General features: G+C 33.6%; 2 protein-coding genes and 2 pseudogenes across 2 annotated transcripts; 2 read left to right on the top strand and 2 right to left on the bottom strand.

Moving 5' to 3' along the window:
• Positions 1–5,705: 5,705 nt before the first annotated feature.
• On the top strand, positions 5,706–7,184 carry LOC107610727 (putative 2' cyclic ADP-D-ribose synthase BdTIR). The gene is made up of 3 exons (XM_016312732.3): positions 5,706–6,143; positions 6,622–6,823; positions 7,064–7,184. The coding sequence occupies exons 1-3, from the start codon at positions 5,819–5,821 to the stop codon at positions 7,182–7,184; spliced, it is 648 nt and encodes a 215-aa protein (XP_016168218.2). The 5' UTR covers positions 5,706–5,818.
• Positions 7,185–36,676: 29,492 nt separating this feature from the next.
• On the bottom strand, positions 36,677–55,596 carry LOC107610726 (putative Ufm1-specific protease; annotated as a pseudogene).
• A 10,088-nt stretch (positions 55,597–65,684) lies between these two features.
• On the bottom strand, positions 65,685–67,403 carry LOC148547465 (uncharacterized; annotated as a pseudogene).
• A 7,493-nt stretch (positions 67,404–74,896) lies between these two features.
• ABCG9 (ABC-2 type transporter family protein) lies at positions 74,897–79,534 on the top strand. The gene is made up of 4 exons (XM_016314043.3): positions 74,897–75,166; positions 76,204–76,996; positions 77,295–77,620; positions 78,617–79,534. Exons 1-4 carry the CDS (start codon positions 75,071–75,073, stop codon positions 79,292–79,294), a joined length of 1,893 nt encoding a protein of 630 aa, XP_016169529.1. The 5' UTR covers positions 74,897–75,070; the 3' UTR covers positions 79,295–79,534.
• The last annotated feature ends 38,233 nt before the right edge of the window (positions 79,535–117,767 follow it).

The following is a 117,767-nucleotide window of genomic DNA, read 5'->3' as shown; positions in this document are numbered from 1 at the left end:
CCCAAGTAGTAATTAATGCTTTAATTGTTTATTAATAGTCTATTCACGCAGTCAAAGTATATTTCAAAGGAATCATACTAATAGTACAGTATCCAAGTAAAAAGATGCTCCGTGTGACATGCATTATTAACCCACATATAAAGTTGAAACACCTTAATAAAAGAAAGCACATGCTTAAATATTTGGTTAACTCCAATAACAATAATACTATTATTGGTTTGTCTCATACATAGAATATTTTGATGTAGAATACTAGAATTATTCTTCAATCAACTAAATTGAAAGGAAAATTGTGGATTTATGACTTGAAAACTTTTCTATTATTCAAACAGTCAAACGGAAGAAGCCATGGAGTAATTTGCCAAAATCTGTGTGTGGAAGCAAACCCATTAACAATTATTTAAGGTTGATCTTGAATCTTGATGAGTTAATTGTTCATTAATCAACTTTTTATGATAGCTCGCCCATTCTTATAACAACAATGTTATTTATAGACCAAAACCGTTAGTGTCTATATATTTATATCTAATTTATACATTAATTTTATTACAGTAATTAAATTAAAATTTTAAACTTCACTCATTTTTTCCATTAAATTTGAAAGATGTTTAAATGGGCAGCTAGGAACTTCGGAATAAAAAAAAATAAACTTTATTTTGTCATAAATTAATTTTATTATCATAAAAAAATGCTGATAAAAAATGTTTATATATTCGAGAAAGAATGTATATTTTAGAAAAGAAGTTAGAAATTGTATGTGAATATATAAACATTCTTTTCTAAAATATACATTCTTTTATAAACATTCTTTTCTAAAATATACATTCTTTCTAAAAAATTTATAACATACAATTTAGAATTCTTTTACGGATTGACGAATCTGTAAGTTAGTCAATTCTTTTAATTAATAAAGTTAATTAAAATTAATCTAAAAATTTGATATTTAAAAATTAAATAAAAATAAAAAAATAGTTAAACTATAACATAATTTTTTCATTTTTTTAGATTTTTAACTTTAATAGAATAATTCACAACGATATCCGTCAATAGAATCATTTTTATTTTAAGAAATAAGTCATATAATTTGAGCACATATACAAAAAAGTAAAACAAATTAAAATAACTCAAGTTAATAACAAAAATAAAAATAAAAAAGTGAAAGAAGTGTGTTTGAAAATTATATAATTATCAATTTTTGTATATATTTTTGTTACTAATCACTCTTTTATATAAAAAAAAGAAGAAAATATATTTTAGCCTGGCAAACCGGTCTGCATATCTTGTTTCGTCAAAATCTATGAATTTGATGGTACCGATTTGATGAGTTTTTTTTTTAATTGACGAGTTTCAAATTTTAGTCCAACTCATTTTTTTTATTGATAAACACAGAAAATTCGATCCATTTTGTCACCCCTAACAAAAAAACTCACCCTCTTATTTGTAATTATTAATTTTTTATTTTTTAAAATAAAAAATCTCACCTTTTTATTTGTGACTATTAATTTTTTTATTTTTTTAAAATAAGAAATTTTACCTTTTGATTTTTGTTTTTATTTTTTATTTTTGTTCTTCTTGTTTAGATTAAGAATTTTGCTAACTAAGAGCATGCCAATTTGATTTTATGAGGGTTTAACTTAGAGGAGAGGAAAACTAAAAGACATAGGATTTGACTTTGTTTATGAATTTTGTTACTATTTGAAAAATGAATAATTTTGGACGATACTAAAGATAAATATTATTGTATTTTAAAAAAAAAAGTATTAACACAAAAAATATAAACCTTCTTATTTAGTATGGAATATTTAAGAATGAGATTAATTTTTGTTTAGGCAAGAACATGTCGTTCATGCGAAAATCTTGCTTAAGCGAAAAAATTTTGTTTAAGTGAGTTGTTAGATAACTTTTTTTCTAAATTATTTTTTGAATTCACTTATTTGTTATGTTCTTTTTTATTTTTTGAGGCCGTTGATACACCTGCACTTAAAATTTTTCATCATAGTTAAATGACATAAAAAGAGATTAAAAAATTAATAATTAGAAGCACGAAAAATATGTTTTTACTTGCGACTTTATCGAAAGCAAGCAGACGATAAACTCAATTAATTAAATAAAAATGATATAAATTAGTTAATAAATTTCATATTTTTAACACAATTTAAAATAATAAAATGGAGTTTATCCATTGAAACTCTTAAATTTTTTTTGAGTAAAGTATCGTTTTTGTCCTTAACGTTTGGGGTAAGTCCTATTTTTGTCCCTAACATTTAAATCGTTCTATTTGTATCCCGGCCCTAACGTTTATAAAAGTGATTCAATGTTATCCTACTATCAATTATATTAACAAATCAAATTATATTTTTCAATTATTCTCACTTAGATGTATTCATTCTCAATTAGGTCTCATTTGGATGTGTTTGATTTTAATATTATAGCCACTATTTGTGTTTAGATTCAATTATGTCCCTAGAAAAGTGAATTATATAAATGTTGTAGGAATTAGTTTCAACTTTTGATGAGTTATTTTTTGGAGTGGATCATCGATTCTATCTCAGACATTTGTATTCTAACTTAAAGAAGAGATTTTTAAAACTCAAACTAAAGTGCTCATGATGTGTAATTGACAGCAGGATAACTATAAATCACTTTTACAAACATTATGGATACAAATAGGACGATTTAAACGTTAGGGACACAAATAAGATTTACCCCAAATATTGGTGACAAAAACGATACTTTACTCAATTTTTTCTCTTTACTTTCCCTTTATTTAAGAAGCAAACCCATAACATTGACTTTAATATCGTGAGTTGTATTGAGTGCTTATCATTAGATTAAAAATTATGGATATAAATTAAGTGGAATGAAACCCTTTATTTAAACTTAATTACTTGATTGTTACCAAGCAACGTAGTTTAATTTAACTCGAATGCCATCCGAAATTGCCAATACAAAATAGTGATTCATGTAAATTCTAATTCAACACATCATAAAGCATATTCCGATCATAATTGTGCATAGATTGTTCTTCTCGATTTTAACCAAAAAAAAAGTAGTAGTAGCTTGTTGGCGCAGACAAAACGAAATTGCTTTGAAGATGAGAAGAAAAAGAAGGGGACATAGCACAGTAGATGGTGTCTCTTTGTCTCTTATAATATTAATGGAAGTCCAACCCATAATACGGACAAGGTACCTTTTTCTATGTTGTTCAAAAATCAAAGCAATCAACTTCGTGCTTCATATTTCATCATCGTCTATGTTCCCACATCAAAGCATTTGAAAACTTTTAATTAATTGTGTATTCTTACTTTTTTTACTTTTTATAAAGGGAGAAATGACTATTATTTACTTAATAGTTTTTTTTAGGGTTAACACATAAAATTAAAGGATTTAATTTTTATATATTTTATTAAGTCGAGTCCCGGCCCGTTAAATCAAACTTAATTTTAGTTCACAACTTAACTCAAAACAATTGCATTAAGTTCAATTCACCTAAATTCATGAACTTACATAAATAGTAGATACATTATTTATATAAATTATAACTTTTATATAATAAACAACATTATATATAAAAGACAATTATAAATTTTATATGAAAAGATAAATACAAGCATGTTACATTCTTCTACCATAAACAATCAAAATATATATATATATATATATATATATATATATATATATATATATATATATGAGTCTATTCTTTCTAAAATAAGAAGTAAATTATTCCTTATGATATATACAGTGATTATTGATAAATTATTTTTCTACCAAATCTCTAAGATTAACGTTATCTTCTCTTTTTTTTTTTTTTCAATTGACGCTATATTTCTCTTGAAACTTGATAACAGTATCATTTTCATCATCCCCACCAAATACATCTCTTCTTCTCCAATTTTAAAACCATAATTCCTTTCAAATTCAATCACCATTTCCAATCAATTAGGTTAGGATTTTGAACTTGTTCGTACGCTTTCAATCTCCAATTTCAATGAGTACATCTATTAATTTTCCAGCTCTCTCATTTCTAAGATTTTCTTTCTAGTATTTTTCTTAAAATTCAGCCGGATCAACAATGATACTCCTTTTCAGATAACCAATCCCATAGCCTTGTATAACTATATAACAAAAACAAACCAAAATATTAGTTAGTCATAAAAACAATGAGTTAATAATTACCATCTTAGAATTTTTATTATCTGAATAATAATTGAAAGATAATTTAAGAATAATTAAAGATAAAAATAAAATAAAATACCTTAGTGTCCTTTTTCACGCACCAATTACCATCATTTTTAACTAATATATCACAAATTTCTATCAGTTTTCCAGCTCTCCCCTTTTTAGAATTTTCTAGTGATCATATTAGAGATAACGATCAAATTTGCTCATTCGAAACTTGGAACTTTGGTTAAAAGATAATTTATCAATAATCACTGTATATGTTACAAGAAGTAATTTAACTTTTATTTCAGAGAGGGCATGGTAAAATTCACTTATATATATATATATATACAAAAATAATATTCGTATATCAAAATCTGCTATTAAAATCAGTTATTAATGTATTTATGTATAAATATATGTGTAGTTTAATTTATTTTCAATATATATTTATATTCTAACATATATTTTAGGAAGAGTTTTAAGTGTACTGGGAACACCGGTATTCCAGTTATTTTAACCGTTGATTTGAATTATAAAAAATATAATAATATATATTACTTAAAATCAACGGTTAAAACAACTGAAACACTAGTGTTCTCCATACATTTGAAATATATTTTATAGTGATAACCAATTTTGGTGTATATATATATGTATTCTCATTTATCAATCATTTAAACTACAATAAATAGATAAAAGCATTATGATTTAGATATGACATAAATAAAAGACATTTTATCTTTATATATTTAATAAACATGCATGTCATATAAATTAAAAGTATAAAATAAGTAAGTATATTAATATTTAATAAATAACATATATAATTATAATTGAATCAGTCTATATGTAAAACCAATAATTAAGCTTACTTAAATTAAATTTGACTCATTAAATACAATAACTCATTAAATTTAACTTATGAAACTACTATTAATAATAAGTTGAGTTGATCTAATTCTCTAACAAGTTTGCCTCACTTCTAATCCTAGATGAAAAGAAGAAAGCTAAGGAAGTAAGATTAACCTTTTACCCTAGTGTTTTTGAATTGTTTATATATTATGTGACCCTAACAATTCTAGATTGTTTCCATTTCATTCTTACATTTTTGTATATATATAGAAACATTAACTACTAATAATAAAAAAAGTTAACTATTAATAAAATTTGAATAAAAGAATAAAATTGAAATATGTAATACGTATATATATCACACATGCAGAAAGAGAAGTCCACGACGTGTTTGAAGGGGTATACTCCTTAATTAGTATAGAGCCTAGAGTGAGTCAAAATTACTGATTAGCCCCACTTCCACAGTCTAACAAAAGATCCTTTACAAGTGTTTGAATTTCAATGCTTTATTTTCCATTTATACTCGCTTTCAAAATCAATCCAACATTGAACAACGCACCAAGCTAAGAGACAAGTTTAAATAAATAAATAAATAAAGGAAATACACACAACAAATTCATCTACCGCAACTATAAAAAGGCATCAGAACCATTGTTACAACTCCATTTCACAATCATCACATTCATAGCATATATACAAAAATTCCAAAAAAAAAATACCTAGCTATCTTCACATCCATTTTTTATTTTCTTTCTTCTTTAATTATCAAGAAATTAGTTAAGCATTATTATTAAGCAGCATGCAACGTGTTATGGCAGCGAACTTGTTGCAACGCAGATTCTTTACCCGACAAAGGCAAATATATGAAATGACAAACATGGCGGCAGCAACAATAACAACAACAAGAAAGCGAGTAACGGAGCCATGTGACGTGTTCCTGAACCATAGGTGCAGGGACACGAAGAAAACAGTGGCTTCGTTACTCTACGATCACCTAAGGAGGAACGGCTTCAACCCTTTCTTGGACAACAAAAACATGAAGCCAGGGGACAAACTCTTTGATAAGATAAATAGAGGAGTTCTCGAATGCAAGATCGGTGTTGCCGTCTTCTCCCCTCGTTATTGTGAGTCCTTATTTATTTTCATAATAACTCATCTAAAATATTCCACACAAAATTAATTAAATATTTAAAATATATATTCAAATTAATTTTTTAAAAATTATAAATTAGACTTGCTTCTTAACAAATTTTTATTATCTAAAAGTCTTTAAAAATTATTTGCGTCGAATAAATTAGTTTCTGTCTTATTTTGAAGGAGATTAATTTATTTCATAATGTTTTTTTTTAAACTTAATTGTCTTGTAATAAAATTTGTTAGAAACTTATATATATAACACGCATATTAATTTGATTGAAAGAAATAAAAGAATCAATTTATACAACGAGAATAATTCTTAAAGATTTCTAGAAAATATAAATTTATCAATGACTAAAATATCGGATATAAAATTGTTTGAAAACTAATTTGGGTGTTGGCTCAATTATCTAATATATATTTATTGAAAATTATTTGAGTGGTATTGGTGTTTGTGCAACATAGGTGAATCATACTTTTGCCTACACGAGCTAGCGCTTCTAATGGAGTGTAGGAAGAAGGTGATACCCATCTTCTGCGATGTGAAACCTTCTCAGCTTCGTGTTCTTAACAATGGCAAATGGTCCCATGAAGATTTTCGCAGGTTTCGTTGGGCTCTTGACGAGGCCAAACATATTGTTGGACTCACCTACAATTCCTCAAAAGGGTATCATTATTTTAATATTAATATTCTTAATAAAAATGTATACGTGTTTTTTTCTTAATTACATATCTCAAGATTCGAGTGTTTGGTGTACGAAATATTAAAAAAAAAAAAAAAGCAATATATCTGTGGTCAAGATTAATCATCAAATACAACATTATATTGTGCTATGTGTTAATAATATTATATTATTATTTTCTTAAATTAATTAATTGAAACAAGTTTTGTCCTTGTGGAATGCAGGAACTTATCAGAAATCGTGAATAGTGCGACTGAAATCATTATTGGAAGCATGATAGAGCTTGAAAATGAAGAGCATGTGCAGATGCACCATCATCAGAACATGCCCATTATTGCTCTTTAGTCATAATATAATATAATTACCTAATAATAATTTAATGTCATTTGTTTATAGCTTCATTTAATTAATTTGATTCTTGTTATTTTCAATAAAGTCTCTAAAGACTGTATAAATTAAATAACATTAATTAGATTCTTTTATTTATACAGTGCAAGATATATATAACAAACTTTAGTGGCACATATTCATCAGAATTTCAGGTGCTTTTAGTTGTTTTTCTGTAAATTGTTGGCATTATATGTTGTTACTAATGTGTCTAATGTTGTATGTTGATGTACTCCTATCAATTAGTTGAATGTAAATAAAAGGGTCTATCTTCTAATAGTCCTTCTCATTATTAGTTCCTTCGTTAATATATTTTTTCTTTTTTTTTTTGGAAGAATATTTTGTTGTTGTTGTTGTTTTCAATTTGGGAATTAAATTTAGAAATGAGGTTTATTTGCATAATATTTTTTTCAATTTCAATTTTTAAAATTTTTCACAGTTAAATAGTTTATAATAAATTATAAAAAAATAATATATAAAAAATTTATTTCTCAGTATTATAATTTTTATTATAATAATAAATCTTCAAATTTAATTAAAGATTTATAGTGTTAATTCTTTAATTGAATAATACATATAATAATTGTGAGGGATAAAACATAAAAGCTATGAAGCATGGACACTTCACTGAGTTGCCGTGTCTACGTGTCAGACACATTTTGGACACGACACTCACCGACATTCGTTCGACACACGTGTTACCGTGTTTTAATAAAAAATAAAAAAAATTTTTCCAGACATGCTTGGACACACCTAAATACCATCAGGTGTCGGTGTGTCCAATCTTATTCTTAATATATATTCTTGAAATAAATTTAGATATAGTATATATTATTATTTATTAAAATAAAAAAATATTTTAAATATTTGATATAATTAAAATAAGATATTAAAAATAATTAAAAAATTAATTTATATTTTAATATCAATAAAATATCAAAATATCTTTACGATTTATCTAACAAATATTTTATATTATATATATATACGTGTTCCTATATATTATAAACATTTTAAAATTCGCGTGTCGGCATGTCTGATGTCCGTGCATCATAGCATAAAAGTGTGATTAAAGAAAAAGTTTGTTATAGTTAGTTAGTTATAGGGAAGTTAGATCAGTTATAGATATTTTCTATAATTAGCATAGCAGCTCGCTACTTGCAGTATATATATATATAGTATGCTTTGTAAGCTGGCTATTCATTACACACTTAATTTGCTTCATTCTCATTATTGTTAATAAGATTCATCAACCCTTCTTCTCTTCTCTGTTCGTACGACTTTCCATCATCAACTTAATCATTTCTTGCTTGACAAGCTTGGTTAAACAACCTCTTAAAAAATAACTAGCAAATTATTTGCCACGTAATAAAGTATTTTCAACATCAATTTTATCAGAATTAAATTTTTATAATAAGTCACATAATATTACCATTTTTCTATTAATCGCATTCTTATCAATATATATCCTCACATTTTAGTTCACTCCATTTTACCACGTGTGTCCAACTAGGAAACTAATCTTTTTTATCAACCAATAAAAAATTTCAAAGACAATTTCCTTTAAGCCAACAATTAAGAGATGAGAAAGAGAGAGGAAAACAGAAAGTTCAAAGTTGGTTAAGAAAATGTTGTTTTTCAAATATTTTACTTCTTCTTCGAATTTTTATTGGATGTGAAAATATTTGGGGGAAAAAGCATAAAATTACCAGAAATGCGAGAGAATTTCTTCTAAATTTAAAAACTACGCATATAGATTAGGTTTTCAATTACTTAAGTTTTAGTTTAATTTATACTTGTCAACAGAGTTAAGATATAGACTGAAAAAGGAAGGATTGAATTTATTATTAGCTTGATTTTCCGTTAACATCATGTAACCCATTAAACTTGATCTAGTTCGCTAATAGTATTGTTCTGAAAACTGGACCGGACCGGCTAGTTCAACTGGATTAACTGAAAATCGGTCACCTAGTCGGTCCGGTCCACCAACAAAACCGTTTTGTAAAATATCGATTGAAAAATTGGCAAACCGGGCGAATCGGGTCGGTTTCTGCAGGTACCGGTTTTCTCTCCTGATAATGAAACGGCGTCGTTTTGCTTTTAAAAAAAAAAAAGTTAAGAACGCGTGATGAATTGATGAGCCATCCACTTTAGCATACCCTAATCCCTAATCTGCTAATCCAGGAAGCCTGCCCCCAAGCCTAGCCTCCACCACTGCCTTGTGCCTCTATTGCCGCCGCGCCGTCCGTCGCACCGACCCCTGTTCGCTTTCAGACTCATCAGTCGCTGGCACGCTGTTTCTTTCTCGAGCGTCCGTCGTCTTCCTCTTCCCCTGTCATTGCCGTTGCTCACCTTCCTCCTCGCCGCCGGTGAGTACTAACTAGTGACTACTGAGTTCTTCTGTTCTTCAATCTTTTTGAGTTTTTGTTTTTGTTCTTCTGTTCTTCTGTGCTCTGGCCTTTTGTTTCTGTTCTTTTGTTTGTCTGTTCTTCAATTATTAATTTTTTATTCATTGAAGAATTTAGGACAGATTTGAAGTAGGTTGATGTTCTTCAGATGCAGAGTTCTTCTCTTGACATCTTGTTCTGTTTTTTAGTTGTTTTTATGTTGTTAATTATATGATTAATCATTCTGTTATTTTAAAAGCATTTGATGTAGGTTCAATTTCAGAATTCTGCTCTGTTGATGTAGGTTCAATTTTCTCAATCTGCGACTTTCTATCTCTGAGTCGAAGCTGAGCCTCTGTTCCATCCTCTTTTCGTAGAGTTTCTTGGTGTGCGGCGACCTCTCATTGCCGTCTCTGGTCGTGGCAGCATCATAGTACGACAGCAACTCTTTCCTCCCTTCTTCATTTCCATCTTTGACTAGTACTTCAAGTTTTTGCTCTGTTTTCTCTTGCTGTTTTGTTTAGCTTTAATTCTATAGTTTGTTCTACATTAGTTTAGTTGGATTTTTTCATTTCCGTTAGTGGATTCTAGGTTGTTGGAATAAGGTAGTTCAGTTTGTAGATTCTAGGTTTGTTGCAAGTTTTGAGAATTGGAAATTTCTCGGTTAGCTGATGCTTTGCTTGCTTATATAAGCTTGGTTACTTCTATTTATTATTGTGTTTGGCTGTATTAAGTGTGGAAGTTGTTGAATGGGTAAGCATTGCAGCTGAAGTTTGTTTGTTTATGCTGAATTTGTACATTGCATGCTAGGTGTTCGATTAAATGCCTCTGTGATGCTTTGAGTTTGAATTATATGTTGTAGTTACCATATAGTTTGAACCACTCTTTGTTTAGGCAAATTGTTCAAGAATAATGCACTTTGGGTTGTCTCTTGATGCTTGTTTAATTTATGAAACTCATGTTTATCATTGCTCATGGTAGCTCTTCATGCTTATGCTTGATGTTATTTTTGTCATGAAAACACCTAAATGAGTGGAATTTTCAAATTTCTTGCAATTTAGGTGATTTCATAAACAGAATGCTTTAATTTTGTGAACTGGTGGTGACTTTTAATGATAAATTATGAATAATTTATTTTGTGAAATTATTAAATTTTAAATTTTATTAGTTTAGAAATGATTGAATTTAAATTTTTAAAATTACGTATTGAATTTTTTATAATTTTACTCTTTATTTAATTAAACCGGTTCAACCACGGTTCAATCCCAGTTGAACCCTTGGCTAATAGTGAGAACTAGGAGTAGTGTTAAAATATATATATATATATATATATATAAACCAAACTGAACTGAACCAAATCATCTAGTTCGCTAATAATAAGAACTAGGAGTAGTGTTAATATATATATATATTATAACCAAACTGAACTGAACCAAATCATTTTAAATAAACAAGCTTATGTGATTTCGCTTGGTTTAAATCTAAATAAAACTGGTTTTATTAAAAAAAAAATCTTTTTTTTTCACAAGAAGCTCATACAACTGTAGCAAGAAGTTCATGCAGCTGTAGCAAATTTGAACCACAGATAAAGCAGATTTAGCTGAAGAGAAGAAGCAGGGGAGCACCATTTTGGAGTCAGGGCCAGCAGAAGTAGCGCCAATCGAAGCTCATGGAGTAAGGTTAGGGTTAATAAGATTTGGAGGGCTCATGGAGCACTTTTATGTTTGTAATCTTGAAAATTCTCTGTTTAGTAAACAATTCTAAAACCCAATCAAGAAAATAAAAAAGAAAATAAAACAAAATTGAAAGACGAATTTTTTGGATACCAATAATCTGAACCAAGAAGCTGAGCAGACCTAAGAACGGGACCAGAAGAAGTAGGGGGCAGATTGGCGATGGACCCACCAGCAAAGGGAAACGCGATGCAACTGGTACTGACGAGCGGAGGTACACAGCGGCAAGGATTCGTGCGCGAAAGTGTGCTTCATACCTCTGCTCCCATTTGTATTTGCCCGAGGAACAAAAGAAGGAAATCTACTGATTCTTCACTATATATACCCAAAACGATTGAATTGCAGCAATTTTTACTGAATAGCTGCTATCCAACACAGTACCGCAGCTAAAGCCAAATTGCAGCTCAAAACCGATGCGACTCTACCAATTTGCGGCGAGTTCAAACACGGACGCTAATTTTTGGCCGCTATCCTCCACTTCTCTTGTAGTGTCTTGTTGGTCGCCCTTGTTGGCCGCCCTAGCTGACCTCGCCAGCCGCCCTTGCCATGACGAATGGTTGCACCACCCGCCCATGAAGGAGTTGTTAGAGACTAGAGATTAAAGTTATTAAGTGAATCAAATCGGTTAGAATTTCTGTGATGATGCCATATTTGATTTATTGGGATTTGAATTTAATCATATTCCTTTATCTATAAATTTATTCTTTTAAAGTTATGATGACTAAAACATCTTACTTGATGAACTCAATATAAATATTGAGGTTGCAAAATATATAAATTCTATGCAAATCTCTGAGTATTGTAGAAATAAAATTTTCATAATCCTAACCTTCATAGTTAGCATAGTTCAAAGAGGATACATTCTCAAATAATATATGAATGGAATTTGTAAATATTTTGGCAAAAGATTTAGAATGAAAGTAAGTGAAGAAAGATAAGAGGCTTTTTGTAATGAAGTGGAGAAAGTATATGAATAACAATATGTAGAGATAATAGAAGATAGAAAAAAGGGATAAGTATGATTTTGGTCCCCAACGTAGGGGATGAAAATTTATTTCGTCCCTCGCCTTTTTTTCGCTCTAAAATGATCCCAAAGTTTTAGTTTGTTTTAAAATCGTCCTTTTTACCAATTATAATTTTTTTATTACCAAATTACCCTTTATTAAAAAAATTATAAAATAAAATAAATATAAAATAAATAAATAAAAAAAGAAAAAAAGAAGAAAGGGGGGGGGATACAGAAGCGGGGTGGGTGGGGAGAAAGGGGGGGGAGGGGGAGGGTGGAGGGGGGAGAGAAAGGGGACCCATGCCGCCGCACCGCCGCACCGCCGCCCCCGCCCGCCACTTCTTCTTCTTCTTCCCGTCGCCGCACCGCCGCCCGACACCCACCGCCGTCCGCCACTTCTTCTTCTTCTTCTTCTTCCCGCCGCCGCACCCACCGCCGCACCGCACCGCGCCGCCACCACCACCTCCTTCTTCTTCTTCTTCTTCTTCTTCTTCTTCTTCTTCTTCTTCTTCTTCTTCTTCTTCTTCTTCTTCCACCGCACCATCGCCCCTGCCGCACCCCCACCATCTTCTTCTTCTTCTTCTTCTTCCGCCTCACCACCGCACCACCAATTCTTCTTCTTCTTCTTTCTTCTTCTTCTGTGAACTTGATTTGTTTGTGAAATTTTTGGATTTTTTTTTAAATTTGTTGTGGAATATTGTTGTTGTTGAAATTTGTTATGGAATATTGTTGTTGTTGTTGTTGTTGTGGATTTCTGATGATGATGATGATGATGATAACCATGATGATAATGTGGTGGTGGTGGGTTCTGGTGGTAGTGGTGGTTTTGTTCTGGTGGTTTAGGTGCTGTTCTTCTTCTGATGATGATGATGATGATGACCATGATGATAATGTGGTGGTGGTGGTGGGTTCTGGTGGTGGTGGTGGGAGAAAACACAGCGCTGCCGAGACGGGGGGAGGGGGGAGAAAGAGAAGCGGGAGGGGGGTGTTGTTTCGGGAAGAGGGGAAAGGGGGAAGGGGGAAGGTCGCCGTCGCAGCAGCTCCACGCCGCCGCCGCTCCACGCCGCTGCTCCTCCTCTGCCTGCATTTGCGATTCTGCTTCTGTTTCTGGTTGAGGAAGAAGAGGGGAGGTAGGGAGGGAGGGGTATTTTTGTCCGAAGGACCATTTTACAATAAACTGGAATATTGGGGACCATTTTGGAGCGAAAAAAAGGTGAGGGACGAAATAAATTTTCAGCCCCTACGTTGGGGACCAAAATCATACTTATCCCTAGAAAAAATAAGTCATCTAGCAAAAAAGAGAAATAGAATGAGAAAGGAAGGACTCAAATAGCTCTTAGGCATGTGCAGATTGTGTTAGAAAAATCTAACTCGTGTTTAGATGAAATCTTTAATATGAATTGGCACTTTGCAATTCCTATAATATTTTCTACGTTTGAAATTTGAAAATAGCTATTAAAGACAAATTTATACAGAATTGAGTTATCTTCCAAACTATCTTTGAGTAAAGTCAATTAAATATCTATAGCTTGAGATATTTAGGAAATACTGTTTGTATATCAGATTGGTTGTAGGTAGGGGTGGCAAACGGGGCTAAATCTGCTAGGCCGGCCTGCGTAACCCGCCAAAAAAGGCGGGCTGAGCTGGAAAATTAGGACCGCCAAATAGCAAAAGCCCGCCTAACCCACACCGCTTAAACCACGGGCTTTGGCGGGGCGGGGCAGGCTTTCCCGCCGGGCTTAATATTTTTTGGCAAGGGTATTTTTACAATTTTTTTTTGTCAAAATCCAACTTTTTCCAACCCAACATACAAGAGAATGAAGATGAAAATTGAGTGTTTTAGATTATGTTTATTTTATTTTAGAGACAATATTTATAATTATGTTTTGGATTATGTTTATTTTGCTTTGGGAACAATATTTATAATTATGTTTTTGATGAAAACTTGGTTTATAATTATGTTTATTAGATATTTATAATTACAAAGACTTTAATGTTTGTGAATATAAAAATTATAATTTGTTTATACTTTTAGAAATTATAATAGTTAAAAGTAAAAAATAGAAGAGATTTTTTTATGCCTTTATATATATTATTTCATAGTTAAAAAGTTAAAAAAAAAAAGAGGATATTTGGCGGGCTTAGCCCGCCGTTAGGCGGGGTGGGTGGGATTCTGGGACTGCCTCACTAGGCGGGGCGGAGCGGGTAGGCAGGCTTCTGGCGGGACAGGGCGGGGCGGGGCGAGCTCCCCCGCTTGCCACCCCTAGTTGTAGGGCTAGAAGTGAGTCAAGTCAGTTCATGAGCTAGCTCGAGCTCGACTTGTTAATAACTCAATAAGCTGAACTCGTGAATCGGTGATGAGTCGAGCTTGAGCTTAAAATTGAGCACATAAATTAAACGAGACGAGCTTCAACTTGGATATATATATATATATATATATATATATATATATATATATATATATATATATATATATATATATATATATATATATATAGCAAAGCGAGGGGATAGGGAAAAAGGACGGAAATCGATGAAATGAGCAAGTTGCTCCATCGAGAACGCGTTTTCGACTTAACTCAATCTGGCCTGAGAGTGAAATAGAGAAGTGAGATAGAGTTATCGCCCGATAATGTTAAATTGATTCAAAATAAGTTTGGGGATCTATCCTAAGGGGTTCCTAAACAAGCCCTTACTCCTCCAACACCTAAATCGCTGGCAATTTGGATCTATCCTAAAAGAAAGAATTGACTTACAGGTCGACCCCATGGCAGCAAGAAAAAAAGGTGATCTTGTGCTATATTCCGGTGATCTCTTTCCTACTTATATATATATGATCTTAATTATTTAAAATTTTATATTTATTTTTTATATATAATTTTAATATAAGATATAAATAAAAAATTTATAATTTATTGATAGATAGACAATATATAAAATTGATCTTTTTAAATATTTTTTTAAAATATATAAATTATAATTTATTGATATAGAATTATAGATTATGTTTCTATTATTTGAGCCAACTCCTGAGCTCGGCTAACTCATGAGCTTTCGGTGACTCGAGCTTGAACTTAAGAAATAGGCTTGATTGTTAATTAGTCAAGCCGTGAGCTGCCAAACTCAATTTTCATGGGCCGAACTTGAGTTTGGTCTAGTTCGGCTCAACTCAGCTCACTTCTAACCTTAGCTAATTGGTTACAGTGCGATTTTCTACTATGAACTTATAACAAATTGATCTACCTAATTGAATTTGAATTTAATTTTATACTGAATTCCAAGAATAAGGATAATTTTCTTATCTTTTCATGTAGTCAAAGATGATTCAAATCCAATAAATATGAAATTATTTATGAATATATCTTTAAAAGGTTATTTATTGTCGATTAAAAATTCATTATAATTAGTATTTTCATATTTTCAAATTTTGAATTAGATATATATGTTATTTTTTAAGTGTATTATCTTTTAATTTTTTATAAAGTTAAATTTAAATTATTATAAATTTAATTAATTAATTAATTATTAAATAATAAACATGATTCAAAAAAATTGAGATATTTTTTTTTCAAAGATAAATGTTATTTTATTAATATAAAATAAAAGTGTTTCCATAAGGAAGTAAAAAAGAATTGGGTATTTCCATTTATCACAAACTGTGACTGAAAGACTAAGAGTTTAGAAAAGAGTAAAGTAAAGTAAGAGTAAAGAAAATTAGCAGCATCTATCAGGTATGGCTCACGAGTTCACGCACTAAATTGCTGGCTTCTTTCATTATCTATGGTGCCGGGCTTATTACCTTCTCAAAAACACACCGATTCCTCGCTTTCCAAGTGCTCCAACACAGCGCCGCTATGAGGAGGGTCTTTTATCTACCGTCAAATTGAGTCGCTGCCCAGGATAAGACTCGTTGCCACCAATTGAAAAAGGTCTCTTCTTTTCTCATCCATAGGTCAGGGGTTATTAAGCTTAGACTCTATATTATTGAAGACAGGGGGCATTGGAACAAAGCATGAGAAATTAATTCAACCTTCAACATACATCTTGGACAAGTGGCAGGAGTGGATGCGAACCGGCTGTGAACTTGTTGCAACACCGGAAGCTTTTCATGAAGACTTTTCCATAGAAAACCTTAATTTTATGAGGTAATTTCAATTCTCAAATGCTATTCCAGACTCTATTGTTCTGTATGTTCTGGGTCCTCAATGAAGTAGAAAAATGAAAGAATCCATAAGCAATTTTGTATCCTGACCCAACTTCATATATACCAGATTTTGTCCAGCACCAATTAACTTCATCCTCCTCCTCTGTTGGTTTGATTGAAAAAATTTTATTGCATATATCAACTGAAAAAATTGACTCAATCAGATTTCTATTCCAGCTTCTATCAGGATTTAGTAACGCACTAACGTAATACACTTGCAGATTTGGCGGGATTGTGATTGCATTTTGAAGGACATTAAGGGGCACTGATGGTGGGAGCCAGTGGTCATGGAAGATGCGAACATTAGTAACAGAGCATATTTTCCATAACAAGCCTTTCTCGATCACCTTGCGCCCTTCAAGAATACTTCTCCAGCCCATGACAGTACGCTTCCTATCTCTGCATGTAGGAATATGTATATCTGAAATATTTAGCTTTGAGCATTCTTGATAGAGTAGAATTAGGGTATTTCATTAGACGCCAACATTGCTTGCCCAATAAAGCCAAATTTTGCGCCCTTAGGTCCTTGATCCCCAGCCCTCCATCTTTCTTCGGTCTCGTCATTGTGCCCCATTTAATCCAAACCATTCTTCGTTCTACGCCTTTTTGACTCCACCAAAATTGAGAGAGCATGCTATGAATCTCAGTCAACAGCGTGTCCGGGAGCTTGAAACAAGAGAGTGTATAAATAGGAATCGCGTCCCCCACCGTTCTCAATAGTATGTGCCTGCCACCTGATGACAATAGACTTCTTTTCCAACTCATAATTCCCTTCTGAACTTTATCCTTGATAGCTCCAAAGGTTGCTTTCTTTGATTTTTGAACTATAGAGGGCAGTCCCAGGTATTTGTCTTGTGCTCCGATATGTTCAATATTTAGTGTCTGAGCAACTGCTAGTCTTGTGTTCTGAGGTGTGTTGTGACTGAAAAAGATAGCCGACTTATTCAAATTGACTTTTTGTCCACTGAAACTCTCCTAGATCTCTAGCAATTCTAGAATACTTTGGCTTGTATTAGGTGCGCTCTTGCAAAAAAGGATTGAATCATCAGCAAACAAAAGGTGATTAACTATTTGGCATCTCCGATTAACTTGAACTCCTTGAATTAATCTGTTTTGCTCTGCCTTGTGTAGCAAGAAGGAAAGCCCTTCTGCACAAAAAAAGAAAGAGATATAGAGATAGGGGGTCACCCTGTCGGATGTCCCTATTGGGCCTAAAATAGTCAAAAGGTTGACCTTTCACAACGACAGAGTAAGAAACATTCGTTACCAATTCCTTAGTCCAGTTAATCCATTTAGCATCAAAGCCCACCTTATCCATAATATACCATAAGAAATGCTATTCAACCCTATCATAAGCCTTACTCATGTCTAGTTTAATAGTCATTTCATGCTCTACTCCACTTCTTTTATTTTTCAAATAGTGCATACATTCGTGGGCAATTAGAATATTATCTGAAATGAGTCTACCTTTGAGAAACACACTCTGATTTGGGCTTATAATTTTATTCATAATACTTTGTAATCGGTGCACCATAACTTTAGAAATAATTTTATATATAACTGAAGACAAACTGATCGGTCGTACCTGAGTCATGTCACTGGCATCTGGCACCTTTGGAATCAAACAAATTTGAGTATGATTGAAGCTTTTTAGAATTCTGCTATTATAAAAAAAACTTCTCACTGCCTTAAAAATATCACCTCTAACTATATCCCAGAAAAAATGAAAAAACTTAACTATAAATCTGTCATCATCAGAAACACTCTGAGTATGAACACTAAATGTAGCTCTTTTGATTTCGTTCATAGTTACTGGCCTTTGAAACCTACGATTCATGAAAACTATAACCTTAGACTCTAAATCCTCTAAGTATGGATTCGGATCGTAAAAATTGAGATATTACAAATGACTTGGTCATCATGTGAAATGATCTTATCAAATCATGGTGATGAGTTGTTATTTTTCATTTTCTGAAAGTTATCCTAAAATGGACGGTTATTTCATTCTAGTCTATGTAATTGAAGTAGTGAGAATAGAATTCTTGCTTACTCTCCAAGTTGGATCAGAGTCGGTTATGAATCCCAAACTCCCAATTGATCGGATTGGACGACTCGCACATCACTGAGGTAGTGAGGTGCTCAATGTCAGTTTTTGGGTTGACTTCTTGGGTGCATAACCTATTTGATGTAATGGATTTGTTTTTGGTTTAGGCTTTAATGATTTGGATGATAGTATGAACATCTTTTATATTGGTTTGTTATTTAATTAAAATAATTTATTACATATAATAAATTTAGAGTAATTATTTAAATTATTTTTTTAAATTTTTAATATTAGACACTTTAATCTTTTAAGTTCTAAAATATATAAAAAAATATTAATATTTATCTCTGTTTAATAATATAATCTCACTCCAATTTAATCTGTTTAATCGAAATAACTGTTTTAAAATTTTTAAATTTTTTTTTTAAAATTCTTTTAAACACTTCGAAAATTATTTATATACTCATTAAATTAAATTAGAAGAAATTATATTGTCTAATAAAAATAAATATTAAAAAAATATTTTTTATATTTTAAAATCTAAAAAATTAAAATATTTGATTTTAAAAACATGAAGAACTAATTTGAATAATCATTCGTAAATTTAATAGTATAACATTTAAATTCATCCAGTCTTCGATTCAAAACTTCTCCCGAAATACCATGTTGGGAACTAAGTTTTAGAAACAAAAGCAATGTCATCCATATGATACACAACAAAGACTTGTTAAAGCAACTCAATAATGGAATAAAAAAAGGGTTTCTTAACAAACATAGTTACTGTTTGAAAAAAATATTCAAAAGAAAATACTGGCTGGTCCTACTATATGGGACTACTTTTTAACTAACATTAGTAAAATAAATATTTAATTTTTCAGTTAGTCGGTCATGGCGGGTTTTAATAATCTCCTTAAAGTTAATTACATAATTAAAGTCAAGTGGCATTCAAGTTTAGGTCAAGTATGTTTTGGTCCATTTGGACTTGATTATGATTATAAAGCACCCATTCATTATACCGACCACATTAATCAAAAGTTAAAAATTCATATTCATATATTTTTATGTGAAATTAATATTTAAAAATTATTCAGGGGTGGATCTCCAGTACTTCAGGATGACAACGATACAATGCATCGTCTGCTTATCCCAATCACTCTTTCCAACCATTATAACGAGTGAGATCAAAGGGTCCGAGCAAAACTTAGCATTATAACATTGAGTCCCTTTTTCACTATGAGAAATTCCCGTGGATCTGATACATGCCATGTTCTGATGAGCAGGATCCTCTTAAAGAGGCAAGCTCAGAGCATACTTTTATGGCACTGGACTGAGGAAGAAGGAAATAGCACTAGCTAAGCTTTCAGAGAGAGAAAGAGAATTCAGAACATTTTGAGAGATAGAAAAAGTGGATATATTACAATGTTTCTTGAGATCTGATTACAACTGGGGTGAGCACCTCCTTATATAGAGGCCTCTACATAGAAGCGAAATCTAAACAAGCCTATCATACAATGCCACCTGGAGGATAAGGATAAGCCTTATCTTTTTTGGCATTTTCTAAGCATGTGACTGAGGTCACTTTATTCTAGCACACTCATAATTATACATAGTGGGAACAACAGTGTTCTAATAAAGAGACGGTTTGAAATAGTCTTCTGGTAGGGTCCCATCACCGTTTGAGAAGGATGAATCAGAAGCTAGATTGACAGCTCTGAAATCCGTATCTGGGTCTTGGAGGTAGAGAAACGGGTCTTCAGTGTTTTCTTCATTTGGATCTTGGGCATCTTGCAGATATGGGTCATATGGGTCTGATTTTGGGCCTTCAGCATCATCGGGTATTCCTACATCAATTCTAGTTGGGCTTGGTGGTAAAGCATACACTCTTCCACCTGGATCTTCAGAATTCAGATCTTCTCCAGAATATCTGCTTGGAGCTTGTGTGGACGTACTGGGCTGGTCTATTGGAGCATAAAAGGAGTATTGTCCAAACTGGTTGATTATCCCTAAAGTTATGAATCTGGACTGAAACTCTTGGAGAGTTATTGGTGGTACATCTGATTGAAATGGGAGTCCTTCAACTACATCTTTTTCTCCATATAGTCCAGGTTGCCAAAGTTGACAAAGGTATTTGGCCAAGGCATTTAGGACTGTTTTTTCATCTGTGGGCCATATGGTAGAATATCCAACAATATCGACCTTGTTCTTGGTATGTGTCTTCTCATTATGGGCTTTACATCCAGCAAAGTAATCTCTCTGTAGGGTGACAAAACAACAGAATTTCCGTTTTGTCCTGGAGGGTTTATCCCATAATTGGTGCTGCTCGATCATGTTATATAACATTCCTCTCCATGTCCCAAGTGGTGCATACATAGCAAATAACCTGACTAGATGAGACTGGGCTTGAGTACTGTTACACAGAATGTGATATACTGGGAAGAGTGGTATTATGATAGCACATGGATATAGGGAAGACAGAGCCCAGATATACCACATCATTTCCTCTGGTATAGGTCCTTGGATTATTGGTATAGTGCAAAAAGGGGTATCCACATCAAAGTACTTCGGATTTGGATGTATTTGGGTTATGGTAAGGAGCTGGTGTAACCAGTAGAACAAAGTTTGCCTGGCTAGACAGACTATTTGAAACACTGTCTGGGGTCTTGCTTTGAAAGGAAAAGGGCCAATTTTTCTTCTGTATGGGTTATTGTGGGGTGGACAATCAGGAAATGGAATGGTGTATGAAGGGTTGTAGGTGCTCATGGTGTAAATGTAATGGATTGGTTTAGGAAGTGATTCTACTGGTTTGGGGGGTGGTTCTTTGGTTGGCCTAGATAGGAAATCTGCAAGTATGTTTTGATGTCCTTTGATGTGTCTTACCTCGAATTTATAGCGAGAGAACCAGTCCTTCCATCTTAGCAATTGAGAGTCTGGCAGGATTTTTTTCTTGATTTCTAGCATTGATGGGAAAGAGGTGTTATCCATTTCCACAGTGAAATGATAAGAACTGAGGTGGAAATTGAATTTTTCTATCCCTCTTTTGACAGCAAGAATCTCTTTGTAAGTGGCATGGTAATGTTTTTCAGATTCTTTGAACTGTCCACTAGCATGCGCGCAATAGTGTCTTGTCCCATCAATCTCTTCAAGTAGCACAGCTCCCCAGAATTCATCACTAGCATCTGTCTGCAATATTCTTTTTTCTGTGCTGGGAAACTTTAAAGGTGGGGGGTCTTGTGCTATCTTCTTCAGAGTTTTGACAGCTGTGGTTTGCTCAGGTCCCCATGGTGGGGGCTTCTTTTTTAGGAGTTTTGACAGCTGGCTGGTGTGTCTGGTCACATCTGGGATAAAGTCTCTGATGTAGTTGACGATTCCCAAGAATTGTTGGACTTGTTTGACTGTCAAGTTTTCATCAGGAAAATGGATTAATTCTTTGGCAAGGTGGTCCCCTGGTTGGAAATATCCATTCTCGAAAATCATCCCAAGGAATTCAATTTTTGTCTTAGCAATAGAGCTCTTTTTGCTGATAGCATGATTCCCTGGTCTTTGATGATCTGAGTAAATTGGGCCAGGAGTGCCTTGTGGGCTTCACTGTCTTTTGAGAACAGTAAGATGTCATCAATGTAGATGAGTGTGGAGTGTAGTATGGGCTCAAAAATTTTGGTCATTGCTTTTTGGAAGAGAGAGGGGGCTACTTTGAGTCCAAATGGCATTACTGTCCATTGGTATTGGGCTTCAGGTATACAGAACGCTGTTTTATACCTATCTTCAGGATGGAGCCCAATTTGCCAAAATCCAGCTTTCAAGTCAAACTTGCTGAATATTTTTGCTCCACTTAATCTTTGTGTAATAACTGAGATTCTTGGTAGAGGAAACTTGTCGTCTTGTAAGAAGACATTAAGTGGCTTATAATCAATGACAAGTCTCTTTTTCCCTCTATTTTGCTCAGCTCTTTTTTCAACATAGAATGCTTGACATGCCCAGTTGGAGTTGGTTGGTTCAATGAGTCCTTGAACAAGAAGGGCTGCACATTCAGCTCTTGCCAACTTAAGATCTTCGGGGTTCATTCCTGAATGCGTGGCCTTTGTAGGGTTGATGTCTTCATTCTTTTTGAAGGGGAGTCGGACATAAAATTCTGGATTTTTCCATAAAGGAGCAGGGTGGTTGAATTGATCATGACTATCACAGCAAGCACTGAGGAGTAGCTGTTGAATCTCCTTATATTCTTCTGGAGCTTCTTGGATTTCGAGGATACTTTGTATCCCTGTAAAAGGCAAAAACTGCCCTTTGTAACTTAGACCAGTGGGTTTGATATGTAGCCCATGAGTTCGGAAGAAGGCATCGAATCCGAACAAAACATCTTTGTCAGGGAGGTAGCTTCCCAGCACTCTAAGCCAAGTGGTCTGGCCTGCAAATATCTCCAGTCCAACTGGTTTTTTGGAGATAAGATTGATGGTGAAGACTTCACTGTTAGCTGCTGCGAATTTCTTGGAAAAAGGTGCCCACATTTCTTTTGGTAAGACATGTGGTTTTACGACAGTAGCACAAGATCCAGTGTCCATTAATGCAACGGCCTTTATTGGTTTATCATAGACAGATGTCTTGACTTTTAGATCAAAATGAGGTCTAGGAGTACCATCAATCTGTTTTACTCCTAAAGATCCGAGATACCCAAGTTCTTCTTCTGGCATACTCGTTAGTTTAGGAATTCTTGTGGTGATGGAAGCAATAGATGATATGGTAAAGATAGACCTTTTTGGTGGGAGGTCTTCTTCTGAACTATTCTCTTCTGAGTCAGAGTCCTGGAAAACGTATTCAGTTTCATCATCTTTGCTTCTCTGTTCCTCAAGTACTGACTCTAGATCTTCCTCATCACCAATGGAGGCAGCATCCATTAAAGACTGGAGCATTTTTATTTCCTTCTTTGTCTTGTGAGGACATGACTTAGCAAAGTGTCATTGTTTTCCACAAATGAAGCATTTGTTTGACTTGGTATGGGGTTTCCTCCTTTTGAAGTAACGATATTTTTGCTTGCTTCTTCTCCTTCTGAATGCTTTCTGATGAAATGTATTGGTTGATGATCGCCAATGCGTCTTTTTCTTTGGCTTGCATTCACACATACTTGACTCTTTGCACTTAATTTTCAGATGGGATTTGCTGCATGCTCCTTTGAGTTTGCCTGAGTTTTTGTTAAGCTGTTTGAACATTTGTTGTTGTTCACACAACTTGTCCAAGGCAGCTAGGGCTAACTGGTATATTTCTCCAATGGTTGTGGTAGCCACTTCTTTGCGAAGAGTCATCATCATTCGCTGTATTTCAGGCTGAAGCTCATCTGGCAAGGATGCTATAAAGACTTGCTTAAGTGGCGGATTATTATTTCCTCCAAGAGGATAATATTTAGCAGCCATCTTTTTGTAGTGTTTTTCCAAGTCTTTTCTGTTGAGGGAACAGCACTTCATCTCAAAGTATTCTTGAGAATTTCTTTTTTGGATAATTGCAATGTCTCCTAGAAATTCTTGATGTATTATCCCCAGAAATTGTGAAGAGGTCTCCAGTACTTCAGGATGACAACGATACAATGCATCGTCTGCTTATCCCAATCACTCTTTCCAACCATTATAACGAGTGAGATCAAAGGGTCCGAGCAAAAGTTAGCATTATAACATTGAGTCCCTTTTCCACTATGAGAAATTCCCGTGGATCTGATCCATGCCATGTTCTGATGAGCAGGATCCTCTTAAAGAGGCAAGCTCAGAGCATACTTTTATGGCACTGGACTGAGGAAGAAGGAAATAGCACTAGCTAAGCTTTCAGAGAGAGAAAGAGAATTCAGAACATTTTGAGAGATAGGAAAAGTGGATATATTACAATGTTTCTTGAGATCTGATTACAACTGGGGTGAGCACCTCCTTATATAGAGGCCTCTAGATAGAAGCGAAATCTAAACAAGCCTATCATACAATGCCACCTGGAGGATAAGGATAAGCCTTATCTTTTTTGGCATTTTCTAAGCATGTGACTGAGGTCACTTTATTCTAGCACACTCATAATTATACATAGTGGAAACAACAGTGTTCTAATAAAGAGACGGTTTGAAATAGTCTTCTGGTAGGGTCCCATCACCGTCTGAGAAGGATGAATCAGAAGCTAGATTGACAGCTCTGAAATCCGTATCTGGGTCTTGGAGGTAGAGAAACGGGTCTTCAGTGTTTTCTTCATTTGGATCTTGGGCATCTTGCAGATATGGGTCATATGGGTCTGATTTTGGGCCTTCAGCATCATCGGGTATTCCTGCATCAATTCTAGTTGGGCTTGGTGGTAAAGCATACACTCTTCCACCTGGATCTTCAGAATTCAGATCTTCTCCAGAATATCTGCTTGGAGCTTGTGTGGACGTACTGGGCTGGTCTGTTGGAGCATAAAAGGAGTATTGTCCTAACTGGTTGATTATCCCTGAAGTTATGAATCTGGACTGAAACTCTTGGAGAGTTATTGGTGGTACATCTGATTGAAATGGGAGTCCTTCAACAACATCTTTTTCTCCATATAGTCCAGGTTGCCAAAGTTGACAAAGGTATTTGGCCAAGGCATTTAGGACTGTTTTTTCATCTGTGGGCCATATGGTAGAATATCCAATAATATCGACCTTGTTCTTGGTATGTGTCTTCTCATTATGGGCTTTACATCCAGTAAAGTAATCTCTCTGTAGGGTGACAAAACAACAGAATTTCCGTTTTGTCCTGGAGGGTTTATCCCATAATTGGTGTTGCTCGATCATGTTATATAACATTCCTCTCCATGCCCCAAGTGGTGCATACATAGCAAATAACCTGACTAGATGAGACTGGGCTTGAGTACTGTTACACAGAATGTGATATACTGGGAAGAGTGGTATTATGATAGCACATGGATATAGGGAAGACAGAGCCCAGATATACCACATCATTTCCTCTGGTATAGGTCCTTGGATTATTGGTATAGTGCAAAAAGGGGTATCCACATCAAAGTACTTCGGATTTGGATGTATTTGGGTTATGGTAAGGAGCTGGTGTAACCAGTAGAACAAAGTTTGCCTGGCTAGACAGACTATTTGAAACACTGTCTGGGGTCTTGCTTTGAAAGGAAAAGGGCCAATTTTTCTTCTGTATGGGTTATTGTAGGGTGGACAATCAGGAAATGGAATGGTGTATGAAGGGTTGTAGGTGCTCATGGTGTAAATGTAATGGATTGGTTTAGGAAGTGATTCTACTGGTTTGGGGGGTGGCTCTTTGGTTGGCCTAGATAGGAAATCTGCAAGTATGTTTTGATGTTCTTTGATGTGTCTTACCTCGAATTTATAGCGAGAGAACCAGTCCTTCCATCTTAGCAATTGAGAGTCTGGCAGGAGTTTTTTCTTGATTTCTAGCATTGATGGGAAAGAGGTGTTATCCATTTCCACAGTGAAATGATAAGAACTGAGGTGGAAATTGAATTTTTCTATCCCTCTTTTGACAGCAAGAATCTCTTTGTAAGTGGCATGGTAATGTTTTTCAGATTCTTTGAACTGTCCACTAGCATGCGCGCAATAGTGTCTTGTCCCATCAATCTCTTCAAGTAGCACAGCTCCCCAGAATTCATCACTAGCATCTGTCTGCAATATTCTTTTTCCTGTGCTGGGAATCTTTAAAGGTGGGGGGTCTTGTGCTATCTTCTTCAGAGTTTTGACAGCTGTGGTTTGCTCAGGTCCCCATGGTGGGGGCTTCTTTTTTAGGAGTTTTGACAGCTGGCTGGTGTGTCTGGTCACATCTGGGATAAAGTCTCTGATGTAGTTGACGATTCCCAAGAATTGTTGGACTTGTTTGACTGTCAAGTTTTCATCAGGAAAATGGATTAATTCTTTGGCAAGGTGGTCCCCTGGTTGGAAATATCCATTCTCGAAAATCATCCCAAGGAATTCAATTTTTGTCTTAGCAATAGAGCTCTTTTTGCTGATAGCATGATTCCCTGGTCTTTGATGATCTGAGTAAATTGGGCCAGGAGTGCCTTGTGGGCTTCACTGTCTTTTGAGAACAGTAAGATGTCATCAATGTAGATGAGTGTGGAGTGTAGTATGGGCTCAAAAATTTTGGTCATTGCTTTTTGGAAGAGAGAGGGGGCTACTTTGAGTCCAAATGGCATTACTGTCCATTGGTATTGGGCTTCAGGTATACAGAACGCTGTTTTATACCTATCTTCAGGATGGAGCCCAATTTGCCAAAATCCAGCTTTCAAGTCAAACTTGCTGAATATTTTTGCTCCACTTAATCTTTGTGTAATAACTGAGATTCTTGGTAGAGGAAACTTGTCGTCTTGTAAGAAGACATTAAGTGGCTTATAATCAATGACAAGTCTCTTTTTCCCTCTATTTTGCTCAGCTCTTTTTTCAACATAGAATGCTTGACATGCCCAGTTGGAGTTGGTTGGTTCAATGAGTCCTTGAACAAGAAGGGCTGCACATTCAGCTCTTGCCAACTTAAGATCTTCGGGGTTCATTCCTGAATGCGTGGCCTTTGTAGGGTTGATGTCTTCATTCTTTTTGAAGGGGAGTCGGACATAAAATTCTGGATTTTTCCATAAAGGAGCAGGGTGGTTGAATTGATCATGACTATCACAGCAAGCACTGAGGAGTAGCTGTTGAATCTCCTTATATTCTTCTGGAGCTTCTTGGATTTCGAGGATACTTTGTATCCCTGTAAAAGGCAAAAACTGCCCTTTGTAACTTAGACCAGTGGGTTTGATATGTAGCCCATGAGTTCGGAAGAAGGCATCGAATCCGAACAAAACATCTTTGTCAGGGAGGTAGCTTCCCAGCACTCTAAGCCAAGTGGTCTGGCCTGCAAATATCTCCAGTCCAACTGGTTTTTTGGAGATAAGATTGATGGTGAAGACTTCACTGTTAGCTGCTGCGAATTTCTTGGAAAAAGGTGCCCACATTTCTTTTGGTAAGACATGTGGTTTTACGACAGTAGCACAAGATCCAGTGTCCATTAATGCAACGGCCTTTATTGGTTTATCATAGACAGATGTCTTGACTTTTAGATCAAAATGAGGTCTAGGAGTACCATCAATCTGTTTTACTCCTAAAGATCCGAGATACCCAAGTTCTTCTTCTGGCATACTCGTTAGTTTAGGAATTCTTGTGGTGATGGAAGCAATAGATGATATGGTAAAGATAGACCTTTTTGGTGGGAGGTCTTCTTCTGAACTATTCTCTTCTGAGTCAGAGTCCTGGAAAACGTATTCAGTTTCATCATCTTTGCTTCTCTGTTCCTCAAGTACTGACTCTAGATCTTCCTCATCACCAATGGAGGCAGCATCCATTAAAGACTGGAGCATTTTTATTTCCTTCTTTGTCTTGTGAGGACATGACTTAGCAAAGTGTCATTGTTTTCCACAAATGAAGCATTTGTTTGACTTGGTATGGGGTTTCCTCCTTTTGAAGTAACGATATTTTTGCTTGCTTCTTCTCCTTCTGAATGCTTTCTGATGAAATGTATTGGTTGATGATCGCCAATGCGTCTTTTTCTTTGGCTTGCATTCACACATACTTGACTCTTTGCACTTAATTTTCAGATGGGATTTGCTGCATGCTCCTTTGAGTTTGCCTGAGTTTTTGTTAAGCTGTTTGAACATTTGTTGTTGTTCACACAACTTGTCCAAGGCAGCTAGGGCTAACTGGTATATTTCTCCAATGGTTGTGGTAGCCACTTCTTTGCGAAGAGTCATCATCATTCGCTGTATTTCAGGCTGAAGCTCATCTGGCAAGGATGCTATAAAGACTTGCTTAAGTGGCGGATTATTATTTCCTCCAAGAGGATAATATTTAGCAGCCATCTTTTTGTAGTGTTTTTCCAAGTCTTTTCTGTTGAGGGAACAGCACTTCATCTCAAAGTATTCTTGAGAATTTCTTTTTTGGATAATTGCAATGTCTCCTAGAAATTCTTGATGTATTATCCCCAGAAATTGTGAAGAGGTCTCCAGTACTTCAGGATGACAACGATACAATGCATCGTCTGCTTATCCCAATCACTCTTTCCAACCATTATAACGAGTGAGATCAAAGGGTCCGAGCAAAAGTTAGCATTATAACATTGAGTCCCTTTTCCACTATGAGAAATTCCCATGGATCTGATCCATGCCATGTTCTGATGAGCAGGATCCTCTTAAAGAGGCAAGCTCAGAGCATACTTTTATGGCACTGGACTGAGGAAGAAGGAAATAGCACTAGCTAAGCTTTCAGAGAGAGAAAGAGAATTCAGAACATTTTGAGAGATAGGAAAAGTGGATATATTACAATGTTTCTTGAGATCTGATTACAACTGGGGTGAGCACCTCCTTATATAGAGGCCTCTAGATAGAAGCGAAATCTAAACAAGCCTATCATACAATGCCACCTGGAGGATAAGGATAAGCCTTATCTTTTTTGGCATTTTCTAAGCATGTGACTGAGGTCACTTTATTCTAGCACACTCATAATTATACATAGTGGAAACAACAGTGTTCTAATAAAGAGACGGTTTGAAATAGTCTTCTGGTAGGGTCCCATCACCGTCTGAGAAGGATGAATCAGAAGCTAGATTGACAGCTCTGAAATCCGTATCTGGGTCTTGGAGGTAGAGAAACGGGTCTTCAGTGTTTTCTTCATTTGGATCTTGGGCATCTTGCAGATATGGGTCATATGGGTCTGATTTTGGGCCTTCAGCATCATCGGGTATTCCTGCATCAATTCTAGTTGGGCTTGGTGGTAAAGCATACACTCTTCCACCTGGATCTTCAGAATTCAGATCTTCTCCAGAATATCTGCTTGGAGCTTGTGTGGACGTACTGGGCTGGTCTGTTGGAGCATAAAAGGAGTATTGTCCTAACTGGTTGATTATCCCTGAAGTTATGAATCTGGACTGAAACTCTTGGAGAGTTATTGGTGGTACATCTGATTGAAATGGGAGTCCTTCAACAACATCTTTTTCTCCATATAGTCCAGGTTGCCAAAGTTGACAAAGGTATTTGGCCAAGGCATTTAGGACTGTTTTTTCATCTGTGGGCCATATGGTAGAATATCCAATAATATCGACCTTGTTCTTGGTATGTGTCTTCTCATTATGGGCTTTACATCCAGTAAAGTAATCTCTCTGTAGGGTGACAAAACAACAGAATTTCCGTTTTGTCCTGGAGGGTTTATCCCATAATTGGTGTTGCTCGATCATGTTATATAACATTCCTCTCCATGCCCCAAGTGGTGCATACATAGCAAATAACCTGACTAGATGAGACTGGGCTTGAGTACTGTTACACAGAATGTGATATACTGGGAAGAGTGGTATTATGATAGCACATGGATATAGGGAAGACAGAGCCCAGATATACCACATCATTTCCTCTGGTATAGGTCCTTGGATTATTGGTATAGTGCAAAAAGGGGTATCCACATCAAAGTACTTCGGATTTGGATGTATTTGGGTTATGGTAAGGAGCTGGTGTAACCAGTAGAACAAAGTTTGCCTGGCTAGACAGACTATTTGAAACACTGTCTGGGGTCTTGCTTTGAAAGGAAAAGGGCCAATTTTTCTTCTGTATGGGTTATTGTGGGGTGGACAATCAGGAAATGGAATGGTGTATGAAGGGTTGTAGGTGCTCATGGTGTAAATGTAATGGATTGGTTTAGGAAGTGATTCTACTGGTTTGGGGGGTGGCTCTTTGGTTGGCCTAGATAGGAAATCTGCAAGTATGTTTTGATGTTCTTTGATGTGTCTTACCTCGAATTTATAGCGAGAGAACCAGTCCTTCCATCTTAGCAATTGAGAGTCTGGCAGGAGTTTTTTCTTGATTTCTAGCATTGATGGGAAAGAGGTGTTATCCATTTCCACAGTGAAATGATAAGAACTGAGGTGGAAATTGAATTTTTCTATCCCTCTTTTGACAGCAAGAATCTCTTTGTAAGTGGCATGGTAATGTTTTTCAGATTCTTTGAACTGTCCACTAGCATGCGCGCAATAGTGTCTTGTCCCATCAATCTCTTCAAGTAGCACAGCTCCCCAGAATTCATCACTAGCATCTGTCTGCAATATTCTTTTTCCTGTGCTGGGAATCTTTAAAGGTGGGGGGTCTTGTGCTATCTTCTTCAGAGTTTTGACAGCTGTGGTTTGCTCAGGTCCCCATGGTGGGGGCTTCTTTTTTAGGAGTTTTGACAGCTGGCTGGTGTGTCTGGTCACATCTGGGATAAAGTCTCTGATGTAGTTGACGATTCCCAATAATTGTTGGACTTGTTTGACTGTCAAGTTTTCATCAGGAAAATGGATTAATTCTTTGGCAAGGTGGTCCCCTGGTTGGAAAAATCCATTCTTGAAAATCATCCCAAGGAATTCAATTTTTGTCTTAGCAATAGAGCTCTTTTTTGCTGATAGCATGATTCCCTGGTCTTTGATGATCTGAGTAAATTGGGCCAGGAGTGCCTTGTGGGCTTCACTGTCTTTTGAGAACAGTAAGATGTCATCAATGTAGATGAGTGTGGAGTGTAGTATGGGCTCAAAGATTTTGGTCATTGCTTTTTGGAAGAGAGAGGGGGCTACTTTGAGTCCAAATGGCATTACTGTCCATTGGTATTGGGCTTCAGGTATACAGAACGCTGTTTTATACCTATCTTCAGGATGGAGCCCAATTTGCCAAAATCCAGCTTTCAAGTCAAACTTGCTGAATATTTTTGCTCCACTTAATCTTTGTGTAATAACTGAGATTCTTGGTAGAGGAAACTTGTCGTCTTGTAAGAAGACATTAAGTGGCTTATAATCAATGACAAGTCTCTTTTTTCCTCTATTTTGCTCAGCTCTTTTTTCAACATAGAATGCTTGACATGCCCAGTTGGAGTTGGTTGGTTCAATGAGTCCTTGAACAAGAAGGGCTGCACATTCAGCTCTTGCCAACTTAAGATCTTCGGGGTTCATTCCTGAATGCGTGGCCTTTGTAGGGTTGATGTCTTCATTCTTTTTGAAGGGGAGTCGGACATAAAATTCTGGATTTTTCCATAAAGGAGCAGGGTGGTTGAATTGATCATGACTATCACAGCAAGCACTGAGGAGTAGCTGTTGAATCTCCTTATATTCTTCTGGAGCTTCTTGGATTTCGAGGATACTTTGTATCCCTGTAAAAGGCAAAAACTGCCCTTTGTAACTTAGACCAGTGGGTTTGATATGTAGCCCATGAGTTCGGAAGAAGGCATCGAATCCGAACAAAACATCTTTGTCAGGGAGGTAGCTTCCCAGCACTCTAAGCCAAGTGGTCTGGCCTGCAAATATCTCCAGTCCAACTGGTTTTTTGGAGATAAGATTGATGGTGAAGACTTCACTGTTAGCTGCTGCGAATTTCTTGGAAAAAGGTGCCCACATTTCTTTTGGTAAGACATGTGGTTTTACGACAGTAGCACAAGATCCAGTGTCCATTAATGCAACGGCCTTTATTGGTTTATCATAGACAGATGTCTTGACTTTTAGATCAAAATGAGGTCTAGGAGTACCATCAATCTGTTTTACTCCTAAAGATCCGAGATACCCAAGTTCTTCTTCTGGCATACTCGTTAGTTTAGGAATTCTTGTGGTGATGGAAGCAATAGATGATATGGTAAAGATAGACCTTTTTGGTGGGAGGTCTTCTTCTGAACTATTCTCTTCTGAGTCAGAGTCCTGGAAAACGTATTCAGTTTCATCATCTTTGCTTCTCTGTTCCTCAAGTACTGACTCTAGATCTTCCTCATCACCAATGGAGGCAGCATCCATTAAAGACTGGAGCATTTTTATTTCCTTCTTTGTCTTGTGAGGACATGACTTAGCAAAGTGTCATTGTTTTCCACAAATGAAGCATTTGTTTGACTTGGTATGGGGTTTCCTCCTTTTGAAGTAACGATATTTTTGCTTGCTTCTTCTCCTTCTGAATGCTTTCTGATGAAATGTATTGGTTGATGATCGCCAATGCGTCTTTTTCTTTGGCTTGCATTCACACATACTTGACTCTTTGCACTTAATTTTCAGATGGGATTTGCTGCATGCTCCTTTGAGTTTGCCTGAGTTTTTGTTAAGCTGTTTGAACATTTGTTGTTGTTCACACAACTTGTCCAAGGCAGCTAGGGCTAACTGGTATATTTCTCCAATGGTTGTGGTAGCCACTTCTTTGCGAAGAGTCATCATCATTCGCTGTATTTCAGGCTGAAGCTCATCTGGCAAGGATGCTATAAAGACTTGCTTAAGTGGCGGATTATTATTTCCTCCAAGAGGATAATATTTAGCAGCCATCTTTTTGTAGTGTTTTTCCAAGTCTTTTCTGTTGAGGGAACAGCACTTCATCTCAAAGTATTCTTGAGAATTTCTTTTTTGGATAATTGCAATGTCTCCTAGAAATTCTTGATGTATTATCCCCAGAAATTGTGAAGAGGTCTCCAGTACTTCAGGATGACAACGATACAATGCATCGTCTGCTTATCCCAATCACTCTTTCCAACCATTATAACGAGTGAGATCAAAGGGTCCGAGCAAAAGTTAGCATTATAACATTGAGTCCCTTTTCCACTATGAGAAATTCCCGTGGATCTGATCCATGCCATGTTCTGATGAGCAGGATCCTCTTAAAGAGGCAAGCTCAGAGCATACTTTTATGGCACTGGACTGAGGAAGAAGGAAATAGCACTAGCTAAGCTTTCAGAGAGAGAAAGAGAATTCAGAACATTTTGAGAGATAGGAAAAGTGGATATATTACAATGTTTCTTGAGATCTGATTACAACTGGGGTGAGCACCTCCTTATATAGAGGCCTCTAGATAGAAGCGAAATCTAAATAAGCCTATCATACAATGCCACCTGGAGGATAAGGATAAGCCTTATCTTTTTTGGCATTTTCTAAGCATGTGACTGAGGTCACTTTATTCTAGCACACTCATAATTATACATAGTGGGAACAATAGTGTTCTAATAAAGAGACGGTTTGAAATAGTCTTCTGGTAGGGTCCCATCACCGTCTGAGAAGGATGAATCAGAAGCTAGATTGACAGCTCTGAAATCCGTATCTGGGTCTTGGAGGTAGAGAAACGGGTCTTCAGTGTTTTCTTCATTTGGATCTTGGGCATCTTGCAGATATGGGTCATATGGGTCTGATTTTGGGCCTTGCAGATATGGTATCACATAAGGTCTCCTTGTGATTTTCTTTTCATCAGTTTGGGTCACTAAAGGTGGGAATTCTTCCTCATAAGATCTGAGGGTGGCGATACATGGGATTGTATTGACTGGCTGAAAAGGATAATCTGCGAAGCTTTTCCTAGACAGTTTCGTCCTCTTGATCATTGGTTTCTTTCTGAGCATTGGAGCTGATTCAGCATCATCAGGAGGCTCAGGTCTTTTATAGGAGCATGGGGCTTGTAACGACTTCTTCTTCTTTTTCTTGTTCCTCCGTCTTCTAGCATAATCTTCATCATCAGTGTCACTCCATTGATTAGCACAGTCACAGTCAGAATCACACATAGAGGGATCAACATCCCAAATGAAGTGGCCATTTACGTGAGAGACGTAAACAGATTTTCCATTCTCATAGAAATGCACTGGTGGATCATTTTGATCATGAGTTGTTTGCACCTGAACAGGAGAGATCATATTGATCCTTCTGAAAGATGATCTTCGCAGTGAAATTTGTTTGGTCATTCCAGGTTTCTGAAAGACAGTCGTCACCGTACGATCACTATTATGAGTAATAGTTGGAGGTGCTGTAGTATGAACATCAACCTGTTCTTTTGGGAAAGCTTTCTCATAATCAGTAATCCATTCCAATGGAATGATAGAAGAAAGTTCTTCAGTAGTGATCATCCTTGGAATATTTACTATTGCAGGTCCTCCAGCACTGTCTGTGAACATGAATAGGGCTTCTCCAGTAGTGTTTGGGAGATTAAGATCAAGAGCATGATCTTGGACTCTGTAGAGGACTTGGTGATGTAAGGTGGCCTGTTCAACATTAGAGTCTTGAATTACTCCTACCAATTGTATTTGGATTTTCAGCCTTTGACTTATCGTAGGATCTGATAATCTCATGGTGAAATTAGGAGCTATAGTAAGAATGACACTTCCATTTGAGAGTGTTGTTACTAATGCTCCGATCAAGGCATGTTGGTATTCTTTGAAAGTAGTATCTAAAAGAGCAACTTTGGCTGTTACCGGAAGAGATCTCCTTCCATGAAGGGTAAGAATGAGCCTGACTGCCCCTAGATGCATATGAGTGTAGCCTTGGTTTTGGTAGTTTTGGATGAGTTCTTGTGGGATTTCTAAGGTTATGTATTGTTCAGCAGTAGTGGCTTTTAAACCACACTGTTGGAGATTAGAGGACTGGATGACTTCTTTGGGAGGAGGAGAAGGGTTTCTATGGATGAGATGGCGAATAGAAGTGAGGGTTGATTTCTTTTGTCTGTGGTATCAGAGCCTCAGGTTGATAAGAGGAAGAAGAAGGTACTACTAGTAAAAGCAAGTAAGAGAGAATCACTAAATATAATCATGAATATCACAGACTCATCAAGCTCTTCTCAGCCTATACATCACTCTACCCCTCTGAGCATAGACCGATTACCCTCCAGTTTAAAGAAAACTCTTGGAAATAAAATTGATCAGTTGGTAGAATTCACTCATGTTCCAGAAGACTCTCGTACCCCGGCCACTGAATACCCTCTCATAAGTAATAATTTTTAATTATTAATTTTATATTAAGATAATTGTATATAAATCTTTGACATTAATAAAAATGCATATAATAACAAGAAAAATCACAGCTCGAATATGAAAAGGTGGCCGCCGGAAAGGAAGCTTTGCAAAAACCCTTTGACCAAAACAATATTCATCAATATTTATGATGAAAATATTTATGATGAAAATAAGACTATAAGAGTATACTTTGAATGACGATATATATGAAGGGAAAAAAAGTAAAATACACACAATCAATTCTCATGAAGTTGAGTTTCATAAGGGAATTGAATGATAACAATATAAAGAGGAAATCACCAAAATAATATCCGAAAAATGTTGACATCACTACAAGAAACATGGTTAAAATTGACGGCAAAATCGACGGTTAAGTTGTCGATAATATTAAAAATTGACGGCAAAATGGACGATAGAGGTGGTCGCTATTAAACATGTCGATTTTTCAAAATTCGAATAAAATCGACGGCTTGTCTAGTCGTCGATAATAATTTAATAAAATCGACATCATTTCTGTCTATAATATGAGTTTGAAAATTTTACCTTCTTACTAAAATTGACAACGTTGCCATCGATGTTATTATATAAAATTGACGCCTTTTTTGTCGATATTTGATTCAATAAAATCGACAATATTGTCGTCAATATTTGATTAAATAAAATCGACATAACTACCGTCGATTTAATTATTTAGATACCGATTAATTCTTTGTCTATATTTTATTTTTTTGTCAATTTTAAATTTAAAAAGCGACAACGCTACCGTCGAGTTTAATAGCTATATTTTTTAATTATTTTTTCTATTTGAAAATTAGTAAACAATTAATGCAAATAAATTTTTAAATATAAAAATAAAATTTATACTAAATATTAGATAATGAATTTACAAACTTATTAAAATAATAAATAATCCTCTAACATAAAGACTTAAGACAAGATAAATTTTCACAGTAGCTCTTTTTTATTAGTCAACTTAATTCTTAACAAAAGCACTAATATATTAAACTACAAAACTTTAAAAGAATCATTATTACAAAAATTAACTATTATAGTTGAAGGATCAAATTCCTCTAAAATAAAAAGGTTAATAAGATGATGAAATAATACTCTAATTATCTTGGAATACCCTTTGCTCGCATCATTTACTTGTCCAAGTAACTCAAATAGATAACAGAGGTAAATCCTATATAATAGACTACAGTCACAGAATGCCAGTTACAAACACCAACCCAAAAGTGAGTCAACTAATTAACTGAACTATCAAATTCCAACCATGAAAAACTACCATTCCATTGCAAGAAAATTGGTACAAACTAGGAACTGTTACCTTCTATAAAAATGATCCTATCAAACCATGTTGGGCCTCTGTGGTAGAAGGAGATTATAAAACTTATCATGCAAGAAGATATTCTTTTCCTTGCTATCAACAGCTTTCTTCTACCCACACCAGCCACCATTAACGATCTTTTTCAGATCATCTGTGCCTGTATAGTATGGATCGAGTATTAAAAACGCGCAATCTCCACTTGCTTCATTGTAATCCACTCCCAAGAGTGTAGATGCAAGTACACCACTACCTGTATTTAGATGCTAGAGGATTAAGAGTAACTCATTCTGAAAATATCAGAGAGCAAAAGACAAATCATTGAAGCAAATATACAACTGAAAAAATATATACTTTGGAATTTAAGCCAATCATTTTGAGAAATATTGTAGATGAATGACAGATGGAAAGTATAAAAGTATATTATTGATTAACCAACCATAATAGGTGTTCCTTGGGTCTCAAAATGCAATGCTAGCTCTCGACATTTTTCTGGAAGCTCAACTCCGGATCTAACGTTGATCACTTTGCATGTGACCTGTTTCAGAAAGAAAACAACCTAGTCAAGTCAAATAATTTATCTAGAACCCAAATAAGTGATTTAGAAAGAGGAAACAAAAAAAAGGTTTGCACTCTGTTCAGATCAAATCAAGTATCTAGATAGCCTTCTTTGCCTAGGGCTCAGCATATGTTGTCCAGTTGGAATAGAAAAATCAAAGGTTAACGTTTAATCAATTAGCGTTTAATTAACCTAAAGGTTAATGTTACCAAATACTGTAATAAGGAGAATACTTGCGCCAAGAAGTTTGTCCAAAACAAAGGTCAACTCCATGGCACCAATCCAATCCCGTGTCCCAACAAAAGAAGAATCTTTATCACCAATCACCACAAGTGACTGCTGTATTTCTCTGAGAAAGGTTGCATCTTTGTCAGTCTGAATCATTCGCACAAGTATGACATGCCAAAATTTTTATGTGATATGAATGAATTTTGGCTGGAATAGTGGATTTATAAAATCTCTTCAATGATATATATTTACTACTACATCAAACCGAAAAAAATAAAGTGCAGTATAATTTTAAACCTGAAGAGAAAATACGGAAATAAGCTAAGATTAAATTACTTCTAAGAAATATTAAAATGAAATGACATATCCCCTAGTAACAAAATCCATCCTTAAGATGAGGCAAACTGAAAATACCTATGAGAAGGAACCTCTATAGATGAGTAGTTTTGGAGTCTGAACCATGAAATGATAGTTTGGAGAGAGCGATAAGCACAACCCCATCCCTATAAAATCAAAGTAAGTGATTTAATTTGTGATACTACAAAGAAATAGAGTTAAGAGCCATTTTGCTTTAATTATATTCATTTTCAAGTAGTGATTTACAACTGCATAAAACCAGATTATCTTTGTCTGATAATTTAAAACCAGTTACTCAGTAATTACAAATGGAGTGTATTTGGTTATGTCATTGCAATAAAGGTCAACATGAAAAAGAAGACATGTAATTTCAAAACTATTGGGAAGCAGAAAGATGGAAATTACCGAATCATTAAAACCATCCTGAAGATAATGAAAGTATTCATAGGAACCTTGAACAAGAGAAACACTTCCCCCAAAAACTGCAAAAACCATAACATTTTTAGATGAGTCAGAGAAAAATTACACTGAGATACAGAGCAAAACAACACTTAACCCCACTGTTTGAAATCCCAACTGTACATCCCTGAGTAAAGTTAAACCTAATATTACGAAAAGAATATTAAGTAAATGACGGCATAAAACAGAGGAAAGTATAGGAGTTATTACTAAAAAATAAACAATGAAAATGCAGATGAAATCATAATTCTCAGTACTTATAAAGAATTACAAAATAAATAAATAAATTAGATCTACTTATTACCCTTTTGTTGAGAGCCAAGACCACCAATTTTCAATTTTGAAAAATCCAAGGCGTTAGCGATTTTCAGAAGGGGTCGATCAAAAGGTAATCCAACCCTTGTGTGTAAGGATCTCCTAATTTCAACTGCAGAGAGCAAAATATTTCATATAACAGAGATGCATGATAAGATCATAATGATAAACAGAAAAAGTCTGGAGATAGAATACATAAATTCTTCTATGAAACTTAACAATAGCAGACAAAATAGCCTTGTGATAGTATTTTCTAAAAGAGACAGGTAAATGTTAAAAGAATTATCCTATCCATGTCAGATTACAGAAGCATACCTTGCTTCATTTCTGTCTCCCCGAAACTCAGTTCATAGAAAACAGTAATTGGATGCAGAACATGAGGAAGAGTGAAGTGATAAGGTTTTATCTGACAATTCAAAAAACTTGTTAGTCAATAAAAAAGAAAAGTATGTATTAAATACACGTGAAAATAAAATTTTGAAGTATAAAAATTAGCAAAATAGATAACTATAAAAAGAAAACCAGAAATTATGTTGACGTATTATCCACAAAAGTAAAATCAATATCAATATTCTTTCATAAATTGCATCTGATATATCCCAGTAGCACAGACAAGCATTTGCAGAAGAAAGATCTGTTTTTTTAATCATATCTTGATCTACTATAACATAATATCTGTTGGAAAATTTTAGACACATTGGTATCTGTTAGCACTTATACATATATATCCAAATATGCAATTACTAATGCTGTCATCACTCATACAAACAACAACAATAACAAAACCTTATCCCACTGGGTAGAAAATCATCACTCATAAATAAATGAGAATCCAGTAACCCATTAATCATTGTCATGACCTTATTTAGAGATCATAAACCATTTCAAAACAATAAAACCAATTTCTAATGAAATCTTATGAAAAGTCAGACAAGCACAATTACACATAATCCTGGTGCAACATATAGGACAAAAAAATGAATATGTACCTCTACATCCATTAACCATAGGAATATGTTCTTGCGAAATGTTTAGACTCAAGGTGGAATGAAAAATCAAGCTGCCTATATGAATGCATTGCCTTACCTGAGGGTGTTGTCCTAAAAGGTTAGGCAACATTGAATTCTGCAATGCATTTAACTGATCAGCTAAACGAGGGATGATTAATCTTGAAACTGCATGCCTCAAGGGGAGCTTCTTAGAAGCATAGCAGAGTACATCTAGTTTAATATCCATAACAAGGAGCCTGGCTTCATCCTGGGCTGAAGGTAATAATTCAACTTCAGTTAAAAAAATACCCAAAAAAAATCATGCTAACATATAGGATATAGGACATCAATTTGACCCTAACTCTTGATTCCTGACCTGGAATGTACTCTGCAACAGGCACAGCAGACGCTGATGATGGCCCTAAGCTGTTAAAGAGAACACTAACTTAGATGGTATCTGTATTCTAAGAAGAAGAAAATATCACAAAATGGATGATTGAAGTCATTTCACAATTCACAATGCGCATGATTCATGGTAGCAGGCCAAAAAAAATAATAATAAATAACCACTAAAAATAAATCATAAATACTATCATATAACATCAGCAACAATTAAACAATTAAAACGAAGAATATCATAATCAACAATTTTACTTGGAGCTAAAGTTTTCATTGTATCTCATAAGTCCTGTGCTCTATAACTTCCATCATCAAATTATTATCAATTAACGCTACTAGCTCACAAACTCCAATTTCCAATCCCTAGATTGCTTCATTACATGGCAATGCAAAAAATATGAATTGATTGAAGTTAATTTCAAAATACAACCCCAGCAGAACATGCAAAGCAAAATTAACACCAATCCAAACGAACACTTAGAGATTAGAAGAAACAAAAATTGAATAAAACTAACCACTCGTATTCTTGAGAGGATAATATACTGGCAACTTGATCGGAAGCTCACAACGAATCAAGCAACCATTCTCCCACACATTTCTCCTAATGTTCTTCTTCAACAACTGAATCAACCTCTTCGAGGCTATTCGATTTTCCACTCTCCGACACGAAAAATTTCAGCTCGCCGGAACCGGCGGCGACTGCTCCGATCACCGGTCGATTATCCCCTTCCTCTTCACCGTATAGAAGCTTCCTCAGTCTACGAGCAGCATGAACTGTCGCTTGAGCGTCGGCGCCGGCTCCGTAAGCAAGCTCTCCAATTACTTCAAAGCCTTTAGGAATCAATGTCCGAAACTCCTTTGTTTACAAATTGCAAAACGCGAGACAGAGAAAACAAATTATAGATTTAAGATTCAATCTAAAACAAAAGAAAACAAATTAAAGTTGCTCAACACAAACAGAATCATTGAAAAAAGTAGTGAATAAGAAAACTTGAGTTTATGCTACAGAATAATTGAAGTGAATCTGCGAAATTAGGGATTAAAGAAACTAGATACTAGGTTCTTCTGTGCTTTTTAAGTTGCTTCAGGATCCAAATTAGATTAATGATTAGTACCAAATTAATCTTTGAAGACCTATTCTGTAGTAATGCTGAAACAAATTTTTTATCCAAAAAATTGATGAAAAATCAATGAAGAGCAAAAGAGAGAGAGAGTAAGTGAGTAACTAATTTTGATTGAGCAGCAACAACAACGGTGCAGAGAGACGAAGCGACGGCAGCAGCGGTGCGACGGCAGCAGCGATGTGACGGAAGCAGTGGAGCGGCGGCGATGGAGAAGGAGGGTTGAAGTATGCGAGGTGAATTCAGGGGTAAAATAAGGGTTGATGAAAATTGAAATGGTGAATTTGGGGAAATGAAGGAAATGCGGGGAGTGAGTGGGGGAAAATTTATTTTATTGATAAAAATCGACAGCATACCCGTCGATTTTAATTTGAAAAAAACGACGTCCTAGGCGTCGATTTTAAACATTAAATATGTACCATCCATTTAATTTTAAAAAGTGATCAAGACCATTTAAATTTATCGACGACAAAATGTGTGGATATTTTAAATAATAAAATAGACGATACGTTTGTCGATTTTAAAATAAAAATATTTTCGTTAATGGATTACAAAAAAATCGACGACTTTGCTGTCAATTTTAATATTTTATTTTTAATTATATTTTTTAATAATATCGACAGCAAGCCGTCGAAAAATATCGACGGGAGAGATAACCGACGATTTTTAGCGTCGAAAAATACACTTTTTTTTTCTTGTAATGCATTCACAAGAATACTCTCAAAAGACAAAAACTATAAAATATCTCTCAAAAATTATTAAATTTAACAAAAATATCAACTGTTAATTAATTACTTTCGTTTTATTAATAGAAAATGCATAACCAATTAACGGATTTCATGATTTGGTAAACTTTTGATAATTTATAAAGTTTAATTTTGATGCACTGACAGTATAAAATATTTTACATCGTTGTATAATTATATCTATTTTTTTGGATATCTATTCACACACTCAATATAAAACATAGTTATTTTTATTGATGTGACATAATGTAATTAGATACACGTATAAAATTATTTTACACTGATATCAAAATTAAATTCAATTTAATAATAAGGTGGAATTATTATTTATTTTAACAACTAGATAATCAAAATTCCCCATTCAATTAAAAACTCTAATTTCAAAAATTCCCAAATTAATTGAATGAAAATCGTAATAGATTTAAGAATGCAGCATAAGTTTGAAAAAGAGACTGAACACATGCAACAAGGATCCCAGAATTCCATCTTTACTTATTTATTATTATTATTATTTTGGTCATGGAGAATTCCATCTTTAATTGAAACTTCATCAACTTTTGCTTCCTATTCATCGTTCTCGTGGCTTTATCCCTAACCTTCTCCTTTCCCTCTTCAGTTCCTTAGACTCGTCGGAAACCTAACCCTCTTCTGTTCCTTAAAATTTATTTTCCTTTGTGGCTTTTAATTTTTTTTTTTTTCGTTTTTGGATTCTCCTTTGTGGCTTTTAATTACAATTGAATTATGACAAAAGAAATTTTAATTTTTGAAAAGTTTGTTTTTGGTCTTGAAAAGTTGAATGTAACATTAGGCCCAATTAAACCGCTTTCGGTCTAACGGCCTAACTAAGAGTAGAATATGGTGATCTTCATATATCCATTAATAACACGTCCAAAAAAAAAAAATATATCCATTAATAAGAAAATGTCAAACTTAAAAACAAAAGTCAAAAGACTTCCATAGAGATATAAAAGAAACAAAAAAAAAAAAAAAAAAAATCCCATAAACAAAAGAATTCATCGTAATGGAAAAAAAATGCAATGTAAGAAGATAATATTCATCATTATAAAGGAAAACTCCTAAATTTGACAAGAACCAAGGTCTTTCCAACATTTTTACTCATTCAAATGCTTTTAGTAAAAATCTTTTTAATTTATAAGCTTATTTTCTCAAATTCTCCGTCCGATAATAATACTAGTAATTTAAATTTACTGTTACAAATAATTCCAGAGTTAAGCCCCACTTTGGTCTCTGAGATTGGCGAGTTGCACTGATTTAGTCATCGAGATCCCAATTGTACTAAATTAGTCCCCCAGATTCGAAAAAGTGCACCACATTAGTCCTTCTCCCAATTTCAGTCACCGGAGCACTAACGCCGTCAGTGACGTGGCCATTTCTTGCCACGCTGGACCCAATGAAACGACGTCGTTTCTAATTTGGCGCTAAACATCCCTTTGAACGACGTCGTTTGTATGTAATGGGAAATAAAACGTTAGGCACCCCTTTTTGTTTCTACTCTTCATCTTCTCCTTCTCCATGAGTGACGCAGAGAAAAAAAAAGCTTCTCTTCCATGAGTGACCCAAAATAGCAATTGGTGGCTGCAAAAGGATTTGTCGAGACCATTGGAACATAACGTTTGCTGTGCAACTATCGGAAGAGTTCGTTTGCCACTTCAGAGATCTTTTGTGTCGTCACTGAGGTTAGTGAGCATCAGAATTTTTTTTTTCAAATTTAATGAAATGCTATGATGGTTGTTGATCATGACTAAGTGTTTTATATATTGTCGGTTCACAAGTTTTAAATCTGATTTTGTGTTAGGATTTTGTTTTGATGTTTTGTGGAATTGTGTTAGGGGGTTTCTTTTTATACTCTGTTCCAATGGTGGAAGCATCAGCACCTTCGCATGAGTGATCATGTGTTTTTAATATTGAATTTTGTGTAAGTTTTGTTCCTTTTTCAACTTGTTGCTGATTTGAGTATGATTCGATTCATATAGATTTTTCTGCATATATTCTGATTGCCACGTAAGCATATATATGTGACGGAAAATTCACTAGAACTGATGTGTACCTTGCAATTTTCTTTGATATTGTGGGGTTTTGGAAAAAGAATTTCTGGGCAAGTTTTTGAGATTTAAGATGCAGCAGTTTAGAATTTTGTATTTCTCTTGAGCTTTACGGGAAAAGTAATTGATGTGGAGTTTGATGGCTTTAGCATTAAGAAGTTTTGAGATTGGTTTGAACACTGTTTTTGATGGTTCTTTTTTTTTTTCTGACCCCTCCGAATTGATAAGGTGAGTTGTTCCTTTTCGAATGTTTCCTTTTGATCCCTACCTGTTTGAGAAGAATATGAACCTCATCATTCGCCGTAAATGATAAGTGTCTTTATTTTTTGGCTGTTTGGTATCTTTTGAGGCACTTGTAAAATCACATCTCATTATCTAAACCCAGTGGATATCTCTTTTCTTGATTTTGAGAAAGTTTGAAGGGCTAAACACATTTGAGTTTTGAACGATGCTTTGGCAGTTACTTTAACTTCATCATGTTTATTTACTAGTTAACAGTGCGGGAATTTATTTTAAATTCAGACTCCTGAGTTATTAAATTAAGTGCAGTTCAGCATTGTCTGTCAAAGGCAGAAAAAGTCGAGTTTAAGATATTCATGGTTTAGCTAAGTAGTACGGCTATTGCATTGAGATGTCTCTTTTTGTATTTTGTTTGCGTCAGAAGAAATAGTTAGTTATATGATCTCTCTTATCTTGTAACATTATAGTTGCTTTGGATTTACCAATCTATTGAAATTCCAATTTGTGTGACGTGTATTAATTTGCACCACCCTCTCCTCCCCACCCTTCTCTGTTTTGACTTCTACTCTGACTACTTTTGTTTTCTACATTGTCTGGCCTTTCAGGTAGTAAAGAAACTGCTCAAGACCAGGTTTCTGTCGGAATGGGCCTGCTAGCTGGGTCAACTGTGCTGCTTCTGACTATAATATGGGGTACCTGCGTAATTGTCGGCAAGTGTGATCTGGTGAATTCAGTTGCATTGGATTCAGTAGACACGCGGAGATACAGTTTAACTGGTATATCTATTGATATTGTTCGATATTTAATTTTTTGTAGTATTAAGAGTTACTGGAGTAAACTTCTCTTTGCTCAGAATATTCCAGTATATCTTTGAAATGACTAACTTAGTAATGAAAGCAAGTACCTTTCTTCCATCATTTTGGATCAAGGATTCATAACGCTTTCAAGTTTCGAAGAACTGGATTTGTGCACTGGCAATTGTTGTTGTTGACATTATAGGCTAGAGTACTTTTGAACTTTGTGAAGGATGCTGGTTGAAACTATAAATATAAAATGCGGTTCATGGTTTTCTTATTTATTTATTATTTCTTCAAAACCATGATGTATGTGCATGTGCAATAATGCTGTTTTGTTGCCAGTCCTGAAGATATAATTCTTTTGGATCCTTGGTCTAATAAGATCTTGATGTGCAGGTTCTGGTGTTAGTACCGACATTTGGACCAGTTACGCAGCAAGGATTATGATTATATCTGTACTTTTGTTTTTGATTCTTCAATTACCACAACTTCTCCATTCATCATCAGGAAGGCACTTGGCTGTTTTGATTGCTCTTATTGTCTCTTTGTTGTTACTAGCTTCTTATTACTTTTAGACAAATAAACCACACCACCTTTTTTCACTGACATTATAATTAGGACACCCAAAGAATGGTTTGTTAGGGTTAGCCTCTGTTGTGGACCACCGGAGAACAGGGCGGCATCCACACCCACACCACTCTGGAACACTCGATGCTCTATTGGTTCCTCTGGAGATCCTTCTGTTTGACCGCATGGAAGTGTGGCTCCCACTTGCACTCATGATCCTAAACCTAGAAAGCTGCACAGCGAGGAAGAAGACGAAAAACTAGGAAAAGTGGATAGAAGAAGAAGAGGAAGAAGTTAGGGCAGAAACTTGGTTATAAAAGGGGACAAGGACTAAATTGGAGCTAATCAAATTTGAGTGCCATGTCATCTAACCGTTGCTAGGTCCAGCGTGACAAGAAATGGCCACGTCACTGATGGCGTTAGTGCTCTGGTGACTGAAATTGGGAGAAAGACTAACATGGTGCATTTTTTTGAATTCGGGAGACTAATTTAGTGCAATTAGGATCTCGAGGACTAAATCAGTATAACTCACTAATCTCAGAGACTAAAGTGAGGCTTAACTCAATAATTCCATTATCATCATTCTGTTGGAGTTGACCGATTAATTAGAAACAGCCAAATTATTGATAATTTGGGAAAAAAATCTTCTTCTTTTTTTTTTCGCCAATTATGTTGTTAACATATAAATGGTGTCTCAATTGCCATTAAATTTATTGACGGTCAGGTCGTCGGTAATAACTAGTTAATTAAATTTATTTTTTAATTTTGAAATAACTTAACAACGTCTTAGTTGATGTTATCATATTTTTATTTTTATTTTTAAATGTAAAATAAGCTTAATAATCAATTAATTAAAATTAATTTTATCAAATACTTTGACTAATATTATATAACTATATGTTATATAAATACTAAAAAAATTGATTAAGTTGTTGTAAGAAAAAAAATTTATTTTGTCATGAATAATTTGATTATTTTGTTATGAGAAGCATTTGATTATTTTGGTACGTAGATGTTTGCTTTCTTTAAAAAAATATATAAAGCAACTTATGTATAAATAATTAAATATACATAAATATGTTGTAGCTGATAATTTGTATTTACAAAATATTTTTTTAAAAAAATTAATTTATTTTTTTCCTCAAAATTTGAACCTTCAAATTTGTAGATATATATATATATATATATATATATATATATATATATATATATATATATATATATATATATAGTTAATTGTCAAATAAATCTCTAAAAAATATGATATTTTTTTAATTCATCTCTAAAATTTTTTTTTAATTAAATTGGTCTATCAAAGATTAAAAATTAATTATATGTGTCATTCAATCATTCCATTAACAATTTTTGTCAACGATTGATATTGTAACTTGTAAAATATTAATTGATTTCATAAACATAGTTAGTTAACGTTCAATTGGACATATTAGGTGTTATGTATACTATTAATTAATATTTCACATAATTAATCGTTGACGAAAATTATTAATAGAGTAACTGAAGGACAAATATGATTAATTTATAATTTTTAAACGACCAATTTAATTAATAAAATATTTCAAAAATAAATTTAAAAAAATTTCATCTTTCAAGAACTAATTTAACTATTAATCATATATAACTATATTAATTCACTTGAGTCTTAACCTAGTTGCTAGCAAATTACCATTCAGGCCAAGTCTATGAATAAAAGATTCAAGTAGTATATAACATTTTAGATTATTCAAGCCTTATTATCATTGAAAATTTTAAAATATATCTTTTTTCTTTAAAAAAATTGTTTTACATTTTGAACAAGTATCTTATTCAATTTGTTATAGTAAAACCTATATATGAATATTAATATTAGAAGAAAAAAAAAACTTTGTATTACATTTAGTAGTCCATATATCTTTATTCACCACATCAATAAGTAGATGTAAAAAATATTTGATCTGACAGTACAACTTTTGTCCACTTCTTTAATTTGTTTGACGCGGCATCTCTTCTTTGTCTTTTTGATACTTTCATGCATTTTCCCAAATGATCACAGTTGAAAGAAAATTTTTCAATGACCCACTACATTTACCCTATTCTCTATTTCTACATCTTTAGCTCCTCTTCCAACAAAAAACTAACACAGTTGATGCATCACCATGATCATGGTCATCACCACTGTCATACCAGCATCTTCCACCGACACTCTTTCAACGAATATTATTCTGTGTCACCACAACAAAAATCATTTTTAATGATAATAGCACAATGATTACTGTATATTTTATTTAATTTATTTATAACAATTATATATTTATTATTATTATTATTATTATTATTATTATTATTATTATTATATATTTTTTATGGCTCTTAAAATTTTTTTTACTGTTAATTATATAGTTATTATTAAAATTTTTTAATGACAAAGCATAAGACGATAAAATTTATTATGAAAAATTAAAAAATAAAAATAAAAATGACAAAATTTTCTACCAATTGATAGGTAATTAACAATGATGATGTCGAGTTAAACAGAGATGTAAGGGAATCCAAACAATGTGATGATCGTGGAGGAGGATTGAGGTCTATGATAAGTTCCAAATGATTAGACATAACACACCAACATGCAAGAAAGGAGAAATGAACTTGACCATAATGGTAGTTGAATTTTTGGTCTCTTTAAGCCCGAGAAAATTCATTCCATCTTCAGCTAGTAAGGATAATTTGACAAAATATAGAGGTCGCATAATGTTATTATTAAAGTGTTGTTGTATTTGGTAAATAAACATAAATGATTTTGAGGTCTAAATGTAATATTAAAACATCTCACCACCATCAGCCAAAAAAGATGTGAGGATGTAGCTAGATTTAATTAAAGTAATCAAGATATAATTATTTAGTTATAGGATCCCCAAAAAAATCAATGCAGTAACAAATAGGAATTTGACTCAACCAGTTACAGAAAAGAAGATTAAAACGGCAGTCATTTCAATAAATTTATTTTCAGCCTCGGGAGACGATGATTTCATAGCAAAATTTTTTCAATTCTTTTGGGAGATAATTAAAGGAGATGTGATACGGGCAGTCAGAAGTTTCTTTCAGGGAGATAAATTATTAAAGGCTTTTAACCATACGCACATGTCTTATTTCTAAAATTCCTAATGTTAGCTCTATGAAACAAATTCGGCCTATTAGTCTTAGTAGTGTATTTTATAAAATCATCTCTAAGATTTTAGTACATATAATGCAATTTGTTATGAACAGACTAATCAGTAACAATCAAAGCGCTTTTGTAAAAAGGAGGTTAATAAGTGACAATGTTCTTATAGCTCATGAGTTCATGCATTCTCTGAAAAATAAGAGTATGAAGAGTGGAATTTAGCTCTGAAGCTGGACATGAGCAAAGCATATGACGGGGTAGAATGGTCTTCGTTTGGAATGTCATGAAGAAGCTGGGTTTCTGTAAAAAATGGTTAGATTGGATTCAGGAATGTGTGATGACAGTTTCTTATTCTGTCACTGTGGATGGTCAACCTCATGGCTATTTTAAGCCATGTAGAGGGCTGCGACAAGGTGACTCTCTCTCTCCCTATCTATTTCTATTTTGTGCAGAGGGACTCTCCCATCTGCTCCACAGAGGAGAATAGAGACAGGATATTTCTGGATTGAGACTCAACCACAGATGCCCTAGAATCAGTCATTTATTTTTTGCAGATGACTCTATCCTATTCAGTCGGGCCTCGGAAGGAGATTGTTAGAACTTACTGAGTATTCTACAAGTATATGAAGAAGTCAGTGAATAGGTGATTAACTTAGATAAATCTTCAGTCTTTTTCAGCAACAACACTCCAATTCGGACTCGTGACCGGTTAGCAGAGATATTACAAGTTTCTCATGTCGGTAATCAGAACAAATACCTTGGCTTGCCTTCGGTTGTTTAGAGATCGAAAAGAGCAGCATTTAATTACATTAGAGACAAGGTAAATAAAAAACTACAACACTGGAAGAGAGCTCTCTTGTCTCCGAGTGGCAGAGAGGTTTTGATCAAGGCATTAGCCACAATGGTTCTATTGTACACTTTGAGTTGTTTCAAACTAACAGACACTCTAATGGAAGATATACAGTGTTCCATGCTCAATTTTTTGTGGGGCCAGAAAAGGGACGAAAGAAGAATACATTGGATTGGTTGGAAAATTACATGCAGACCGCAGGCTCAAGGAGGACTAAATTTCAAAGATTTAAAGGCCTTCAACCTTGCAATGTTAGCAAAGCAAGGGTGGAGACTTTTAAAGCGTTCAAACTCCCTGATATCAAAGGTGTATAAAAGTAAATACTACAAATACACTGATTTTCTAAGAGCAGAAGCAGGGAACAACCCATCATGGGGTTAGAAAAGTGTATTAGAAGGAAGAAAAGTCTTAGAAATAGGCCTACTGTGAAAAATTAGAAGAGGTATCTCAGTAAGGATCAGAAAAGATTCTTGGGTCAAGGATTTCACTACAATTACTCTTAATTCTAATGTAAGACCAGAACCAATACCAATTTGGGTTTTAGACCTCATATTACCAAACAGACAATGGAATCAAAGTAAAATCAGAGAATGGTTCAGTCCAGAAATTTCTCAAGCAATTATACAGACCAATATACACAATGGAAAAGATATTGTTACCTGGATGAAGGAAAAGAATGGCTACTACTCTGTATCCTCAGGTTACCATATAGCTTTTCAATTCAATTATCCTCCAATTGATTTTCTACCTGAATAGTGTAAAACCAAGAAGCTATGGTCAGAAATCTGGAATTTAAAGAGTCAACCAAAGACAAAAAATTTTATGTGGAAAGCCTTCCATGAAGGATTACCTGTGAAAGTGAAGCTCTACTCAAAAATCCCTTCAATCAGTCCAATTTGTCTTCGGTACAATGAGCAAGAAGAAACGGTGGTACATTGTTTATGGATGTGCCCGGACTCGAAGGAAGCATGGAGACTAGCTAGACTTCCATCACCGACTCGCGAAGTAGAAAACTAGAAATGGTGGCTTGAATTTCATAACAGGATCGCAGGAGGCAGTAACACGGTGGAGAAGCAGGAATTAGCAGTGAATCTTACCTGGCAGAACTGGAAAGCTAGGAATGAGTTGATATTCGAGTAGCGAAGGAAGACTCCATGGATATGTCTCGAAGAAGCTCGAAGAACAACAAGTGAGAGACCAAGAAAATGTTAAATCCCTAAAATTGAGTAACCTGTAATAGCACAGGTTTGTCTTTTAGTGGAACTTTTCCTTTTCTCCTCTTTTGTGTGTAGTCCAATTGGACCTTTCTCTTTCTTAATGAAAATTAACTACCATTGAGGAAAAAAAACTTTCTCCCCCTTCTGTCCTAAAACTCTATCCTAAAAAAAGTAAGCCCGTCATAAACCTTAAACAATTCATTATATTAGAGAACATTCTCTAATATATCTGCGGAAACTACAAAAAAATGAACTAAAAATAAATCTTAAAAAAATCACAGTCTTGCTAAAAAGACAACTTATTAAAAGAGTAATTACCCAAATTAGTCCTTGAGGATTTTAAAAGCGGACACTTTAATCCCCAAAGAAAATTAATACCAAAAACACCCCCAAAGATTTTCTCCGGCGGACAATTCAGTCCCTGGCTTGATTTCTCCATTTGTGACCGACGGAAAATGATGAAGTAGCACGTCTAAAGGCCATGTGGACTGCTACGTGTCAGGTGACGCGGCTGGACAAATTAGTCCCTATCCTCGTCAGCAGAACAGTGTCGTTTTTCGCGTTTGAGAGGAATATAAAATGTCTCTCTTCACTTCATATGAAGAACCCCCACCTTTGTTTAGTTTTTTACAGAGAAAACCATACCTTGTTGGAGTGTTCATCTTCTACATCATCTCCCACCTCATCTCCCACATCATTCTCGTTAGCAGAACGGCGTTGTTTGTTGGTGCATAATTTCTAACCACAAACTAACCGGCAAGTACACCGGATCGTACCAAGTAATACCTCAGGTGAGTGAGGATCGATCCCACGAGGATTGAAGGACTAAGCAACAATGGTTAAGTGATTTACTTAGTTATACAAACAGAAAATAGTGTTTGAGAGTTCAAAAAGCATTAAACAGAAGATAGGCAAATAAATAAGTTGGGAATAAAATATGGAGAAGGCAGTTAAGGCTTCAGAGTTATCTATTTTTCGGATTGACTTTTCTTACTAACTATTTTAATCATGCGAGATTTAATTCATGGAAAACTATATGTGACTAGACCCTAATTCCTTAGACCTTTCTAGTCTCCTCTAAAATTCATCAACCGCCAATTCCTTGGTCAATTAATTCCAATTAGGGGGTGAAGTTTAATTCTAGTTTATATGCCACAAAAATCCAAATTATCCAAATATAAGAGGATTATATATCACGTATCCCGTTAAGTCCAGATAATTAGAATTTAGGAGAAATTATTTTCAAGCTGTTGTTCAAGTAAATAGCTTTTCCAAGTTATACAAGAACTCAATTAGAAAGAGGGTCATACTTCCGTTCCACCCAAATTCATAAAATAAAGAACGAAAAAAATTCTTGAAATATAAATCAGTACATGAATTAAAATAGAAAAATAATAGTATCAATCCATACAATAGACAGAACTCATAACCTTAACAATGGAGGTTTAGTTACTCATGGTTCAGAGAGAAAAACTAGGATTGTAAATTGGGCTGAGGTGAAATCAAAAGTTTACTCCCTGGAATCCCCTCAGGGAGGTTTTTTTTATATCTAATCCTAATAAATTTAAAATCTAATTTTTAAAACTAAAATAATATCTTTTCCTAAAATTAAGATTTAAATTTAAATCAGAATTAATTAAATAATCAGCAAGTCTTCAATTGATGGATGGAGACCACTTGTTTCGTCCATTCTGTAGCTTCTAATCTGTGTTTTCTGGGCTGAAAACTGGGTCAAAACAGCCCAGAAATCGCCCCCAGCATTTTCTGCACGTGGCGCATGTCATGCGTACGCGTCAGGTACGCGCACGCGTCGATGTGCAACTTCGCTTTTCACGCGTACCCGTCAGGTACGCGCTCGCGTCGCCATGGAAAACTCCAAATCACGCGCACGCATCAGGTACGCGCATGCGTCGCTCCTCGCTATCATCTCCTTTAATTCTTGTGCTACAGAAACTCCATCAAATCTAGCTGAATACTACCTAAAATAAACAGAATTGAACAAGACTCAAAGTAGCATCCATAGTGGCTAAAAGATAATTAATTCTTGATTAAACTCAATGAATTGAATGCAAATTCACTAGGAAAAGATAGGAAAGATGCTCACACATCATTTGTAACTGTGGTCCCCCTCATATTTCTTCTCTACAAATCAAAAACCTACCGTGGCACCCTCCTCGTATTTTAAAATTGAGCGTGTCTGAGTGGCAAGTAGTACAGGAGGCTCAGCCGCTTCTAGCTGTTGCGGAGGGAGGTTTGTCCATGAGGGCGGTGAGAATATGAGTTTAAGTAAGGGATAACACCTGAAATGCTTATGTGGTCTCTATGCAATTATCTCCAAACCCGGCACCGTCGAGAATCCAGGAAGGTTGTTCTTCGGGTGTCCAAGGTATAAGGTAATTACCAATTTTGTTGTTGGACTCAAATCATTTGGATTTAGAATCTTGTTAACACATTGAAGGTTTGGACGTTGTAGGAAAAACTACCCTACTACAAATTCTTTGTATGGATTGACATGGTTTTTGACCTCAATGGAAAGAATGTTGGGTTGAAAGAAGTTGCTATTGCTGATGACTTGGTGGGTGGTTTCCGAGAGACTTTGTTGGAGCTACAAGACAGGATGGGTGCGTTAGAGAACAATCAAAATACAGTAGTAAAGAAAGACTGGAAAAATATTTGCTTTAATCTATATTTATCGGCTGGGTTTATTGTGTTAATTTATGTATTTGTGTTTAATTGCTCTGCAAAAGCTTAAATTTGTATGTTTATTCTGAATTTATGAATTAAATCAACGTATTATGCATATTATGTATTTTTTTGGTGAATTTTGAGGGCATTTGTGTTGAATTTCATAGGAGTAGCTGCATTATTATGTTCAGAAATAAATATAAATCAAAAGAGTATTTTCAAATTAGCTATCACAATTAACTAATTAATGAACGAACACATGAATTAAGGAAAGACACCCTGGAGTACCATAATTAAAAACATACTTAGTCACATACATTCAACTGCACAAATCCATGAAAAATAACAACATAACAATAGAAAAGACATATACCAATTTCATGGAAGGCATTAGCATGACTATGACACTGAATATTCAATTTTTATCCTAAATTCGAAGTTCATCCAAGAAAAAAACAGCCATGGTGCTATTTCTTAGCACAAAAGACTAGAGTTTTATCCTAAATTTCGAAATTCATCCAAAAAGAGAACAAGCATAGAGTTGTTTCTCAGCACAAAAGACTATAATTTTCTCCTAAATGTTAAAGTTCATCCAAAAAGAAAACAAGCATGGAGCAATTTCTCATCACTTCTTTCCGGGAGCTTTGAATCCTGGATTTGGGATGAATTGAAACATCCTTGACGATGTACCCTTACTAGTAGCTGCCATTGTTTCTGTCGAGACCCCATCACTGCTTCTAGGAGGTGAGATAGGTGGTGGAGTGCATGACTGCACTGGCACTGGTGGAGGATGATGTGGTCTAATAATAGGCTGCTTAGGTCTTGCATGAGGTGGAACATTGGATCCCAATGCAGAATTCTATAAATTATAGAAATCAAAAAAATATAATTATTGTATACTCTACTAAAATAAAGACATAACAGTATAAATTATAGAAACAAAAAATATATCTATTGCAATAAATCACTACATTTGGAACTGAGTTGATATTATGTATAATATTATTTATGAATGACTATGTGCACCTTATTAGAGATTCAATTTTTAAACAAAATAATGGTAAAAAAATGATTTCAACATGAACAGGATAGTAATTCGATAAAATTAGCTTCAAGAAAAACTGTTCTTCAAATTCAAGTATTATGATTCTAACTCTATATAACTACAAGCATCATGACCCATTCTAGCAGTTTCTTATCATGTCTAATTCAAACAACGAAATGAATTAAAATAAACACGAATCAGTCCTCAAGAAAAATAAAAATAATCATATAAGTCCCTAGAGAAATTTAAATAATCCTATTCAGTCCCTTCAATCAGTTTGGTCCATGTTATACCTAAGGTTGCGATGCTGATTGTGAAACATGGATCTCATCTGCCCCAATATTGGAGGATACAGAACTAGTTCCAGCACCACGTCCTCTATTCCTCCTAGATGTAGTAGCAGGCCTTCTCTTTGGAGATGGAGGGCCTTTACAAGTTTTTTGATTATGGTCAGTCTCGCCACATTTGCTACAATGCAACTCGAAATCTCTTTTCAGAAGGGTCCTTATTGGAACATCCTTTTCAGAAGGGTCCTTTCTTCTTCTATTCACTGGCCTTCCAACAGGCCTCTTCAGCTTAGGTAGGACTGGGTTTAATATGTCTGTCTTGTCCCAATACTCTTCAGAATTGACTGACTGGATGCAGTACTGGTATGTTGCTCTAGCTGTCCCAATTTTTAAAAGTGGATGTACATATGGCTCAGCTCTATCACCTCTTCTTGCAATTGCAGCTAGTGCATGAACATAAAGAAGACCTAAAGATAATACATATTTAGTAACAACTCCAATTAAGTTCAATATACATATGTTGAAGTAAATAAAAATTGAAATAATGCACCTGTCAACTGCCAAGCATTACAAGTGCACTTGTTATTGCCTAAGTGAACAGAAAGTTTTTTTGACCCGTGTTGGACCTCAAAACCATCCTCTCATCATCCCCAACCCATACTGGATGCCAATACCTAACCCCTTTTATAATGTCGTCAAGTCTCTTTTGCTGTACAAGGGCTAATTCAGTGCCAACATATGTCTCCAAAACTTGTTTATACTTTGTCATTCTTCGCATAATGTAGCACCTCAACTCTTCACACATTGTAAGGATAGGTTTGCCTCTATAGTTAACTATTTTTGCATTCCACACCTCACACATATTGTTCGTCAAGTTATCACACTTTGGCCCGTGACTGAATTGTGATTTGGTCCAACATGCAGGCTCAAATCTAGATAAGTAGTTCTATGCATCTTCATTCACCCTCCGAAGCTTCTGCATACTTTTCTCAAATTCTGTGAAAGTAGTACACTTGGCACACTCCTAGACAATGTTCTTCACCTGCTTATCTTTGAATTGGTTGGTAAAATTTTTTCATATGTGTCTAACACAATTTCTGTGATGCGCATGTAGCATCACTTCCTTTAATGCAAGTAGAAGACCCTAATTACAATAAGAAATGAAACTATATAACAAATTATAAAGTACAAAGGATGGTTATATAATAGTGATTGGTTCTCATCAAGATTATACTATTGAAAAAAATCAACTAATCATAACACTTGCCAAAGCATGTTAAGGTAATATAAATCAAACATTATTTTAGCAAGTCAACTGTGTATACAAGAAATTAAAAGATGAGTTACAAACTTTAACTTAATCAAAAGAATAATGTGGAACCTTAAAGAAAAGTAAAATTGAATAAGAATTGACAATAAACAATCTTGTAAACTGTGTATATTTGTTATAAGTTGCTTTAGATATTTAGGAATCTAAACCACTAATTATAGCTATAAATTGATGGTACTTCTATGCTTGTTAATACAAGTTCTATGAATGAAAAATTCTGAATTAGTATACTAAATATGACTAGATCCATTCACCTTATTCTATTTTTGCTTATAATTATATGAGTCTTGAACATGATTACAATTATTCCGCTGAAAATTAAGAAAACATTTTTCCAGAGTTCTGTAAAGAAAATAAGCTTTAAAGTAGTGTATTCTCTTTGTTTAATAAAAATCATGACAATAAATGTTAATCACAATGCATAACATGTAGTTCTCTAAATAAAGTATTTGGTGATCATCACTTCATTTATCAGCAAACAATGAACTTCTATAACATTCTGTAATGAGGAGAAAAGCCACCTTATCTTGGACTTGATAAAAGAAAAAGACTTACAAAAAATTCTTATATATATGTTGAAATTTAAATTTATATTAGCAATCCTCCAATAACAACAACGTAAATACAAATATATCTTCTATCTATTTGACTAACTTTCTTATGCTAACATTTAAATATTAGATTGAATGGTACCTTTTGTTGATCGAAAATGAAATTCCAACCATGGATATAATGGTCTACAAGATCTTCTTGAAGCAAAGTGAGAAACCACTTCCAACTCTCTTTTGTCTCACTACTAACCACAACAAACGCAATAACGTAAAAGTGATTGTTTGCGTCCTGGCCCACTGCTGAAAAGAGTTGCCTCCCGAAATAGCCCTTCAAAAAGCAACCATCTAATCCAATCAATTTCCTACAACCCAATTTAAACCCCCTTTTACATGCATCTAAACAAATACATAACTTGTCAAATAATGAAGGTGACTGGGGGATGGGAGTAAGATCCATCAATGCAGTGCTCCTGGGTTACTGCTTAACAACTTGATGATTGGATTCTTGACGGTTTAGAAATTCACTAATGAAATCTCGTTGTAAAGTATAGTTTCTAAACCAAGCAATAATCCTTTCATACAAAAAGTTGTTTGTCACTAGTACAAACCCCTAAAATTTACAAACCGAAGTATTGGACCTCGGGTCGTTCTCCCTAGGAATTACAATAAAGTGTCTTGTTATTGGTTATGAGTTATTTTGGGATTTTGGATAAGAAGCATGAAAAGTAAATGGCAATGAAAATAAACTAACAACTATAAAAGGCTCTTGGCAAGGTATGAAAATTAGAAGTCCTATCCTAGTTATCCTTCTCAATTGTGATGAGAATTATTCATTGCTACCACTTAGTTAACCCTTACTAATTAAAGGAAAGTCAAGTGGATGAATTGACTTGAGCCACAAGTCCTAGCCAACTCCCAAGGAAAGACTAGCTTTAGTGCACTCCAAACCAATTAGCAATCTCTCCAATTATCAATCAACAAAGGAATTAGATAACTCAAGTGTCACTAATTACTCTACCTAGGCTAAGAGGAACAAAATCTACACTATATCTAGAAGAGGCATTTCAACAAACACATAGAGTGCAATAGAAGTAAACATTATTAATTGCAAGAATTAAAGGAATCTACAACTACAAAGACAAGAGATCAACAATAGAAAAGCAAAGAAGAACAATTATTATGAATTACCTCTTATTGAATTGGAAGAATGTAGAAGGAACAATACTAGATCTACAACAAAGTATAAGAACAACATAAAGGAAATTACAACAAAGGAATAGAAGAAGATGAATGTAGCAACAAAGAATTGAAAAGTAGAAGTAGAAGAAAGCAAAGATTAAAATCTAGATCTAAGATTATTGAGCTAAACCTAATCCTAATTCTAGAGAGAAGTGAGAGCTTCTCTCTCTAGAAACTAATTCTCACTACTAAACTAAGCTAAAACTAAACTAATGATAACTAACTTCTAAAGTATGAAAATTATGTTAATTCTCCTTCAATCCTTGGCTTAAATAGCATCAGAAATGAGTTGGATTGGGCCCACAAGGCTTCTAAAATCGCTGGCCACGTTTGCATTAAGTGGGTCATGTGCCACCATCGGCGCGTCCGCGTACCATGCGCGTGCGCGCCCCTATGCGCGATGAAACTATGGCAAATCTTATATCGTTTCGAAGCCCCGGATGTTAGCTTTCCAACCCAACTGAAACCGCATCAATTGGACCTCTGTAGCTCAAGTTATGGTCGTTTAAGTGCGAAGAGGTCGGCTTGACAGCTTTTGCGATTCCCTCATTTCTTCATGAGTTCTCCATTTTTACATGCTTTTTCTTCATTCCCTTGATCCAATCTTTGCCTCCTAAATCTGAAATCACTTGGCAAACGCATCAAGGCATCTAATGGAATCAAAGGTAAATCAAGATTAAACAATTAAGGACCTAAAAAGCATGTTTTCACTCTTAAGCACAATTACGGGAGAGATAACAAAATCATGCTAATTCCTAGGCTAAATGTGACAAAAGGTTATCAAGATGCTCTAAATTCAATACAAAACAAACCGTCAAATTGGGGTTTGTCAACCTCCCCACACTTAAGCCTTAGCATGTCCTCATGCTAAAACCAAGAATGAAGTAAGGGTATGGCATTTATTCAATGGAAACTAACTAAATGCAATCTACCTATATGCAACTATCTAAATGAATGCAAGTGCTTGGTCAAAATAAATCAATTCCCAAGAAACATATATGCACAAGGGCTAAGGACTAGCAAGTCTAATCCACAATTGAATTGAGTTATTAAATATTTTTACAAACTTGCATGAAAATTATGATTGTAGGTGGAAACATGTAATTGAGCATCAAACCCTCACCGGTAGTGTTTGCACTCTATTTGCTCATGTGTTTAGGGTTGATTCTCTCAATTCTCTCATAATCATGCTTTCCAAAATTTGTTTTTCATCTAACAATCAACATATATCTTATGCATGCATACAATTATCATGAGGTCTATTCTTTAGGTTGTAATGGGGTTAGGGTCAAGGTAGGATACATATTTGGTCAAGTGAGCTTAAAATTTGATTCTTTGATAAGCTTAAACTTCCCACCTAGCCTATGACATCCTATACAATTAAGCTCTAACCTAACTACCCATTTTTTCCTTTTCCACATACTCATGCATTTCTTTTTCATTTCACAACATTTATGCATTGATCTTTATTGAGCTCCACTTTGCTTTGGGGCATTTTGTCCCCTTTTTATTTCTTTCTTTTTCTTCTTTTTCTTTCTTTTTCATATTATTTTTTTTCTTTTCTTTTTCTTTTATTTTTCTCATTTTTTTTATATATACAAGAGCATCAATGCATAAGGTCTATACATTTGATCAATACACGAACACATACCCAATTCCCAATATTTACAACAAAAATACAAAACTACTCTTTTATTCCCCCAATGTCCCAAGAGTTCCCACACTTGAATGGTACTCACGCACACTAGCCCAAGCTAATCAAAGATCCAAATTAAGGACATTTATTGTTTTTCACTTTAAGGCTTGTACTGTGCTAAATTAAAGAATAAGTGGGTTAAGCGTAGGCTCAAATTTGGCTAACAAAGGAAGATAAAAGGTAAGGCCATTTGGGTAAGTGAGCTAATGAAATGATGGCCTCAATCATATACATGTATGTATACACAAAATAATGGACATAAAGAATCAAACAAATCAAAGATTACAATCATAGAAAGAGACTAATGCACACAAGAAGGAAAATAAGTGGTTATAAGATGTAACCACACCATTAGGCTCAAATCTCACTTGCTTGTGTTCTTAGCTCAAAAACATGATCCATAATATATATAATTCAAGCAAGTTCTATGAAAAGTTTTCCACTCAAATCAATTGAGATGCCCTATAGATAGAAATCTTGAAAAATTTTCATTATTTTGACTAAGCTTATTGTGTATATATATGCAAAAATAAGAAAATGAAAGTAAAAATCCTAAAAACCTAAAATAAAATGCAAAAGTGTTGGGATTAGAAATTTGTCACCCAAAATCGCCGACCGGTCGGACGACCTCCCCACACTTAAAAGTTTGCACCGTCCTCGGTGCACTCAAAGATGAGCAAGGGGGTACGGCGAGTCTCTGGATTGTTGCGTGTTCTTAGTCTTGCTTCCATGTTTGCTTGTGGTGCATTTATCATGAAAAACAAAAATACAACACCGTAAGATGAGAAGATATAAAAGCAAGGAAGCATACATTGTTGGAATGAGGTAAATCACTAGAATTGAGTGAGTGAATTAGTGTGACATTAAGAAATATTAGGTGTGTGAATTCTAAATTGCGCGGTTTAGAATACACATTAGCGTAAAAGCTATGTCACAAAAGAAGCATGAACTTCACTTATCCTAGTGTGCTTGAGATGCTTTAAGTAAGCTTGTAAGGTAAGACAAGCATTAGAGAAGCATGAAAGCATTCAAGTCAAACATATGGATGGATATAATCATGAACACAATGCATTAAGGTAAATGCACAACATCATCCATCAAGAGGTTGCCTAATCGAGGGAAAAGGATCCAAATCACATGATGGCTAGCTACAACATGCAATTCAAAAGAGTTATAAGCTCGAAGATAATTCTCATCACTTGGTATTTTTCAAAAGGTAAGCATGAAAAACCCAAAACCAAGTAACAAAATATAACCTCAATCATAGAATCCAACAAAGATTATCTACAAACATTCATGCTAAAATAGCATTTAGGCAATAAGGGATATAGCAATGTATAGTAAACAAAGTCAATAATCCAACACTTATGATGAAAAGAGAGAAAATAAAATGAAAACTAAACTAAAACTAACTAATCAACTAACTAACTAACTAATTAACTAACTAACTAACTAACAACCAACTAAAATAAATGGTTATCGATGGTGTTTGAAAGTGTTGGATGAGGGGTAGTAGGAGGGAAGAAGAAAGGAGAAGGAAAGAAATAAAAAGAGGAAAAGAAAAGAAGTGGATGGAAGAAAGGGCATCCACGCGTACGCACGCATGGCGCGCGCGCGTCGTTGGCTTATTTCAAGAGTGGCGCGTACGCGTCATGTGCGCGTGTGCGCAAGTGCGGTTTGTGCCAGAGGCACAACGTTGGCGCGGCGCAGGCACAACTCTCTGGAAAATGTATGGAGGTTGGAACTTCTCAATCCACGCGTACGCACGCATGGCGCGCGCGCGTGGATGGTCGAAAATGCTGGAAGTGCGCGTACGCGCCATGTACGCGTACGCGTGGATGGTGCTCTGTTTTTTTTTTAAATAAATTTTCTATGTTTTTGCACCAATCCAAGCATTCCAAACCTCCAAACAGCTACCAAAACACCATAAAACCTTATTTAACATACTTAAACTACCAAACATACTCAACTAACTAAACAAAACATGAAATTAAACTAATTCTATCAATATATACAAAAGAGAAAATGAAAGAATTTTACCATGGTGGGGTGTCTCCCACCTAGCACTTTTGTTTATTGTCCTTAAGTTGGACTTATGGGGAGCTCCTCATCAAGGTGGCTTGTGCTTGTATTCATCTTGGAACTTCCACCAATGCTTGGTTCTCCATTGTGCCTCAAGATTCTTCATGGATTGAGCCAAGTCTTGATGGAGTTCTTCACAAGCTTGGGGCTCCCAAAGTTGATCCTCTTCTTGTAATCCGGGATCCCACACTTTGTTTTCACACACGTCTTGAGGTTGATAATCATTATTAGTCCATCCGGGTGGTGAACAAGATGAATTCTCTATGAAATACCCAACAATTCTCCTAGACCCATCTATTTGAGCACTATTCCCACCTTTGTATTCAACTCTTGAAGTATCAACCAAAATGAGCCTTGATTTGCAACGCCAACCACGAAACATCTTTCGCTTACGCTTCATCCCACAAAGCATCCTAAGTTGACCATCCGTTTCAAGCAAGCCATACTCAAGTGGGACAGTAAAGCTAATAGAAATGAATTTTACCCACTCAAGTGAAGGGGTAGATGACAACCTAGGCAAAGATGCTTCCAACGATCTTGACAGAGCGTATTCCACTCCCATCCTTCTATTTCTAAGGACTTCCACCTCTTCACAAGATCTCTCTAATTCAATCCTTTGATCATTAATACTATCTAAGCCTTTTCCCTTAATCAAACTATAATTGGGAGGGTGAAAGAAGTTTACCTCCGCAACATTTTCAAACGCACCGGGAGAAAGTTCTTCAAGTTCAAAGGATTCTCCACCACTAGGACTTGATGCTTGCTCTTCATTGCCATGGGAACTCAATTCTTGCTCTATCCCATCCAAGTCTTCATATGGAATATGCCTTGGAAGGTGTGCACTTTCCTCCCTAGCATCAATTTCAATCATCTTGGAGGGATTTTCTTCAACTCTATGTTCCCATGGAAGCTCCGCATCTCCTAAGTCTTCTACCACTTCTTCCTTGTCTTCAACAATTAAAGCTTCCTCCAATTGTTCCAATACAAAGCAACTTCCCTCATTTCCCACCGGAGTTCCCAATCTCTCCTTCATGCTATGTCCTTCATTTGATTCTCCACATGTAGCCATGGGAGTTCCTTGAGTGTTCAAGCATTGGGAGGCTAATTGATTTGTTACCGCATCCAAGGTGGCCATGAAATTTTGCACATCCCTTTTCATCTCTTCTTGCCCTTCAACAAGAACACCAAAGGTTTCATCCATTAGAGATTGGGGTGGGTGGAAGGGTTCATTAAATTGGGGGGAGGGTTCATAGTAGGAAGGTGGTTCTTCTTGGTAGGTTGATTCCTCTTGGTAGAGTTGTGGTGGTTCTATGTTTCCCACTCTTTCCACTTGTTGCACAACACACTCCATGGTTGCTTGAAATTGATCCAATGCTTCCTTGAGATGATCCCTTGACTCTTGTTCCTCTTGGATAATATGATTAGGATCATGTGGCTCTTGGATCAATGGATATGAGTATTCTTCCATGGAAGGTTGTGGTGGAAAGTAGTATTCATCTTGTGGTTGAAAGTTTTCATATATTGGAGGTGGTTCATCTTGGTAATAATGTGGAGGAGGTGGCTCTTGAAAATATTGATGTTGGAATGGTGGTGGCTCTATATGTGGTTCATATTGCTCATATGGTTGTTGGTAGGATGGATATGGATTAGGGTCATATGAAGGTGGTTGGTAAGAAAGGGCTTGTGAGTATGGTTGGAAGTTATGTTGAGGGTATGGATCATAGGCATATGGTGGTGGTTCTTGAAAGTCACAAGGTGATTCACCATAACCATTGGATTGATATGCATCATAGAATGGCTCTTCTTCATAGTGCATTGGTGGGGGTTGTTTCCATGAGGATTGATCATATGCATATGGCTCCTCCCACCTTTGGTCATCCCATTCTTGATACACATCTTCATTATAGTCCTCATTTCCTACAACATGTTGATAACCAAACTCATAGCCAAGGTGAGAATTCATGATAGCAAGAAGAAAATGAAAACAAAATCAAATAAGAAGCAAGAAAATTAAATCCTAAAACTAGCAAGAGCTAACAAAAGCAAACATATTCACACTATTCACATATATACAATAACCAATAACATAACACCATTGCAATCCCCGGCAACGGCGCCATTTTGATGATTGGATTCTTGACGGTTTAGAAATTCACTAATGAAATCTCGTTGTAAAGTATAGTTTCTAAACCAAGCAATAATCCTTTCATACAAAAAGTTGTTTGTCACTAGTACAAACCCCTAAAATTTATAAACCGAAGTATTGGACCTCGGGTCGTTCTCCCTAGGAATTACAATAAAGTGTCTTGTTATTGGTTATGAGTTATTTTGGGGTTTTGGATAAGAAGCATGAAAAGTAAATGGCAATGAAAATAAACTAACAACTATAAAAGGCTCTTGGCAAGGTATGAAAATTAGAAGTCCTATCCTAGTTATCCTTCTCAATTGTGATGAGAATTATTCATTGCTACCACTTAGTTAACCCTTACTAATTAAAGGAAAGTCAAGTGGATGAATTGACTTGAGCCACAAGTCCTAGCCAACTCCCAAGGAAAGACTAGCTTTAGTGCACTCCAAACCAATTAGCAATCTCTCCAATTATCAATCAACAAAGGAATTAGATAACTCAAGTGTCACTAATTACTCTACCTAGGCTAAGAGGAACAAAATCTACACTATATCTAGAAGAGGCATTTCAACAAACACATAGAGTGCAATAGAAGTAAACATTATTAATTGCAAGAATTAAAGGAATCTACAACTACAAAGGCAAGAGATCAACAATAGAAAAGCAAAGAAGAACAATTATTATGAATTACCTCTTATTGAATTGGAAGAATGTAGAAGGAACAATACTAGATCTACAACAAAGTATAAGAACAACATAAAGGAAATTACAACAAAGGAATAGAAGAAGATGAATGTAGCAACAAAGAATTGAAAAGTAGAAGTAGAAGAAAGCAAAGATTAAAATCTAGATCTAAGATTATTGAACTAAACCTAATCCTAATTCTAGAGAGAAGTGAGAGCTTCTCTCTCTAGAAACTAATTCTCACTACTAAACTAAGCTAAAACTAAACTAATGATAACTAACTTCTAAAGTATGAAAAGTATGTTGATTCCCCTTCAATCCTTGGCTTAAATAGCATCAGAAATGAGTTGGATTGGGCCCACAAGGCTTCTAAAATCGCTGGCCACGTTTGCATTAAGTGGGTCATGTGCCACCATCGGCGCGTCCGCGTACCGTGCGCGTGCGCGCCCCTATGCGCGATGCAACTATGGCAAATCTTATATCGTTTCGAAGCCCCGGATGTTAGCTTTCCAACCCAACTGAAACCGCATCAATTGGACCTCTGTAGCTCAAGTTATGGTCGTTTAAGTGCGAAGAGGTCGGCTTGACAGCTTTTGCGATTCCCTCATTTCTTCATGAGTTCTCCATTTTTACATGCTTTTCCTTCATTCCCTTGATCCAATCTTTGCCTCCTAAATCTGAAATCACTTGGCAAACTCATCAAGGCATCTAATGGAATCAAAGATAAATCAAGATTAAACAATTAAGGACCTAAAAAGCATGTTTTCACTCTTAAGCACAATTACGGGAGAGATAACAAAATCATGCTAATTCCTAGGCTAAATGTGACAAAAGGTTATCAAGATGCTCTAAATTCAATACAAAACAAACCGTCAAATTGGGGTTTGTCACAACTCCAAGAGATAATGCCTCAATTTGCTGTACTATTGTCTCTCATTTCCAATAACACGTTCTCTTGCTTCTTTAAATGCTCTATAGACCATTTTTCCATTGATAACGACATTGTAATCTATCTTGATGTGGTCATAAGCCTCACTTAAGGTTATGTGAGGTTGAGTGAGCAACCTCTTTTCTAGCTTGTTGGCCACCCACTTTTGATCTGCCATATTGCTTCCAAATTCCCTTCCGCAAGTGTGAGTGGGCACATATGTCTTAATTTTGTAACTCTTCAGTTGATTATTCGAGGCATAGTAAATTAGCCATGGACAAGGGTTAGTTCTACCACTCATAGCACATGCAGTCACAGCCCACCAAGCACAGTCCCACTAGTCCTAGACTCAGTATTCACAGCTTCTTCTCCCATGGTTCCAACATTGACACCTGCATCCTTTGTATTAATAGGATTCACATTCACACTTTGCACATTGTTTGCTTCATTACCTTGCACAGCTACCTCATCATTACTTTGGCACATTTTCACTTTCACTAGTAGATGCCTCCTTAGCCCCTTTTGGTTTTTTTTTTTATTTTTTTTTATCCTCTCCAACCCATGCTCACAATCACATCTCACTCTCATTTGATCATTCTTGATGTACCTAATCTTTCTCCCCTCATAGATGACATGATCCTTTAGAGCAGTCTTAAAGCTTTCAATTGTTGCAAATTCCATTCCCAATTCAAAGTACACTTCTCCAAAGCCAGCATTTTTATTAAACTGTGAAAACTCATACCTCTCTCTCTCATCTTCATAACTCTCTGGAGTTAGCAGTGTCTCTGACTCATACTCAAAAGTAGGTTCTTCCTCCTCCTCATTTTGTATACTTTTTTCATTATTTTCAGCACCATTGTTGCCAGTACCACCAAAATTTGGCACTAGAGCCTATGATGAAGTTGGACTAGTTTTCATGTGTCTAACATTTTCTGGGGACATAAAATTGGACCCAACACCAGCTGGCCTACTACCCTTTGGGCCACCAAATTTTGATCCAGAACCACTTGGTCTTTCAGTTTTTGTCCTTGCAGATTTTGGGCTCCTAACACTTGGACTAATTGAGCTAGGCCCACTTGTTTGTTTCTTTTCAACCTTTGACTTCTTCTTCTCCATACCACTCTCTGGTTTTTTCCCAATTTTACTACTCTTTTTCTTGACAATCACACAGTCGGAGTCACTACTTTCATCTTCAAATCCTGGAAGGGGTGGTTTATATGGTTCGTCCTCAGTGGTTTCATACCCATCATCATCACTAGATTCCTCCTCCACATCTGCATCACCCTCAAAGTCCAAGTCGGTATCCTCAAGTGGAGTAACTCATCAGTCCCCTTATTCTTTTGTATGTTCTCACGCAACTGATTAATCTCCAAATCTCTTTTTATTGGGTACAATCCATTCTCTAAGTCAGCAGCCGTAACATCATACCAATACATAGTAGTGTAGTTCAAATAGCCTAACTCTTTGAACAGGGTTTGTAAGTCAAAGAAACAGATAAGATCAACATCCATCTTAGAAAATTTCTCAACTTTTTCATCCAGATAAAGAAAAACTCCTTTGTTATTCCTAACAAAATGCCCACCATGGTGAAAAACAAAAACTACAAATTCTTCTATTTATCTGCAAGAACAACACGTTTAATGATTAACAAACATAATCATATAACCCTAAATTCTGACAAATGCCATAACAGAAAAATAAAAACAAAAACAAAAAATCTACCTTCAACACTGTAAAAACTAACAACATTGTATACTAATGAGCAATTGTGAAGGAACATACATGCAAAAACAAAATTAGAACTAGCAAACAATGCCATAGCACGTTTTGTGCTCTGTACCCCAACCCAAAAAATGAATCAGTAAATCTAAACTAGTTTTTCAGACAGAGAATAAGAATATAATACATTCTTACCTTCTTCAACGCAAGTCTTGAGTGGTCATTGTCACTCTTATACACGATTCCGTGCTTCTGGATTTGAGCATGAGGCGTTACGAATGGTAACAGAATGCAAAATTTTATCAACGTCATCACGATGGTGATGTGGGAGATGATGTGGGAGATGAGGTGGGAGATGATGTAGAAGATGAACGTTCCAACAAGGTATGGTTTTCTCTGTAAAAATCTAAACAAAGGTGGGGGTTAAGGTCTTTTACCTTCATATGAAGTGAAGAGAGACTTTTTATATTCCTCTCAAACGCGAAAAACGACACCGTTTTGCTGACGAGGATAGGGACTAATTTGTCCAGCCGCGTCACCTGACACGTAGCAGTCCACGTGGCCTTCAGACATGCCACTTCATCATTTTCCATCGGTCACAAACAGAGAAATCAAGCCAGGTACTGAATTGTCCGCCGGAGAAAATCTTTGGGAGTCTTTTTGTGTATTAATTTTTTTTGAGGACTAAAGTGTCCGCTTTTAAAATCTTCAGGGACTAATTTGGGTAATTACTCCTTATTAAAATTATTAGGTAAAACTAATTCAAAAACTCATTTAACTTAACTAACCTAACGAACATAGTTGATAAAAAAATATATTAATTTAAACTACAAAATCTAATTCACCTAAAATAATCTAATTACAGACAAAGTTAATACTAACAACCTAAATTGATTGAATTAACCTAATAAAACAGAAACTTTCAAAAAAAAATGCAACTTTCAAACAAACTTACATTTTAAAATAAAAAAACAAATACAAAATTAATAAAATAAATAAAAAATAAAAAATAAAAAATTAAACCTGATTGTTGAGTTGTGGTGGAGGTGCCGGTGTGGTGACACCATCAAATTTTTTCTACCTCTGTTATTAATGAGTAGTGTTAGAGTTTTTTTAACAAAAAATTAACAAATTGAAGTATGAGGAGGATTTACCTTAACCTGGATGAGAAACGACAGTGGACAATGACGATGGCAACGGATTTTGGCAGCGATGTTTGGGCCTTTGGTGGCTCAGCTAGAACAATGCAAGAGAGAGACTTGTTTGCTGCGAGGAGGAGGCACTGATGAAGAACGACGACGGCGATGAAAACGGCGAGAGAAAGAGAGAGGAGAGGGAGAGAAGTTGTAGAAGTGAGGGAGAGGATTTCTAATTTTAAATTTAGGGCAATTGTACTGTCGGATTTATCTGTCAGTAAACAGGTAAATCCGATGGTAAGATGTTGGTTGTTGCCTGAATACCGCATTTTACTAATTCATGCTACTGTCAGAAATTGTCGACGAAAAATCCGACACTAAATTTGACGCTAATATAATTAATTTTTGCGCCTCTATTTACCGTCGGATTTACTTGTGGAATTTTGAATCCGAAGATAAGTTATTCTAAGGATGAATTTTCACTAGTGACTGTTGAAAAATTTGTCGCCAAATCCGCCAGTAGCTTCTATCCTAATGGTATTAAGCGCATTTTTTGTAGTGGATCTTATAGGATCGGGTCTGAGCCTAATTAAATTTAGTCTAGTCTGTCCTATGAACATCTCTATTTCTTCTTATCAACTTAAATTTTTAGAAAAAAAAGTATCATGATCAAAATTCTACTTCTAAAAGGCCTAAATTTGATTCTTGGTAAATATTAAAAGAGGAAAAAAATAACATAAGATAAATAAAAAAATAAAAAGAAAAGTTATATAAAAAAATCAAATAAATTTAAAAGAACTTCTTAGTTAAAAGAAAGGGTAAAAAACTCAAATAAGCTAAAGAGAGCAAAATTTTACACAAATTCGCCAAACCAAAATCTGCTTCATGAATCCACCAATGCACATTTATATGTAGTTCGAACCAGCCTGATTCGAACTCCATTTCTACATAATTCGAACCAGCTTAGTTCGAATTATAGACAAACACACGCACACACTAATTCGAACCAGCTTGGTTCGAATTATACACTTATTAAAAAAATTAATAATTTAAAAATTAAATAAATATATATTTTATTTTATACATTAAAAAAAAGCTAACAAAATATTTAATTACGAGACTTCTTTAAAATATTAATGAGCTATCGATTCAAATTCCATACAATACTCTTTTGTCCATTTTTAATAACTCATGAATATTTTTTAATAAATTTTTTAATAAATTTATTTAAATTATACTACAAAAAATATTTGATCCTATGCAAAACAATTTTTAAAAAATGGCTTAAAAAATATTAGGAGTACTATAAAAATTTGTAACGTTCTAATAACTTAGGTAAATACATGCATGTACTCAAATTTTAAATAAAATACTCTACATAGTCAATAATAATTTAGAAATAAAAGAAAATATTTTATTCCATATAAAACAATTAAAAAAATATTTTATTCTATACAAAATAATTTTAAAAAAATGGCTTAAAATATGTTATGAGTATTATAAAAGTTTGTAATATTCTAGTGATTTAGGTAAATATATGATAAAAATATTTTTTTTAAATTTCTAAATTAGTATTGACTATGTAGAGTATTTCTTTAATGTCCTAAGTCATTAGAACGTTACAAATTTTTATAGTACTCTTAACATTTTTTAAGCCATTTTTTTAAATTGTTTTGCATAGGATCAAATATTTTTTGTAGTATAATTTAAATAAATTTATTAAAAAAATTTATTAAAAAATATTCATGAGCTATTAAAAATAGACAAAAGAGTATTGTATGGAATTCGAATTGATAGCTCATTAATATTTCAAAGAAGTCTCGTAATTAAATATTTTGTTAGTTTTTTTTAATGTATAAAATAAAATATATATTTTTTAATTTTTAAATTATTAATTTTTAAATTATTAATTTTTTTTAATAAGTGTATAATTCAAACCAAGCTGGTTCGAATTAGTGTGTGCGTGTGTTTGTATATAATTCGAACCAAGCTGATTCGAATTATGTAGAAATGAAGTTCGAATCAGGCTGGTTCGAACTACATATAAATGTGCATTAGTGGATTCATGAAGCAGATTTTAATTTGACGGATTTGTGTAAAATTTTGCTTCTCTTGATTTATTACTGTGATTTGCCTTAAAAGAAATGTTATCTAGAAATATAACCATTAATTTTTGGAAAAGTGATAATAAAAGTTGTTCTAGAATCCTATTTTTAGGAGAGACAATCCCAGACAAGAGTCAAAACCATTAATACTTAGTCTTAATACCCCGACCAAATTAAATAGCGAGTCTTGTGAGTTTGATGATTTTTGCTTTCAGTGCACCTTTCATTAAGGCATTGTTGAAATTCTTTTATGGTCATTGAATCTATCTGACCACGGTGTACTAGCAGTTAGGTGCCTTCAATGGAGATCTTTTTAGAAACATTTAGTTAGCCTAACTTTGGTTCATTTTAACACAATGCAAATGCAAATGCAAAGTTTGACATCATTTCATTTCTTGTGTAGAGTACCTTAATTAATTTGGTGCAGTCAGATAATGTAATATCGATTCCCATTGATTTCTAATAAACTGTAACATATTAAACAAACAAACAATATATATATAAAAGACCGTGTTTGATTTTGAAAATAGGATAAAATAAAATATTAAAAATAAAATATTAAATAAAAATATAAAAATTAATATTTTTATATTTTATTTAATAATAAATTAAAATATATTATAAAAATTTAATTTAATTTTATTTTTTTATACAAAAATTTTAAAAATAAAAATATAATTATAAAAATTTGATAAAAATAATAAAAAATAAAAAATAAATTATGTCTTTTATTAATATTTTAATATTTTTTCTGTTAAAAAATTATAAAATATATTAATTTTAGAGTCTGTAAATATAATCACATAATATTTTATTTATATTTTATCTGTTAAATATAATTTTGTATTTTTTTTATTTCAATATTTTATATCTATAAACAAACATAACTTAATAAAATATATAAATATGAGTATTCTGTAATTATTAGTTAAATTATTTATATAATTATCTTATGAAAAAAGTTTAATATTACATCACTCCATATATAAAATATGATGAGTCAATACGAAGGATCAAAAAAATGTATTTACATTTAATGCTAGTCAATTCTTATACTAAGCAAGTAAGCAAGACTTCGTTATCATGCATGTGTATGCGTGGTTAGACCATAGAGTTTTTTATTTATTTAAATTATTTAAATATTTTATTTACTAAAATGTGTAATATATAAAATATTTATGTTTTTATACTATCATTACATATTTCGAATATATACTATATAGTATAAAAGATAAATAAACATAAAAACTGAGTATTAAAACATATACCAAATGAATTCGGGATATGTTATCTAAGGTGCTGTAAATTTGGAATAAAGCAAAAAAAAAAAAATTAATCAAGTGTATTTAAAATACGTTACGATCTGATTTGTAATTTAAAATTAATTATATTCATTTGTATTGGATTAAATTGAGTCATTATTTTAAATTATATTCATCTAAAGTTCAGATTAAAAATTTTAAATTATTTAAATAAAATTAAAAATAAAAATCAAACCAACACAATACTATTCAAATCATTATCAAAGTATCAAATTCTGAGTTAGTTTTGCATATATTTTAGATGCATTTAACATTTTAAATTGTTAATTTTTAATTTAAAAAAATTAAGTCATTTTTTTAAATCAAATATATAAACATAACTAACCATACGAGTATAATAGTACAAATACATTTAGGTTTATTGAATTAAACTAAATTATTAATTTAAATTATATTAATTTAAATTTCAAACTTTTGAATAAAATTAGATGAAATAAAAAATAAAATCAAATCAAATCAAAATATATTTCGAATATACTAGGATGAATTTTTTTTTGTAACTTTATTTGAGTGCACAACGCCCTAAATATACGCAGATATAGCATATTACAGGTGCATCCAAAATATATATTTTTTTGGTGACTGATGAGCATCCAAAATATATATATTTTAAATTGTACAATACCTAGTGTTTAGTTGTTTTATCTTATTTACAGAAACTCAAAAAATTTTAAAAATAGGGATAAAAATATATATACTAAATAAATTTTATTGAATATTATCAATTATACTAAAAATATAATAGAAATATAACAATTAAAAAGAGTTAGTGAATATTTTTATTTGATCTTAAAATATTATTTATTATATCTAATTTATATAAAAAAATTATTTCTAAAACTTGAATTTAAAATATTTTAATTAAATTATAAATAATTTATTATTCTAACTAATTTAACTTTCATTTATTTTTATACACATTTAATAATAAATTAAAAGACTGAATCATTTGACACGTTAACGCCTAATAATTTACTAATATTTATAATTTAAAATTAAAACTATATATAAATACCAAAAAAATTAAACCTTTATATGAAAAGTATGTTTACATAAAATAATAGAAATTTAATTTATAATTTTTTTCTTTCTTTCTAAATAATTAAATATTTTATATATATTTTTAAATAATTTTGATATAATGTCAAATTAAAGATTTTATGTATCTATTTAATTATATATTATAATTAAAATTTTTTCTATTATTATCTTAAAAATACAAAAATATATTCTAAATTAATAAATTGATCAATTCACTTTAAAAATTTATATGCAACAACATAATTATATATGATAGAACGAAAGATAAAAAAATAATAAATATCCATAAGTTGAGAATAAAATATATAAAATCATAAAAAAAAATAAAAAATTAGATCAATACTTAAACTATAATTGATTAAATTAAAATTTATAATTAAAAATATTAAAAAAAGAAATAAAAAAATTAAAAGATACATAGACTCATGGAGAACTATATAATAAAAAAAAATATAGAGAATTTATAATTTACCTTTTGATGTAGAGAAGATAACCACTAGACAAGGAATAAAAAAAAGATTGAAAATATAAAACTAATAAATAATAAAAATTTGGTGTCTTACTATTTTATTTTCTTTTTACTTCAATATTGATAATAACTTAAAAGAAAACTAAGAAAATTTAAAGGAATATATAAAGAACGATTATGACTTAAAAATGAGAGAAGACTAAATTTAAATAAATTAACCAATAATCAAAATGCTGGAGAGATAAAAATTGAGTTTGAAACTTTAAATAATTGAGTTTAATTTATTTATAGTAAGATCATTTAAAATTTAGAATGAAGGCATATTATATATAAATATAATTAAAAAATTAAAATTTTAGTAGGAACAAGTGCCCCCATTTGTTATATAGATTCGTGCCTATCTGAGATGTATAATGACAGTATAAAAACATAAATATACTCAATAATATTTATTAAATAAAATATTTATTTTATTTATAAATAAAAAATCATTATTTTTAAGTAGAAACTTTTATTTGTAACAATTTTAATTATAAAAAATGTAAATTGATTTGAACTTATATAATATTAAAATAATTTGATAAAATTACACAAATCGTTCAATAAACTATTTTGGGTTTTAGTGAAATAATTTAAGTTCTTATAAATATTAAATTAATTTATATTTTATAGTTAAATTTATGATGTTTGAAACTTTTCGGTTAAAAATAATATAATTTACTCTTCGTTTAACTATAAGGACTAGTTTGGCTAAATTTTTTAAATAAGTTCTTTTGAAAAATGAATTTAAAATATAAGAATTTTTATTAATAAGAACTTTTAAATAAGTTATTTTGTATTTGAAAAATTATTATAAAAGTCCTTGTTTTAAAGTTGTGTATTGGAGTGATAAAATAGCTTTTGAAAATAGGAGAAGTCACATTTTTTAACTTCTTTAAAAGCTCTTAAATAACTTTTTGAAAAATTAAAAATTTACCTAAAAAATTGTACCAAATATTATTAATATAACTTTTTATAAGTCAAAAATTAAAAAAAATAATGTTTGGAGTTCCAAAACGGACCCTAAATATCCTACTATAGGATGAGTCAAATAGTAGAGTATAAGACTAAGATATATTCCTGGATGTTGGCATAAAATGTGGCTTTCTAGCCACCAGTATGATATAAACAAAGTAAAACAAGACAAAGTTAATTAAATCCCAATAATCTTAACCAAAAAAAGAAAATGTGTTTAGTTTTGTCTTTCTTCAAATTCAAAGCATCTCTTCCTTTTTAGATTCATGCATCCAATGTACGCAAAACCCTCGTTCTTTTATTTTGTTCACATTTTTTCAGCTGACCTTTTTTCATTTTGTTCATATTAAAATTTATTTAAGAAAAATATCTAAATAATTCTCAAATTGATTTTATATTTATTTATTAATTATAATGACTAAATTAATTTAACATTAAACTAAACAAATATAAAATTAATCTAAAATATATCTAAATACTATATTAATATATAATATCTTAAATATATTCTAATAATCCATATTAATACGATTGAGAAAAAAAATGGAAAGTCGTTTCGTTTTTTTTTTTTTTTGGTAAATTGAAAATTTTTGGTAAATGGAAAGTTGTTTTGTTTGGAAATATATATTAGTTTTAGTATTATATTACAAATAAAGAATTATGCACCGCTTCTTTCCTTCATGATTATATATATAGCAAAACAGTAGCATTTAAGGGATATTCACATTCACAGTTGTAAACCACAAACACAAGAGCAAAAGAGAGAATACATCTTTCTCTTCTAATTTCTTGTGTTGTTGTTTGCACAAGCTAATAAGCATTTATTTATTTTAATTTTCTCTCAAAATTCACAGAAAAAGGAGTTTCTTCATCAAAGGCTTATTAGGTTGTAATGGAACGAGAGATGGTGGACATTGAATCTCAAACAAATCATCAAGAAGTGCCTAACAATGTCTTCCACAAGAGAAAAACTCCGGTGACTCTCAAGGTATGGTTGGTTGTTAGAAAAAGAAGACTTTAGGTTGTTATTCTTTCCATGCATTTCAAAAATGGACCTTTCCTTTTTCCTTTTCTCATTGCGAATTTTAAGTAAAGTATATCTGGAAGGAGCTTTTTTCTGTTTTGATTACTAGTCTTTAAACCACACACATCGAAAATCCATTGATAACTTATTTTAATAACTGATTTCTGTTTTGATTACAATGCTCAAATTAGTAATTGATTTTAATTTTAACTGAATTCACGTGATTTATAAGTTAATTTTTGAGTCTAATTAGACTTTTTTTTAATTGATTTTTTAATAGTAAACCTTATTTTCTTTTTAAATCATAGTGTATTTATATTTCTAACCAAATAAATATCTTTTTGTCAGTTAGGACGACTTAAGCTGATGTGTTTAGTAGTTATTTTATTTTTTTATAAGATAAAAAATTTGATCTAGAAATCAAAATTAGTTTTATTTTACTGAAAACCTTTTCAATATTATTATATCATGGCTAATTTTATTTGATCCAAATTTGGATATTAATTTTTTAATTACAATAATATTCACAAAAATTAATAACTATCACTATAAAATTATATTCCCAATGCAGTCAAATTTTGGTTTTCCACCAAATGTTTAAATTGATTTTCAAAAAATTTGAAGTTAAATACTTTAATGCTTAATAAATTTTTATTATTCAAATAATTTTGAAAACGGATTCGTCCTTCTAGAAGGAGACTATTTTTTTCTTATAATTACATTTATGGAATATATATAATTATGTTCTAATAAAAATTGTTAGACTAACTTTTTTTTATAAATTTTCTTTTTTCGGTTATTTAAAAACTATGTATGCCAATAAGGATCAACCAGTAATTATAACTTTTTTTTTAATTTTTTTTAAAGTTAAAACTCGGTAACTAAAAGTAGTTAAATAATTTGATTGATTTAATTAAATTTTTATCTGATGACTCTTAGTTTTTATGTGAAATTTACTGCATATGAGTTTTTATTTTTTTTTTAATATTGTTATTTTACAGTTTGAAGATGTCGTGTACAAAATCAAGATTGAGAATGTTGGAATATTGGAGAAGAAGAAAAAGGCATCAGAACGCAAAGTGATATTGAATGGAGTGTCAGGAATTGTTCAACCGGGTGAGATCCTTGCAATGTTAGGTCCGTCAGGAAGTGGCAAGACAACACTGCTGACTGCATTGGGCGGCCGGCTCGGCGGCCGCCTCAAAGGAAAGATAACATACAATGGAGACCCCTTCAGCAATGCCATGAAGAGGAACACCGGCTTCGTCACGCAAGACGATGTCCTACACCCTCATTTGACAGTAACTGAAACCCTTGTTTTCACCGCTCTCCTCCGGCTACCTAACACGGTAGCCAAAGAGGAGAAGGTGGCATTGGCAAAAGCCGTCATGAACCAACTTGGATTGGTCAAGTGTAAGGACAGTATTGTTGGAGGCCCCGGCCTTCGAGGGGTTTCCGGTGGAGAAAGAAAAAGGGTTAGTGTTGGTCAAGAATTGCTCATAAACCCTAGTTTGTTGTTCCTTGATGAACCAACCTCGGGTTTGGATTCAACTACCGCCTTAAGACTTGTATCAACTTTGTTTGATCTTGCAAGAGGAGGAAGAACTATTGTGATGACAATACACCAACCTTCTAGTAGGTTGTACTATATGTTCACTAAGGTGTTGCTCCTTTCAGAAGGGAACACTGTTTATTTTGGAAAGGGTTCGGAGGCATTGGATTATTTCTCTGGTGTTGGATTTTCTCCAGCATTAGCCATGAACCCTGCTGATTTCCTTTTGGATCTTGCTAATGGTACGTTTTTAATTCCTTAATTAATTCTTCATGTAATTGGATGCATTTCTTGTGATATTTTGTTAAATTAACCTTGGAAATACATGCTTTAGATGAATTCCTAATAAGGTAACTATGTTTTTAAATTTTAAAAAATATGACTTTAATTTTAATAATAATTATATAATTACAGTATCGAAAGGCACTAACCATAGAAGTCACCTCCAAATTAATATGAATTGTGTTAATCTTTGGCATGCTTTGAAATTCTCAAGTGTCAAAATTGACCAATTTAATGTTGTTGACAATGCAAATTCAGGGATATACACCAACGAATTGAACGAGGATGTTGTGGTGGACAAAAAACAATTGATTCAGGCATACAAGAGCTGTAACGCTGATTCCCAATTGAGGCAAATGGTTCAAGTAACGAATAGCAACTCATCAAGTAGAGTTGAGAACACAGCAGGGTTTGGAAAATGGCCTACAAATTGGTGGCAACAATTCACAGTGTTGTTGAGAAGAGACCTTAAAGAGAGAAAGCACGAGGCATTCGCTTCCTTCAATATTATTCAGGTCGTCTTGACTTCTTTCATTGTAGGACTATTGTGGTACAAGTCTGATACCGCACACATGCAAGATCAGGTAATATAATTAATAATTTAATTTTGATGCATTTTTTAGTATAAAATAATTTTTCATATACATTCAATTATGTAATATGAGATTAACAAAAATAATTATTTTTTATTTTAACTGTGTGAATAATCATAAAAAAAATATAATTATACAATTGTGTAAAATACTTTATACTGTCACTGCATTAAAATTAAACTCTACAATCAATTAAACTTTTCAAATATTTTACATAAATAATGATATATCTAACACGTCTTTTTCATGTACAAAAATAAATTCTAGAAATAACAATAAGCATTTTGAAATTTTTTGGTTTTATTTGTTCTTTTATACTTTATAATGGAATTTTACGTGTCATACAAAATTTATAAATTTAATTATTTTGTTGGTTTTTATAACTTTATTAAATTTATAATTAGGTTTTTATATTTTTTTAATTGAATCTTTACTTATTTTTAATTTTATAATTAGATTATTTTCGTGTCAAAAATGTTAAAATTAATGAAATATTTTTCTCAAAAAAATATGATCAAAGATCTAATTATATTTTTAATTGTGAATACTTTCAATTTTTAGATAATATTCTGTTAACTCTAATATTTTTTATACTGATAAGAACCTAATTACAATACAAAATTAAAAATAATGTAAAAATTAATCAAAAAAATATAAAAATTTAATTATAAATTTAATAAAATTAAATAAACCAACCAATGATTAAACCAAATTTATATTACTAAATAAAGTTATATAAGTTATTCTCAAATTAATGTATTTAGTCACAAAAGTGCTATACATACAAAAAATTAATTATTAAATTATTTATGATATATTTGTGCAATTTTTTTTATATATTTTTAATATATATTTTATACGAATAGTTAATTTTTGTATACATATTAATCATTTCTAAAGTATTGTATATGAATCATAAGATGTAGTCTTTAACGGGAACTAATTATTAATTAACGAGATTTGAAATGTTATATGATGTATTTGCAGCTTGGACTTCTATTCTTCTTATCAAGTTTCTGGGCATTTTATCCGCTGTACAGAGCAATCTTCGTGTTCCCAGATGAAAGAGTGATGTTGGAGAAAGAAAGATCTTCCGGAATGTACAGACTATCCTCATACTTCATGGCCAAGATGACGGTAGACCTTCCAATGGAACTCGTCCTCCCAACCGTTTCTATTCTCATAACCTACTGGATGGCAGGTCTGAAAGCTACCGCCGCCGCCTTCATCTTCATGCTCCTCACTATCCTCACCCTTGTGTTGGTCTCACAAGGCATAGGACTCGCTCTCGGCGCCTGTGTCCAGAACACCAAAGTGGCCACCACCTTCGCCTCCGTCATAGGGCTAACCTTCATGATAACAAGTGGATTCTTTGTCCAGAATGTTCCCAAATTCATAGCATGGTTGAAGTACATTTCTTTCATATATTACGCCAACGAACTCGTTATATTTTCTCAGTATCGTGAAGGTGAGACTTACAAATGTGGTACGGGTAAGTGCTTGATTTATGAGTACCCTGGAATCAAGGGTTTAGGGTTCGTTAATAATAGAGAGAGTCAATTAAGGGCTTCATTGATTTTGCTAGCAATGCTGTTTTTCTATAGGTTTATAGCTTATGTTGCTCTTATGAGAATTGGAGTCACAAAGAAATCAAAGTCTAGCTAGGTCAACATGATTATGAGAGATTATTAGCCATTCTATCTATATATAATATATAGAAATCAGTGAAAGGGGTGCATGTAGACAAAACTTTTAATTTATTATTGTGGTCATTAGATGAAATGATAGGGAAAAGTATGTGTCGTAGTAGTTAGGAAGTGGAGAGCGTTATCAATAAAATATATACTTGTACCCCATGACTTTAAAAATAAAAATGCATGAATAATATGCAGTGAAATTTCTTACTATGCTATTTCATTATTCTTTTCCCCCATATTGATAACTTATTTAAATTTTTGTAACATTTCATACAACTGAAAGTTTATTAATAGGACGATGAGTTGTGTTAGATTCCTGAATTCAGAGTTTGAAGTGGAGAGGAAAGAAAAAATAAATATTAAATATTAAATACCAAATGGAATTTGTATTTTGAACGAAGCTTCGATTCTTAGTAGTGAGCAAAAAATGATAAAATCATAAATCAAAGTGTTGTTTAAAGATGCTTTTGATCCAATTCCAAAATCATATTCTATACACACAAAAATTTTGTCAAGTTAAGTGAGCAGTGGATTGAGTGGACAATCTAAATTGTTTTCTATTATGCTAATAAAGGAGTTCGTTAGTTACTATATTCTAATTAGGGGTGACAAAACAGGTTGAATCTATCATATCCATATGCCAAATTCTCTAAAAAAGTGGGTCCGGTTAAAATTTGGAACCTGCTAAATTTGTGAGTTTTGGCAGGGCGGGTGGGTCAACTCAATCAGGATAAAGGCTTTTATTTTTTATTAATTTTATTTTTTTTTAAAAAGAATCAAGCGGGCTCGCCCGCCAATCCGCCATAAAGCAAGACGGGCTAGCATTTTGAACCCACCTTAGTTGGTAGGGCGGGCCAGTTCGCCCCATTTATGGCGCGGGCCTAGGCGAGCAGGATGGGTTGGGACGGGCCAACCCGCTTTACCACCCCTAATTCTAGTATTGGATTATTTTTTTTAGTGTATTTAAAAATTTGAATGGTACACATCAAACATTATTAAATGTAATAATCAAACATTACTAAAGATAATAATTAAACATGTCCTAAATCATATTTTAAAATTCAATCATAATAACTAGCTATAAGAAAAATATTTAATACGGTTGAATTTATTGTCGAATTTGTCGTCGAACATTAACGGTAGGTTTATCAACAGATTTACCGACGAATTTGTCGGGTAAAAAAATTACCGTCGGATTTGAATTTCCGACTGTAAATTTGTCAGTAATAATTGGAAGGAAAAAAAAATTGGCGCAATCATTACCATCAGATTTATCCGCGGTAATCTGAATTAGTAGAACGCTGCGTTTTGGTCATTTGCAAAGCGTTACCATTAGATTTATCCGCCGATAAATACGACAGTAATCTTGTCCTAAATTCGAATTACGAACCTTCTTCCCTTTATTTCTGAACTACTCTTCTAACCTTCTCCTTTCTCTCTCCCCTCTCTCTCTCCCCCACAAACCAACTCTGACAGCCCCTCCACCAGCGTCGATCATTACCAACAACGTTTAAAGATGGCGACATAAAGTCAACGTCGATAAACGGCATGAAGATGTACACAATAGCTTCCTAGCAACCCTCACTCCTGACTCCCCACTAAGAAGCAAAAATCACATCACAAGGTCAAAAGTACTTCCCCTTTTTTATTTTCTCTATTCCTATTTTCCACTGTTGGGTTTGCATTGTTCTTTTTGTTCATCACTTTATTTATTCACTTGTTTGCTAGGTTACATGCAGAATGTGCAATTGATTGAGAATTTGAGGTTCACAACTACAACTACCAAAATTAAGGCAACTCCTGATGCGCGTATATCATAGTTTCAGGTACTTCAAATTCATGCTTATGTGTGTGCACGTTAATAATTAGTAATGATGATTAAGTAACAAGGAGAAAAATTTTGTGAAGTGTGATAAGAAAAAATTAGTCATTGATTATTCATGGATTATTGCACCAAGTACTATAAATAACAGTTTGAGCAAGTAAAACATGTCTAAAGACCATGGTTAGTTTTCTTTAGAGAGGATGTTGCGAAAAAGCACTTACAAATTCAGAACTAGCAACTTGGGGCTTGAGAAAAATTGGACAGCAGTTGCAACTTGCAATTGTTATCAATCGCGGGGGGAGGGGGGGGGGGAGATGATAGGATATTAGCATTTTAGTGAGATCTCTTGAGATTTTATAAATGACATGATGGTGTAGGAAAAGTGGCATGAAAAGATAGGTAATTAGATATTAATTTCAAAGTTTGGCACTCATGGTGATTCAATATTAGAGGTATATATCTACCACAAGTAAAAGTATGTGAGGTACCGGAGCTAGAGGCGTTTGGATTCAGAGATTATTAATTTTCAGGTACCGAAACCATCTTTAGTTTAAAGAAAAAAGTGGTTAGCAACTTTATTGTTTTTGTCTTAGTTTTTTATTATGTGTTTTAAACTGTCCTCTTTTGCATATTCATTTGTTGCTTGAGTTTACCTACATATTTTCTCAATTTGTTATTTTAGTAATTGAACAATTTTGTTTATGCATGTTCTAACAGATGACTATTTCAAACTAGCATTTTTATGTGCTGACTGCTCTGATTGTCTACATGCAAAATATGAAAATATTACAGTTTGCGAATACCAAAGTTTTATTCCCCTCCATACTAAAATATAATGATGAATTCTTTAGGTGCTTAGCATTTTGGATTATAAAAATGTAAACTTTTGGTGACTGAATGGTAATTTATCCTTCAATAAAGAAATGTGTATTGACAATTAAACTTGAATGTTAGTATTAGTTGATCAAAATTCATGAATCTGATTACATGCCTTGATGTTCTTGTTTGACAAAATGGGAAGGGATATTACATATGACAATTGATCTTGTGATTTGTTTGTGCTGCCTTTTTCTCAGAATTGTATAGAATTAACTTAAAGTAAGTATACAAGCTTTAATTTTTTGTTCAAAGGAATCACTAGTGTCATGAATATTGATTTTTTCTATTGGTTGAATTTTGTGAAAGAAATCTGAAGATTCAAATTTTAAATTATATTCTCATGACACTATGAAATTTGGAGTGGAATTCTTATATTTGGTATAAACATTATGTTTTGTTCTGTATTTTGTTTGGTGTATTTCTTGCAAAAAATAGGGACGACAATTGTTTTTACTTGTCTTACTTATAGATCTACCTATCTTTACATGTAGGGGAGATTTCTTTACTCCCTTGTTACACAATCCCCTGCATTAAATGTGATTTCAAGAAGGTATTTCAATACACAATCCCTTACATTGAATGTGGTTTCAAGAAGGTATTTAGTGGAACTCAAATATTGAGTGACTTTATTTTCTTTTGTTTATAAGAGTACTGTATCATATACTTTGTATGAATAAGTGTAACTATAATTGTATCTGAAATTCTGAATTTGTAAATTTAGCAAGCTTTATGGACTAGTTGTCTGTGGTGGTGAAGATAGTGCTGTCGAATGCTTTGACATGCGTGTGAGATCTTCAGTTGGCAGAATTGATGCAGTCGAACCTAGTGGCAATGTTGATCAGGTAGTAGAACATGTGGAGGCATTCAAATTTTCTGTGTATCTGAAAAGATGATATTTATTATTTACTATTTTGGATGTGCTAAAACCTTTGGTGCAAGGCAAATATCATTGACCAATTTTTTAAGTTTATTATTGTCAATTTTCTAAATTTATTATTATCTGAGTTAGTTTTTTGAGTTAATTATTGACTTATTATTTATTGTTGTTAATTTTTTAAATTTTTATTATTATCTGAGTTAATTATTTTCTGAGTTAATTAATATTGTATTTTCTGATTTATTAGTTTAGAAATGATTGAACTTAAATATTTAAAATTATATATTAAATTTTAAATAAATTTTTTAAAAAATTTAAAATTTAAGTTTACCGTTGGATTTATTGTCGGTTAAATCAGCTGGTAGTTATTAATTTAATTATTAATTAATAATATATTACCATCGGATTCATCAGGATAAAATCCGATGGTAAAATTTACCAGTAAAAATTTTTCGACGGTAATTAACAGCAGACGAAAAAATTCGATGGTAAATAGTTACCGGCGAAGTTTATACCGTCGAATTTATTCCGCAACTAAATCCGATGATAAATCCGACAATATTCAACATTTTTCTTGTAGTGAATTTGACATGCTCAAAGTTATAATTAATTTAAGAATCCAAATCAAAATTAAAATCATATTATAATCAAACATTATTAAAGACAATAATCAAATATGCTCAAAATTATACTTCAAAATCTAGTTACAATCACACGCATTCAAAATTATAAGCAAACTCAAAGTTCAAAAATCATATTATATGAAATACGCACTAAATCGTACTTTAAAATTCGGTTATAATCAGGATAATAATCAAACACAGAAACCTATAAAGATGAATTCAAGAAGCAAAAATTGATAAGAGCATAGTAATAGCAACTAGAACCGTCAAAATTGTCAAGTTCATTGGGCTAACCCGTTTAAGTTTGTTTAAATCTTAGGTTACACAGGCTAAGCCCGATTAACCCGAAAAAATGATAGGTTAAATGAGTTAACATGGGGACTAAACGGACGATCTATTCAAATTTTTTTTGCATTAAAAAATATTTTTAGCCAACATCTTTTTTGATCCATCCCAAAAATCCGACTCATCAACTAACAAAAACTGTCTATTTAAAATTTTTAACTAAAAGTGATTTTTTTGTCAAAATACTTTTCAAAAACTAAATTAAAAAGTTAAAAAGGCTAATCCGTTTAACTCATTGGACTCGTTATAAACAGTCCTAGCTGAAAAATTATGATTCATGAATAAAACGAACTTAAACGGGTTAGCCTACTTAACACACGGGGACAAACAGGTCCTAAACGAGTCAGGCTAACTTGTTTGACAGCTTTTGTAGCAATAAAAATTCAATTATAATCAAACACCAAAATCCAAATCAAAATTTAAATGTATTAATTAGCATATTTATAGTGATAAATAAATATATTTTAAAATATTGTTATAATCCAACATGCATATACTTAAGATAATAATCAACCATAAAAAACCTATTTATTTCTTTTTATAGGGAACAAATCCATATTAATAAGAAGATTTCACTAACGTAAATAAAACATAATTTTGTTCATCTGAAAACAAGTTCTATCTAAATTAACACAGAAAAAGCAAAAAATGCTACATTTTGGATCAAACAGCCTAAGGCACACATATAGGTGCTTGTGACTACACATAAATCCTCTTCAAAAAGCCAACTATTAGAGTATAATTAGAATTAATTTAGATCAATTAGTACCATTCATATTTATATAACATATCTATATATTAATTATAAGATTGTGTGTTTTTATTACTTTAATTCTTTTAGCACCTATATATACCTTTGTACATTGTATCTTTCGATACATATTTAATAATGCATTCTTCTTATTACTCTCTTGTTTCTAACATGGTATCAAGAGCATAGGTTCTTTTTTTCATGAAAATTCGTTCATAGCCCCTTTATTTTTTTCTTTCGGCAGTGTTCTTTGGCCTCTTTTTTTATCCTTTTTCCGATGCTTTGGTTTGTCAGCAGCCGCCGAACGCGCCCTCATGTGCCGCCTGAAGATCGGTGTCTGCTTCAAGTTCTCCTCCCTCCAGACGCTCCAGCACTGTTGGATCCACGTCCAAGATCAACGGCATCACAGAGTGCCACGTGTAAGCCAGAAACGACCCAGGACCCGCTTTCCACCTGCGTTCTTTCCGACCTGGCCCTGCTCCCAACCCGTGTGTCACCTCCCTCTCCACGTCAGCGCTAATGCGTTTTTCTTCTTCTATCACATGTTGCCATGTGGCCTTCCCTGCTGATGTGGCAGACAATGGAACCTTCCCTAAAATTTTTTGGTGAGCTCTTTCCGATTCTGCTCTCTGTTTCCTCATTTTCTATCTCGAATTTACAGTTTTTTCTCTTTTTCATCTTTGTTTCTGCTATTGTGAAAAAACCAGATATTTTTTAGCCTATTCCTGTTATCCTTAATGGCTCCAACAATACTCATTGGGTTGAAGCTATGCGAGGATTTCTTATAGGGTGAAAATTATGGCGCTATGTGACAGTTGATATTGTTTGTCATATTAAGCCAACTGTGACGGAAAAATCAAAAGATGGGACTTCCAAATCCAAGGAGGATGTTGAGAAGGACTTTGCAGAGAAATTGAAAGATTGGGATAATCAGATTATCACTTGGTTTCGCAACACTTCTAATCTCAGACATTCACTTACATTTTGGGCGTTTTGAAACTACTAAAGAGGTATAGGATTATTTGACAAAACATTACATTATTTCTGATCTCTCCCATCAATACCAACTACTACAGGAGCTTCATAGCCTTAAGCAAGAACGTGGCCAAGCGATCTTTTATTTTCTTGCTCAGATAGAAATTATTTGGGATCAACTGACCTTTTGTAAGCCTATTCTTAAAGATTCCACTAATGCTAAGGCATAAGAGGATTATCGGAACCGAACTAATCTCATATAGTTTCTTATGGCACTTACTAATGACTATGAGCCGGTTAGAGCTTCTCTTCTTCATCAGAATTCCTTGCCTAGTTTTGAAGATGCTCTTCCTTGTCTTAAGTCTGAAGAATCACGTTTGTGGTTGACTCGCTTTAAGAGTGAAACTGTATTTTCTGCCACAGAGAGTGATGAGCGGATAATTTATACGCTTTTTGGCATTGTTTTTAGTATGTTTTTAGTATATTTTAGTTAGTTTTTATTATATTTTTATTAGTTTTTAAATAAAAATCACATTTCTGGACTTTACTATGAGTTTGTGTATTTTTCTGTGATTTCAGGTATTTTCTGGCTGAAATTGAGGGACCTGAGCAAAAATCTGATTCAGAGGCTGAAAAAGGACTGCAGATGCTGTTGGATTCTGACCTCCCTGCACTCGAAGTGGATTTTATGGAGCTACAGAAGCCCAATTGGTGCGCTCTCAATTGCGTTGGAAAGTGGACATCCTGAGCTTTCCAGCAATATATAATAGTCTATACTTTACTCGAGATTTGATGGCCCAAACAGGCATTCCAAGTCAGCTTAAGAATTCTGGCGTCAAAACGCCAGAACTGGCACAAAAGCTGGCGTTTAACTCCAAGAAAAGTCTCTACATATGGAAGCTTCAATGCTCAGCCCAAGCACACACCAAGTGGGCCCGGAAGATGATTTCTGCATTAATTACCTATTTCTGTAACCCTAGGCTACTAGTTTTCTATAAATAGGACCTTTTGCTATTGTATTTTCATCGGTTGACCATACTTTCATAGACCTTTTCACGTTTGGGGGCTGGCCTCACGGCCATGCCTAGACCCTTTTGTTCTTATGTATTCTCAACGGTGGAGTTTCTACACACCATAGATTAAGGTGTGGAGCTCTGCTGTTCTTCATGAATTAATACAATTACTATTGTTCTTCTATTCAATTCACGCCTGCTTCTTCTCTAAGATATTCATTCGTTCTTCAACTTGATGAATGTGATGATCCGTGACACTCATCATCATTCTCACCTATGAACATGTGCCTGACAACCACCTCTGTTCTACTAGCAATGGCTTGAATGCGTATCTCTTGGGTTTCTAATCTAAGATTGGAACCTTCGTGGTATAGGCTAGAATCAATTGGCAGTCATTCTTGAGATCCGGAAAGTCTAAACCTTGTCTGTGGTATTCCGAGTAGGATCTGGGAAGGGATGACTGTGACGAGCTTCAAACTCGCGAGTGTTGGGCGTGTGACAGACGCAAAAAGATCAATGGATCCTATTCCAACATGATCGAGAACCGACAGATGATTAGTCGTGCGGTGACAGCGCATTTGGAACATTTTCACTGAGAGGACGGGAAGTAGCCATTGACAACGGTGATGCCCAACATAAAGCTTGCCATGGAAGGGAGTATGAATGATTGGATGAAGGCAATAGGAAAGCAGAGGTTCAAGAGGAACAAAGCATCTTCATACGCTTATCTGAGATTCCTACCAATGAATTACATAAGTATCTCTATCTTTATTCTATTTTATGTTTTATTCATCTTTTAATTATCAATCCTCCATAACCATTTGAATCCGCCTGATTGAGATTTACAAGATGACCATAGCTTGCTTCAAGCCGAAAGTCTCCGTGGGATTGACCCTTACTCACGTAAGGCATTACTTGGACGACCCAGTGCACTTGCTGGTTAGTTGTGCGGAATTGTGACAAAATGTGATTCACGTTTGAGAGCTCCAAGTCTTTGGTGCCATTGTTGATGATCACAATTTCGTGCACCAAGTTTTTGGCGCCGTTTCCGGGGATTGTTCGAGTATGGACAACTGACGGTTCATCTTGTTGCTTAGATTAGGTAATTTTATTTTATATTTAAGCTTTTTACTTTTTATTTTCGAAAAAAAAATTTCAAAAATACAAAAAAAATTTCTATTTTGTTCTTCAAAGTTTTTAAGAATGAATTCTAGAGTTTCATGATGATTTGTTGAAGTCTGGCTGGCTGTGAAGCCATGTCTAATCTTTTGGACCGAGGTTTCAACTTATCATCACAAGAGCTTGTTGATTTCTATCAATTTTGCTGTTGTGAGCAATGATCTGCTGAAGCTTGGCTGGCCATTGGCCATGTCTAGTGTTTTGGACCGGAGCTTTCATTGAAAGCTTGGCTGGCTAGTAAGCCATGTCTAATTCCTGGACCGGAGTCTTAGACTAGCATTGCAATGATTCCTGGAATTATCATTAAAAATTTTGAATCCCTTTATTTTCTTTTCCACTCAATTTTCGAAAAATCACAAAAAAATTTTTAAAACCATAAAAATAAAAAATATTTTATGTTTCTTGTCTAATATCAATTTTTAAGTTTGGTGTCAATTGCATGTCTTTATTCTTCTTGCATTTCTTGAATATATGCATTATGTTCTTCATTGATCTTCAAGTTGTTCTTGATGATTTCAGTGCTCTGATCTTTAATTTTTCTTATTCTGTGTCTTTTGTTGTTTCTTACATGCATTTTCAAATTGTTATAGTCCTTAGTATACAAACTTCTAAGTTTGGTGTCTTGCATGCATTGTTTATTTGATCTTAGTTGCATTTTTATTATTTCTCATCATTAAAAATTCAAAAATTTTCAAAATTGTGTCTTTTCAAGTCAATAACACAGAGAATTGAAGATTCAGAACATTCAGCAGAGGAATTACACAGAAAAAGCTGGGCATTCAAAATGCCCAGTGAAGAAGAAAAACTGGCATTTAAACGCCAGCCAGGTACCCTGGCTGGGCGTTAAACGCCCAAAAGGGTAGCATTTTGGGCGTTAAACGCCAGAATGGATACCATTCTGGGCATTTAATGCCAGGATGACATAAGAGGGAAGATTTTGTTTTTAATTCAAATTTTTTTCAAGTTTTCATAAGTTTTCAAAATCAAATCTTTTCAATCATATCTTTTCAAAATAAATTTCTTTCCATTCTTTTACTATTCTCGAAAATACTTGCTAACAATTAATGATTTGATTAAAAAATTTCAAGTATGTTGCTTTCTTGTTAAGAAAGGTTTAATATCTGAATCATATCTTTTAAATTTCTTGTTAGCCAAGTCATTAATTTTAAAATCAAATCTTTTTAAATTGTTTTTCAATTATATCCTTTCAATCATATCTTTTTAAAACCATATCTTTTCAATCATATCTTCTTAATCACATCTTTTTTAAAATAATTTTCAATCATATCTTTTTTATTTCTAATTTTAAAAATTTTTTTCAAAAATCACTTAATTTCTTTCCCAACTTTAATTCTCGAAAATCATCAATCAAATTTTCAAAAAATTTTTTAATTATTTCAAAATCTTTTACTTTAATTTTGAAAATTCTTCCCCTCTTCTCACATCCTTCTATTTAAAGGACTAACACTCCTCCACTATCAACAATTCGAACTCTATCCCTCTTGATAAGTTCGAATTCTTCTCTTTCTACCTTCTCCTTCTATTCTTCTTTTCTTCTGACACTTCAAGGAATCTCTATACTGTGACATAGAGGATTCCATACTTTCTTCTTCTCTTTTTATATGAGCAGAAGCAAGGACAAAGGCATTCTTGTTGAAGCTGATCCTGAACCTGAAAGGACCTTGAAGAGAAAGCTAAGAGAAGCTAAAGTACAACTCTCTATAGAGGACCTAACAGAACTTTTCAAACAAGAAGAAGCCATGGCAGCCGAAAACAACAACAATGCCAACAATGCAAGGAAGGTGCTTGGTGACTTTACTGCACCTACTCCCGACTTCTATGGGAGAAGCATCTCAATCCCTGCCATTGGAGCAAACAACTTTGAGCTTAAGCCACAATTAGTTTCTCTAATGCAACAGAATTGCAAGTTTTATGGACTTCCATTGGAAGATCCTCATCAGTTCTTGGCTGAATTCTTGCAAATCTGTGACACTGTTAAGACAAATGGGGTTGATCCTGAGGTCTACAGACTTATGCTTTTTCCTTTTGCTGTAAGAGACAGAGCTAGAACATGGTTGGATTCACAACCTAAGAAAAGCCTGAACTCTTGGGAAAAGCTAGTCAATGCATTCTTGGCAAAGTTCTTTCCACCTCAAAAATTGAGTAAGCTTTGAGTGGAAGTCCAAACCTTCAGACAGAAGGAAGGTGAATCCCTCTACGAAGCTTGGGAAAGATACAAGCAATTGATCAGAAGGTGTCCTTCTGACATGCTTTCAGAATGGAGCATCATAGGAATCTTCTATGATGGTCTATCTGAACTGTCCAAGATGTCATTGGACAACTTTGCTGGAGGATCTCTTCATTTGAAGAAGACGCCTGCAGAAGCTCAGGAACTCATTGAAATAGTTGCAAATAACCAATTCATGTACACTTCTGAAAGAAATCCTGTGAATAATGGGACAAATCAAAAGAAAGGAGTTCTTGAGATTGATACTCTGAATGCCATATTGGCTCAAAATAAAATATTGACCCAACAAGTCAATATGATTTTTCAGAGTCTGTCTGGAATACAAGCTGCATCAGTCAATACTAAGGAAGCTTCCTTTGAAGAAGAAGCTTATGATCCTGAGAACCCAGCAATGGAAGAGGTGCATTACATGGGAGAACCCTATGGAAACACCTATAGTCCTTCATGGAGAAATCATCCAAATCTCTCATAGAAGGATCAACAGAGACCTTAACAAGGTTTCAACAACAGTAATGTGGAAGAAACAGGTTTAGCAATAGCAAGCCTTTCCCATCATCTTCTCATCAACAGACAGAGAATTCTAAGCAGAGCCACTCTGACTTAGCAACCATTGTCTCTGATCTAACCAAAACCACTCAAAATTTTATGACTGAAACAAGGTCCTCCATTAGAGATTTAGTGGTATAAGTGGGTCAGCTGAGTAAGAAAATTACTGAACTCCCTCCTAGCACTCTCTTAAGCAATACAGAAGAGAACCCAAGGAGAGAGTGCAAGGCCATTACCACATCTCACATGGCCGAACTTGGAGAGGAGGAAGAGACAGTGATTTCCGCTGAGGAAGACCTCAATGGACGTCCACTGGCCTCCATGGAGTTCCCTGATGAGGAACCATGGGAATTTGAGGCTCACACTGAGACCATAGAGATTCCATTAAATTTACTTTTGCCATTCATGAGCTCTGATGAGTACTCTTCCTCTGAAGAGGATGAAGATGTTACTGAAGAGCAAGTTGCTAAGTATCTTAGAGCAATCATGAAGCTAAATGCCAAGTTATTTGGTAATGAGACTTGGGAGAATGAACCTCCATTGCTCATCAAAGAACTGGATGACTTGACTAGGCAGAGATTACCTCTGAAGAGACAAGATCCTGGAAAGTTCTCAATACCTTGTACCATAGGCACCATGACCTTTGAGAAGGCTCTGTGTGACCTAGGGTCATGTATAAACCTTATGCCTCTCTCTGTAATGGAGAAGCTAGGGTTCATTGAGGTACAAGCTGCTAGAATCTCACTAGAGATGGCAGACAATTTAAAAAAACAGGCTTATGGACTTGTAGAGAATGTCTTGGTAAAGGTTGAAGGCCACTACATCCCTGTTGATTTTATAATCCTAGAGACTGAGAAGTGTATGGATGAATCCATCATCCTTGGCAGACCCTTCCTAGCCACAGCAAAAGCTGTGGTTGATGTTGACAGAGGAGAATTGATCATTCAAGTGAATGAAGACTCCCTTGTGTTTAAAGCTCAAGGATATCCCTCTGTAACCATAGAGAGGAAGCATGAAGAGCTTATCTCAATACAGAGTCAAACAGAGCCCCCACAGTCAAACTCTAAGTTTGGTGTTGGGAGGCCATAACCAAACTTTAAGTTTGGTGTTGAACCCCCACATTCAAACTCTAAGTTTGGTGTTGGGAGGTTCCAACATTGCTCTGAACATCTGTGAGACTCCATGAGAGCCCACTGTCAAGCTACTGACATTAAAGAAGCGCTTGTTGGGAGGCAACCCAATTTTACTTATCTATGTTAAATTTCTATTTTCCATTGTTATTTTATGTTTTCTATAGGTTGATGATCATGAGAAGTCACAAAAACAACTGAAAAAGCAAAAACAGAATGAAAAATAGTATTAAAAACAGAACACCCTGGAGGAGAAACTTACTAGCGTTTAAACGCCAGTAAAGGCAGCAGAATGGGCGTTAAACGCCCAGTCTTGCACCATTCTGGGCGTTTAACGCCAGAAATGGGCACCAGACTGGCGTTTAATGCCAGAAAAGAGCAAGAAGCTGGCATTAAATGCCAGAAATGGGCAGCAACCTGGCGTTTAATGTCAGGATTGGCAGAAAAGGGCATTTTGTACGCCACTTGGTGCAGGGATGAAAAATCCTTGACACCTCAGGATCTGTGGACCCCACAGGATCCCCACCTACCCCACCTCTCTCTCTCTTCCTCACCCATTCACCAATCACCTCAATACCTCTTCCCAAAAAAAAAAAACCCCTCACCTATCAAATCCTACCCTCTTCTCCATAAACCCTTCACCAATCCACATCAATCCATCATAAACCCCACCTACCTCACCATTCAAATTCAAAACACTTTCCCTCCCAAACCCACCCTATATGGCCGAACCCTAACCCTCTCTCCACCCCTATATAAACCCATCTTCACCCCTTCATTTTCACACAACATCAACACTACTTCTCCCCCTTGGCCGAAACACCAACCCACCTCCATCTCCTCCATTTCTTCTTCTTCTACTCCTTTCTTTCTTCTTTTGCTCGAGGACGAGCAAACCTTCTAAGTTTGGTGTGATAAAAGCATTGTTTTTTATTTTTCCATAACCATTTATGGCACCTAAGGCCGGAGAAACCTCTAGAAAGAGGAAAGGGAAGGCAAAAGCTTCCACCTCCGAGTCATGGTAGATGGAGAGATTCATTTCAAAGGTGCATCAAGACCACTTCTATGAAGTTGTGGCCAATAAGAAGGTGATCCCCGAGGTCCCTTTCAAACTCAAAAAGGGTGAATATCTAGAGATCCGACATGAGATTCGAAGAAGAGGTTGGGAAGTTCTCACCAACCCCATTCAACAAGTCGAAATCTTAATGGTTCAAGAGTTCTATGCCAATGCATGGATCACTAAGAACCATGATCAAAGTGTGAACCCGGACCCTAAGAATTGGCTTACAATGGTTCGAGGGAAATACTTAGATTTCAGTCCAAAAAATGTAAGGTTGGCATTCAACTTGCCAATGATGCAAGGAGATGCACACCCCTACACTAGAAGGGTCAACTTTAATCAAAGGTTGGACCAAGTCCACATAGACATTTGTGAAGAGGGCGCTCAATGGAAGAGAGATTCAAGAGGAAAGCCGGTTCAATTAGAGAAGACCAAAGAACCATGAGAAAGGAACAACAAAGGCAAGGAAGAGACATTGAGGAGCTCAAGCACTCCATAAGATCTTCAAGAGGGAGAACAAGCCGCCATCACTAAGGTGGACCCGTTCTTTGATTTTCTTGTTCTTTATTTTCTGTTTTTCAAATTTTTATGCTTGATGTTTATCTATGTTTGTGTCTTTATTACATGATCACTAGTGTCTAAGTGTCTATGCCTTAAAGCTCTGAAAATGAATCCATCACCTTTCTTAAATAAAAAATGTTTTTAATTGAAAAAGAAAAAGAAATGCATGAATTTCAAATTTTAAAACAGTTTAATTATTCTGATGTGGTGGCAATATTTTTGTTCTTCTGAATGAATGCTTGAACAGTGCATATTTTTGAATTTGTTGTCCATGAATGTTAAAATTGTTGGCTCTTGAAAGAATGATGGAAAAGGAGAAATGTTATTTGATAATCTGAAAAATCATAAAAATGATTCTTGAAGCAAGAAAAAGCAGTGAAAAGCTTGCGGAAAGAAAATGGCGAAAAAAAAGGGAGAAAAAAAAAGAAGAGAAAGAAAGAAAAAAAAAAAGCAAGCAGAAAAAGCCAATAACCCTTTAAACCAAAAGTCAAGGGTAAAATAAAAAGGATCCAAGGCTTTGAGCATCAGTGGATAGGAGGGCCCACAGGAATAAAATCCTGGCCTAAGCGGCTAAACCAAGCTGTCCCTAACCATGTGCTTGTGGCGTGAAGGTGTCAAGTGAAAACTTGAGACTGAGCGGTTAAAGTCGTGGTCCAAAGGCAAAAAGAGTGTGCTTAAGAGCTTTGGACACCTCTAATTGGGGACTCTAGCAAAGCTGAGTCACAATCTGAAAAGGTTCACCCAGTTATGTGTCTGTGGCATTTATGTATCCGGTGGTAATACTGGAAAACAAAATGCTTTGGGTCACGGCCAAGACTCATAAAGTAGCTGTGTTCAAGAATCAACATACTTAACTAGGAGAATCAAAAACACTATCTGAATTCTGAGTTCCTATAGATGCCAATCATTTTGAACTTCAAGGGATAAAGTGAGATGCCAAAACTGTTCAAAAGCAAAAAGCTAAAAGCCCCGCTCATCTAATTAATACTGATCTTCATAGATGTTTTTTGGAATTCATTGTACATTCTATTCTTTTTATCCTATTTGATTTTTAGTTGCTTGGGGATAAGCAACAATTTAAGTTTGGTGTTGTGATGAGCGGATAATTTATACGTTTTTTGGCATTATTTTTAGTATGTTTTTAGTATGTTTTAGTTAGTTTTTATTATATTTTTATTAGTTTTTAAATAAAAATCACATTTCTGGACTTTACTATGAGTTTGTGTGTTTTTCTGTGATTTCAGGTATTTTCTGGCTGAAATTGAGGGACCTGAGCAAAAATCTGATTCAGAGGCTGAAAAAGGACTGCAGATGCTGTTGGATTCTGATCTCCCTGCACTCGAAGTAGATTTTCTGGAGCTACAGAAGCCCAATTGGCGCGCTCTCAATTGCGTTGGAAAGTGGACATCCTGAGCTTTCCAGCAATATATAATAGTCTATACTTTATCCGAGATTTGATGGTCCAAACAGGCGTTCCAAGTCAGCTTAAGAATTCTGGCGTCAAAACGCCAGAACTGGCACAAAAGCTGGCGTTTAACTCCAAGAAATGTCTCTACACATGGAAGCTTCAATGCTCAGTCCAAGCACACACCAAGTGGGCCCGGAAGATGATTTCTGCATTAATTACCTATTTCTGTAACCCTAGGCTACTAGTTTTCTATAAATAGGACCTTTTGCTATTGTATTTTCATCGGTTGACCATACTTTCATAGACCTTTTCACGTTTGGGGGCTGGCCTCACGGCCATGCCTAGACCTTTTTGTTCTTATGTATTCTCAACGGTGGAGTTTCTACACACCATAGATTAAGGTGTGGAGCTCTGCTGTTCTTCATGAATTAATACAATTACTATTGTTCTTCTATTCAATTCACGCCTGCTTCTTCTCTAAGATATTTATTCGTTCTTCAACTTGATGAATGTGATGATCCGTGACACTCATCATCATTCTCACCTATGAACATGTGCCTGAAAACCACCTCTGTTCTACTAGTAATGGCTTGAATGCGTATCTCTTGGGTTTCTAATCTAAGATTAGAACCTTCGTGGTATAGGCTAGAATCAATTGGCAGTCATTCTTGAGATCCGGAAAGTCTAAACCTTGTTTGTGGTATTCCGAGTAGGATCTGGGAAGGGATGACTGTGACGAGCTTCAAACTCGCGAGTGTTGGGCGTGTGACAGACGCAAAAAGATCAATGGATCCTATTCTAACATGATCGAGAACCGACAGATGATTAGTCGTGCGGTGACAGCGCATTTGGAACATTTTCACTGAGAGGACGGGAAGTAGCCATTGACAACGGTGATGCCCAACATAAAGCTTTCCATGGAAGGGAGTATGAATGATTGGATGAAGGCAATAGGAAAGCAGAGGTTTAAGAGGAACAAAGCATCTTCATACGCTTATCTGAGATTCTTACCAATGAATTACATAAGTATCTCTATCTTTATTCTATTTTATGTTTTATTCATCTTTTAATTATCAATCCTCCATAACCATTTGAATCCACCTGACTGAGATTTACAAGATGACCATAGCTTGCTTCAAGCCGACAGTCTCCGTGGGATCGACCCTTACTCACGTAAGGTATTACTTGGACGACCTAGTGCACTTGCTGGTTAGTTGTGCGGAATTGTGACAAAGTGTGATTCACGTTTGAGAGCTCCAAGTCTTTGGCGCCATTGTTGATGATCACAATTTCGTGCACCAGAGAGAAAGGGTAAATTTTATCGAAACTGTAACCGTTCTGGGCACTCTTTCTCAGGCTGTCCCTCTATTAAGTGTTGCAAATGTAAACAAAAAGGTCACGTTGGCTTTAATTGCCTGAAACTGTTCTGCCATTATTGCAAGCTCTCAGATCACTTGATTATTATCTGTCCTACTCGACCACCACGTTCAGATCAGAATAAGTATCACTCTCGTCCCATCAACTCTCTGAATGTGTCTGCTTCTACTGCTACTGCTGCTGGTACTAATCCCACTAATTCTACCTCTGTCAACCCACCTTCTATCTCTCCATCCGACATTAAATCTCTACTTAAGAAACTTCTCTCTTTTTCTGGTAATACCTCTGCTGCTCTTTCCATCCCTCCAGGTAATTCTAAATGGTATTTTGATTCTGATTATTTTAATCACATGTCTCTTTTGTGTCACTTTTTCTCGTCATTGTCTACAACTACAAATGCACCTTTTGTCAACACTGCTAATGGTTCCCTCTTGCATGCGACACATTAGGGTTTTATTTCACAGTTAAATATTAATCTTCCTGATACTTATTTTATTCCAAAATTAAACTTTGATCTTATCTCTATTGGTCAACTTGTTGAGCTCGGTTTTAATGTCAGTTTCTCTATTTCTGGTTGTCGTGTGCAGGATCATTGGACGGAAAAGATCATCGGGACTAGGTGTAAGGTCAGAAGATTGTTTGAACTCGAGAACCTTCATGTTCCTTCTACGTCAAATCTATGTGTTATTTTTTCTCCATCTACTCTTCACTTGTGACACCGTCGTCTTGTCCACAGCTCCTTAGGAAAATTGCGTCCTCTTATGTCATGGGTGTTTTGGGTAAAGTTCAAAACGAGTTTTTTGACTGCATTTCTTGTCAAACTACAGAACAACCTGCTTTACCTTTTTATAATAATTACTCTCTTGCTTGCTCTCCTTTTGATCTTATTAATTCTGATGTTTGGGTACCCGCTGCCACCGCTTCTACAGGAGGGGCTCGATACTTTGTCGTCTTTATTGATGATTATTCACGTTTTACTTGAGTTTATTTGATGACTAATCATCATGAGCAGCCTCAGATTTATATTAACTTTGCCACTATGATTTGAACTCAGTTTTCCAAAGGTCATTAAAATCTTCAGGCACGATGATGCTATGGAATATCGTGACTCCAAACTTTTAAATTTTCTCGCTGAACGGGGTACTTTGTCTGATTTCTCTTGTCCTAGTACGTCTCAACAAAATGGTAGAGCTGAGCGCAAAGACTGTCAAATTCTTGACTCTGTTCGTGCAATACTTATTTCTTCTTCCTGTCCCAAGCATACTTGCGGTGAAGCCGTTCTCACTGCTGTTCATGTTATCGATAGACTCCCTTCTTCTATCCTTGGTAACACTACTCCTTTTGAGTATCTTTATCATACTTCTCCCAATTACATCTCTCTTCGTATTTTTGGTTGTGTCTATTTTGTCCTTCTTCAACCTCATGAACATAATAAGCTTAAACCTCGGGCTTGTATGTGTTATTTTCTTGGTTATGGCACTGAACACAAGGGTTATCGTTGTTAGGATCCTATCTCTCGACGTATTCGTATATCTCGTCATGTTGTCTTCTGGGAGCATCACATGTTCTCTAGTTTTTCCTCTTTTGAGTCCATTCCTTCTACTCAGTTACCATTTTTTACAAACCCCAATATTGACCTTTTTTCCTAGAAATAATGTTACATGATCTATCTCAAGTCAATCCCTTGAGCCCCTCCTTTTTCATCTTCTCCATCTCCTGATGATTTCGGATCGGACGATGCTCCTGCTCCTGCTGTCATACCTCCTTCCTCCGCTCGTTCTTTTAGGGTAAGAAATTTACCTCCGCACTACAAGAAAATAGAATATTTGTAACAAAAATTTTGTAACAAATTTAAAATTATTACAAAAAAAATTTTTAACAAAAAATTAGTAATTGTTACATAATAATACTATTTTGTCACAACAATACAATTTGTTACAAAACGTTTTGATATTTTGTAACGACTTGATTTTTGTTACAAATTATATTGGCTTTTATAACAAACCAGTATTTTGTTGCAAAATTTTAAAATATTTTGTAACGAAAGATGAAGTTATTGCAAAAGTTTAAAATATTTTGTAACAAAATATCCATTTGTTTCAAAAACTTAAATTATTTTGTAACAAAAAATTAATTTGTCACAAAATTTAATATTATTTGTAACAAGTTATTTGTTTGTCACAAAATACAAGATTCTTAAGTAATTTTATTATAATTGAAATATTTTGTATAATTTTAGTAATTGAAAAATAAAATAGTATTGTACAATTTAATTTAAGTAACTTTTATTATGAAAAGTTATGAGTTATTATTAATTTGAATTTCTTATTTTATAAACTAATATATTAAGAGTAATTAAATTACTTTTATGAATATTTGGAGTTAAGTTAGTTAATGTTCTTGTGTAAATTTTATAATTGGTTATTTTATATAATTCCAAATTAGAATTCAGTAATAGGAGTACTATATAATTGAATTTAAGAAATTTCTATTATGAATAAATTATGGTTTATTTTATTAATTTGAGCTCTTAAAGATTAATTTGTTAGGAATGATTAAATTGATTTTTTTTAAATACTTTAAGTTTAAGACAATTAATAGTTATGTATAATTTTTGTTATATGAGCTATTTTATAAAAATTGAAATTTAAGTTTTGGTAACAGAAAAATAATGAAAATTTATATCATATCATATAATATGAATAATTAGTATTTTCGGGTTTAAACTATATTTTATAAAATGTAATACATCCAATTTATAATTTAAATTAAAAAATAATTATTTTGAGCTCATTGATAAATTGATAGATAAAATTATGTGTTCCAAAATTAATTTTTATAGTATTATATTTGAATCCTAAATTATTATTCTATCTCAAATACTTTATAAAATTGTTATATTACTCATATATATTTTACTTTAATCCTAAATCCACAAATAAAATCCTAATTCTCAATTCGATTTCAATTAAAAACACAGTGCGCACACATACGTTCAGAAAGAAAGGGAAGGGGGGTTTGAAGGGGAAACGGAGAACAGAGAGGGCTCGAGGGAGAAGAAGAAGGAAGAGAGGAGAAGGGATGTCACTGACAGAAGAGGAAACTACTGCCGTCGCCGTTGCTATCGCATGGAAGGGGAGAGAGGGGGCCGAAGCTGTCACGCGAGAGAGGGTGGAGATACTGCCCGCGTCGCTCTGTTTCCACCACTGTCAATCCATTGCCGCTGTTGCTAAGGCTAGGAGAGAACGTCGCGTTCTATTCTGTCGCCATTGAGGGAGTCGCCACCGCTGTGCTCTGGTCATTGCTGCTGCTATCCCACGCAAGAGGAAAGAAGCGATGAGACGCACGAGAAGCACCGGAGGCAGAGAAGCAGAAACGCGACAAGGAGGGGAAGGATGAGATCCGTTCTCGCGCTGTCCTGCTCCGCCGTCACCGCTGCCGTTGATTAGGGTAAAAACCATTGTGGTTGCGTCCTGTTCCCATCAATAGAGCCGCCGTGGGAATCGCTGCTTCGATTCCAATTCCTCCATTCACGAATCCGTAAGCTTTAATCCTTGCTCTGCTTCCATCTTGTTCCTTAGTCTTTTTTTGTTCTGAGTAAGGAAAACCTATGTCCCTGTTTAATACTACTATTATGCCTCCCTGTCTGCTGATGAAACTATCATAGGTGATATTATTGATAATAATAAAGAACTGTTAGAGTTGTTGCTGCTGCTGCTAGTTCAGTTCGAGTCTGTTGCTACTACGAATTAAAACAAAAGAGGGGTTTGCTCCGTTTAATTATCGAATTTTGGCTAATCGAGGTAGGGGTTTAATTTAAACGGTTTTAATTTAAAAATGCTCACAAAGTTTATTGAGTAATTGTAAATAGGTTTAATTGTTGTGAATAATTGATTGGCTATATGGATATTGAATATGATTGAGCTTGTTGATTTTATGAGATTGATTGATTATGTGTGAATTATGAATTGTTGATAAATGATTGCTGAGAGTGCTGAATCTTGATGTTATTGGTTGACTGCTGTTGAGCTGGTTATTAGATATATTATAATAGTGGTGGGCTTGGTTGGTGTTTGTTTGAAATTAATTTTGAGAGGAATTGAAGGTTGAATTTTGAAATATTAAATTTTTGTAGGATGCCTGATTTTTTGAGATAAACGGAAATTTTGAAAAGCAAAGCAGTAATTCAATCATGATTGAAATAATGAGATTAAAAGTTAAAGTGAATTACAATGAGTTTAGTTGCTAATATTTAAATTTTAAAGGTTTCGTATTAACTGGAGAATTAGTTATGATTTTTCAAAGTTGAATTGTGAAATCTGATTTTTTGCATTACTTTTAAACGAAGCCAGAAACTTTGAAAAGCTATAACTAATTCTGTGATGATATAAATTGTATGGGACTAAGTCTGGATTAAACTTGGAAATGTATAGAGCTGGACTGGAAAATTTGAAGCATTTTTATTAAATACACAATTTATGGCGAATTTTTAAAATTAGGTCGATAAATCTGTCCTGCAGCAGAAAAGTTCAAACAGAGCAGCAACTTGTTTGTCTTGCTGCGATTCCTACAAGCTGAGTTTTGGGACTAAATCAATTTTGTTTTAAAATTTGATTTACTTGATTCATTCCTCTGAAACTTCAAAATTTTAGGAGTTAAGGATTGGGAGTTGTGAATTTTTGAAAGTTAATGATTAAAGCTGGAGAGAATCAGTTTTCAGTAAGTTATGCATCAATTTCAAATGCTTGTAACTCTTAGAATTGAAATGAAATTGGGTTGCAACCAAGACACACTTGTTGCTAGATAAGTTAGGAGTCTATAAACTAAACTTTAACCTATTTGAAGTTTTGTAGTAAAAGTTATACAAGTTGAAAGATACTAACCTTGTTGGTTTCTAAAATAGATTTTGACTTATTTTTACCTAACTTTCAAATTATGTAACTTCTTTATTAAAAATGATATTGACTTGGAACCAATTGAGAAAGAAATTTGGATAAGTTAAGTTTAATCATATTAACTCTAAAGGTAGTTGGATTTAATTTGGATTTTATACAGAATTTTGAATGTTGTACGCTGCTGCTGTTTTCTGGTTTTTAAGATACTGCAGAGCAGTCACGGTTTTGCTTATATTTCTGAGGTTAGAGTAAGTAAAAATTTGTGAGTTTTGGTTTAATGGAAAGCCTAATCCGAGACGGTCGCATGGATATAAAGTTTGTACAATTTCGAATTCATTTGGTATTTTAAAAACAGATTTGAAATTAGACTGCCGTAGTTATTTTTGGTAATAACCTTGGCTATGGTCTATGGGACTTAAGAATAGGTTTTTATGCTATTATCAGATATTTTTGAGAGTGTATTATTTTGATAATTGTAGAGAAAAGGTTGATGAGTTGTTGAGGTTGAGAAAACCCGTAAGGGTGGTTTAAATCCATTTTTAGTAGAAGTTATATCCAAATTTTTATAAAAATATAATGATTTAGTTAAACCTTTTGGTTATGTTGGCTGTGTGATTTTCTCACATATTTATGCAAACTAAACAATTCGAAACTATAGGTACTAGAGAAAGTAAAGCTCAAATTTTTTAGACAATTTTTTAGAATTGCATTAATTGACATCATATTGTTATTGATCTTGTCCTAGATATTAATTGCTAATTTTATTTTATAACTATCTTTTGATCTTATAGGTACTTTACATCAACAAAGTGTTGGTGCTGAAAGTTTGAAAACTGTTTTAAATCTTAGGAGGAATGGCTCTACTGCATCTAATATAGGTAGTGTTGCTTCTTATTGTGTTGCAATATTATGCTTACTATTTCAGATTTTGTTTGTAGCTCCTTTAAAGTGCATGAGTAGCTTGTGTTTCGATGAAAACCTATTTGTTCTATCACTTTACAAGGTGAATTAATTTTCTTAAACTTCTATTATCTCATATTTGATAACAACCTACTCTGTTACATAGATTTCGAAAAAAAAAGTTCTAAGAACATTTTCTTTGTGCAGGTCTTGGTTTTTATCTCAGAAACTGCTCCCATCATTTTATACATTAGAGATGTTGAGAGCCTTGTTCTACAATCACCAAGGTTATACAACTTGATACATAATACTTCACTGTTTTTGAAAAAAGATGTATGAACATGATATGGAGTTTGTAATTTGTAGTTTATATTTTGTAGATCTATAATTCCTTATTTTTCTTGTCCTGTGTATCTATCTAGTTCATTAGGGTTTTTTAATGTGTCTTGTTAGTTTGTACTTTAAAGTTTATATGTTAAAGATTTATAAAACAATCTTAGTTAAATGAAAGATATTTGAACTATCTATGTTATTATATATTATAGAGAAAATTCCACTCCCCTCCCTTGCGAGATGCTAAAATGACACTCCCCTTCCCTCTATTTATAAAATGTACATTTCCCTCCCTATAACTTTTAAAAAACCTTCTCTTTAATCCATTTTAATTTTTTTGTGTTAACTAATTTTAATTTTATCCATTTTTCAAGAAAAAATAAATTATTTTTTTACAAAAATACTGTTTAACAAAAATTTTATTTTTTGTTATTAATTTTACTTATCAAAATATTATTTAATAAATTATTTTTTTATTGATTAAATTTTATTTTTACCAAAATATTTTTTAAAAAATTAATAATTAAATTATTTTTTCTAAGATACCCTTCATTAATTTTTTAATTATTAATTATAATTTTACCGAAATTTTTGTTAACAATTTTTTTATATTTTACTATTAATTTTTCAATATTAATATATATTAATTGTTATACATATTAACAATGGTAAGACTTTTTTATTTGATGTTAAAATAATATACATTGATATCGAAAAATTAGTAGTAAAATATAAAAAATTATTAACAAAAATTTTGGTAAAATTATAATTTAATAATTAAAAAATTATTGAAGGGTATCTTAGAAAAGAATAATTTAATTATTAAATTTTTTAAAAAATATTTTGGTAAAAATACAATTTAATAAATAAAAGATAATTTATTAAATGGTATTTTAGTAAACAAAATTTAATGATAAAAAAATAAAATTTTTGCTGTATTTTTGTAAAAAATAATTTTTTTTTGAAAAATAGTTAAAGTTAACAGTAGTTAACACAAAAAATTTAAAATAGATTAAAAATGATGTTTTTTAAAGTTATAAGGGAGGAGAATGTACATTTTATAAATAGAAGGGAGGGGAGTGTCATTTTAGTATCTCGTAGGAGAGGGGAGTGAAATTTTCTCTATATTATATAAATGTTGATTTGCTGAGTAAATTAGTTAATATATTAATTAATTAAAAAATAATATAATTTGGCAAATTGTGCGTGTAATTTATATTAAAAAAATTATTATAAAATAAATAGTATTTTGTAACTAAAGAAAAAAATATTACAAAATCAAGTTACATTTTGTAACAAAATTTTATGATAGAAAAAAAATATATTGTCACCAAAAATATTTTGAAGATCAAAATTTGTTATCACTTTTGTAACGACTTTTGGTTTTTTCTATTAGAAAAATTTGTTACAAAATATTACTTTGAATTGTAACAGTTCCATTTTTTGTAATGGAACATACTGTAACGGTCCCTTTTTTTGTTATAAAATCTTTTTGTTTCAAAATTTCGATTTTTTGTAACAATTTTTTTATTACAAATATTGTTTTTTCTTGTAGTGATCCACATTATTATTATTATTATTATTATTATTATTATTATTATTATTATTATTATTATTATTATTATTATTATTATTCATGAACCTAAGTTATTTTGAGAAGACTCCACAAATTCAAGTTAGCAGCAAGCAATGCAGGAAGAAATCTAAGCACTTGAAAAAGCATACACTTAGGACTTGGTTGATCCTCAAGAAGTTGTGGATAGTAAATTTGTATATAAGATAAAAACTCTCTCGAATGGTTCTATTGACCGTTATAAGGCACAATTGGTTACTAAAGGTTGTACGCAAGAGTATGGTATTGATTATAAAAAAATTTTTGCTCATGTTGCTCGTCTCACATCTGTTCGAGCTCTCCTTGCTATTATTGCAGTCAAAATATAATCTCTTAATCAGATGAATGTGAAGAATACATTTATTAATGGGAATCTAAAAAAAAAGTCTATATAAAACTTTTTTCGAAATATCCTTATTTCTTTAACAAAATTTATTTGTTTCGCAAAATATTTTATGGTCTTAAGCAAATTCTTCATGATGAAGAGAGATTGAAGTTGGTTTTGTAGTTTTTGAATATTGTAAAGTATATTTATATTTTTATACTAGTGATTGATTAGTACATATCTAGATTTTAACATAACTGTATTATAATTTGTATTGATGAAAAACAGATCCAATACATAGCAAGGGAAATAAAATAGAAAATAACAATTTTGTCCTAAGAGGATATGTAAGGCCCAAAACTTTTGAAAAGTCTTATTATGATCAAGTCTCAAATCATATAGTTATTTATAGCCTTAATTTCGGAAATCATTTTATTAAAGATAATTAAGGCAAGTTGTGATTTATTGAATTTGAGACAAGTTATGATTTATTATCCAATTTTACAACTATTGGATTATTTTCTATATTCAAATTATAAAGTTGGTAGTTGCGAAATAATAAGGATTTCTATATGATTTGGATTAAATAATTAATATTTTAAATATTAATACTACTATTTTGGAAAATGAAGAAATTGAGTATATTATTTCTAATTATTTGGTTGGGACATTTTATTGAAAATAATTTATGAAATTGATGAGCAAATAGTATTTTTATACATTATTATTAATGGATTAGAATTTATTTCTAATTACTATAATATCCCTATTTTTATTTGAAATTACCAAAATGCCCCTAACCCTAATTTTTGAAAGAGAAACCCTAACCCTAAAACCCTAACCCGGTAACCCATTTCTTCCCCCCACAACCCAGCACACACAAACACTCCCTAATACTACAGCAGCAGCGGCTGCAACGTGAAAGGGGGAAATAGGGGAAGGGTTTACGGAAGCAGCTTGAGAGAGGAGGAAAGGCGGCGCGGTGGACGCCACTGCCACCGTCGCCGCCGCTGCTAACAAGGAGGGGAGAGAGCTGTGAGGGCCGAGGAAGGAGAAGGAGAGAAAGACCCGCGCCGGCATGCGGGCTTCACCGTCGCCATCGCGCCGTCGCCTGGCCGAGGGAGAAGACCGTCGCGCCTCACTGCCTCGCCACCGCCGAACTCGCGCGCAGAGAGAGAAGATGCACGAGAGGGAGCCACCGCGGGGAAGCCATCACCGCCTGTCACCGTCGCCGAGCGTGGGGCCTTCGCCGTTCTCCTCGTTGCCGACCAGCTTGTCGTATCACTGCTGACGCGCCGTCACCGCGCCGTCATCCTCGTCACAGAGCCAGCCGCCGCCGAGCTTCCACAGCCGTCGCATTTCACCGCGGTTGAGGGCGTCTCCACCACCGCACCTTGGCCGACGGTGCTGCCAAACTGCTGCTCTGCGGTGCTTAGCTGGAGCTTCTGTTACTATTGTGGGAAACCTGTGGTGGCCGAAAAGCACCACTGTTATTGCTGCCGAAGGAGGAAGAAACCGTGTTACAGTTCTGGCCGCCAGGAGCAGTCTTGTGGCCACCGGAAACACCGCTTGGGATGCCGCTACATGGCTCAGTCACTTCTCCTTAGTTGCGGTAAGAGTTACATTTTCGGAACCCTTGAAAATCTGCACTGTTATAATTGGGTAGAAATCCTAAGGTTTTGATAACATAGGGCTGAGTTCGAGTCATTGCCTATCGCGGTTAGAGCTGTTGTTGCTGTTACGAGTAGCTGGAGCTGAGGCTGCCTCCGCCGCTGGAGAACGCTCTGCCGGTAAGGGTTTTAATTGTAGTTTCTGTCCTTTTTGAATTCCAAGAATACTATAGTCGCTGCGTGTTGGTTTCAGATGTCATAATCGGAATTTGTCGCCGTTGCCGCTTGAGGTGGCTGCCGGGCTGTTGCCGAGTGGGCCCGGAGACCGCCGCTATTTCGGTTCAGCCGTCCTTTCTTAGTTTTGGTAAGTAATTATGTTTCGAAAGCCTTACGTTAGTGTCCCGTACGTGTATTAAAGCCTTTACGGTATTAATGTCCTTAGAATTTGGTAACTGAGGTTGCTTGTGGTAATTTAGAGCTGTTTACACTGCAGCGAAACGTGTGGGGCTGTGCTTTGAAGCTGCCTTTGATCTCGGGTTGAAACGGAAAGGACTCTGTGACGCGTTTGAGTTATAGAATTTGCGTTTGAGGTAGGGGCGCTTTCCAAAAACTGTGTTTCATGTATTGGAATTATTACATATGGATACTGGTGCGAGATATTGTGTATTTGGTGATTGTATCTGCCTTATGTATTATTTGATTGACTCGAATGACTATGGATGTTGGTTTGGCTGAATTGTGGTGCGGCTTTGTGAAATGTAATGTCTGAAATTGATTCTTTAAAGATTTGGAATATGAGTTTAATCCGTTGAGGATTAGTTTGAATTGAGTCAATTATTTTGATGATGTGAAAGATAGAATATTCTTGAAAGTCAGCCTGGGTCGCTTTAATTGATTTGGTTTTGATAAATGATTTAATGCTGCACCGATTCTTTAAAGCTTTGAAAATGAGTTAAATCGGTTGATATTGAGTTGATTTTGAAATGGTTTTCTTGAGATATGCCACTGAGGCAACTATTGGATTTAGTTTGCTTTTGAATTGATTTCTGGTTTTGAGCTGTTGAAAAGGAAGGAGAAACGGTTTAGTTGGGACCCGAACCGGGTGGCAAAAGTCCAAGTTTTAGGGGAGGTGCTGCCGAAATTTCTGCAAAATCCTAGTCGTGTTTGAAAAGTTATTTAAAAAAATGGCTGGATTTGGGAAATTGTATTATGTGATTTATTAAGAGAATAATTATGTTTTCAAGCTTAATTTATTTAATGAACTTTATGCGTTGAGTTCGGCCCATTTAGAAATGAACTATTTTTACCGTTTGAATCACTGAAGGAAAGAATGATGCTCTACTATTGATTTCAATATAAAAAGGGTCTTTTAGTGATTTCAAAGGAATCTGGACTTTTGATTGAGTAATTAAGCTTGAGGCATTTTGGAAGAGTTATAAAAATGGGTTCCAAAAAGAAACCTGAAAGTGGTTTGATTCAAATGAACCGGTTCTGTTTCAAATGAGTTGATTTTTGGACCGGGTTGGAACTTGTGATTTTGTATGGTCGGTTTCATAATAAATTCAGTTTTATTTACTTGGACCGAGAATCTATGATTTTAAGGAATTGATATAAGCTGACCTTCCCTAAAGACTTGGGACTCTGCCGAGAAACTTTGTTATAAAATCCCATTGTTGAATGGATGATTTTGAGTGTCTCCAAAAAGAATCTTTAACTTGCCATGGTTATGGAAGTTTGGAAAGAGGATGCCGAGAGTGGCATTGTTTTCAAAGAGAAATTTACCTTGAGTAAAAGTGGCTTATGAGCCTAAAATGATTTGAGAAATGAGATCTTTAAAGCCAAGGCTGAAAAGAGTTGAAACTCGATTTCAAAGTGAAATGAATTTGAGGAAATGATTTATGGCTTAAATGCCGACTTTATGAATTTAATGATGTTGAATGGTGGAAGTGCTGTTTTGTTGTGAGCCGGAATGGCTGTGTATGATTATACATATTGGTTGGTTTTGGATTGAACCGTGAGCCGGAATGGCTGTGTATGATATGAATATTGGCTGGTTCTGGACTGAACCGTGAGCCGGATGGCTGAGATGGATGTTGATCCATGGATGAGATTGAATGCATGTTTATGCTGAATCATTGATAAATGTGAATGTTGCACTTCCACTATCTGAGATACGAGTTTCCCTGGGTAGTAGCAGTGGCTAGCCACCACGTGCTCCAGGTCGAGACTTGATACTCTGTTGACCCTATGTCGTAAGTGTGGTCGGGCACTGTGAAAGGCCCGGATGAGCTCGCCCCCATAAATATTCACCAGTGATGGTGATGGATAAATATTCACCAGTAAGGGTGATGGATATGGATCATGATTATGATCAAGTTTATGATGAGTATAACTCGAGTTGGGGATGCACGACAGAGGGACAGTCCAATGGTTAGCTACCAGGACTTGTCGGGTTGGCTCTATAACCGACAGATGATATCATCAGCCACTAGGGACAGGCATGCATCATATGCATTTGTGTGACATTGGTTGGGTGTGCATATTATACTTGGTTTGCCTATGTGATTAATTGCTAACTGTTCTACTTGTAATAACTGTTTGTTTGTGCTTGAACTTCCTTCTTGTGTTTGCATCTGGGACTCTGTTGGATTGTGATGATTGGTTGATGGTTGGATTGTTTGGGCCTAGGGCCGTGGTTGGAATGAGCTGAACCGATGGTTGATTCCGGTTTGTGTTTCTGGTTTGGAATAAAATATGAAAGGCTATTTTGGTTCAGTATAGATAAACCGTTTTGAAAGACTTTTGAGTTTTTTGAGAATTGAACTGTTCCTCTTTCAAAAAAGATTTTCGATTTCTCTTTTACTGTAAATCGTTGTTTTTGAAAAGAGGCATAAGACGGTTATTAATCACTGGTACGGTTTATCTTTATGTATCCTATTACAGTAATTCCCAAAAACCCTCTACTGAGAACCCTTTCGAGGATGATGTTCTCACCCCCCTTACATTTTTCCCCTTTCAGGATATGGGCGCAGAAGTTACGAAGAGCTTATTTAATTGTTGTTGTGATGCTCTGTATTGTTTTGGTTATGGTTTACTGCACCCTCGCCTTTATCTTGATATAATCTGTAAGAGGGATAGGAATTGTATTGAATTATGTTTGTAATATTATTTATATATATTTATGTATATATATATGGATGTACTCTGTATGAGTTGTTGTAAGTTGAATGGTATTTATGGATGTACGTCATCGAACGAAAGTATCTTTGGGAGCGGTATTGCGGTTTAAAGTTTTAAACAGGCTCATATTTTTAGTATTAAATAATATAAAGTCGTCGTAATGTCCGAACTATCAGAGTCGCGCAGCCGGAAGTGTGAGCTTTGGTAGTTAGGGTATTACAGGATAAATTCTAGAAACTACTCCACTAAGACTACGTTTTGGTTATTGTGAATGGTAAGATTATAATTGCCGCAAATAGTAAAGAGTGCAGTAGATAGTTAGATTAATTAGAGGTATTTTACTTGACTCTTTTTATATATGTGTGTACTATTTAGTATTGGAGTACCTCAATTTTTTATTTTAATTTGTTTTATAATTAAGAACACTTAGTTCTAATTCATTCTTAATTCTTCTTTTCTTTCCCAAATGCTTTAGTTTGCTACCTTTTGTTATTCTCATAATTAGTTTTTTTATGGTTGAATCATATATTCAGGAATAGATTCAATTATGATGATAAGATATAAAAATTATTATTTTTATATTTTATTTAGTGATAAGCTAAATATAAAAATAAATAAATTAAAAAATTTTAATTTATTATTACTTTTTCATACAAAAATTTTTAAAAATATATAATTATAAAAATTATATAAAAAGTAAAAAAAAAAAACAAATAAAATATATTAATTTAATGTACTTAGATATAATAATATTTATATCTTAATTGTTAAATATAATTTTATATTTTTATATGAGAAATATTAATATAATAATTATCAGAATTTAATATTTTTTATTATTATTTAATAATTTTATATGAGAAATACTAATATAATAATTATCAAAATTTATTATTTTTTATTATTACTTAATTATTAACTCAGTTTATTTAGTTTAATTTTTTTAATCGATTAATTTAATAATATATTTTATTCTATATTTTAAATATTAATAAATAATTAATAACAAAAAATAATAAATTTTAATGACTTTCTAAGTTTTTTTTCTTCTTCTTAGATTCCTATTTATTATGCTAAATAAGTCTAGCAGAATAAGAGAGATCATATACAAGTTTGATGTGCATGTGGACGAGCGACAACTAACTTTGAGTCAAACTGTTATTCATTAGTCAACGTGTAATTAATAGTATATATTTAAAGCAATCATTTATTTTATTTTGAAAATGAGAAATAGAATAAAGTGTATGTGTATGTCTAAAATAAATACAATAACGTTTATAAAATATAGACATAAATTAAATATATGTCAATATTATATAAATATCTCAAAAAAAATAATATTACGTAGTATATTAAATTTAAATATAAATCTTTTTTTATTTATTAAGATTAATTATCCTATAATAAAATTTTTTAATATTAAAAAATATATTAAAATATTTTTTTAAATTACAATATAAAAATATAAAATAATTAAATTTTATTTTATATTATTTGATAAATAATTAAATTATTATATTAAAATATTTATAAAATATAATTTATTTAAAATATTATATGTAATACATCAAAATGTTGACATTTTTATTTTTCTATTAAAAAAATATATTAAAAAATAAATACATAAATAAATAAATGATAAAGCACAATGCTGCAACAAATTAAACGACGTAATTTACATTAATAAATTGATTGGAGACTAATATTACACAAATATTCTAAATAAAAATTAATTATATATTTGTTTTAAATAAGTCTATATAAATTAATTTAGCAAATTCAATTTAAGCATATATATATAAATCTAATCAATCCAATTTAATTTATAAACAAATGTTCAAATTCAAATAAAAATCGAACTAACATGATTCTATTTACTAACAGAGAGAAATAAAAAGTTTGTATTATATTAGTAAATTAGTAAATTGAATTATATTATTTTTATTTACTTGAATTTGAACGTTTGTGCATAAATTAAATTGGGTTTTGGGTTCATTCGATATATGTGTATATGCTTAAATCGAGTTTATCTGATTCAATTTATATAAATTCGTTTAAAATAGATGTGTAATCAATTTCTATTTAGAACATTTATATAATATTAGTATCTAATTAATTTATTAATATAAATTACTCTTCATGCGACTTCTAAACGATTTTTTTATTTTCTTTTTTTTTTTCATAAAAGATGTGTATCCTCTTTTTCTTATAAAAATTAAAAAAATAAAAAGGTCAATATTTCTATGTATTATATATAATATTTTAAATAAATAATATTTTAATAAAAATGTATATTATATAACAATATTTTAAAAAAATTTTAATATAAAAATATAATTATTTTTTAAAAATATAAAATAAAATTTAATTATTTTATATTTTTATGTTATAGTTTAAAATATTATTTTAATATAATTTTTTAATATTATAAAAATTTTATTACATGATAATTGATCTAATAAATAAAAAAAGATTTATACTTTTGTATTTATATATTTTATATTTATTACTTAAAAATAATGTTTATTATTTAAAATATTGTATATTAAAAATACTTATTTATTTATGTACTGTGATGTCTAGTATATTCTATATTTATTATAGTTTATCAATACTTTTTTTTATAATAGTTTTTAATTTATATTTTTTTTAGTTGCTCACGGTATCTTTCAATCTGAGAGGTTAAGAACTAATACGTCGCAGATCTGAGTTTCATTTAAAGATCTGTCGGTAGCCAATAGATTATTGTATGCACAAAGTAGAATTTGAACCCCAATACTTACTTAAACAGACAGATGAGCTGATCACTTGATCAACTCAAATTAATTAGTTTTTAATTTATACACTACTAGAAAACTAGTTATTACAGACGGATATTTTCGACGAATTTTATCTCACGGAAATACAGATGGAATTTCAGAGAGATTTTTTGTCGAAAAACAAAAAAAAATGAATTAGCATAAATTACAGACGGAAAAGAAAATTCGTCTATAATTCTGTCGGAAAAATTAATTTTTTCGTGGGAAATAGTTACAGACGGAAAATCCGTCTGTAATTCAATAGACGAAAACACTGTATTTTATTAAATTATTATAGACGGAAAATCCGTCTGTAATTTAAAATTTTCCGCCGGAAAAAAAATCTTATACCTAATCTACCCCCTCTCTCTCTCGAGCTCCCATCACAAATAACTCTAACCTAATCTACCCCCTCTCTCTCTCTCGACTCAATTTACAAAGCACTCCATGAAGATGAACACTGTCTTCATTGTGCCTCAGGAAGATGATTAACCTAGCTAACCCTAACCTGTATTCATTGTGCCTTACTGTACCCTAACCGTCTCTTCATTGTGCCTCACGAAAAACCCCTAACCACCATGAAGAACCCCTAACCGCGACGAAGAACCCCTAACCCTCCTTTGAGTTTCTTTGCTCTTCTCTCGCCACTCTCACCCTCAAGCTCACTGAGTCTCACCTCTCTCACGGCTGATCTCGCCGTCGACCTCTCTCTATCTCTCCGTTATATCGCTTCTCTCGCGGGCGTTTCAGACTCAAGGTCGTCGCGCTCTGTTTTCGTCGCTGCTCTATCGCGCTCTGTCGCAAGCGAATCGATGGAATTCAACCCGATCCCAATCGGTTCTTGCTCCAAAGAGAACCAGAGCATCTACCAGCAGTTGTTTAAATTACGCTGATTCAGGTATGCATTGTTTAAATTACGCCGATAAACTTTAGGGCTCAATTTTTCTACGCCAGTTTTAGCTAGGTTTATCATACTCTGCTTTTGTGGCTCAATTTTTTAATGGTTCCAACTATTGCCATGCTTGTTGGTCCTGATGCTCCCATTTTTATTACACAGTAAAAAAATGGTTGATATGGTTAAGTGTGGATCTGTTGTGCTGTAGCGTGTTCATCATCCTTGCAATTTGGTTTCTTTTAGTTTTATTTGCTGCTTCATTCATTATTCAGATCATTTCTTTTCCTTATTTAACTCTGTTTATTCAGCTTTTCGTTTTTTGCTGTTTGAATCTACTTGCTTTATGGATTGAGATATATAAATTAACTCTTTTTTTTATGTTGCTTGTTGTAGAGTTTTCTTCTGCTGCAGCAGATTCCATTCATTCAGATGAAGATCAGGTAACATTTTTTTTAAAAAAATTCAACTTGCTTTTGGTATTAATGTGCTTTCTTTGTCAGACATTACATCCCTAGTGCTTTTGTGTGTTCCATTTTCTTACATGGCACCATATGTTGCTTTCATTGGCTGCAGTTTGATGTAATCCCACCAGAAATCGGTTTCGTAAGCTCACTTGGAAAGAAGAGTATTAGAGAAGAACCATCTAAGAGAAAGAATCCTGGAGCAGTCAAAATTAGTCCTTGGACATTGGCGTGATCAAATGCAGAAGAGGTTTCCAAGGTTGCTGCTGAAGCAAGAAAAAGGTCCAAAATTCTTTATCCTGTTTTATTTATGCACACAAAAGGAATTATTTTGTCCGATGTCTTATCATTCTCTCTGCTCTCATTTATGCTCTAAATTTGTTTGTTTGATGTATGTGAACACGCAGCTTAAGATAGAAGAGATTGTGACTGAAATGGGTGGTCTTCTACATGCTAAAGCATCACTGGATTTGAACTTTGTTATTGTGAAAAATATTTTGGCTGCAAAATACAAGATTTTGTTAGTATCTAAAACTTTTTCAGGCTTTGGGCCTTGCTTACCAGTGACTGGGCAGGTATACTGCAGCTATAAAGGTACCTTCTGTTTGGGTTCCTCTTAAATCTTCTGGATGATTAATTCCTCAACCACCAACTTACTTTTGAATTCTCCATCAGTCTTATGGCCGTGCCATCAAGTTGGATGATAAGATGGTCTTTGCTTTGGTTGAAAGCCGAAATATCTCGTTGACACTTGGTTTATTTAGGAAGGTACTCTTCGATAATAATGAATTCTATTTTCTTGCAAATCCTTTCATGAATTTATGGAAGCTGTTCAACCACATCTAATGGTTTATATTCTATAACTATCTGTGAAATTGTCTTTTGGTTTTTCTACATGAAAGGGAGTTGAACAATTTCGACAAGCTTTGGAGATTTCATCACAATGTGTGCCAGCACAATATGGGCTTGCTTTGGGGCTTCTTTGTTTAGCAAAAGATTGCATGAACCTGGGAGCATTTAAGTGGGGCCCTTCTTTATTAGAGGTTTGTTTTATAGAAATTGTTTGGATGTTGTGGCATTCGTTTTTAAGTTCAAATAAAATCTTCCATTTCAACAACTTTTAGTAACCGTTGAAGTGACTGCAGGAAGCATCTGAGGTTGCAAGAGCAAGTGCTTATTCTGTTAGGAATGTCTCATGTAGGAAAATGCTGCCTTGATTTTCTTGAATAGATAATCAGAGCTTAATTCCTTGCCATCTGTGTGTTTCAGGTAGGAAAGGATGAATTCGGGTATATGTTATGTGATATTTTAAAGCAGAACTTTGTTGATACATCTGGCGTGCGGTTTGACTCTGAAGCTAGAACTGCATTAGCTTTTGTCACGCTTAGAGCTGACGGCGAGCGCGAGTTCTTGTTTTTCCGGAAATCTTTTAGAGGAGAAATTCTACAAAGCTAGAAGCTGGACTCTATTCTGTTCTTCACATTGATCCGTATGTTTGTGCTGAATGAAATTACGGTGGGATTCTTATGTAGGTTCATAATCTCCCCGGTGTTGAGATTCGAACCCAACAATCCTAACAGTCCTAAGATGTGGACTGAAAATTGGGTAGGCTGATATGTCTATCTCTCTCTCTCTCACTACCTTATATAATTTCCAGAGAGGAGGCACATTCCAAAACTATGACATGGTAAATTATTATATTAATCATAAAATTTTATATATATAAATTGTTTTAGTTAATTTCATGCTAAATGTGTATATTTATTTTTGGTCAGTATCATGGTGGGACTAACTTTGATAGAACCGCTGGTGGACCATACATTGCCACTTCATACGATTATGATGCTCCTCTTGATGAATATGGTAAAATTGCATTGATCAAAAAGAATCTCATTTTCTAATATTTTTCCATAAATGATCCTTGAGTAATTAATTAATTATTGTATGTAGACAACAAAGCTCAACCAAAATGGAGTCACCTCAAAGAACTCCACAGGATTTTGAAATCAATGGAAGAGAGTCTTACAAATGGGAACGTTTCTCAAATTGATTTTGGCAAGTGGCAACTCTGTCACGATACCAAAATACATGAAAACAAAATTACAAGTCTACATTATTTTTTCTCTCTAATTGAATTAGAGCAATAATGAATAATTACTTTTCAAAAATAATTATTTCAGGCCACTGTGTATGCCTCAAACAAATCATCAAGTTGCTTCTTGACCAATGCCAACACTACCACCGATGCTACTGTCTCATTTAGAGGAAGAACCTATGCAGTTCCAGCATGATCTGTTTAGCTTGGCTTGGCTTGGCAAATATACACGCCAAGAGATTTTTTATTCCATAAGATTTGACTACATACTCTTTTAATTAAATATTTGTTTGTGATGAATTATAGTTGATGTATCAACACACTTTGATGTATGGTTGTTACTTAATATTATAGTTGATGTATTAATACATTTTGTTTATGTTTTGAATTATATTAATTTGCTTGTTTATAGTACTTTTCTTTTAGTTTGATAATACGATGAATTTGTTTATTTTTTGAAATATTATAAATATTCGAATACAAAATAGATAAAAAAATTATATTTATTAAATTTATATTTATTTTGTATGAAAACAGGTTTATTTTTGTAATAGAAAAATTAAAAAAAAATTATTTTACCTTACCGACGGATTTATAGACAGATTTTCTATCTGTAATCAGAGTGTAAATGATTTTCCAAAGTTCAAATTACAGACAGAAAATCTGTCTGTAATTATAGACGGAAAATTCGTCTGAAATTCCGTCTGTAATTACAGACGGAAAATCTGTCGGAAAGTTCGTCACTTTCGAAAAAATGGATGCAGAATTTACAGAGAGAAAATCCGTCGGTAACTGGTAAAAATTCGTCTGTAATTTTCTGACGGAAAAAAAATCCGTCGGTAAATAATTTTCGACGGGGCTTTTACAGAGGGACAAAATCTGTTGGTAACCAAAAATCCGTCTATAATAAAGACTAAATCCGTCTGTAAATCTGTCTGTATTAATCCATTTTCTAGTTGTGATAAAAATATATGCTAGGTAGACAAAAAAACAGCCAGAATTTGTCTTATTTAGCATTAATTAATTGTCGCAATAATTAATGAATACTAAATAAGGCAAGTTATGGCTGTTTTTGGCTGACTAAATATTTTTCGATATCTAATATATAAAAAGTTATGCTTATTTTAGGCATATTGGAATAGAATAATAATAAAAGATATGATATGGTGTATGATCAATTAATCAGACAAAACGTATAGAAGTTTATCAATTTATTTTATTTTATTATTTATTTGGTGGGTTGTCCTACCTATTTCTCCTTTTCCGTGTAATAAGTCAAGAAACGTGAAATAATATAGCAATAAAATTTGTTGTTGAAATGTTTTTTTGACAATTTCTAGTAGCGTGCATAGGTCAGATCACATTTATAAATCTGCAATGTTTATTCGTATTTGATATTTAATTTGCGGATATAATTTAATTCATAGGATGATCAGATTATATCGAATTTCATTCACATATTCGCAGGTTCATAAGAAATAATACATAAATAATATTGTATTTATATGTTATTTTAATTAATAGTGATTATTTATATATATTATATTATTTTTATTATTTAAAATAATTAGTTTAATAATATTTTAAAAACAAATATATTTAAAAAATAAAAAAATTTATTGACTTATTTATAAAGATAATTTTTTAATATATTTTTTATTTTATGGATATATCTAAATATAAAAATATAAAATATTAAATTCAATTTAATGTGATTCACGAACAACCCAATCTCACAATAATTGTACGGAATAGTCACAAACACTATATTTGATAAATGGCACATGGTTGAATCATTACTATTAGGAAAGTGATGTGTGCCTATTGGAGGGTGCTTGCGTTTATACTAGTGAAATTACTAGCACCCAATTGGAGTAGCCATATATAGTGGGCGCCTTCAATTAAATCTTATCAAATATGAATATGGCCTAGGTCAACCTCACAATTATATCATTGTTGGGTTAGGTTGACATTGAAGACTAAGTATCAGGTACGTACTCCTCATCTAGCGTTCTATGAATTCGTTCATGTTCTGCTAGAGTTTTACTGTGCCGCCTTTATGGTTACACCTTTCTTTTTCTTTTCTTTGTCAAAGTCTTTTTCATCTTCTTCTACTTTTTTTTCTTAATTTCTTTTCTACTTAGTTCCCTAATTTTCGTTTTTTCTCCTAATTCATTCCTCTTTTAATTCATTCCATTTTCTAATTCACTCATTCCATATGTCTTATTTCTCTCTGAAATCATTAAATACCAATTTTATTTTTCTCTACACCATGAGCAACAAATCAGAGACTCAAAATCCTCATAGAATTGCTATGACGGTGGAGGGTGCCAGCCTTCAAGTGGCACCCAAAGAAATATGAAACTGCTCTCGTAGAATTGTCGGGGTTTGGGGAGACTCCTGACAATCCACAATCTTAAAGGGATTTGCAAATCCTACTCCCCCGAGGTTGGTTTTATCTGTGAAACAAAAAATCAATCTCGACAAGTTGAAGAAAAACTAAGATCTTGTGGTTTCAAGGAATGATTTATTGTGGATCC

This window comes from Arachis ipaensis, chromosome B8, assembly GCF_059453495.1.
Source record: "Arachis ipaensis isolate K30076 ecotype BB chromosome B8, ASM5945349v1, whole genome shotgun sequence".
NCBI lineage: Eukaryota > Viridiplantae > Streptophyta > Magnoliopsida > Fabales > Fabaceae > Arachis > Arachis ipaensis.
This window is presented reverse-complemented; position numbering and strand designations above follow the sequence as displayed.

What these genes read in the sequence shown, in the direction of transcription:
- ABCG9 (XM_016314043.3), top strand. Translation starts at nt 75,071, where the DNA reads ATGGAACGAGAGATGGTGGACATTGAATCTCAAACAAATCATCAAGAA. An exon ending in CCTTTTGGATCTTGCTAATG is followed by an intron (nt 76,997 to 77,294) that starts GTACGTTTTTAA and finishes ATGCAAATTCAG; the next exon opens with GGATATACACCAACGAATTG. An exon ending in CCGCACACATGCAAGATCAG is followed by an intron (nt 77,621 to 78,616) that starts GTAATATAATTA and finishes ATGTATTTGCAG; the next exon opens with CTTGGACTTCTATTCTTCTT.
- LOC107610727 (XM_016312732.3), top strand. Translation starts at nt 5,819, where the DNA reads ATGCAACGTGTTATGGCAGCGAACTTGTTGCAACGCAGATTCTTTACC. An exon ending in CGTCTTCTCCCCTCGTTATT is followed by an intron (nt 6,144 to 6,621) that starts GTGAGTCCTTAT and finishes TGTGCAACATAG; the next exon opens with GTGAATCATACTTTTGCCTA. An exon ending in ACCTACAATTCCTCAAAAGG is followed by an intron (nt 6,824 to 7,063) that starts GTATCATTATTT and finishes TGTGGAATGCAG; the next exon opens with GAACTTATCAGAAATCGTGA.